General features: G+C 42.7%; 1 long non-coding RNA gene across 1 annotated transcript; it reads left to right on the top strand.

Annotated features, from left to right (window-relative positions):
- Nucleotides 1-34,410: 34,410 nt before the first annotated feature.
- On the top strand, nucleotides 34,411-116,009 carry LOC145353635 (uncharacterized). The gene is made up of 3 exons (XR_013888750.1): nucleotides 34,411-34,483; nucleotides 70,512-70,755; nucleotides 115,663-116,009. It is a non-coding gene; the product is annotated as an uncharacterized LOC145353635 (long non-coding RNA).
- Nucleotides 116,010-142,778: the final 26,769 nt, after the last annotated feature.

Genomic DNA, 142,778 nt, shown 5'->3' with positions numbered 1-142,778 from the left:
ATGGCTGATCTGTCGTGGCTCAGTTCCACATTCCCGCCCTCTCCCCATAACCCTTAATCCCCTTGCTTATCAAAAACCCATCAACCTGCGTCTTAAAAATATTTAGCGAGGCAGCCTCCACCACCTCAACGGGCAGAGAATTCCAGAGATTCACCACCCTTTGAGTGAAGAAGTTCCTCCTCAACTCCATTCTAAACCGCCCACCCTTTATCTTGAGGCTGTGCCCCCTAGTCCTACTGTCCTTTCTGAGCGGGAAGAGTCTCTCCACCTCTATCCTATCCATCCCATTCATCATCTTATACATCTCAATGAGATCTCCCCTCATTCTTCTAAACTCTAACGAGTACAAGCCCAGTTTATTCAGCCTCTCCTCATAGCTCAACCCCCTCAATTCCGGTATCAGCCTAGTAAACCTCCTCTGCACTCCCTCCAAGGCCAAAATATCCTTGCGTAAGTGCGGCGACCAAAACTGCACACAGTACTCCAGCTGCGGCCTCACCAATGCCCTATACAGCCGCAGCAAGACCTACAGATTTCCCTGGTTTTGGGGCAAGCATGGCTGGAAAATCCCAGATGGATTTTTACTACAAACAACGTGGCCATTATTAGGCTTTTAATTCCGGATTTTTTATTGAATTCAAATTTCACTATCTGCCATGGTAAGATTTGAATCCAGGTCCCCAGAGGATGACGCTGGGTCTGTGGATTACTAGTCCAGTAACAATCCCACTACGCCACTGACTCCCTTTAAACTTTCACCCAAAATTCAAATTATCCACATTGTGCTTTGTCGAGTTTTTCAAAGCTCTTCCCAAGAATTGAATCTGGCATTCTCTCTCGAACAACAGACATTTTACACAAACTGTTGCTTCCTCAATGTCTTGGTGAGTTTACTATTGAGTAGTTGAACCATACAGCTTCAATTCAATCTCTGTGCAGTGTTGAATAGACTAATCTCAAGATAGTAGAAGTTCCATAATTGGCTTCTCAGTGTAAATAGCCTGTGGAAGATGAAACTTGTCAAGGCTCCAATGCAATGCTCCTATTTCTCTGTTGCCATAGCCTGCTGACATTCATTGTCAAAGCTCAGATCTGAAGACTCACCACCTAAGAAAAATTACCAGAGGGTACCAAGTACTAATAGAACTAATATTCCACCAACACATCTTTGGAACAGTGCCTAAAATCAATAAGAAGAATTATTGATAGCACTTTGTGCACACTTACATGGGAACACCACCACCTGCAAGTTCCCCTCCAAGTCACTCACCATCCTGACTTGGAAATACATCACCATTCCTTCACAGTCGCTGGGTCAAAATTCTGGAATTCCATCCCTAACAGCATTGTGGGTTAACCTACAGAACACGGACTGCAGTGATTCAAGAAGGAAGCTCACCAGCACCTTCTCAAAGGCAACTAGGGATGGGCAATAAATGCTGGTCAGCCAGCAATGCCCATGTCCCATGAATGAATAAAAGAAACCTAAATTTCAATGGATAGATGTACCATCTGATGTACCAGCAGAAGTCCCAGATCTGTATAGTTTCATAGGCCACTGATGATTGGAGGAGGCGTGCACAGCTATTAAAGTCCTCAGTATCCTCAGCCTAAGATGGTGCTACTGGTGGGATGGGGGTGTTAGGTGGGCAGAGAGGGGGGGTGCGGAGAAGGAGATGGAAATCAAGCAGGTTTCACAATCTTAAATGCTTTCTCGTAACCCTCTGATGGAAAATGCGGCTGACTATAAAGTAAGGATAAGATTGTGCTCAATTATGATACTTCCCTGTTTACAGTCGGACTTGGATATTTGCAGAGACAAGAAAACTCTGCAGACCTTTAGACATGGTGGGTGGGACCTTGCCCCAGAACTCCTGCCTCCATTTTCACTGGTAGGGCACACATGAAGGAAAACTCAAACTTAGTAGGACCATTTGAACTTTGAGCCAAATTCAAACAGCCTCCACTTTTATCTGTACCAAGGGTCATGACCAGTGGTGTGGAGATCAAAAATTTATAGAGGAGACATAAAGACTCATGGTGGTGGATAAGATTTATAAAACTGTCAAGCTGTGAAGTTATTTAGAGTTCTAGACCTTTAAAAATAAAAAAAAGCCTGCCTGTCAATGAAAAGTAAAAAAAAAACAAATTCAAGCAGTAAAGTTATTTAAATCCCTGGCTGTTTACAAATTTTAAAAATAGGTGGCCCCTGTCAGTCAAAAGTTGAAACAAAATCTGTTCTCGCAGGTACAGAGCCCTTTTGTTGACATTACCCATAGGGCTCTCATTATGTCATTATTAATAAATTATCTCAGTAGCGTATGCTTAGTTCACAATTTTATTGACAAGTTAAAGAGGCTCTTAAAGGATAAGCTGCCTTTGATATGTATTTATGAATATAAGTCTGTTTGCTTTTACATACGATTAAGTGTTTGAGAGGATTGAAATGTGTTAATGGGCATTAATGAATGGGAGTTCTTTGTTATTATAGTAAAAGTTGTAATAGATACTTAAGCTTTTATTTTATCTGATTTTTTTTCTCATTGCAACATATTTCCTCAGGACTGCCCATGGTGAATCCTGAGTGAATTGGCATGGAGGATGTAAGGGCAAAGGATGATGGGCAGAGGGAGTGCAGGTTGCCATGAATTGACATTAAGTTGGCATGCGGCCTCTAAAAGGCAACAAAGTGAATGGGGGCATGGGATGCACTGGCCAGAATTATCCAGCCTTTGACGCCCCACTGCAAGCAAGGATGAAGAATTTGGCACTCAGCCAAACCTCTGTTCACTGCAGCAGAACCAGAGAGTCCCGCTGGCATGAGCGGATGGAAAATTTTGACCATTACGGTGTCATGGGATGTGGGTGGTGAGTTTGGGGAGGATAGTGTTGTGGTGTGAGGGTGTGAACCCAACATGCTATGAACCAACAGGGACAAAGTGTTCCTGAACCGAGGAGGCCTTTTCAGAATACAACAACTCCTGTGGCTGCCTCTAAACTCCAACTGGGGATAGCAGACTTGACTCCATCCCACATCCACCCCTACAAAATCCAGATTGCCTCCATTCAGGAGAGTTTCCTCTGAGGTGCCTGTGACAATCCAGGTTTTAATATATCCTGGCCTCAATGTCTACACTCACACACAAAGAATGATCAGCTGGGCAAGGTATGCCAGACTTATTAGTATCATAAAACTGTGCCCTGGTACTGCCTCTGGGAGAAATAAGCATTAGATAAAATTAAAAACAAAACAATAATTTGGATTGAAGTCCAGACTATAACAATCTCTACCCACTATACAAAACTTCTGATGTTGCTGAAAGCTAATTGGAAATAAAGGGGACGATTCTCCCAAAAATATTCCAAGTGCTGAATTCATGGGAAAACTGATGTAAATCATGATTATTTTTTCAGTGGGAGTTTACACTCGAAGCTCCCGTATGCTGTGCAATGCAGAGGTCACAATTGTGAACATCATTAAAAGCTTGGGGGAACAGGGCCTGTTCATGCTGGAGTCAGACAGTTCTGGAACTCTACGCATGCTCAGTGGCCCTGAATTGTCAGCTTGCACTCAGCTGGCCAGCTCGATCGCTGGTCAGCCCGGTACCCCCAGAGTGCTGCCCCTCCATGGCCCAATCGCGGTGCCCACATGCATTCCTGGGCCAGCCCCCAAACCTCCCTCCCATCCAGGAGCACCCAGATCTCCAGCCTCTGCCCCCCTCCCCCCCCCTCCCCCAGCAGTGACAATCCCCCTCGCCAAACATTCCAGCATATCCCACCTCGCCATGTGAGGCAGACCCCCACAGCAGACCTGCCTCTCCCCAGCCCACCCCAATCACTGGCCTCCCTCCAGCCTCGGTCAATCCCAATCCAGAGTGGCAACGGGGCCCCCCTGCCCCCACTGATCGCCTCCTAGGCTCCTCCTCCACCTGGCCCCACCCCCTAGGCCTGGCCCTTGGGATTTGCCCGATGTCTAGTGGGCAGTGCTAAGGTGCCCCCCCCCCCCCGTATGGGCACTTTGCGCCTTGGGCAGTGGCTGGCACTGCTGGGGTGCCCATGCCCAGGGGGCACCATCCCCCTGCCGCCTGACCTCCTGGGCGGTCCGATTGCCTCTCCTTCACTCCAAATGGGGCCATCCTGCTTGTTTTCCAAAAATGGGGAGCTGGTCTGAGCCCTGCCAGAGTGAAATTGTACTGGCGGGGGTGGGAGATGCTAGCGGGCCAGGAGAATTCAGTCCTGGGCCTGATCAACACATTGAAATAAGATTAAAAATGGATGAAACTGACTTACCTGCTGTTCCCGCCGGTTTCCAGCATAGTCCTGACTGTGCTGGATATCCGACGCTGGGAGATGTGTACGCGTCGGGGACACGTGCACAAATCCCGTGAATCAGCCGACGCGGAATTCTCCCAGCCCTCTGTGCTAAAAAATTAGTACGGCGGGATGGAGGAATCGCCCCAGAGAATACAACTGGTTGAGGTCGAAGTTATTCCTCAGGCTGCAAAATGTTCCATAGTAGCTCAAACTCCACACAGGCAATCACCCGAGGCTGGAACTGAACCTGGGTACTTGACGCTGTGAAGCAGCAGTGCTAACCACTGTGCCACCATGCTGCCCCTAAGCAGAGGTTAACTGGCCACTTGCTAACCAGTGGAGTTGAATATTTATTTTTACTAATCTATTTGTTGATGTTTAATAATGTGTGAATCAGGTAGTAATTGCTCATTTTAAATCTCTGCTGCAAGTGAAAAATGGGCTGAAAGTACTTATTGTGCAGTTCCCATTTACGAATCTTTCTTGGACAAGATATGCAAGTGAGCATCGTGGTGGTCGGAACTATTGCTGATGAAGTTTCCATTTCTTAAAATGAAAAATGGAGCAATCTGAAAATGATGAGGCAAAATTGGAAGCGAAGGAGCAGGAACAAACTATTCCTGTAGTAGTATGTTTTTTGCTAATGAGTTCTTTTTTTTATTATTATGGAGTTATTGGTTTCCCCATATTAGTCATAAATGAGCACTTGAGGCACTTTATCATCTGGAGAAGGAACCACTGAGATCTCAGGAGCTCACTTGTGCTATAAAATATGTCAGTGTTACAAGAGGATTCATGGTTATGCTATCAGTATTTTTATTGTCAGACTAGCGTCAGTGCTTACTGCTCTTAGCAGGAGGTTTGAAACAATCCATTTAAATGCATATCATACGGACGTATTATTGGGAACATGTACAATATCCAAGCATCAGCTGATTGTGTCTTAAAACTGTGCTGCCTTGTTGGATGTTTTATAGATTAAGTAGCTTGCTGGCAGTATGAGCTGATTCATTAATATCAAGACTGTAATGAATGACCAAGAATTTCTTGTGCTGTCAATTCTGCAGCTTTGGAGATTGGTAATTAAATTGTCAACACGTCCAATTATGTGAATGGTTACTACTTATCAGTGCTATTTAAGTTATTTAAAGTAATGCTTGATTTCAGAGAAACTAGTTGGTAATTTCAGTAATCAATAACCGACAAGGAAGCTTGTGTGGCAGTGTTGATAAATGCAAAACAGTAGGCATATGGAAATGAGTTACAAGGTTATAATTCAATTCAGGAGGTGTAGGTAACATCATACAGAGATTGAGGTGTAACATTTTCACTCACTCCAAGGGATTTATTACTGTGTGTATTATCTGCTAATAGGGTAAATTTAGTGATCCCGCAATCTCAGCAGGCAGCTTTGCTCAAAGGGAACAGAATATGAGACCTGGCTTGGCCGTATTGTAGCCTTATCTTTGACATGCATGCCCCTTGAGTGAAATTCCTCACTAGCCATACAGGAGCACTGCAGGACTTACCCTATACTTGTATTCACTTTTACTGAGCTGATGATTGCACGGTTGGGAAGTAAAGTGCAGAATCTAGGAGATTGGTGATTAGAGATTTGTTGTTACGTTTCTGGATCTGTAGCATCGGAACACTTTGCAGCAATACTTTACCGGTCATTAAGCCACACATTGCATATATTATAGAAATCTATTTTAATCATCTGACACTGGCTTTTTTTTCAAATTAAGAGACTTATCGATGTTCAAGGTTTTACGTCAATTGGCTGTGCAAAATGCTCACAGCCACTCGGTTAGTCTTATCGAACGAGCCAGGTAATGAACCATATTATGCTGTTACTTCAAAAAAAAATGTACTGCTTCTTTCCTTAGACAATATTACGGGATAAAGTGAATAAAGCGTAACATGATCGATGACAATTAGTAAAAAGACAGGCATTTTCACAACCTCAGGATCTTCAATATTACTTTATTGTCAATGACTTTGGAAGTCTAGTCACCGTTGTACTGTAAGGAATGTTCTGGTCAACTTCCACATAGCATGGTCCCGCAAACAGCGATGTGCTAATGACCAGATAATCTGCTTTTTATTGATGCTAATCGAGGGATAATCTTTAGTCAGGACACCAAAGAGAACTCCCCTGCTGTTTTGTTTTTCAAAATAGTGCCATGAGACTGTTTAGGTCCACTTTAAAAAGTCTGACAACACCAGGTTTAAGTCCAACCGATTTATTTGATATTAAACTCACTAGCTTTCGAGGTTACCCCCTTCGTCAGGTGAATGGTCCACTTTAACATCGCTTCCAAAAGAAGTGCCTCTGAACTTCCTCAGTACTGTGCTGGAGTGTCAGCCTATGCTCAAGCCCCTGGCATGTGACACGAACCTAAAACCTTCTGACACAGAGGTGACAGTGATGACAAGTGAGCTGTGGCTAACACTTGGGCTGACATGGATTACCACAGTGATATTGTAGGAAGTCTCACAACACCAGGTTAAAGTCCAACAGGTTTATTTGGAATCATGAACTTTCAGAGAACTGCTTCTGCATCAGGTAAGTGGAGAGGTAGGTTCACAAACACAGCATATATAGGCAAAGACACAATTGCAAGATAATGAATGTGAGTCTTTACTTGTAATGACTCGCATTCCAATCATTATTTTGCAATTGTATCTTTGCCTATATATGCTGTGTTTGTGAACCTACCTCCACTTACCTGATGCAGGAGCAGTTCTCTGAAAGTTCATGATCCCAAATAAACCTGTTGGACTTTAACCTGGTGTTGTGAGACTTCTGACCGTGCCCCACTAGTTCAACACCGGCATCTCCAACAATGATATAAACTGACTTTTATAATGATTGCAGGTTCATTTATTAGCGTCACAAGTAGGCTTACATTAACACTGCGATGAAGTTACTGTGAAAATCCCCTAGTTGCCACACTCTGGTGGCTGTGCGAGTACACTGAGGGAGAATTTAGCATTGTCAATGCACCTAACCTGCACGTTTTTCAGACTGTGGGAGGAAACCGGAGCACCTGGAAGAAACCCAGGCAGATACAGGAAGAATGTGCAGACTCCACACAGACAGTCAGCCAAGGCTGGGAATCGAGCTGCTGTGAGGCTGCAATGCTAACCACTGTGCCACCATGCCACGCTATCAACAATTATCAGTTCTTCTTAATAAGTCTCTGTTGAGACTTTGGGTAGTGCATAAGCAAATAATTCGTCATTTGAAGCAGTTCTATTCTGCCCCATTGGAGTAACAAGTGACCTCCCTTCTCCAGTATAGCAGCCACTTAAACCCAACTATTAGTGAATTTATTTCTCTTGATATGCCCAATGCAAATAGGTGCTAACCAAAGTATAATGTGAAGGGAAGCCTATTATCAAGTACCGAAGTGACCCAGCAATTTTAAGGTTCTGATGTAACCTTTCATGTCTGGGTGGAATGTTGGCAGGTTTTTGACGCCCTATCCAAGTAGAATCCACAGACACATGCCTTGGTATACCTTCAAGCAATGAATTCTTGTCTAAATGTGCTCAATGGATGTCAGCAAAAATAACCATAAACCTTTCAATTTCACTAAACATCAAAACTCCTCTGAGTAAGTGTTCAATATGCTATAGGCAATAACAGCTGCAAGTGGAAATTTAAACTGGAAGTATAAATGTCATCACACACAGCATTGTCATTGGAGAATGTAGAACACAGATGTAGAGGATAAGTCATGGCCAGAAGCATTATATGATAAATATCTTCACAAGCGAGCTTGACTGGTTATGGCAAACCTCACAGGGAGAGAAATTTGTCACATCATACTTCTGGATATAATATCATATTACACACTCCTTATATGTTCTCAGATAAAATATTTAAAATTATTAAGGGATATTAGTGTGGTGGGGATAGGAACATATTTTCATTACATTAACCAATTATACAAGCTCAGACCATGGAGTGCACAGTCAGATGCAGTGTAAAATTTACACCTTATAGTCATATTCATATTCAGAAGAGAGCAGATCCTTCAGCAGCGCGACGTCCCATCTCAGTCTTCCTGTGATCTCTCAAGTAAGATTGACGATTAATCCTGAATTAGGAGTAGCTTTGTTACTTAGGACAGCGCTCACTAACAACGAGATCCAACTTTCATATCATCCCCCATATCGGACTCCCAAAAGGAAAAAACAGGAAGACTTGGATGCGACTGGTATTAGTCCAAATTGGAGTTCCATTTGAATATATGGGATCAATTCAGACTTATACCAGTCATTTCCAAGTGTTAAAGTTTATTTGTCACAGATAGGCTTACATTCACACTGCAATTAAATTACTATGAAAATCCCCTAGTCACCACATTCCTGTTCAGGTACACTGGGGGAGAATTTAGCACAGCCAATTCACCTAACCTGCACATCTTTGGACTGTGGGAGGAAACCAAAGGACCAGAGAAAACCCACGCAGACACGAGGAGAACGTGCAGACTCTACATAGACTGTGAGCTAAGCTGGGATTTGAACCCGGGTGCCTGCCGCTGTGAGGCAGCAGTGCTAACCACTGTGCCACCGTACTGCCCCACGTTTTACTGGCCTTATGCCTGAAAAGTGAATGTGGCATAATCAGATTTCGAAATCAAAGTGCTGGCATATGACCATCAGTACCTCTGCCTTCAGTGAAACTGCACAGTGCACACTGATATTCCTGACTGAGAGATTGTTTAATCCATTTGTCGATGAGTCATAGCCTCTGCTTTTGGCGTGGCAAATACCTTGGAACAAAGGAGGCTGCAAATTGAGAGGGAGCCATTTGGCATTTCAAGGTCAGTCTATTATTTTGAATGGCATCACTCTCTGTTAACATCCTGTGTGAAAGCTATTCAAACCTCTTTGGGTTAATGGGGTTGAGAGGCCATTTGGTTCCTAACTCAATTTATGTTTCTGTTAGTGAAGGGAGTAAAACAGAAGGACGGAGCAGAGATGTGGGCTTTTTTAAAAAATAATGTGGAAGTCCTTGGCACGCTGGCACAGTGGCACTGTGGTTATGACTGCTGCTTGGGTTCAATTCCGGCCTTGGGTGACTGTCTGTGTGGAATTTGCACTTTCCCCCTGTGTCTGCGTGGGTTTCCTCTGGGTGCTCCGTTTTCCTCCCACAGTCCAAAGATTTGCAGGCTAGGTTGATTGGCCATATTAAATTGCCCTTAGTGTCAGGGGGACTAGCAGAGTAAATGCATAAGGTTATGGGGGTAGGGCCTGGGTGGAATTGTTGTCAGTACACTCTCGATTGGCCAAATGGCCTCAATCTACACTGTAGGGATTCTGTGATTCTATGATTCTTTTCTTAGACTTGATCCTTTCCTAACCTTCACATTGAGGAAACCCTTGATCACATTGTGTGGTACACCCACCCTGTTAAGTGGAGTAGTCACAGTAAGAAATCTCATAACACCAGGTTAAAGTCCGACAGGTTTATTTGTAATAAACGCCACTAGCTTTCGGAACTGGCTGTTCCTTCGTCAGGTGGGAAGGAACAGCCAGTTCCAAAAGCTAGTGGTGTTTGCTATAAATAAACCTGTTGGACCTTAACCTGGTGTTGTGAGACTTCTTACTGTGTTGATCCTAGTCCAACGCCAGCATCTCCACAAGTGGAGTAGACTCAGAAAAGACATAGCAGCTCAACACTAGGCACTCATGGGGCACTGTGGACCATCAGAAGCAGCAGGATTGTATTTCATCATAATCTGTAATCTCATGGCCCACCATGTCCCTCACTCTTACCATCAAACTTGGGACCAATTCTGGTTCAGTGAGGAATGTCAAAATGCTTGTCCGAAACTGCAATTGTCTTGCCATCAGTTCTACTGTCAATCATTGGCACAGTGATGGAAGGAATCAGCAATGGTGCTATCGAGCAGCAACTTACTCACCAATTCGCAGCGAAACCAGCGAATAGAACACGCTATGACCTGAATTGATAACATCCCACATGACAACAAATGTCCTATGTAAAGCCTGTAGATCCTGGATCAGCCTCAATAGCCAGCTTTGGACACTTGAAAGACAATCATTCTCACTAATGAGGGATAGCCACTAAACAATAAAGACTCACCATAACCTGCTCAGTTTTGTTTGCACCAGGCCACTAAGCTTGAGACCTCACTACAGCCTTGGTTTAGACATTGTCAAACAAGCTGAATTCCAGAGATGAGGTGAGAGTGATTGCGCTTGACATCAAGCAGCATTCGGTCACATACAGCATCAAAAACTTCTTGTAAAGTTGAAGCCAACGGGAATCAAAGGAAAGTTCCCCACTGGCTGGAGTCACAAATAGGGCAATAGGAGATGGTTCTGGTTGTTGGACGATAATCATCTCAGCCTGAAAATATTGCCCTACTCTACTGTCCTTGTCCTTGGTCCAACCATCTTCAACTGCTTCATCAATGACAAAGAACAAAGAAAAAAACAGAATAGTACAGCAAATGAACAGGCCCTTGGCCATCCAAGCCTGCGCCAATCACATTGTCCTATCAAGACCAACCACCTCTACTCTTTATTTCCCTGTCTGTTCATGCATCTATCCAGATAAGTCTTAAGTTACCTTCTTGCCGTTGCATGTGGAATATTTAAAGTTAAAGTTTATTTATTAGTCACAAGTAAAGCTTACATTAACTCTGCAGTGGCAGAGCTGTGAAATTCCCCTAGTCGCCACACTCCGGCAGCTGTTTGGGTCAATGTACCTAACCAGCACATTTTTCAAACTGTGGGAGGAAACCAGAGAATGTGCAAACTCCACACAGACAGTGACCCAAGCTGGGAATTGAACCAGGGTCCTTAGCACTGTGAGGCAGCAATGCTAACCACTGTGCCACCGTACTACCCTTGCCTGTGACTGCAATGTTCAGTACCATTCACAATGATTTGGATAATGAAGTAAATACTCGCATGCAGCAAAACCTGACCAACATCCAGGTTTGGGCTGATCAGTGGCAAGTAATATTAATGGCACACAACAATTGCCAGGCAATGACCTTCTCTAAGAAGAAAAAGTTTACCCTTCTGCCCTTGACATTTGATGGTACTATTTCAATAACATCACTATCACCAAATCCCCAGCATTAATGTCTTGGTGACTTATAATTAACCAGGCACTTAAGTGGACATGTCTCAGAAGTCTAGAAGAACAGGTCAGAGGCTACATATTCTGTGCCGAGTGAGCAACCTCCTAACTCCCCTAAGCCTTTCTACTATTTATAAGGAACAAGACAGTGAGGGAATACTTTCCACTTGTCTGGATGAGTGCAGTTCCAACATTCAAGGAACTCAGTACCAGCTAGGACAAAGCAGCCTACTTGATAGGTACCCCATACACATACACACCTTAAACATTCACCACCCCCCCCAACCCACCACCAGCAGCACACTATGGCAGCAGTGTGCACCATCTACAAAATTCACTGAAGCAACCCGTCAAGCCTTCTTTGGCATTACCTCAAACCTGTGACTTTGGAAAGGGATATGGGTGCCCTACCACCTCTCCAAGTTATGCACCATCATGACTTGGAAAAGTATGTCAGCATTGCTTAATTGTTGCCAAGTTAAAATTCTGAAATTCCTAATTAAGAGCACATGGACTGAAATTGTTTAAAAAGCCAGCAGTGTGCTACTTTCTGAAGGACAGTATGGCATGGGCTATAAATGGCCTTACCAGCAATGTCCACATCACATGAATAAATGGAAACTAAAGTCACCTTTCTGCAATAGGGAAAGTGTATAATTCTGTGACTTGAATGTAATCAGTGTTCCGGTCAATTTTTTTCGCATCAGCATTACACACCTCTTATTTTAATGTCTTATGCGCCAGGTGGCTTCAGCTTAAACTATTCCCTTTTCCCTGGGCACTTCTGGCATTTGATGGTTCATCTATAAAAGCAGTGTCACTGAATTGATTTCACAATTCTCCTCAACAATGTAGCGTCAATTCCGTAACATATGTTTGCCAGTGCCTTGATTTATTGATGTCTTCAGCCACGGTAGGTCTATGGGAAAGTCCAGAAAATTCCTTCTCGGTCATTCTCCTCCTCACTTACCTGTACCAAAATTTCTTCCCTTATCTTCAGCAGGCATACGGCAACACGGTGGCACAGTGGTGAGCACTGCCGCCTCAGAGTGCCAGAGACGCCAGGTTCAATTCTGGCTTTGGGTGACTGTGTGGAATTTGTACATTTTCCCCGCGTCTGTGTGTGTTTCCTCCGGGTGCTCCAGTTTCCTCCCACAGTCCAAAGGTGTGTGGGTTAGATTGATAGGCCATGCTAAATTGTCCCTTAGTGTCAGGGGAATTAGGAGGGTAAATATATAGGGTTATGGGGATAGGACCTGGGTGGGATTGCTGTCAGTGCAGACTTGATGGGCCAAATGACCTCCTTCTGCACTACAGATTCTATGATTATACATGGGTGTTGTTGAATCGGCAAGGAACCTCTCAGCTTCATGTGCCTTCATCTATGAGGCTAGGAAGGAAATCCTTCAACAGCTGTGTAGAATTTAACCGATCCTGTTCCTGGCTGGGATTCTCCGATCTTGTTCGCCCCGCAACCTTTGCCAGTGAGAACGGAGAACTTTTGGTGCTCAGCCAAAACTCCAATCACTGAGACGGAGAATTCCAGCCCCTATTTTATCTGAGGCCTATACACTCTCAGTTTCCAGCACAATTCATTGAAGTAAAACTGAGAGTGAAAACTGCAATTATATTGCTTTAATGTTTCCAATCAGTCTGAAGCTAAAAGAAATATCTCTGATGATTATGTTATGTCCAAAAAGCTAACTGGGAGGTAAACAGTTTACTTTTAAAACAAAAGTTTTTTTTGAGTTTATTTCTTAGTGTCACAAGTAGGCTTATATTAACACTGTAATGAAGTTACTGTGAAAATCCTAAATTGCCACATTCCAACATCTGTTTGGGTAGATTGAGGGAAAATTTGTCATGGCCAGCCCATCTTTCAGCCTGTGGGAGGCAATTGGAGCGCCTGAAGGAACTCTATGCAGACACAGGGAGAACATGCAGTCTCCGCACATACAGTAACCCAAGCAAGGAATAAAACATGGGTCCCTGGCTCTGTGAGGCAGTAGTGCTAACCATTGTGCCATCACGCCTTCTACAGACTACATATAAAAATGACCACTGCATTCTTCAAAATGGCTTCCAGAAAATCAGTGACTCCTTTTGCAGCTTCGGAACAGACAGAGACAATGGACTGAATTTACACCAAGTTGTGATGATTCAGAAGCCCATTAAAAATGGTGGCTGTGTCCTGAGTCTGGGGTCCCCGACTCCATTCTGGTTTTCAGAATGTTTTTAAAGGGTGCAGGCTGGTCCCTGTCAAAAAACCCAACCCCACACCCGACGTTCCCAGCCTGGCTGGTCCCTTTGCGAGATCACATTTCCTACTTGTTACATCTCTAGAAATTGCCCTTTCCTGTGTGCAAGTGTTCAGCATGTTTGAAGAGCGGGTGTTTGTTGCTTTTCTCTTTTTGCATGATGCAAAAATAAATACTTATCTTTTCTTTTGATTTAAACTCACATGTCTGTGTCTGATCTTTAATGTCACTACTCCAAAGGGTTAAAAAACACTTTTACCAATATACATTGTGTTGTGATCTGCCAAGAGGTGAGGAAAGGGGGAAAGTTATCCATTACTTCTCCCCGTATATAATACCCTATTCCAGTATTAAAGTTACTCATGCATTATGAATCATTCTGTCACTGCTTTATTAGCTGATATTTGTACTAGAACTCTACTTTCACTGGACTGATATTAAATTTAGCTGGTTCAATTTCTTTGCTTAAGAAACCAAGGAAGGATGTGCAAGTAAAACAGGGCGAAGGCCAGGGAGTGGCACTAGGTAAATTGCCTCTTCAGAGAACTAACCCTGACATAACAGGCTGAATAGCCTCCTTCTGTGCTGCAGCCATTCTGTAATGTTGAAATATTTTGCTTTGTTGCCAATTAGCCTCGTAAAGATGGGAGCAACATTGAACCAATCAAAGTCTAAATTTATAACAAATTGCCTGATGTGTTTCCCTTGCATTGAACAGACTCAACAGAACTGGATGAATTTGTCTTATCCTGTTTTTACTTTTTAACCACATCTCCCAAACCCGTTGAACCACACTTCCTCCCCCTTGCAGAAGATATAGGCCGAAGTGGCTAACAGGGGAATAGAGTGGTAATATTGTAAATTGTATGTGGTTGTATTTTTAAGCCTGACTAGGGCTGGGACTGGGTAGAGGGGTGCTAAAAATAACAGTGCCAAACAAAGCACTGGTTCCCTGACTCCATTCTTCTAATGGGCCATTTTCCCAAAAGTAGGGCTGCCTGCCTACAAGTGGTGGGTAGTCCATTGAAGTAATTAAGGGCCTACTGAGGCCTACCTCGTGTGGTCTTGTGTGTATTGTCAGATCCTACTGGGATTTCCAGTGAACCTTGGGTGACGTGGAGAACAGCCTTTCTGTCAGGTTTTGACATTGAATGGAGGTGATAGGTTGATGCCCTTGAGTGGGATGCCAATTGAATGTGCTCAATCAGCGTGTGGGTGGGAAGGGCAAAGAACCTCCCGGCCCATGGATTCAATTGGGTAGATTTGAGAATACTGTGGGGTTCGCACCCTTCACCCTTGTATTCAATTAAGGTCTCCCAGTTACCAAACTGAGATTCATGGGGTGGGGGAAGGGGCATTAATTCTGCCCCCAGCATGGACCTCTAAACCCCAATTGAAAGTGAGAGCCTGTAGTCCTGAAGCCTGCAGGAAAATCTTGCCCATGATGCTTATACTAGCCTTCTTCAGCTCTTTCTTGCTGGGTGTATGTTTTTTTTTGATAATTTTGTTTCCTTTGAAAGAAAGCATTGCTTGACATTCATTTTTTCAACTTTTTTAACTAATCCTCTGTTTCTGTTCTTCCTTCTCTCTGAATAGTATGCTTTGTCTGTATAGGGCGTACGAAATAATACTTTTCACTGTATGCCAATACTTGTGACAATGATAAATCAAATCAAATCAAGATATATGGTGTGTAGGCAGAATAATGTCTTCTAATATTGTGCTGTCTCGTGTTATAATGCTTTAGCTATCAACCACAAATTGGCTCCCGTTAAGATTTATCTTGGTCAGTAATGTGTCATTTGGTTTCTAAAAGGGCATTTGATTTTATTTAAGTCTGGTGCCAGTGTTCCTATTCCTCAGGTCTTTTTATTGAGCTGGCAGTTACAAGCATCCATGGTCCATGTCTCCTGTCCACACGTAATAGTCTTAGAGAGAGTTTTTAAACTAATTCATGCAATGGAACCACAATGTTGTGGAATGACTAAAATGTCTGCATACAGATCTGTGCTCTGGAGACAGATCCTATTTAAACAAGCAAAATTTCCAGTTTAGGGACACATTCATTGAATTCATTGTTTCAAATTGCTGGAGGTTTGCCAATGTGAATCGCCAAGGATATGGGATAAGCCGTAAAAAATAGTTGTTTCTGCCATTTCCTTTGAATTTCTACTGTGGTGGATGATTAGAAGAACCCTATGGAAATTCTGGTTGGAGGCTGTTTCCATCTGTTCAGATGGATGTTAAAGATCCCACAGCATTTTTGGGGCTACCATTGACCAGAAACTCAACTGGACTGATCACATTAACACAGTGGCTACAAGAGCAGGTCAGATGTTAGGAGTACTGCGGCGAGTAACTTATCCCCTGACTCCCCAAATCCTATCCACCACCTACAAGGTACAAGTCAGGAGTGTGATGGAATACTCCCCATTTGCCTGGATGAGTGCAGTTCCAACAACACTCAAGAAGCTTGACACCATCCAAGACAAAGCAGCCCTCTTTATTGGTGCCACATCTACAAACAATCAATCCCTCCACTACCAATGCTCAGTAGCAGCAGTGTGTACTATCTACATGATGCATTGCAGCAATTCACCAAAGATCCTTAGACAGCACCTTACAAACCCATGATCACTTTCATCTAGAAGGACAAGGGCAGCAGATACATGGGAACACCACCCACCTGCAACTTTCCCTCTAAGCCATTCACCATCCTGACTTGGAAATATATCGCTGTTCCTTTGCAGTTGCTGGGTCAAGATTCTGGAATTCCCTCCCTAGTGGCATTGTGAGTCAACCCACAGCACATGGACTGCAGTGATTCAAGAAGGCAGCTCACCATCTCAGGGACATTTAGGGATGGGCAATAAATGCTGGCCAATCAGTGACGCCCATGTCCCACGAATGAATAAAAAAAATTCCTGGTGTTGTAGCCAAATGTTTTCCCAGAAAGAGGTTTAATGATCATTTATCCTCTGCGTGTGTGATGTATCTGGTGCTGTGTTTCCCTGTGCAAGAGCATGTATGATTCACCTTAATGCATTTTAGTGTAAAAAAAGGGGTCCTATTGAAATGGATATTAACATAAAGAATTCAAATCAAATGTTCATGTAGATGCTAGCTGCTACAGATATCATGCTTGCATAGTCTTTGCACATGAGTGGGCTTCTTCTTGTCCAATTGCTGTAACTTCTCTCACCATTGCTGAGCACAGACTGTGGACATCTGAATGGCAGGAAGTTAGGTGAAGCATAATAGAAGCATTTGCAGATGGCACAAAGCCTTACATGGATGTGACATGAATGTTCCTTTTGTGGTTCCCTGCTTATGCTTATACTATGAGTGTCTGCAGGCTTTTTGATACTGGAGGCCGTTATATCTGAGCCCGCTTCCGATCTCCATGCGTGTGCATACATCAGCAATGAGACTGATTATCATGCTAATGCAGTGGTATTGTTACTGGACCAGCAGTCCAGGGACACAGTGAGAATCTGAGTTTGAACCTCATGATGGTAGACGGTGAAATTTCAACTAAAAAGTCTACTGGAAACCATTGTTGCTTGCTGTAAAGACCCATCCAGATCCATTTAGGGAAGGAAATCTGCCATCCTTACCTGGTCTGGCCTACATATGACTCCAGATCCACAGCAGGTTGACCGTTATAGTGCCCTCAGTTAAAGGGAAAATAAGGGTGGGCAATAAGTGCTGGCCGAGCCAGTGATGCCCACATCCAGTCAAAAGAAAACCTGATAGTTTGGCTGTGGCCAATTAATTCAGTACAGAACAGGGTGAATCTTTGAGGTCTTCATGCCTCATAGAAACTAGATGCAGGAATAGGCCATTCAGCCCTTTTTGCCTGCTCCGCCATTCATTTTGATCATGGCTGATCATCAAATTCAATATCCTGATTCCCCACTTCCACCCTATATCCCTTGATCCCTTTAGCCTCAAGAGCTGTATCTAATTTCTGCTTGAAATCAGACAATGTTTTGGCCTCAGATACATTCTGTGGGAGTGAATTCCACAAATTCATCGCCCTCTGGGTGAAGAAATTTCTTCTCACCTCAGTTCTAAAAGGTTCACCACATAGGGTGGTGCATTTACCCACAAAGAGATGCAACCACTCATCAAGTGATTTAGATGACTTTGACTGAAATGCAGTACTGACAACCTGTACCATTTTGCTGGGAAGTCATAAAGGGTAATTTGATAACCCTTTATCCCATAATTTATGGTAAGTATTGGAAGATCAAATTCTGTTTAGCTCTTGTGATTTAAATGGGATTCTAATTTAAACATTATTAATAAGTACTGAAACAGAAGAAGGACTATTTATCATGTCATTGTAATTAACTACCGTTTAATTAGTTCATGGGAAATGATGCACTGATGCTCACTTGCTTTATTTGGAATCATTAATAGTTTTTGTGTCGTCAGGCTTCCATTTTGAATGAAAAATACCTAAAAGGTAAGTTACATCACAGGTCTCCAGTACACAGTACCTATATGAGTAAAGATTAGATTAAGTTAGATTAGATTAGCCTCACTCATTTATTCATTCATTCATCATTCATTCATTCATTCCTTCTCAGAGGCACAGAAACTTCCATTCTTAAACTGTGGCTGTGAATTATTTTGGTCAATGGTGAAAACTGAGTATTCCTTCAATGTTTTTTCTTAATTGGATGGAAGTTCATCCTCCAACAAACAAATGGTACCACTTTCAGTTTGAGAAGCTTGAAGTGCCACCTGGACTGAGATGGAAATCACTTATCTTGTATCCAGTTGCCTGGCAGTGAGTCCCCAAACCCTATCAGGGACACATCTGTCTGAATTGAAAGTTGAAGATGAAACCATCCAGAGAGGAAAATGGTAGGCTTTTTGGAAAAATACCTCCCATAAATTATTGCTAAGGGATGCTATCTCCGATTCTGTATTGCCAGGAGCACAGCTGAATAACTGGTTAGTTTTATTTGTTTCTGTATTTGAGAACGAATACACATGTTCTGTAAATTTTGGTAATTTTTGTGTATTGCTGCTGCTTAACTGTTGCTTTAATAAACCAGTTCCATAGTTTATAGCCATGGATGCAGTTTATTTTTCTGTCTTCTAATAGACTGGGGGATGAATTTTTAAGTGGCTATAGAGGTGTTCAAGAGTGGAGGAAAACACTGTCAGCCACCTTACCTATGTGATGTGTTCCTACCTCCTCAGAGTTCTGCAGGAACTGTGTTGGTGGTGGATCTGGGTACCTGACTGGTTGTGGTGGATATCGAATTAAGCCCTTTCAGGGCTAATTAAGGGCAGTTTCCCAATATTGTCAGGGTTTTTCAGCCGGAATGCAGATTACCTGTCAAGTCAAGAGGCTGTCTGTGAAACAGGTGGCCTCCCAGCGACAGGCCTGGCAACCAGCAATGCCTCATGAAAATACTTACTGAGCCTGACCCCCACCCTACAGCCGTCTACAATAATGCCCCAGCAGGTCTGGCTACACATTCAGTGGTAAACCTTTCGACTTCAATCGGTTCAAATCCAAGAAGAAAATTACACTGGCATCGCTCGTGGAATTTCAATGTGTGGATTACAATGCCATTTCCACTCTCTTGGAAGAGAATTTCTAAGTCATGCTTGACGCCTTTGCGGAAGCATTCCGAAGATAGTTTCAGTCTCAACGTCAGGAAGACTCCAATCCTTTACTACCCTGCCCCAGGGTGAGATCTGATCTATCCCTCCATCAGACATCAATAGAGAAATCCTCCCAAACCCCTCCCCTCCCTGGGGAGTCACCTCTCATCGACATGGACATGGAGATCTATCATTGTATCTAAACCGTGAGTGTGCCTTCGGATGCCAAAGTCTTCGATGACTGCGACATCCGTGTTGATACTAAGATCCTCATTTACAAGGTTATCATCTGTCCAACTCTTCAAAATGGTTCAGAAACCTGAACTACATACAAACACCACCTCAAGACCCTGGAGAAGTTCCGTCAACGCTGTCTGAGACAAATTCTCCGCATCAATTGTTCCAACATCAGTGCCCTTGGAGGTGCCAAGAGCACCAGTATCGAGGCCATGATCCTCCGAAACCAACTCCACTGAGCTAGCCGTGTGCTTAGGATGCCAGAGACCCGACTGCCAAAGCAAATCATCTTCACATAGTTCAAGCAAAGCACCAGGAGAAGAGGATGATAAAGGAAGTCCACCAAAGACACTCTAAAGACTTACCTCAAGAAATACAACATAGATGTCAATGCCTGGGAGATCCTTGCTGCGAAAAAACCTATCTGGAGGAATCTCCTGACTGAAAAGACAAAATTTCTCAAGAACATCCAATGGCAAGAGGAGGCCTGGAAAAGGAACCTAAGAAAGGAATGCCAGAGATCTTGGCTCCAAGCATCAATTCCACCTCCCCCAGAAACACCTGCCTAGTGTGTGGGCGAAGGTGGAGCTCCAGCATCCGACTCATCACCCAGACAAGGATCCACAGAACCCATGACCAGTGACATGGAATTTGTTAGGTGGACAATCATACTCGTTAGTGAGAGATTGCTGAACAAGAAGGATTCAGAGGGCACCTCCATCATCATCTCCGCTGTCTATGATGGAAGAATCCACCTCTCCCGGTTAGCCAGATGATCCTCCGACGCTGGGCAGTCTCTGATTAGCCCTCCAGTTTCTGGAGCCTGTCTACCATCTTCAATTTGATAGGAATCCCTCCTCCACGATCTTCCCCAGGGTCCTGCAGCCAATATTTGTGGACTCCCGACTCACATTTCATCCCAACAGTGGGGTCAGGGCCTGGGAGTGAAAATTACAGCACCGTACTTGAAACATCCACATTTGACTAAACACACCAATAATGGCTCCTGTTTATATTAATTCCAGGAGTCAGCTGTAAGGGAACTTTATTACACAAAATAAAGTGAAGCAAAACCACAAACCTATGGCGAACACAAACAGGTCCCAAACAGGACAATACAATAATGGACCCACCCAGGGGCTCGCTTTATACAGGGCTTGGTATACCTGGTGAGTTAGTTACCAATCCCCAGACAGCTCGTATTCGACAAGTCCTACAGGGAGCTCAAACAGTGATTCCCCATGCAAGTCCAGAGGGTTATCATGCTGTTCAATCTATGACATAGCTATTTTATGAAGTATTGGACATAGATAGGATTCTTTGAATCATCAGGAGTGGTTGCTTGCTTCTGGGAGTGATTCCTTATTGATTGATGAACACAGGAGGAGTACGAGCAAAACAATGCAAAAAGTAATGCATTGTTTCCAAATTGCTGGGTGCCAAAGAGACTAAGATTGAGGATGGCAGTGATAGATTTGTTGAAGCCTCAAACACTGATCTGGATTTGGAGCCTGCATCAGGTCTTTGTACTCCCCTATATTCGGTTCAAGCAGTCTTGTAACATTTATTGGATCTGTCATGACTGTTCCGTTGAAAGTCTGAGTTACAGAGCCCTGTTCTTATGGGCATAACGTGAAAACCTTTTGCAGAGTTAGCAATTACTGGGGTTGTGATCCAAAGACAGGCACTTGAGATAGCGATCCTGACTGCCCGTCATTGAAAATGGACTTCTGTCGCTCTCATGGTGTTTAAAGCCTTTGACAGGAGTTGATGCAGCTAGTTTCAAAAATGTCCATTTCACACTTCAACATTTCAGCACTTTCAACATTTTCTCACTTTTATTCTGCTGTTGTGAAAAGGATGGTATACAATATTCACAGAAAGCGCTCTTAACTAGGGCGAGATATTTGAAATACTTTGAACATTGATTAATTGGAACTTATGCCTGGATCGCAGCTATTGGGCGGCACGGTGGCACAGTGGTTAGCACTGCTGCCTCACAGCACCAGCAACCGGGGTTCAATTCCAGCCTTAGGTGACTGCCTGTGTGGAGTTTGCACACTCTGCCTGTGTCTGTGTGGGTTGCCTCTGGGTGCTCCAGTTTCCTCCCACCATCCAAAGATGTGCAGGTTAGATGGATTGCCCATGCTCTTTAGTGTCAGAGGGATTAGCAGGGTAAATACGTGGGGTTGCGGAGATAGAGATTGGGTGGGATAGTTGTCAGTACAGGGTCAATGGGCTGAAAGGCCTCCTTCTGCACTGTGGGGATTCAATGATATTAGGTACTTTGCCTCCCTTTCATTGTGAATGGAAACAGCAAAATCATGCACTGACAAGCACACCTATGATATCAGCATGGGCAAACATGTTACTCCTCAGAATCAATTGGTTGAGGACTTGTTTCTGAAGAATTATGGAAGAAGAGCTGGATCATCATATTTTAAAATAGGTCATGATTAAAATGGCCTTGGCGTCTAAACTCAGTTAATTCCTTTTTTTTATTTTTTTGTAATTCTACTAGAATAAGATGCCAGCAGGTGCAGTTACTGATATTTGCTGCAAGCATTCTGGCTCGCTGCAAGATTTTCCTTTCAATGTAATCAAGTATAAAGAAGTGACCTCTGTGAGTTCTTGAGACTGGCTAACATACAAAGTTACATGGTCATGAGGGGGTGTATCATCCAGTCACTGTGATCTCCCAGGGCATGTTTTGAGGGTGAGAGAAAAACTTCCTTAAATTGTGTTTTCCAGGAGATTGCATGGTTGTGTGGGTGGTGGGGGGGGAGGGGGTGTGAATGTCAAGCAGACATTGCAACATACAGAGATGAGGCAAGATGAACCAACTCATTTTACCTGTTCTTCTTTATTTTATGTTCATATGTTTACAAGATTACTAACTCTTTCAATTCCATTCTGCGATTAGATTGAACAGCTAATGATGAATGTGTACAATGGGGCGGCACGTTAGCACAGTGGTTAGCACTGCTGCCTCAAAGCACCAGGGACCCGGGTTCAATTCCCGGCTTGGGTCACAGTAAAATATGTGGGGTTCTCCCCATGTCTGTGTGGGTTTCCTCCAGGTACTCTGGTTTCCTCCTACAGTCTAAAAGATGTGCTCAATTGGCCATGCTAAATTCTCCCTCGGTGTACCTGAACAGGTACTGGAGTGTGGCGACGAGGGGATTTTCGTAATAACTTAAGATAAGTAAGAACTTATCTTAAGTTATTATGAAAATCCCATTGCAGTGTTGATGTAAGCCTACTCGTGACAATAATAAATAAACTTTAAACAATTGACGGCTTTGGGAAGATGGATAGGTATTAGGTGAAAAGTCTGTATAGGAGGTATTGTGAATACCTCCCAGGCATTGAGACTAGCCTAAAGGGCCTCAATGCTCTATTCCAATGCCGTACATTCCTACATTCCCCTCTTTACGAAAGAAAACAATGAATTACAATTATAGGGAAAGAATTCCTGATATATCAATTAAGAAGGGGAAAAGAGTGACCCTGGGGGGGAGAGGGGTAGGTAGTTTGAAGGGGACTCGGGGGATGAAGGGATGTCACTACAAATGAATTACTGAATGAAAGGAGTTGGATGTGAAAGTTGTGGCCTTAATGTAAACCTTCCCTGTTTGTCCAGGAGGCACAGTGGTTAGCACTGCTGCCTCACAGCACCAGGGACCCGGGTTCAATTCTGTCTGTGTGGAGTTTCCCCATGTCTGCCTGGGTTTCCTGCAGGTGCTCCAGTCACCTCCCACACTCTAAAGATTGTGAATTAGGTTGATTGGCCAAACTAAATTGACCCTTATTGTTGGGGAGATTAGCAGGGTAATTATGTGGGGTTACAGGGGTAGGATCTGGGTGGAATTGTTGTCGGTGCAGACTCAAAGGGTTGAATGGCCTCCTTCTACACTGTAGGGATTCTCTTTTATATCCCACCTGGACCTGCTGAATTGTTAACTGATAGCAGGATCTATCGATGAAAACCCGCCTCCGTTGCATAAATGCACATGTCTCACATGCCCATCATTGGCCCTTTATTTTCAATCTTAATTGCATTGGCATCAGCTTTTGGTACACAAGGAGAAGTGGCACCTGCTTCAGTTGTGCCACTGGGACCTGTGCACTTCTTATTGAACTCCGCTCATAGTTTTTGCTTGTGGTGGTTCTGTTTTACTCGTTAGAAGTTAGTTCTGCAGGGTGACGTACTTTATTTATTCTGCTGACAACAGATTTAACACAGATAATTTAGTTCCAATCAAGTGTTTTGTTAAAGTACAAAGCTTTACAATCAACATGTTAAGTCTATCTTGACTCCTGTCCAGTCGTTAAAGTTACAAAAGTTCCTATTACACATCACGTGTATGTCTCTACATTCCTTACTGAAATAGATGAAGGATTGTCTATGTGCCCTTCGCCATGTTCAATGAGATGAAAGTAACAGTTGTTCAGAACTTTCTAATAGCTCTGTCTTCTGATTTTTCACTACCCCTTCTTAAAACCAGTATATGGTCCAATAATGCCATTGCTTCAACAGAAGAAATAGAATTGCTACCAGTTATGTTGCTGAATAAACTCTAAATAGCTGAATTAGCCAAAAATACATGACCATTCTCAAAACTTACTTGTGCTTCAATCCAGCTTATGTTAATATAATTTAATTCAGAACTTAACTTCTGCATATTAGGTTGAACCCTACAATACTGTAGATTTGATACCAGTTTATTGTTCTGGTTTCAAGACTAAAGCTGGAATTTTCCTATCCCACCCACCATGGAATTGGAGGGGGCTGGGGCAGACTATGGAAAGATCCGTTGACCTTTACGGTTTCGGGACAAGCGAGGTCATAAAATTCATTATATTTTCATTTGTGCAGCTATGGTGAAATGCTACAGTTGTGAAAAATGCATCAATTTTTTGACCTTTGATGTATTTCATTTGAATTAAATGGTATGGCAAACAATACTTTACTGCATTCATTTCAAAGGCAAAATAGTTGAATTAGTTTATTTAGGATTATTCAAGAGTCAATTTAGGTTTCAGAATAAATCCAAGAACAGCTTCTTCCCTGCTGCCATCAAACTTTTGAATGGGCCTACCTTATATTGAATTGCTCTTTGTCTACATCCTAGCTTTGACTGTAACACTACATTCTGCACCCTTTCCTTTCCTTCTCCCCTATGTACTTTATGAATGGTATGCTTTGTCTGTACAGCAAGCAAAAAACAATATTTTTCACTGTATCCTAGTGCATGCGATAATAGTAAATCAAATTAAAATCCATATCCAAAGGTAAATCCTAAACCATTGACCCTACAAACTTTCCATGCATTGATACTAGCATTAAATCATCAAGATAGAACATAGAACATTACAGCGCGGAACAGGCCCTTCGGCCCACAATGTTGCGCCGACCTGTCTTATTTTTAAAAAAAGAACATTGACCCACTAATCTAAACCAATCCCTTTTCGTCCATAAACCTATCCACCAATCTCTTAAACGCCCCCAAACTAGGCGCATTTACAACTGCAGCAGGCAGGGCATTCCAGTCCCTCACCACCCTCTGGGTAAAGAACCTGCCCCTGACATCCGTCCTATAACTACCCCCCCTTAATTTAAAGCCATGCCCCCTCGTGCTAGCTTTCTCCATCCGAGGAAACAGGCTATCACCATCCACCCTATCTAAACCTCTAATCATCTTATATGTTTCTATAAGATCCCCTCTTAGCCGCCTTCTTTCCAGTGAAAACAACCCCAAATCCCTCAGTCTCTCCTCATAGGACCTCCCCTGCATACCAGGCAACATCCTGGTAAACCTCCTCTGCACCCTCTCCAAAGCCTCCACATCCTTCCTGTAATGTGGGGACCAGAACTGCACACAGTACTCCAAGTGCGGCCGCACCAGAGTTGTGTACAGTTGCAACATGACGCTGCGACTCCTAAATTCAATCCCCCTACCAATAAACGCCAAGACACCGTACGCCTTCTTAACAACCTTATCTACTTGATTCCCAACTTTCAGGGATCTCTGTACACATACACCTAGATCCCTCTGCTCCTCCACTCTATTCAAAGTCCTCCCGTTAGCCCTATACTCAACACATCTGTTATTCCTACCGAAATGGATTACCTCACACTTCTCCGCATTAAACTCCATCCGCCACCTCGCGGCCCAGCTCTGCAACCTGTCCAAGTCACCCTGCAAACTTCGACACCCTTCCTCACAATCTACCACACCTCCGACTTTGGTGTCATCAGCAAACTTACTAATCCACCCAACTATACCCTCATCCAGATCATTAATAAAGATTACAAACAGCAGTGGCCCCAAAACAGATCCCTGAGGCACACCACTCGTAACCGAACTCCATGATGAATAATTACCATCAACCACCACCCTCTGTCTCCTATCTGCTAACCAATTCCTGATCCAAGTACCTAAATTACCACCAATCCCATACATCTGCATTTTCTGCAGAAGCATACCATGGTGAACCTTATCAAACGCCTTACTAAAATCCATATATACCACGTCTACTGCCTTACCCCTATCCACCTCTTTGGTCACCTTCTCAAAGAACTCAATAAGGTTAGTAAGGCACGACCTTCCCGCTACAAAACCATGCTGACTATCTCTAATCAATTCATTACTCTCCAAATAACTATAAATCCTATCCCTAATAATTCTTTCTAAAACCTTGCCCACTACAGAAGTAAGACTCACTGGTCTATAATTCCCAGGGAAGTCTCTGTTCCCCTTATACAATGGGACAACATTCGCTGTCCTCCAATCTTCCGGTACTATACCAGAGACCAACGACGACCTGAAGATCAGAGCCAGTGGCTCTGCAATCACCTCTCTTGCCTCCCATAGAATCCTAGGGTAAATCCCGTCTGGACCAGGGGACTTATCTATTTTCAACCCTTCTAGAATATCCAACACATCCTCTGTATCAACTGCAATACTTTCTATTTTACACCCCTTCACCCCAGTGACCTCCTCAGCTACATTCATATCGTCCTGCGTGAACACCGAAGAGAAATAATGGTTCAATGCCTCTCCAATCTCTTCCGGTTCCACACACAACTTCCCCCTACTGTCTGTAACTGGCCCTAATCTTGCCCTAACCAACCTTCTGTTCTTGACATACCTATAGAACGCCTTAGGATTCTCCTTAATCCTATCAGCCAAAGTCATCTCATGCCCTCTTCTAGCCCTTCTTAACTCCCTCTTCAACTCCCTCCTAGCCAATCTAAAGCTTTCTACTGCACTACCCGAGCCCTCAAGCCTCATCCGAACATAAGCCTCCTTCTTCTTCCTAACCAACAAATCAACTTTTTTTGTGCACCACGGTTCCCTAGCCCTACCAATTCCTCCTTGCCTGACAGGGACATTCTTATCACAGACCCACAGTAGCTGCTCCTTGAAAAAACTCCACATTTCAGACGTTCCTAGTCCCTGTAATCTCCTAGTCCAACCAATGCTTCCTAATTCTCTCCTAATGGCCTCATAATTACCCTTCCCCCAGCTAAAACTACTGACCCGAGGTTCATGCCTATCCCTTTCCATCACTAAGGTGAACGTAACCGAATTGTGGTCACTATCACCAAAATGCACACCAACTTCCAAGTCTAGCACCTGGTCTGGCTCATTTCCCAGCACCAAGTCCAATATAGCCTCACCTCTAGTTGGCCTATCTACATATTGAGTCAAAAAACCTTCCTGCACACTTTGAACAAAAACTGACCCCTCTAACGAGCTAGAGCTATAGCAATTCCAATCAATGTTAGTAAAGTTAAAGTCCCCCATAACAATTACCCTATTACTTTCACTCCTAACCAGGATCGTCTCTGCAATCCTTTCCTCAACCTCTCTAGAACTTTTTGGAGGTCTATAAAAGACTCCCAACAGGGTGACCTCTCCTCTCCTATTTCTAATTTCTGCCCATACTACCTCAACAGACAAGTCCTCATTAAACTTCCTCTCTGACACTGTGATATAGTCCTTGACCAATAATGCTACTCCACCCCCCCTTCTACCTCCTTCTCTACTCCGACTAAAGCACTTGTACCCCGGCACCTGCAACATCCATTCCTGACCCTGCTCTATCCACGTCTCTGAAATGGCCCCAACATCAAAGTCCCAGGTACTGGTCCACGCTGCAAGTTCATCCACTTTATTGTGAATACTCCTTGCGTTAAAGTATATACATTTCAAACCTCGCTCCGCCCCACCCCCACAATGCCGTGCAATGCCGTCCCCTTCTATGCCCCCCTCACTTTCACCCCCTCTACCCAGGATCCCACCCCCCCTCTGAATCAGTTTAAACCACTCCGCATAGCCTTCACAAATTTACCCCCCAGGATATTTGTTCCCCTCTGGTTCAGATGTATACCATCACTCTTATAGAGATCCCACCTTCCCCAGAATGAGCCCCAATTGCTCAAGTAATTAAACCCCTCCCTCCTGCACCATCCCCTCAGCCACAAGTTCAAACTTCCCCTCTCCCTATTCCTCTCTAAACTATCCCGTGGCACAGGCAAGAGTCCAGAGATAACCACTCTGTGGTTATTTTCAGAATGTTTCATAGAGACCTCATAATCTTACAAATTTAGAGTTTACAAGATTATAATGATTTGGGACTGTCATAAAGTTAATTTGGTGCAGTCTTTCAATGATTGGGTCATATGACATGTAGAAAGTGTAAGGTTACGCTTGCAGACAATGTTAAGTTTTAAAGCTTATTTATTAGTGTCACAAGTAGGCTTACATTAACACTGCAATGAAGTTACTGTGAAAACCCCCTAGTTGCCGCACCCCGGCGCCTGCTCGGATACACTGAGGGAGAATTTAACATGGCCAATGCACCTAGCCAGCCAATATCACCTCCCGCCATGAGAAACACACCACGGGGATGCCAGAAAATCTCCCCAATGTAAAGATTTGGTTAATGGCTTTTCTAAAATATCTGGTAAATGTATAGGATCTGGAAGAAGGGGATCAGCTATAGGCAGCGAGATTTAGTGGCTCACAGTGCAGGAATATGGGTGGGAGCTCGTGCTTGGGTTGAAAAGAGTGAATTCATGAGGCGCTAAGGTCGGAAGATTTGCCTAGCTTAGTCGGAGGGAGAGGTTTCCAGGAAAACTCATACCATGGGAAGCAGTCCTGGAGTTAAAAGTTTCAAGGCTGGGAAAGGACAATATTGGAGTAAACTCTTGGGAATTAAGAATCATTTTAGACTGATCCTGGGAGAATTAAATGTCTATTTAATATAATGAATCCTGATAATGGATTTTTGGGTTTTGTTAAAAGTTCAGTTCTGCAGTTTAATAAGTACAAGTTGTCTACAAAAATAATGTTCCATCAATTGTGCTTTTAGGCTATTTGTTACAGTAAACATCGTAAAACATAAAACCTTGTTGTGTCATCTGTTCAGCTATTAACTGGAAGTTCAAACCTCTTTATAGAAGTTATTGCCTCCACAGGAATCACAACAATAAGTCATATCATCTCTGAGTTTAGCTGCTTCATTTTGCTCCAGTGTATATCTCCAGTAGATTGCAGGAGGTGAACCTTAAAACTATGACCTCTGTGTGGCCAACAAGCATAGTGAATGGATGGTTTTACAAGCTGTTGGCCTTCCAGCCATCTAACCAAAGCTTGATCCCATTGTAGTTAGTGAGACGATGGATGGGAATTTGATAATAGTGGTAGTGAACAAAAGTCATAAAACAATGGAATCCCTTTGGTGCAGAAGGAGGCCATTCAGCCCATTGAGTCTGCACCAACTCTCCAAAAGAGCAGCTTATCCATATGTAGGTTAAATAGATTAGCATGGCTAATCTTTGAACACTAAGAGACAATTTAGTATGCCCAATCTAACAAACCTGCTCATCTTTGGACCGTGAAAGGAAGCTGGTGCACCCAGAGAAAACCCACCCAGACACTGGGAGAATGTGCAAACTCCACACAGACTGTCACCTAAGTCCAGAATAAAACCTGACTCTCTGAAACTGTGAGGCAGCGTGTTAACCACTATACTACAGTGATGCCCATGACTAAAACATCTGAGACATTCTTCAAAATTCACTCTTCATACATGTTATCACAAGGGTTTTTAGAACAATTTAGATTTTCAGGAATCCACTCCCTATATATTAACTTTTATGCTTGTTTTCCCTTCTCCCTTGCTAAAAGGTTGCTTGACTGTGATTACAGTTTATTTTCTAATTTATGTGGGCTGTCATTAGTATAAGTGCATTGGAAAGAAAGTTTGCCCTCTTTTTGCCCTACTTTGATATTCTCATAATACCAGTTTCCATACTGTTGAAATGACTGAACATCTGAAAATTTTGGCTTTGAGCCATTTGATTTAGTTAGAATTTCAATTTCACAGAAATTTCCAAAACACTTACACATCCATATGAATATATTAAGAAACACTCTCATTGTTAAGTACATGGTTTCTTAAAGTTTTCCACATTAGTTAACAAACTTAAAAAGAAAAAGTGTTGCATTAAGCTTCAACCTTGTTTTCAAGTCAGTCAGATAAAACATGTATATTTTTCAAGACTCACTAAAAGTGTTTGTTTGGACACTTTATCAATAGCCAATAAGGTTGTGTGCTATTAAATTGTGGACAAATATACAATGTTAGATACTGAAAGTAATATTCCTAAGTTGATTTGATTTATTATTGTCACATGTATTGGTATATAGTGAAAAGTATTGCTTCTTGCATGCTATGTAGACAAAGCATACCATTCATAGAGTACATCAGGGAGTAGGAAAAGTGAGAGTGCAGAATGTAGTGTTACAGGAATAGCGAGGTGTAGAGAAAGATCAACTTAATATAAGATAGGCCCATTCAAAAGTCTGATGGCAGCAGGGAAGGTACATGACCTCGGACTTTTGTATCTTTTCCCCAATGGAAGATGGATAAGAGTACTCTCATCCACCTTCCATTCCACTGTGGTACAGTGGTTAACACTGTTGCCGCATAGTGATTAACACTGCTGCCTCACAGTGGCAGGGAGTCAGATTCTATTCCGGACTTGGGTGACCGTCTGTGTGGAGTTTGCACATTCTCCCTGTGTCTGTGTGGGTTTCCTCCGGGTGCACCAGTTTCCTTTCACAGTTGGGATGTGTGGGATCCTTGATTATGTTGGCTGCTTTTCCAAGGCAGCAGGAACTGTAGACAGAGTCAATGGATGGAGGCTGGCTTGCATAATGGACTGGGTTACGTTCACAATGCTTTGTAGTTTCTTGCATCCTTGGTTAGAGCAGAAACCATACCAAGCCGTGGTACATCCAGTAAGAATGATTTCTACAGTAAAAATTGTATGTATCACCTGTAAAAGTTGGTGAGAGTTGTAGTGGAATGCTAAATTTCCTTAGATTGCTAAGAAAGTTGGCGGTCTTTCTTAGCTATTAACAATTTATAGTGGGTAACCACAGTTTTGCAGCTGCATTTTATTATCTACTTGTTATAAAATAACTATGAGGCAGAACAACATAAAGTTGAATTAAGCACAAGTTTATTAATGCTGCATGTGAAACAGTTTCAGCATTCTGCATTATATCAAGGATTTTTCTGAAGATATAGATTATGAAAAAAGCACCCATGATGAGATACACTAGAGACAATCATGCAGTTACAATGAAATTCAAATTGAATACTTAAGTTGTAGAAAAGACTACAATTGATTTTATTCATCTATACTATGTCATAGAAAGAATGTGTTTGCTAAAAATAAATTTCTTATTGAAATCAGTACTTTTTGTATGGGAAGAGCTGTGCCCTTTTTTTATCCTTGGAGTGTGTATTCCAGTTAAATAAATCAGCAGCAAGTATTCATGAGTTCAAAATAAAGATGATTATTTAATCATGCTCATTAATCCGAATTAATGCAACATCATACACAGTCCCATACATACGCACACAAGGATTGGATACAGATAAAGATAGTGCATTTATACAGATTCAATTAATTTGGCTTCCAGTTTTTGATTTCCAGTCTCTGATATAGCAAGTCTATCATATCTTAAATTAATTTAAGGATTGAACTTTGAATTAAGGAGCTTTTAAAGCAAAGGGTTCACAAGGTATCTTGCAGTTGAATATCTAGGAATTTTGTTCTTAGATGAAGTTTGAAACAGGAACATGTGCATAATTTTGGCTGCTTGATGATTTGTAGATAGTTTCAGAGTCTGATTCTCAGCCTGGCTGACAACTAATCGTTCTGATGGATTTGCCAGTTTCTGGGGTATTAAGCAAAGTAACTGAAAACAGCTTTGATCACCTGACGACTGTATTGACACTTCTGAGAACCACATCGTCTAGTTTGAAAAGGAGAAGACACCATGATGCAATAGGAAATTGATAGTAGCCATTGAGTTTCGATCTTCACTTTTGTCCAGTGTGAAACATCGAGACAGGTAATGTGGAAACTCGGTGAGTGGAGTTCTTGGTAATGGAGACTAATTGCAGTGGTGGGCAGCTCCATTCGTGCATTTTCCATTGACCAATGGTGGGAACTGATGCTAGATTCTGTTCATGGAACCTCATTAATTGTACACAGGCAAGTTCCCCTCCATGGTGGGCCGATAGGCATTCCATCCACCTGCCATCAGCTGGCATGTTAGGAGGTCCAGGCATCATATTTAAATACCAGCCTGGCACACTCATATCACTCTCTCCAGCCCACCTGTCTTCAAACCATTCAGAATGTCAACCACCCAAAGCGAAAAGGATAGTAGCCTCAAGAAGAAGCTTGGTCGTTGATTCAATCACTCTCTCCCTGAGACCATCACCTACAAGGCACAGATGCCACATCCAGTTTCATCTCTCGCTCACTGGAGCACCGGTTGAAGTATGGACCATTGTTGCTGTGGCTACATGAATCCCGAGCACAGCCCTGTCCGGATAGATACGACTGTGTGGCACCAGGGGTAAGGTGACCCACATATTCCCCAACCCCAGGCACACTATGGATCCAAGACAGTGACACAGCAGAGTCCATGGGTCCAGCAATTTAGTGTTGACTCTGAAGACCACGGTTGAGATAGAGGCAGGAACCGATCTGTCCTGGCAGAGTGGTGAACTGTGCCTCAGAAGCAGGGCAGCACTGTGGCAGTTGCTGCACTCATCTCAAAGTCTCTTCCCAATTGAGGACCGCCTTCTGCATGCCACTCTTTAGCAATCGGGCTTGAGACCAAAATAGATGGGTGGCATGGTAACACAGAGGTTAGCAGCACTGCTGCCTCACAGTGCCAGGGATCTGGGTTCAATTCTGGCCTTGGGTCACTGTCTGTGTGGAGTTTGCACATTCTCCCCATGTCTACGTGGGTTTCCTCCGGGGCTCCAACTTTCTCCCACAGTCCAATGATGTACGGGTTAGATAGATTATCAGACAAATTGGCAGGGTAAATGCATGGGGTTGCGGGGATAGGGCCTGGGTGGGATTGTTGTTGGTGCAGTCTCAATGGGCCGAATGGCCCCATTTTGTACTGTCAAGATTCTATGATACCAATTGGATTTGTTAACCTCCGAAAGTTGGAGCTTTTTTAAGATTATGACTTTATGTAGGTTCTGCCCTCTGAGTTGACAATGGCTGAAATTTCTCTCACTCTAAGCATAACGGGGACTTGCCAGTACCCTTTGGGAAGGTCAGTTTTACTGAGGTTGGCAGAGTGATCCACCTTATCTATACAATCCTCCATGCAAGGGGTTGGATGTTAATTAATTTTGGATCACCGCGTTTCCTTTTGGACAGTAAACGCACAGCCGTTTGATCCATTTAGTTTTGGGTCTAGTATAGTGGAGGGAAGGCTTGATTATATCATTATCTCGCATGCATCCTTTTCTGTCTGACCTGAATCAGCTTGTCGGGCTCATTCGGTAGGGGTTTGCTTTATTTGCTTTATTGATTCCCTGCGCCAGTTGGCCCCCACAGTTACCATTAAATTGCCTTAGCAGGATGGTTATATCCATCTGCTGCTCTGCTGTTAGGGCATTTAGATTTTCCAGAATTTCAAACAGTTCAAGCTGAGATAAAAGCGAAACACTATGTAAGCGAGATGCTGGAATTTGAAACAAAAACAGAAAATGCTAGAAAATCTCAGCAAGTCTGACAGCTTCTGTGTGGGGAGAATAGAGCCAATGTTTCAAGTCGAGGTGACCCTTTGTCAAAGCTGGTCTCCTTCCTCCCTGCCTCATTCACGCTGGCTATCCTATGCCATCTTTACGCTCTGGCAAACATTTACTAGTTGACTGTGCTCTCCCGCTGTGTGATATTTGATTAACGTGGTGGCATTAGCCATGTTTCTTTCTCTGGTCAGCAGTGTGGATCAGATACTTTACTTCACTGATCCACATGGCCACCTGGCGTGACTAAACTAGCGCTGAAAGGATCACTTGGCAGTGGCAGCAGTATGAGGGCCTGTTCTCCTGGCTGGAGCTCAGCCTGCCTGCCTTTTTTATGACTCACTAGGATACTTTGAAATGTTCCTTGGCCACAGCACAGATATTGAGGAGTCGCTCCTGGAACATGAACACGTACAGCAGCGGTGAGGCCATCCCCCTCAGGCTCCAAAAATTGTTTTCATTTAGTAGCTTTAAGGGACCTCGTTCCTCATGTACACAAACTAATCCAAAGGGATTGAACCCTGTGGACTCATTAGGGACGTGACAGATAGTAAGAAACCTGAACCCTTATCCCAGTCATGAATGTATTCTAGGCAATAGGTCTGAATCATAGTTTATAGGGTCTGGTAATGAGCCCTGGTTTTGAGTATAGGCTGCTGACATCAGATGGATTAGTCACTAGCCGTGAACGACCTCCTGAAACACAGGGGACATGAAACTTCTCCCCTAATCTGAATGGACCTTGTTTGGCAGGCTGTATCAGGTAAAGAACTGGGTCAGTCCCTCATCATGGCTGTGTTGTTTCTGGGGAAGGCAGGTCTGTTATATGAGGAGAGTCAGTTAGGATTTTTTTTTAAATTTCCATGGGATGTGGGGAACGCTGACTGGGCCAGCATTTATTGCCCATCCCTGATGGCATTTGAAAGCCAACCACAGTACTGTGGATCTGGGGTCACCTGTAGTTAAGTTCGGCAGATTTCCTTCCCTAAAGGACATTAGTGAGCCAGATGGGGTTTTATGACAATTGACAATGGTTTCATGGTCATTATTTGACTTTTAATTCCAGTTTTTTTTATTGAATTCAAATTTCACCATCTTCCAGGGTGGGATTTGAACCCATGTCTCCAGAGCATTACCCTCGGTGTCTGGGTTACTAGTCCAGCGACAATGCCATTATGCCATTGCCTGCAATGATTATATTAATTGCAGTTCAGAAGAGTGAGAGGGGATCTCATAGAAACTTATAAAGTTTAAATAGGATTAGACAGAGTAGATTCAGAAAGAATGTTCCTGATATTGGGGAAGTCCGGATCTAGGGACCATAGTTTTAGGACTGAGATGAGAAGAAATTTCTTCACCAAGGGAGTGGTGAATCTGCAGAATTCACTACCATAGATAGTAGTTGAGGCCAAAACATTGTGTGATTTCAAGAAGAAAAAAAAATAGATATACCCCATTGGGACTAAAGAGTCCAAGAGATGTGGGGAGAAGATGAGATCAAGATATTGAATTTGATGATCAGCCATGATCAAAGTGAATGGCAGAGCAGGTTTGAAAGGCTAAATGGCCTAGTCCTGCTTCTAGTTTCTATCTTCTATGTTTTTGAGAGAAAAGACAATGAACAAAGAACAAAAAAAATTACAGCAAAGGAACAGGTCCTTCGGCCCTCCAAGCCTGTGCCAATCATGCTGCCCGACTGAACTAAAACCCCCGACTCTTCTAGGGACCATATCCTTCTATTTCCATCCTATTCATGTATTTGTCAAGAAGCCCCTTAAAAGTCACTATTGTATCTGCTTCCACTACCTCCCCCAGCAGCCACCAGGCATCCACCACTCACTGTGTAAAAACTTGCCTTGTACATCTCTTTTAAACCTTGCCCCTCACACCTTAAACCTATGCCCCCTAGTAATTGACCCTTCCACCCTGGGAAAAAGCTTCTGACTATCCACTCTGTCTATGCCTTTCATAATCTTGTAGACTTCTATCAGATTGCCCCCTCAACCTCCATGGCTCCAGTGAGAACAAACCAAGTTTCTCCAGCCTCTCCTCATAGCTAATGCGCTCCATACCAGGACACATCCTGGTAAATCTTTTCTGTATCCTCTCCAAAGTCTCCATACCTTTCTGGTAGTGTGGCGACCAGAATGGAACAGTATATTCCAAGCACGGCCTAATTAAGGTTCTATAAAGCTGCAACATGACTTGCCAATTTTTAAACTCAATGCCCCGGCTGATGAAGGCAAGCCTTCTTGACTACCTTCTCCACCTGCATTGTCACTTTCAGTGACCTGTGTGCCTGTACACCCAGATCCCTCTGCCTATCAATACTCTTTAGGGCTTTGCCATTTACTGTATATTTCCTATCTGTATTAGACTTTCCAAAGTGCATTACCTCACATTTGTCTGGATTAAACTCCATCTGCTATCTCTCCCCGCAAGTCTTCAACCAATCTATATCCTGCTGTATCCTCTGATGTTCCTAATCGCTATCCGCAAATCCGTTAACCTTTGTGTTGTCCGCAATCTTACTAATCAAGCCAGTTACTAATCAAGACCATTTACTTATCAAACACTTGAAAACCACTTACTAATCAAGACCTTGGAGAATCGAGTGATCAGGTTCCTAGTGGCAATGGGCTACTAATAGTTTTTGCATAGAAGCACTACATAGTCTATCAGGATTTACTCAAAGGATTCCCCATGGGTGTTGGTCTGCGAGGGGCAGGTTTAATTGTGGCCTGGAGTTTTCTTGCAGCCTGACAGGTATTTTAGGTTTTGTTACATGTGGCTAAATTGGACTGGGGGTGAGGCCATAAAAGTGCCTGTTTATGAAGGTTAATGTTTTAGGGGAAATTACATTGTAGTAATATCAATGAACTAGTAATCCAAAGGCCCTGGCTAATATTTTGAGGAGCATGAGTTTAAATCTCACTACACCATCTTGTGGAATTTAAATTCAATTATTAAATCTGGAATATAAAGCTAAGGCGGAATTTTCCTGCTGCCACGGGAATGGTAGCCAGTGGAGGTGGGGTGGGGGCGCGTTGCGGACCATGCAAAGGTCCATTGACCTTTGGTGGGATTCTCCGGTCTGGGGACGAGTGTGGCTGGAAAATTCCATCCCTAGATTCAGTAACGATGACCATGAAACTATCATTTTCGCTTGCAAAAATCCATCTATTTCACTAATGTCCTTTAAAGAAAGAAATCTGCCTTCCTTACTTGGCCTGGTCGATGTGTGACTCCAGAGCCGCAGCAATGCGGTCGCCTCTTAAATACCTTCTGAAATGGTTCACCAGCTGTTCAGTTCAGTGCCAGCAATGCCCATATCTCATGAAGGAATAAACATCTCCAGTCATGGGGAATACCATCAGAAATTTAAAAGATTTTGTTATGTTAAGCTGGATATCTGGATACAGATGTAGTTTTAAATGATCTATTTTTGTATCTATGGGTATTTTTTTTTTCCCCATAAAAAATTACAGTGAATAATGGAGGGGCATGTGATGTGTGGTTTCTGTATGATGTGGGAACTGGTGGACCCCAGGGTCCTTCCCAGTGACCATGTCTGTAGTAAGTGCAGGTTGCTGGAGGAGCTCCAGCTCAAGGTGGATGAGCTGGCCTCTGAGCTACAGACACTGAGGCTCATCAGGGGGAGAGAGGGTGCCATTGTCAATGGGGTGCAAGTGACATCCACCCCTGCTAGACTGGCTAAATCTAAGGGTCAGGGACAAAAGGGGGCTGCTGGGAGGAGGAAGGGGGGTGAGGAGCGGAGGCCTCAGCCTCTTAATCTGCATAACAGGTTTGAGGTTCTTGCTTCCAGTCTGGAAGAGGACGAGGCAGGTGAGGTTGGTGAGCAAACTGCACACGGTACAGTGATGCAGCAGGACATAGGCAAAGAGAAGGCGAAAAGGAACGTAGTAGTGATTGGGGATAGTGGGGTGAAGGGTATTGACACTGTCCTTTGTCACAATGACAAAGTGCACAGAAGGGTGTGTTGTCTGCCTGGTGCTCGGGTACAGGATGTCGCAGCTGGGCTGCAGAGGAATCTGGAGTGGGAGGGTGAGAACCCGGTCGTTGTAGTACATGTGGGTGCCGGCGACGTAGGCAAAGTACGGACTGAGGATCTGGGGAGGGAGTATGAAAAGCTGGGAATGGAATTAAAGAGTAGAACCGACAAGGTGGTCGTCTCTGGGCTACTGCCTGAACTGAGTGCAGACGGACGTAGGGTTGACAGGATAAAGGAAGTGAATGGGTGGCTCAGGGATTGGTGTGGGAGGAATGGGTTCGAATTTATGGGGCATTGGCACCAGTATTGGGGTAGGTGGGACTTGTTCGGGCGGGATGGGGTGGGTCTGAACCGTGCTGGGACCAGAGTGTTGGCGAATCGAGTAAAGAGGACTGTAGACAGGGCTTTAAACTAATTAGGGGGGGGGAGGGTGCGAGGGTAGGTGACCTTACGAGGTCTAAAGTTAAGGATAGGGTACAGGTAAGGGAAGAGGCCGAGGATGTCCCAATTGGTGGCGTTACGGCAAATAGGGTCCAGGTGAAGGCTGGGATGAAAGCGCTTTATCTGAATGCACGAAGCATTCGGAATAAAGTGGATGAGCTGGTGGCGCAGATCGACACAAATGGATATGATCTGGTGGCCATTACAGAGACGTGGCTGCAAGGTGACAGGGACTGGGAGATGAATGTACAGGGCTATCAAGTGTTTAGGAAGGATAGGCAGGAGGAAAGAGGGGGTGGCGTAGCTCTGCTGATTAAGGATAGTATCAAGGTGGTAGCAAGGGATGATATCGGAGCCAAAGAGCAGAAAGTGGAATCGTTGTGGGTGGAGATTAGGAACAGCAAAGGGAGGAAGACGCTGGTGGGTGTCGTCTATAGGCCCCCGAATAATGATCTGGAGGTGGGGCGGGCTGTTAACACGCAAATAAGTGCGGCGTGCAGGAATGGGACGGCAGTAGTTATGGGAGATTTCAATCTGCATATTGATTGGTCGACCCATGTTGGACGAGGTGGGCTCGAGGAGGAGTTCTTGGAATGCTGCCGGGATAATTTCCTTGAACAGTGTGTGTTGGAGCCGACGAGGGAGCGAGCTATCTTGGATCTGGTGCTATGTAATGAGGCGGGTAGAATTAGGGACCTTGCGGTGAAGGATCCTCTTGGAGAGAGTGATCATTGCATGGTGGAGTTTCTGTTGCAGATGGAGGAGGAGAAAGTGGGTTCCCGGACACGCGTCCTTTGTTTGAATAGAGGGGAGTATGGTAGGATGAGAGAAGAATTGGCGAATGTGGACTGGGGGAGCGCGTTGGAAGGTAGGTCTGCTGAGGAGCAGTGGAGGATCTTTAAGGAGATCTTTCTTGGTGCTCAGCAGAAATTTATTCCGATGGTCAAAAAGGACAGTAGGAGGAGAGGTAATAAGCCGTGGATAACAAAGGAGGTGAAGGAAAGTGTTAAATTAAAAGCGGAGGAATTTAGAGTAGCTAAGAGCAGTGGGCGAGAAGAGGATTGGGAAAGGTTTAAATGTCAACAAAGATTGACAAAGAAGTTGATAAAGGAGGGTAGGAGAAGCTATGAAGCTGGGCTAGCGCTTAATATAAAAAAGGATAGCAAGAGTTTTTATAAATATATAAAAAGGAAGGGGCTGGCTAGGGTGAACGTTGGTCCTTTAGAGGATGAGAAAGGGGACCTAGTGGTAGGGGATGGGGATATGGCTAAGGTATTGAATAACTTTTTTGTTTCTGTCTTCACGGAGGAGGACGTGAATAATTTGCCGGGTGTTAGCGATGGAAAGGTGGTAGGACTGGAGGGTCTTAATGACATTACTGTTACTAGAGAGGTGGTGCTCGACAGACTGGAGGGGCTGATTGTGGACAAGTCCCCAGGACCGGATGGAATGCATCCGAGGGTTCTGAAAGAAATGGCGGAGGTTATAGTGGATGCCTTGGTGGTTATTTTCCAGACGTCGCTGGATTCCGGGGAAGTGCCGGAAGATTGGAAAACGGCTAATGTTACGCCGTTGTTTAAGAAGGGTGCCAGGCAAAAGGCAGGGAATTATAGGCCGGTTAGTTTAACGTCTGTGGTAGGTAAAATGTTGGAATCCGTCATTAAGGAGGAAATTGCGAGGCATCTTGAAGGGAATTGCTTGATAGGGCAGACGCAACACGGTTTCATTAAAGGGAAGTCGTGTCTGACAAATTTACTGGAGTTCTATGAGGATGTGTCTAGGGCAGTGGATAGAGGAGAGCCGGTGGATGTGGTCTTTCTGGATTTTCAGAAGGCGTTTGACAAGGTACCTCACAAGAGGTTATTGCAGAAGGTCAGGGGACATGGAGTTGGGGGTAGGGTGTTAGCGTGGATAGAGGATTGGTTGTCAAATAGGAGGCAGAGAGTGGGGGTCAATGGGTGCTATTCGGATTGGCGGTTGGTGACTAGTGGGGTGCCCCAGGGGTCGGTGCTGGGGCCTCAGCTATTTACCATTTATATAGATGATCTGGAGGAGGGAACCGAGTGCAGGGTGTCGAAATTTGCTGATGACACCAAGATTGGGGGAAAGGCAAATTGTGCGGAGGGTGTGGAGAGTCTGCAGAAGGATCTAGATAGGCTGGGCGAATGGGCCAGGAAATGGCAAATGGAATTTAATGTTGGCAAGTGTGAGGTGGTCCACTTTGGTAGGAAGAATGGTAGGAAGGACTATTACTTACGTGGCGAAAAACTGCAGCAGGCGACGGTGCAGAGGGACCTCGGGGTCCTTGTGCATGAGTCGCAAAAACCCAGCTTGCAGGTGCAGCAGGTGGTCAGGAAGGCGAATGGGATGCTGGCCTTCATAGCGAGGGGGATTGAATATAAAAGTAGGGAGGTCTTGCTGCAGCTGTATAGGGCATTGGTGAGGCCGCAGCTGGAGTACTGTGTGCAGTTTTGGGCGCCGTACTTACGCAAGGATATTTTGGCCCTGGAGGGAGTGCAAAGGAGGTTTACTAGGCTGATACCGGAGTTGAGGGGATTGAGCTATGAGGAGAGGCTGAATAAACTAGGCTTGTACTCGTTAGAGTTTAGAAGAATGAGGGGAGATCTCATTGAGACGTATAAGATGATGAATGGGATGGATAGGATAGAGGTGGAGAGACTCTTCCCGCTCAAAAAAGACAGTAGGACTAGGGGGCACAGCCTCAAGATAAAGGGGAGGCGGTTTAGAACGGAGTTGAGGAGGAACTTCTTCACTCAAAGGGTGGTGAATCTCTGGAATTCTCTGCCCGTTGAAGTGGTGGAGGCTGCCTCGCTAAATATTTTTAAGAAGCAGGTTGATGGGTTCTTGATAAGAGAGGGGATTAAGGGTTATGGGGAGAGGGCGGGAAAGTGGAACTGAGCCACGACAGATCAGCCATGATCTTATTGAATGGCGGGGCAGGCTCGAAGGGCTAGATGGCCTACTCCTGCTCCTATTTCTTATGTTCTTATGTTCTTATGAAACAAGGTATAGCTTTAAGTCAGTTTATTTTCATGTTTCTGTATAAGAAAGGATTAAAACTTTAATCAGCTTCATTTTAAACAAAGATGCCTGCATGTCTGAGGGTTTTGGTCACTTTAAACTGTGCCAGAATTGTACTTAAAGCGTTAATGGTATGAAAATAGGTTAGAAAGAAATTTTGAGCTCATTTTAAACCAGATCCAGGACAAGCTAGACAGCGCAAGGTAGCAGATTTCTTAAAGGAATAAAATAAAGTCCAGAAACCAGGGAGCTGGGACAAAAATGATATCTCAGGAAAACAGTGAAGTTAAAGAACAAAAAGTCAGACAAGGTCCTGTTGGGAGATGTTAATGTAAATAGCAGCAAAAGAGCTCTGAGTAGAGGAGACAGCTGCAGGAATCAGATTTAAAGTTGGAAGCCACATCTAAGATAAATCATAAGTTTGGTGACATTTTAATACAGCCTGTGAAGCAGTAGTGTTCTGTTAGCATGGCTAGGTACCTGAGGGATTGTGTGGAAGCTTGAATGCATGTGGCAATCCAAGGCAGAGAAATACTGGAAGGGGAGATTGAAATTCTGGAAATGGATCCTTGTTGATCGTATCTAAGAGAAAGCATTGTTTGGGAAAAAATTCTAAGTTGTGCTTTTTTAATCGAGTGAATTTTGGAAATACTTGTGTGAAAGTTAGAGTTCCAGTGAGACCAGTTAGCTACAATGCAACAAGCATCAAAATCAAATCAAATCAATTCTGTACTGCAGGATTCTATGAATACTGACATGAGGCTAATTTGTCAGAATGGTCCTTTTCTGTGCTATATCTGATGTAATATAATACCACTGTTCTCTAGAGCCTTCCTGCTTGGTACTAGCACATCAATTACTTGCTTACTGGCAAATATGGAGGCAGCCACTCGTTTTTGTCTTGCAGCCTCAGCAGTGGCAGTATCTGTAGCTGGCCCTCTGATTGGGCCTTCGGCAGAGAGAGACAGGCTGCTGCTCCTCTGCACAGGCTTGGTATCTGCATTTTTCCCTGACCTTGGTACCCATGGCTTGTCGCTAAGACAGTAAGAAGTCTCGCAACATCAGGTTAAAGTCCAACAGGTTTTCTTGGTAGCAAAAGCCACTAGCTTTCGGAGCACTAGCTGCCCCTTCGTCAGGTGAGTGGGAGATTAAAGGGGAGAGTAAACCTGGTGTTGTGAGACTTCTTACTGTGTTTACCCCAGTCCAACTCCATATCATGATTGCTGTTAAGATCCAGCTCAAATCTAGTTGCTGCCATCTCCCCTGCACTTACTGACATATGTCACCTTGCTTTTAAACTTCTTGTCCTTGTTTTCAGATTGCTCCACAGTCTCATTCTTTCCTATCTCTGTTCTTTCCTTCAAACACCCAGCCCCAGCTGCATGCTTCCGTTCATGTCCAGCCACTCATAAGAACATAAGAACATAAGAAATAGGAGCAGGAGTAGGCCATCTAGCCCTTCGAGCCTGCCCCGCCATTCAATAAGATCATGGCTGATCTGTCGTGTCTCAGTTCCACATTCCCGCCCTCTCCCCATAACCCTTAATCCCCTTGCCTATCAAAAACCTATCAACCTGCGACTTAAAAATATTTAGCAAGGCAGCCTCCACCACTTCAACGGGCAGAGAATTCCAGAGATTCACCACCCTTTGAGTGAAGAAGTTCCTCCTCAACTCCGTTCTAAACCGCCCCCCCTTTATCTTGAGGCTGTGCCCTCTAGTCCTAAAAGCCCTCTAGTCCACTCATCCTTGCTTTTCATTTTTCCACTATTGGGGACTTTACCTTCTGCATGTGCCCTACGCTCTGGAATTCCCTTCATAAAGTTTTCGGTCACATGTACTGACGTTTCTTAATGTGGATCGGTGTCGAATTTTATTTCATAATGGCCCTGTGTAGTGTCTTAAAATGTTTTACAAAAGCACTATGTAATACTAATTGTTGGTTACCAAGATTGTACCAAGAGAACTGCAGGTGAGGGCTTCAAAAGTTTGGCAGTAGATAGAGGATTGGATAAATTATTCCATGTGTTAGAGGTTTGATATATGACACTGAATTTTCAGGTGAGGAAAATAAAGGGATATCATTGATAAAAGAGGCAGTATTATTTTGTTTCCTTTATCACAGATCCAAGTGTCTTGGGTACAGCTGCATTTTGCTTGTGATAAGTTAATTTGCAACCAGTGGATTGGGAGTAAAGACGCTTACTAATCTGCAAAGACAACTCTGAGTTTATACCAGAGCGTAACTGACAACTGCAGAAGCAAATCTGCCAGGACCACCACTTAAAGAATTAACTAAATGTTATTTTAATTATAATCAATCATTTGAGAACTATAACATGTCTTAACCACATCATTCCTCTTTCTCTGATTCTTTTTTTGCAATGGGCTCATAATAAATGCTGAATTACTCTATCGTGGTGATTCAATTCATTCAGGATGGGAGCAGGGTGGCAATCAATCAGTTTATGATGCATAGCTCCCATAAGAATAACTCTACCACTGTTCACTCAGTGATCAGCTAACAGAGACAGAGAAACTGGAACTGGATTCTTCTGTTTCAATTTTTTAAAAATTTGTTCATGGCACGTGAGCGGTTAGCATTGCTGGCTGGGCCAGCATTTATTGCCCATCCTTGAGGACAAAAAAGTTGCTGTGGATCTGGAGTCATATGTAGGCCAGGCCGGTTAAGGGCAGCAGATTTCCTTCCCTGAAGGACATTGGTGAACCACGTTGGTTTTTTACAACAATCGACAATGGTGTCATGGTCATCATTAGACTTTTAATTCCAGATTTTTATTTGGGGGGCACAGGTTTAAGGTGAGAAGGGAGAAATACAAAGGGGTCCAGAGGGGCAATTTTTCACGCAGAGGGTAGTGAGTGTCTAGAGCAGGCTGCCAGAGGCAGTAGTAGAGGCGGGTACAATTTTGTCTTTTAAAAAGTATTTAGACAGCTACATGGTAAGATGGGTATAGAGGAATATGGGTCAAATGCAAGCAACTGGGGCTACCTTAGTAGTAAAAACAGGGTGGCATGGACAAGTTGGGCCAAAGGGCATGTTTCCATGCTGCAAACCTCTATGACTCTAATTCAAATTTCATCATCTGCCATAGTGGGATTTGAACCCATGGCCCCAGTGCATTACCTTGGGTCTCTGCAAAACTAGTCCAACAACAATACCAATATATCACCATCTCCCCTTAAATTAAAGAATAGTAAATCTAGGTAACGGGAACACTCAGCAGCCTAGGGACTACATTCTTAGATGTTGACACAGAGAACATTGGACCAGATTCTGTGGCCTCCCAGTCACATGCTTCCTGCCGGCGGGAGATGGCGTGATGTTTGCCAGCAGTGGGATTCTCTGGTCCCGCCGCTGTCAATAGGAATTCCATTGATGTCACCCCACGCCTGTGGGAAACCCATGGGCGGGTTGTGTTGCTGCAGGGACCAGGGAATTTCTCTGGCGTGGATGGCCATTGTTTTTGGGGTTTTTTTTTCCAGTATTGTGCAATGGAAACCAATTATCTGTTATGCTTAGAAACTTCTTAACATTTTCCTTCTGTCTACCCGGACATATTCACTTGTTGCCTCTTACAGTTGTTGTTGAGCTTTTTATCTTCCCCCATTATTGCTCTTCGTGACACATTTAATTCTAGTTTCCATTATTACCCTTCCTCAAATTCTGCAATTAGCTATTCAATGAGCATGCCATTAGTTAACACAGATAAAGAAATATATTAATTATCAAATTCAGCTTATCTTTGGTTTAAAAGTCAACTTTTTCAATAATTTCAAATCTGCTACAACTGAATTAAACCTTCTTATTTTAGATTTATTTTAGAGTAATAAGAGATGTATTCCAAAAAAATTAACAACCTTTCGAATGCTTCATCTTTTAGTTCTTGACATTCTCCAGTACCTGCTGAGATTTAGCAATTTGAATACAACCTCATCTCATAGTTTGATTTGTATTCTGTCCAAATTCTATACTTTCAAATTTACATTAACTGGTCCAAATTTAATTAGTTGGAAGTTCTAAAATACTTGCTATATCTTTTCTCTGCAGTAAACTGACGTAGTTTCTCTTTTAAAGTCTTGGCTGTGTTTGTTTAGCTTTTCCAAAAGCAACCAGTTTGCAACCACTTGAGTTAATTAAACATTTGTTCCTGTCATACGGAACCCTCAGCTGCTGAAGCGACTTTGATTCCATTTTTAGTTACCGGTGATGTGGGTGTTGCTGAAATGAAACACACTAGGATTTTATTAAAGTAATACAGTGTATCAAATTTCAAGGGAGTTTCTATTCCATTGCCTCCTGCAGCTCCTTTACTAGTCTTAATAATTACAGTTCTTTTATTTAGGTTTAAACACCAGGATTATGCATGCTTCATATGTTAATGAGATAGAACTATTAATTCAGGTCACTGATCCAAAATTGTGCCAGACTTTCAATTTTCCTGGATGTTGGATTACTTGCCAGTGGAAACAACCTTTGTTTCCGGGGAGAATAAAACTGATGTCACAAGTAGGCTTACCTTAACACTGCAATGAAGTTACAGTGAAGCTCCCCTAGTCGCCACACTCCGGAACCTGTTCAGGTACACTGAGGGAGAATTTAACATGGCCAGTGCACCTAACCAGCGCATCTTTCGGACTGTGGGAGGAGACCGGAGCACCCGGAGGCAATCCACGCAGGCACAGAGGGGTTATCTGCAGACTCCACACAGAGAGTCACCCAAGCTGGGAATTGAACCTGGGTCCCTGGCACTGTGAGGCAGCCACTGCACCACCGTGCCGCCAACAATTAAAGACTTGAACATTCTATCGTCCAATACCACTTGCTATATGTTACTTTGCAGATGTTTGTTTTCTGCCCAGTGCTATCTGCATCTCCTGATTTTTGTTTTCCCCTGACAGAGTTTTTATTTTCCAGACAGGCACTGCTTTGGCTGAACATTTCCTTTCAGTTGTAATCCTTTGTCACAATTGTCCCTTGCTCATTGACAGCCCACTCTATACTTCATGTTGAAATTCTTTCTCTTGTCTCTGACTAACAGAATGGAAAGGATGTTAATCTTGCTTTTATCGATTGTTCGTGAAGTCAAGAGGCTTTTGGCAGATGATTCTGGTGGCATCGAGCTGTGTGAGAAAATGGCTGGCCCTCTGTCTCCTCAAGATGTTTACAATCAACTTTACTACTACTTCTTCATCTTAAATATAATGTCAGCGGAAAGATTTATTCTACTCTTGAAATTGAATCAGCAGTCTGAGAAATGACTTGTTGGTGATATGACTGTCTGCATCATTGAAAGAGTTTTAACTGTCACAAGATGGTCTCTGTAGTAACATCCCTTTTGCTGAACTCAAAGACGCTGATTATAAATCCAGACCGGTGAGAGGAGAAGTGAGTGCGAAGTTCACTCACTGCTGTAGAATTCAGGCCTGGGCTGTACCTACTGACCCTCAGTTAACATGCTGCTGGTTCCCTTCCTGCCCAGAACAGGTGGGAAGTTAGCCTGGAAATCGCATTGGCAGCTGGAAATTTGAAAGGCCCGAGACCCAGGGTAAGGCTCGGGTGGAACCTGTGGTAGCGTAGGCCTGAACTTCCAGCAGGGGCTTAAAGAATCAAACTTATTCCTCTCAAGCCCACAAAATAAGTGCAAAACTTACCTGTTTGTCTTCCTTCAACTGCTCGGTGGGCTTTATGTCTCCCTTCAGCCTAGTTGTTGGGAATCTTCCAGCAGCTGGTCAAAACTGTGGTCAGGCCCCAATACTTTACTCTGCATGTAGGGTGGCATGGTAGCACAGTAGTTAGCACTGCTGCCTCACAGCACCAGGGACTTGGGTTCAATTCCTCGCTTGGTCACCGACTGTGCGGAATCTGCATGTTCTCCCCGTATCTGCATGGGTTTCCTCTGGTTTCCTCCCACAGTCCGAAAGACATGCTGGTTAGGTACATTGGCTGTACTAAATTCTCCCTCAATGTACCCAGACAGGCGCCAGAGTGTGGCGACTAGGAGACTTTCACAGTAACTTCATTGCAGTGTTAATGTAAGCCTACTTGTGACACTAATAATTAATAAATGTGTAAAGAAGTTTCCACGGCTTTCAGCTTCAAGTTGTTCAGCAGACCTAATTGCAGAAGACACAGAAATTGTGAATACACAAGTGGATACCTACCAGCTACAGCAAGCTTTGTTTAATTTAGCACATGGCTAAAATATCATGTGTACATCTTCTCTGAAACTGACACAGTTATGCAATTGGTGAAAATATATCACATTACTTTGGACAAATCAAAATGCAAAATAGTGCATCTGCTACAAGATTAAAACACTGAGGGGAGAAGATAGCTGCAGAGTCTCAAAACTGTAAACTTCAGGTAAATCCTCTAATGTCACTTTTTAGTCCAACACACATGTTTCATCAACCAACTTGTAAATTCAGTTGAGACATGTAAGCACTTTTTATATACAAGATGGTAAACAGAGTTGGGAGGGAGACTTCAGTAACTTTCTGAACAAAACAATCGAGCAGGTTTGTGTCGGCAACTCCATCATGGTAGTCGACATGGGAAGATGGAATGGGAAGAATTGACAGGAAGGTACGACCAGAAATCATGACCGCAGCATGTACTTACAATCCGTAAACAGAGAGCGCTATCATGTAAACAGTTGAGGCAGTCTGAAACCTGCCTATGGTTGGCAAAAAAAAGATACTTTATCATGGGAAAAAAAATCTGAATTTCTATAGAGCCTTTCATGGGCTCAGGACATCCCAATGCACTTTGCAGCCAATGTTGATGTGTAGTTGTTTGTAAATTGGTTTACAAGACAGATAATGTGTGCGAGCTCTCACAAACACCAATGTGAAAATGACCAGATAATCCTTTTTGTGAATGGTGATGATTGAGGAATAACTATTGGCCAATGCAGTGGGAAATAATTTTGCTGCTGTTCTTCAGAATCAAGATGTGGAGATGCCGGCGTTGGACTGGGGTAAACACAGTAAGAAGTCTCACAACACCAGGTTAAAGTCCAACCAGTTTTTTGATAGTAAACTCACAAGTTTTTGGAAACAGTGTTCCTTCGTCAGGTGTGTGGAAGAACCACACACCTGACGAAGGAACACCATTTCCAAAAGCTGGTGGGATTACTATCAAATAAACTGGTTGGACATTGACCTGGTGTTGTGAGACTTCTTACTGTCTTCAGAATCAAGCCATGAATTATTTTTACCCACCTGAGAGTTTCGGCCTATACTCTCTGGAATTTAGAAGAATGAGGGGAGATCAAATTGAGGTTATATAAGATGATAAAAGAACCTTAGAACCATAGAAGGTATGGATAAAGTAGACCTGGTGGGGATGCTTCCTCTTGTGGGGCATTCTAGGATGAGAGGTCTTCAGGTAAGGAGTAGCAAATTTAAAACAGAATTGAGGAGAAACTGCTTCTCCCAAAGGGTTGTGAATCTGTGGAATTCGCTACCCCAAAGTACAGTGGATGCTGGGACAGTGAATACATTTAAGGAGGATTAGGTTTTTAATTGAGAATGGGTTGAAGGGTTATGGGGAGAAGGCAGGAAAATAGGGATGAGGAGCCTATCAGCCATGATTGAATGGTGGAGCAGACTCGAATGGGCCAAATGGCCTAATTCTGCTCCTATATTCTATGAACCTGTGAGACAGCAGAAGCCTTGGTTGAAAACCACATCTGAAAGTGTCGTCCTGTGACAGTACAGCACTCCTTCAGTACTGCCAACCAAGGCACAAATGGTACGCTAGGATTTTACCTGGGGAATCTTCTCGATTCCCAGTCTCCATTGTGTCTTCGCCATTTGCCATTCATTTTAGGATCTTAACGAAGAATTGACAAAACTCTCCAAAGTGAGTTTGACAAATGGGCAACCATTTGAATTCAAGTAATCAACTTTTGGTTGGAAGTTTAAGTGCTTAAATGCTCAGCCTCTGGGTCATCCATTATCTAAATCATTTAGGAGGTGAGATTTGGCAGTTTTGTCCCTGTGCTCTTGGCTATACGTCATCTAGCTTGAGCAAACCACTTCAAGTGAAGGAAAACAGCTGACAGGCAAATCTTGTGACAACTGCATTCCCACTGAATTAATGACCTAGAAATCGAACAATATCCTTCCATTTAATCATACACCATGACAAAACTTCCACCAACTGCTGTTACTTTACAGATGAGACATAACCTTCAATAACAAAAGCTATAGAATTGATTATCCCCCCACCCATGTTTGATGTATTGCAATAATATTACTGCTGGTCTTAATCAATGTTCTTGAAGAACAGTTTTCTGGGAAATAATCACATATATTCGTATTCCATTGGAATACACCTTAAAAAGTGCTTTGGGGTAATATTTGGTTTGAGAAGATACCATCAAATATTTAAAAGTGAAATCAAATTTTAAGAGGGACGCTCTGATTTGTTGAGTATTGGAACTCTTTAGATGGCTGTGTGTTAGTAAATTCCATTACTTACTTCCCTGAGGACAGCACGGTGGTTAGCACTGCCGCCTCACAGCGCCAGGGTTTGATTTCGGGCTTGGGACACTGTCTGTGTGGAGCTTGCACATTGTCCCCGTGTCTGCATGGGTTTCCTCCCACAGTCTGAAAGACATGCTTGGTTTGTTGCACTGACCTGAACAGGCACGGTGCGTGGCGACCAAGGGAATTTCAGAGTCAGTTCATTGCCATATTAATCTTAGCCTTATTTGTGACTAATAAATAAACGTGAACTTTAAGAACTCCACAATTATCAAATTAGCTTCCCGTCAGACAGCATTGCAAATAATTTAACAAAGCTTAGCAAGTTGAAATGGTACACTTTTACATGGATGTAATTTCATGACATGAGCCAATTAGAGGAATAAACTGGCAGTCGAGCATTATAGGCCCGGAGTAATGCTGATCAAGCAGTTTGCTACCACCTGAGTCACGAAACTATTTATACCTCAACCAACAATGCTAAACTAAATAAATTTTATCTGGTTGTTATTTGTGGGACCCTGCTCTGTGCAGATTGGCTATCACATTTTCTTACATTGCTACAGTGACTACATTTGCTTTCAGTTGCTTTGCGATAGCAGAAGATTGTTGAAAGTTCTACACAAATGCAAGTCTTACTTTCTTTTTAAACAACACAATCACGTTCCAGACTCCAGGTTACTCCTTAAAAAAAGAACACCGGAGCCTCAGCAAGTGGAGGCTGGAGTTCTGGGGCTTTTTCAATCCGAGTTAGGAACCTGGTGCCCGATCATTTCCAGGTTCCAGACTGGCATCATATCTGTGTCACTCGCAGGACATTACTATAATAATTCCGCGAAGGCCACTCTTCCATCACCAAAAACCCTTCAATAATAATACAGGGAAGTCATGCACGTCAATACTCAGGGACCTATACGATACGGGTCCGGGTTGAAGCAATGAATTTTAAACTCCCCCTCTCCTTCAGGTGCTCAGGGCAGCATGGTGATACAGTGGTTAGTATTGCCACCTCACAATGCCAGGGACCTGGGTTTAATTGCCAGCTAGGGTGACTGTCTGTATGGAGTTTGCACATTCTCCCCATGTCTGCATGGGTTTCCTCCGGGTGCTCCGGTTTCCTCCCACAGTCCAAAGATGTGCAAGTTAGGTGGATTGGCCATGCTAAATTCTCCCTCAGTGTACCCGAACACGCGCCGGAGTGTGGCGACTCGGGGATTTTCACAGTAACTTCATTGCCGTGTTAATGTAAACCTACTTGTGACACTAATAAGTACTCACTTCTCATTGGGTGAGCCAACACCCACTCAATAAGGGGGTTTGTACCCCATGGGGAAAGCTATTGATGAACCCCCATGCCCTTCATGGCTATCGTAACAGCTAACTTCAAATGCAAGTCACCTACTTGGGCTGGAGGTGACTTGTTGCCCAATTAATGGTACCGAGCGCTGCCAAGAGGCAGAAACTAACTTCAGAGTACAACCCTCAAGGATGGATAGCAGCCACGACTGTGCCGGCTACCATCTAGTAAATGAATGGAGGTGGGAGATCCAAGGACCATCAGCCTTACGGCACAGAAAAAGGGCCAAGTAGCTAACAGAAGTATACAGCGCCCGTCCTGAAACAGTTATCCTTTCTGACAAAGATGTTTCTTCAAAATAAACATTATTTAATGGCGCCCTGCATTGCACCCGAACATGTACCAGGGATTTTCACAGTAACTTCATTGCAGTGTTAATGGAAGCCTATTTGTAACACGAATAAATAAACTTTAAACTAAAGCTCTTTGGCTGTACCAATCTGTGATTTCAGAAGTGTTTTCTCGCCCATTCCCTGCCTGTTAATCTCCTCAAGGAGTTAGTAGGCAGGAAGTGAGTGGGCTCCTGGCTCCCCAACCCCACAGCTACCCAATCCCAACATCATCTTAAAAATAGCAGCGTGCCCTGGAGTCGCTGGGAGTTTGTTGCCATCCAGGAGCACATTTTTCAAAGCATATCCTCACCAATCTCACCCCCACGGATGATCGAACATCGTGACCCTGACTATTGTGGTGACGTCCAACTGAGAAGCTCCACCCAATGAAACTGAGTGAGCCTCCACTGTTCCCCAACACCCTTCACCATCAACCCTCGCTACCACCCCTCCAAAACCCTCCCATCACCCCCATCACCACATTACCCCCATCACCCTTCACCCCCATCACACCACCCATTGCACCACTCATCATCTCCACCCACCATCCCCCCTTCATCTCCACTCAGCAACCCCATCCACCCCTCACCATCACCCGCCCTGCATCCCCCGGTCACACCCCTAGCCCCCAACCCACCACCACTGCTGCAGTGAATGGGAGACTAAAGCACCATCTTCTGAATATTGAGTTGATATCAAGTGTCGACGAGTTGGGTAATTGATGACTCCATCTCCCCAACCAGTGGATGCAGTTTGTCTCCCTGCTGATCAAGTTAATGATCTCTTTGCATAAAAGAAAGAGTCTTCATTAGGGAAATAATCTAGAGTAAAAGCAGTGAAAGAAATGCATTGCCTCTTGCCACTTAGTCTGGCAGGGTAGAAGATAGATGACACGGGATATCAGTATTTAGAGCAGGTTTAGTATGCAGCTTTACAGTTATAAATTTTCAAGAAAACCTTGGGGAACAGCTATGTTATGTTAGGAATAAAAGCACCAATTCAGCTCAAGGTGCGCGATGGGCTGAGGTGATTGGCTAGGTGGGTTGCATTAATTGGGCCCATGTTATTTTGGCTCCTGCCACTGCCTTGAAAGTTACAGGAGAGAGGACAAAGGATTATTAACATGTTGTTTGTCCACTTGCCACTCATTGGGCTTTTGAGCTGGTGGCTGCTGTTATCTGAAAAATTGGGCAATACATGAATGTGCGTGGAGATCAGAGTTCTGGGGGAGTTTTATTTTATATTCGCTTATGAGATGCTGGTGTCACTGGCTAGGCCAGCATTTATTGCCCATCTCTGAGAGCATTTAAGAGTCAACCACATTGCTGTGGATCTGGCGTCACATATAGGCCAGACTAAGATGGCAGATTTCCTTCCCTAAAGGACATTAGTGAACCAGATGGGATTTATGACAATAATCCTGAAGCTGTTTGAAGACTGCAATTGTACCAAACCATCCTCCACAGTAACCGGCACTGCACGGGGAGCAACTGGAAAAATTCAACTGGAGATCAGTTGGCACCAGATTTGTCAGCTGACCTTTGCTGTGGTCAGTTGTGATTTACTGGAAATAGTAAACCGCACTGGCAACTGAGAACTGGCTGCAAGCACCGTTCCCTATTCTTATGTGTCAATTATCAGATTGGACACAGTTTGTATCCCTGTACCCATGTCTTTGTTAATGAATGATGCCAGGTATAGTTTAGTTGAATTAGTTACGGGCAGGGGAGGCTTGAATTTTCTCCCCAAGCAAGGACTCCTGTTCCTCCTCGCCTGCAAATGGAAGTTAAAAAATTTCCCTGTTTTGGGTCTCTTCAGCTGCCCAGCAGGTCCTGACTCTTTTCAGCTGGCTGGGAAAGCCACTCCTCCAATGCCTCTCCTTGGTTAAATTTACTGTTGGAGTTCAATGTCGTTGGACCTGATTTGTGTATTTAAAGAAGAGCCCCACAACATAGGTTGGGTGATCTAGTTCTCTGTCCAGGAGTCTGTGAATCCAATAACATGGAGGTTAACTCTATTGGGATATCAATTTAGAAGCCTAGGTTAATGACCTGTGCATGTGAGTTCAAACCCCACCACAGCAGCTGGTGGGTTAAAACTCAACTGAGCTAACAAATTGTTTCTCGGCCTTCTGGCTGAGATGAAGCCTGAGGTGGGGTGCAATACCTTATCTAGCCAGCTTGGATCTTGTCTGCCTCTTTTGTGGGGACCAATAATTTGGATTTTGAATTTGTTTTTGAAGCAAGCAAGGAATAGATTTGGATTTTCCCGGTCCACTCTGAGTGTTGGCTTTGTGACTTCAAGGCTGGAGTAAAAAATGTTTTAAAAAGTCTGAATAAAGAAAATTGTGGTTAGAAGGATCCAATTGATTCAATGACATATAAGGAGCCTAGGTAGCTATAAAAGCCAACAGGCTAAACTGCCAGTTGGGTTGAATTAAATCATCCTAAAGTGCTTGTGACATTCTGTAAATATCTTTAAATTTATAATCTGGGGTAAATAGGGGTGATTACTTGAAATTTTTTTGTAATTCTGGGAATGTAACCATTGCTAAAGGCCAGTATTTATTGCCGACATTAATTGTCCTTGAAAAGGTGATGGTTGAATCAGCGTGGTCTATCTGGGATTTCTTCACCCACAATACTACCTGTAGCCACTTGATAAAAATAAGTGACTTGTTACGCTAGTCAGAGAAAAGTTGAGAGTTAACTATGGCCCTGGGCTGACCTATCGGCCAGATAAGATCAGTACAGCAGAATTCCTCCCCTCAAGAGCATTGTTGAACCAAATAGTTTTGTTAACACTCTGGGCACATTGTGAACATTATTAATGGGACCAACATTCTATCCAGATTTTATTAATTAGTTGAACAGAAATTCTCCCTGCTGCTACTTTGGGATTTGAATTAATCTCTTTAGAGCATTGGACTCTGGATTACAATCTCAGTACCATTACCATTATGCGACCATGCTCACTAAGGGTGTCAGTTAGAGAATACTGGCTTTTTAATGTTTGGTGTAATGTTTTGAGGAAATGGGCTAAACAACTTAGAAAAATTAAACCCCAGCTGAGATGTTAAATAGGGAGCATTTCCTCAATATTTTGCAGAACAGCAGTGGACTCACTCTATTTAATAGATTCCAACTGTTAGCCCTCATAGTGAGTGATTATTGCAAAAATAAAATAGTTAACAATTGTAACCTTATTCTGCTGGAGTGACTGACGATCCTTGTTCTCCAAGCATCTAGAAGAGAAATCATTCTATATTGCACTTGCTGCTGTAGCACAATGTGCAGGCGTATGGGAAAAGGCAGGCAAATTGCACTTAAGTCATAATGCATGTTTTGGAGAGCCGGTGGAGACACAATGGGCCAACTGGCCTTCTTCTGCGTCATAACAATTCTATGATTTTTTTTGCAACTACAGTATAATATTTTATTAATGCAATAAAGCTCAAAATTAATTCCAGGCTGACATAAGCTGGCTGCATATTAATAAACAAAATAAAAGAAATACTTACTAAGTTGGTTGCATGCTTCAACAAGTAAAAATTTATTAATGGGATCATTTTGTCCAACAAGGAAGAAACAGTGAAGTGTGCACCCTGCATCTGCTTTCTTATAAACATCTTAAGAAGAGCCTGTCTTTGCAGTGTTCCATCTTCACATGTCATAGACAGAATGCCCTTAACCGGTCTGTTCTGAATGGAAAGAAATGTGTATTTTCTTACGCATGGAATGTGTACTCCAATTAAATAATTCAGCAGCAAGCTTGCATGATTTTAAAACAAGGAAGGTTACTTATTTTGACACACTTACCCTTAATTAACGCAAGGTCACACATTTTGTCTCATGCTAGTCCTGTTGAGTTTCTGATCAATGGTAACCTCCAGTATGTTGATACTGGAGGATTCAGCAATGGTAATGCCATTGGATGTCAAGTGACGATGGTTAAATCCTCCCTTCTTGAGATGCTCATTGCCTAGCAGATGTGTCGCACAAATGTTACTTGCCACTTCTCAACCCAAACTTATATATTGTCCGGATCTTCTTGCATTTGGACACAGACTGCTTCAGTACCTGAGGAGTCATGAACGGTGCTGATCATTGTGCAATTGTCAGCAAACACCCCCACTTATGATGGATGGAAGGTCATTGATGAAGCAGCTGAAAATGGCTGGACCTAAGACACTATAACAAAGAGCCGTACAGCACAGTGTTATGAAGTTGCACATATAAGGTTAAAAATGTGGTGTTTGGCAAATATAAATATTGAAAATAAATACTGAAACCAAAAGAAGAGATCATATTGCATTGTCTCTTTAAAGAGCATGTGTTTTTGTGCTTGGATTTTTAAATTGAAGAAAGCAGGCTGCAGAAGCCAATTTGCAACATTGTGTCAAAATCTATCAGCTCTTTGACCCGTCAAGTTTGCGCTAACACATGCCACCTTCCACAACTAAAGATCTTTTGCTTCTACACAGTCCATGTCTTTCTAATCGCTGCCTATTCATCTATCTATCAGATGCCTCTTAAACGTTGCTGTTGTATCTGCTTCTACCACAACTCTGAGGAACCCCAGCAGTTATGTCCCAAAGCTATACTGATTGACCTCCAACAACCATAACCATCTTCCTCTGTGCTCAGTACGACTCCAACCAGCGGAAAGCTTTCTCCTGATTCCCGTTGACTCCAGATTTGCTAACAGATGCTGGAGACATATGTGGCCATATGTTTTCTGCATATGTTCCACTGGCATTATTGAATTATAGGACCTCCTGGTTTAGGGAGTTGGATGACCTCCATAGCTTGCTAGCATTCATAAAATACACACTGATAGAAAGAGGGTATATTTGGTGACTGAAAAAAATCAAATGCATGACCAATAATTGTTAATTGATTGCAGTGGCTGATATTTTCAAGCTGTTTCATTCCTTTTCCCCTGATGTACTTGCCAATTGCAAGTCAATTTCTACGGCTCAGAATCAGTAAACCAATGATCTCTGAGCTGGCAGGGAGTTAATGACTAGATTACTGCAATAATATTTGCATACCTCTTACAAGAAAAATGGGAGTGAAGAAATTACTGCATAAAATCACACGGATAATAATGCCTTTCACCACAATATAGTGTTCAATACAGCTGCATGAGATAACAGCCAAAAAACAAGGGTGGCACAGTTGGTTAGCATTGCTGCCTCAGTTCAACTCCAGACTCAGGTCACTGTCTGTGTTGAGTTTTCACATTCTTCCCATGTCTGAGAGGGTTTCCTCCGGGTGCTCCAGTTTCCTCCAGCAGCCCAGAGATAACAAAGAACAAAGAACAACACAGCACGGGAAACAGGACCTTCGGCCCAACAAGCCCGCGCCGCCATTTTAACATTGTGAGTTCCCTCTTCCACCCATCACTCTTGTCTACGCTTATGGCGCTCCACATTGGAAGCCAGATTGAGGGGAGAATAATTTAGGGACAATTTGTTACACCAATCAGCCTAAGAGCACATCTTTGGGGCGTGGGAGGAAACCGGAGCACCCGGAGAAAACCCACGCAAGCATGGGGAGAATGCACAAACTCCCACAGATACTGGCCCGAATCCATGTATCTGCACAGCAAACAGTGATAGTCACTGAGCTGTCGTGTTGCCCATCAGCTGGTCCAGTTTAAGCGTACACTAAGCATGAAGATGTGTGAGCGAGGTGCATTGGCCTTGCTAAATTGCCCCATAGTGTAAGGGGAATGGCAGCGTAAATGTGTGAGGTCAATGGAATAGGGTCAGAGTGGTTTTGTGGTCAATGCAGACTCGATGGGCAGAATGGCCTCCTTCTGCACTGCAGGGGTTCTATGATTCTATGAAACGGTGCCTGTAATTCTGGGACTATAACCAACTCTGCGCAGTGGGAAGATGGTTTGGAGGCGGGGAGGGGCAGGGGACCTTAAGAGTGCACCATCTGCTGTGGGATGTGCACCGGGGATCATCTTACTGGCTTGTCAGGCCTGTCAATCAGTGTGGCGAGCGTCAAGATCATGAGAATTGGAAAAACCAGATTCGCGCCCAGCCCTAGATTGCCGGGGGTGGGGGGAGGGCATAAGGCTGATTTCAATATTTAAATCCAAATTTTAAAAATTAGTCAGTCGCTTCTTGGCCTTGCCAATTAAGGTCTCGCTGGCGAGGAGCACTTACGGTCCCCATCAATGAGGCTGTGATGCAGTTGCCTCACCAATGGGGCCAGAGGCCACCATCTGAAGTCGTTGGGAGCGGGGGTTGGGTGGGGGGGGGGGTGGCAGTGCTGGGGGTGGGGCCATAATGGGGCAGGGTCTAAGGGAAAGTGGTGTGGTCATGATGAGTTGGGGCCTAAAGGGGTGGGGTGGGTCCATGATGCAGGTAGGACTTACAAGGAGGCAGGAAGTCATTCACTCTGCAAGCAGGGATCAACCGGGGATTTGGGGGGGTGGTGGGGCGATTGGCTGAGGATGGAGGGGGTGGGGGGAAATGATCAGCTGGGGTTGGGGGGTTTGTGAGGGCAATTGACTGGGGCAGGTATCGGGGCAGTGATTGGCTGGAGTAGGGTTAATCAGTGTGATATCTAGGGGAGTGGAGGGGGGGCAATCAGCTGGGGAGGCCAACAATTAGGGGCAGAATCGAAGGGGCAATTTCTGAGGTGGGGGGACAGGCAGAACTCTCTGTGCTCTGTTGCATAAAACAGAAAATTCTGCGCGTGCGTTATTGTACCCTCTAGTGTGAACAGCTGACTTTCTGGTGAGAATAGACTCTGTCTTCTCCCTCTACTGGTCTGAATCATACTTTGTCTCTTTTTTTGCACTAAGTGCCATAAGATCGTGTCTAAAAGCTTGCTGGAAAAAAAATGGGGGCGATTCTCTCCTGTTTTTACACTTTTCAGCACTTCAAATTTTTTTGCTTAGATCGCCCCCACCATATCTACTTCACAGGCAGAACTTCCCCATCCCATATCTGCCATGGGAATCATAGCGGGCAGGGGTGGACCTTGCAAAAGTCTGTTGACTTCGGGGGGGGGGGCAGTGGGGTGGTGGTGGGATTTCCAGCCTTGGGGTAAGTGCGGCTGGAAAACCCTGCCCCACAGTATTGACATTAGTGAAATGTATTGTAGATAGGGTGAAAACGATTAAATCCCCTGGATGAATGAACTATATTATTGTGTGAATACTACTACACACACTATTTAGACAAAGGAGAAAAACTGTGAAGTTCTTGAAGTATTTTTGAGGGAGTTGGTGAGTATTGGGTGAGTTTTGAATGGCAGGAAATTCAGTTCTTTGTTCTAGAGAATGACACAACAATAATTTGCTGCATTAAATGGTTTTACTAATAAAGAAAAGAACAGAATCAAGAATCATATTGACTCAGTGCAAACCGGGCATGTGAATGGCAGAAATCTACCCTTCCACTTCAAGAGGCTCCAATGAGCTTTCTACCTTTGGTAATTGTCCTACATTGAAGGGACGGGGGGAATTCTATGCCATATTCCACCTGCACAACTCATTGCTGCCGGTGCTAGGGATAGCCTTGTATTCAGCATGCCACCCAGCGCTGCTGTTTTTGAAGGGCCTCCCCTCCACATCTGTGCCTCCACGTCTGTTCTTATTTCCAGGGTGTGCAGGCAAGAAGGTGGGGGATTCGGCCATTTATTCCTCATTCAGTGCCCAATCTGACACTGAAATCATCCATTCGATTGATGAACAAAAAAACCAAGAAAATTACAATACGGGAACAGGCCCTTCAGCCCTCCAAGCCTGCACCAACCATGCAGCCTGATTGAACTAAACCCCCTCATTCTTCTCTGGACCATATCTCTCTATTCCCATCCTATTCCTGTATTATCAAGTTGCCCCTTAAAAGTCACTATCGTATCCGCTTCCACTACCTCCCCCAGCAGCGAGTTCCAGGCACCCATCACCCTCTGTGTAAAAAAATTTGCTTTGTACATCTCCTTTAAACCTTGTCCCTCACACCTTAAACCTATGCCTCCTAGTAATTGACTCTACCACCCTGGGAAGAAGCTTCTGACTATCCAGTCTGTCCATGCTCCTCATAATTTTCTAGACTTCTATCAGGTCATCCCTCCTTCTCACTCCTTCAGCTGTTTCTTTCCCAAACATTAAGTGTCATTGTTTAAGGACGTCCTCAGTTGGTTGCCCTGTTCGGTCGGGTCCCAGATGCCATGTTTCCCTCACTGTTCCAACATCAGTTCAGCAACTTTGTGTAAAAACAATATCTGAGCAGAAATGTGTGATAGGAAACCTAGCGAGCAGCAGATACCATTAGATGCCTTGCAACAGCCAAATAAGGCCCACTCAACCAAGTATACTGGGCGGAGAAAACTGATTGGAAAGAATCTTTGTAGATTTAACACATGACCATTCCACTCACCACTTGCTGGTTCCAGGAACAGAAACAATAATTGGCCAATGTGTTAAAATATATTAAACTAATTAAGTATTTCATGTTTCATTGTAATTAAAACAGTTCTATTATTTCTTTCCCTCCCTAACCAAAAGAAAATTAGCCAGAGATTTGTTTTCATGAGAATCATTTTCTTTTTAAGCTAATGGTGTATTTCATTCTTACATGCACGCCTGTTAATTACCTGAAATGCATTATGTATCGGCCATCAAGAAAGCACTAACATCCAGGTTGCTTTGTGTAGGGTAATGTCCATTTAACAGTGCCCTGTTTTACTACAGGCAGTAATTCCCGGCCTCACATATTTTCAGCTTTAATAGATTGGTGCATATTTGTGATAAACACAGTTCAAGTCAATTGACTTGTCATTTGAATGATACGTGCTGATGCTTTGCATGTGTGATGGGTACTATTAGTAAAGCCTTGTTGTTGGAAAAACATATTTCTGCAAAACGTATAACCCTTCTATGAAGGGTGATTTTGTTCTGAAATTTGGTCCGAATGCCCTTTTAGAATAGTCACCACAGTGGCAGCTCAGCCAAACGAGCAAAGGTCAAATGGTTTCTCTCAGTTTCTGGAAGGTAAGTTGTCATAATTTCAACTAATTGGATGAATAAACTTACTGCTGGCTGCAAATTAACATGTGGAAGTTCGGAAAACAATCTTTTCTAATTGTACTTATAAATATGTACTGCTTATTCATATATTCACTGGTGAATGGTGGTGAACACAGGATAACAATGTACATTGATGGATTGAATGGTAGCATGGGTTTGTAACATTGGGGGCAGGAGTCCATTATCCACAATTTGTAGTTAGTGGTGGCCTGTTGGTATTATTGCTAGACTATTAATCCAGAAACTCAGCTAATGTTCTGGCAGACCTAGGTTCAAATCCTGCCACGGCAGATGGTGGAATTTAAATTCAATAAAAATTATTTTGGGCAGGATTTTCCAGTCACGCTTGTCCCAAGGCAAAAATTTTGACCTTGGAATTAAGAATCTACTGATGACCATGAAACGATTGTTGGAAAAACCCATCTGGTTCATTAATGAACTAACTAACTTAGGGAAACAGATTTGACATCCTTACTTGGTCTGGCCGACATGTGATTCCAGAGCCACAACAGTATGGTTGACTCTCAGCTGCCCTCTGAAATGGCCCACCAAGCCACTCAGATGTATAGAACCATAGAGGTTTACAGCATGGAAACAGGCCCTTCAGCCCAACTTATCCATGCCGCACTTTATTTTGAACCCTGAAGCTAGTCCCAATTGTCTGCATTTGGCCCAAATCCCTCTATACCTATTTTACCCATGTAACTGCTTCTTAAAAGACAAGATTATACCTGCCTCTACTACTACCTCTAGCAGCTTATTCCAGACACTCACCTCCCTCTGTGTGAAAAAATTGCCCTCTGGACACTTTTGTATCTCTCCAGTCTCACCTTAAACCTATGTCTTCTAGTTTTAGACTCCCCTACCTTTGAGAAAAGATATTGACTATCTACTGATCTACGCCCTTCATTATTTTATAGCCCTCTATAAGATCACCCCTCAGCCTTCTACGCTCCAGAGAGCTTCAACAAGACATCCCAACTCCTGTATTCAATGTTCTGAATGTATCAATCACTCAAGAAGGCAGCTCATCACTACCTTCTTAAGGGCAATTAGAGGTGGGCAACAAATTCTGGCCAGCCAGCAGCATCCATGTCCCATGAATGAATAAAGAAAAAAATGTTAAAAATTTTGATGAAAAGGTTTTTTAGTGTTTCAAGCACCTACTCATCTGGTCGTATGAACAGGTTGTGTTTCATGGCTGAGAAGGTCCTGCATGAAATATACTTGAGCAGTTTTAGTATAGATCCAGTTTTTGTGAATGGACAACACTAAGCACGCACAATTTGGGACTTAAATTACCTTCTTTGTAGAAAAGGCTGAAAGTTTGCATGGCAAAGGAAATGAAACTATTACACTGGCACAGCAGATGATTCACTACTGAAGTCGCGATACAGGTATGCTGTTGTCAGAATGCATTGGGAGCTTTATACGTCCAACACAAACTCCAGTTGAAATGTGGCTCTTGATGCTAACAGTATGCAGAAAATGAACTGTGTAGCATTTTGTACAATTTATATTACCTATTCTCAAATACACCCACCAGCACCTCCACTCCCACCATCCCCCACCACCCAGACAAAAAGTGCATGTATTTTGCCACTCTTCAGGGTTGGGGGGGATTACTCACCCACTTCCCCAATACACAGAGACAGTGGCAAGTTTCAGGTTAGTTTAGATCGATTTTGTTCTATCTGATTTCATCTGTCTACGCCTTCACTGGACTCACACTCATTTTCAAATTATATTTAAACCCAAGTGCGCACTTCTATTTATATAAGAGCAGAATACTGCGGGTGCTGGAATCTGAAGCAAAAACAGAAAATGCTGGAAAACTCAGCAGGTCTGACAGCATTTGTGGAGAAAGAATGGAGTTTTACTGGCCCTGCAGAGCTCTGATGAAGGATCATCCAGAGTCGAAATATTGGATCTGTTTTCTTTCCACAGATGCTACCAGACCTGCTAAGGTTTTTCAACATTTTTTTGTTTTTGTGTGCAATTCTATTTCTTTTCAATCAATACTATTAACATTTGATTTCAAAATCTTTTCCAAAATATCCTTCAAAATTTCTAAATCTTTAACTGGCCCAGATTTTACAGTTAGCTACGCAGCATGGGTGCTTGCCATGGCCATGGGATTAAGGGTTATGGGGAGAGGGCGGGAATGTGGAACTGAGACACGACAGATCAGCCATGATCTTATTGAATGGCGGGGCAGGCTCAAGGGGCTAGATGGCCTACTCCTGCTCCTATTTCTTATGTTCTTATGACCTCAGAGAAAGCTTGTCATGTAACAACATAAAAGCTAAGAGCTGGAGTAGGTAGTTCAGCTCATTAAACCTGCTCCCACCATTCAATGGTACCATGGCTGATCTCACCTCGGCCTCATTTCCACCTTCCTGCCTGCTCTCCATTACCCTTCACCCCACTGCTAATTAACAACTTATCCATCTCCTCCTTAAATTTGTTTGGGGTTCCAGCATCCACTGCCCTCTGGGGTAAAAAAATTCCGCGGATTCACCATTCTTTGAGTGAAATAATTCGTCCTCATTTCTGTTTTAGATCTGCCATCCTTTAGCCTAAAACTATGGCCTCTCATTCTAGAATGAACAACAAGGGGGAATATCCACTCTCCGTTTAGTCTGCCAATCTTTTACCATCTTATATACCTCAATAAATCTCCTTTCATTCTTTTCAATTCCAACAAGTGTAGACTTAAAGTCTTCTCTCATCATAAGACAAATCCTTCATCCTTGGAATCAGTCTACTCAATCTTCACTGAACTACCTCCAACACATTCACGTGCTTCCTCAAGTAAGGGGGCCAAGATTGTGCATAGTACTCCAGATGCAGTCTCACCAATGTCCTATGTAGCTGCAACAACACTTCCCTACTTCTATACTTTATTCCATTAGCAATGATTGCCGAAAATCTATTTGGCTTCCTTATGGCATGCTGAACATACACACTAACTTTCTGCGATTCATGAACTAGAACACCCAGATCCCTCTGCACCAAAGCATTTTGAAATTTGGTTAATAAGTTACCTGTAATTCTTCTGAACAAACTGGATAACCTCACAGTTATCCATGTTAAATTCCATCTGCCAAATTTTAGAACACTCACCTAACCTATCCATATCCAATTGTAAATTTCTTATTTCTTCATTGCAACTTGCTCTCTCACTTATTTTAGTGTAATCTGAAAAGGCAGATATTGTTCATTCTATCCCTGCATACAAGACATTAATATAGATTGTAAATAGGTGGGGCCCTGTTGTATGCCACTAGTTATAGTTTACCAACCAGAAGAAAGATATACAGATTAGATGGAGTGGCCATCTAACTTGTCCCTTAGTGTTCCTTAGTGTCCCAAGATGTGTAGGTTAGGAAGATTAATGGGAATAGCAGGGTAAATACATGAGGCTACGGAGATAGAGCATGGGTGGGTTGCTTTGTTGGACAGTCAGTGCAGACTTGATGGGCTGATTGGACTCCTGCACTGTAGGGATGCTATGAATCAGAAAAAGACCCATTTATCTCTACTCTCTGCCTTCCTTGTCCAGTTAATCCTTTATCCGAGGTAATATATTACTTCAGATTCTGTGGGATCTTACCTACTGTTACCTTATCAAATGCCTTCTGAAGGTCCTTGACAAAAGATGCAGTGGCATGGTTTTTCTCTTTGCCTGACTACAGTTTAAATTTGGCACCAAATCAAGGGGATAGCTTGGAATGCAAGTGGAGTGGTGTCAGCAAACAATCACATTGAAGTATTCACACAGACAGCAAACCAGGAAGTTAAAACCACTGAATCTCTTCACCTTTGATTTTTCAGATAGTGTAAAAAAAGACTCACTGATTAGATTAAAATAGAATCTTAGAGGAAGATAAGCAAATTGTTAAGTAAGGAAAAGAAATCATGCTTTGAAAAGTATGTGCAATGTAGTATCATGGTGGGGAAATGTTACTTTCCACAGATATAAAATGAGTTTATTTTCAGGACCAGTGAGTGTAGCAATTAGTGAAGCAGTTGAGGCTACCTCATTGAATGTTTTTAAGGCAAGATTAGATACATTTTTGAACAGTAAAGGAATTAAGGTTTATGGTGAGCAGGTGGGTAAGTGGAGCTGAGTCCACAAAAAGATTAGTCATGATCTTATTGAATGGTGGAGCAAGTTTGAGGGGCCAGGAAGCCTAATCCTGCTCCTATTTCTTATGTTCTTGATGTAGTTAATTAGCTTCAAGGATGGGCAAAAGTGCTGGCCCAGGCCAGCAGCGCCCACAAATAAAAAAAACTCAATGTAATTAACATACGACTAAATTACTTTGTACCAAAAGCAGGAAAGTAGCAATGAAGTGAGTACACCATTTAAAATCCAGCACCTTTAACAAGGTCTGACATTTTCAAGATTTTTTACAGCGAGACCATCAGCATCGTAGACAGTTTATTAAGATATGATTACAATGGGCATTGCAGGAAGCCATGCAACATCTCTTGGAGGAGCATAAACTCGCTGACAGCAGCTTCTGGTTTTCTGCATCATTCTCTGATGTGCAAACCCCCTGAAGTTGCTGTCTGTTTTAGTGGTTTAACCATTATTAACACAGCAAGACCCAGAACATGGTTGCACAAAACCTCTGCCCTCATCCGAGGCTGAGATTTTCCTGGTGCCGCCACAATGAATGGTGTTTTGGCTGAGCGCCAATTTTTGCTGGCAGCAGGGTGCGGACAAGATCAGTGAATCCCAATTAAGATGTCTGTTTGTAGATCTTGCTGTGTAAAGTGCCAGTTTTATTTGTCTGCTCAGCATAATCATAGAACTCAAAATAATTTTATTTTGTTTAGTAACTTCGTAAATGTAAATTTATGAGCTCTGATGAAGGGCTATCCAGATTTGAAATACTGGACCCATTCTCTTGCCACCGATGCTGTCAGGCCTGCTGAAATTTTCCAGGAATTTCCTGCTTTTGGTACAAAGTAATTTAGTCGTATGTTAATTACATTGAGCTTTTTTTATTTGTGGGTGTTGCTGGCCTGGGCCAGCACTTTTGCCCATCCTTGAAGCTAATTAACTACATCAAGAACATAAGAAATAGGAGCAGGAATAGGCTTCCTGGCCCCTCAAACTTGCTCCGCCATTCAATAAGATCATGACTAATCTTTTTGTGGACTCAGCTCCACTTACCCACCCGCTCACCATAAACCTTAATTCCTTTACTGTTCAAAAATTTATCTAATCTTGCCTTAAAAACATTCAATGAGGTAGCCTCAACTGCTTCACTGGGCAGGGAATTCCAGATTCACAACCCTCTGTGTAAAGAATTTCCTCCTCAACTCAGTCCTAAATCTGCTCCCCCTTATTTTGAGGCAATGCCCCCTAGTTTAAGTATCACCCAGCAAAATAGACAAATGCAGTTAATTGGAGCTATTTAGAAATGATTAAAATCACTCAGAACAAAATGTTGTAAGTATTTGTGCAGCTTGAGGTTTTGGGTAGTAAGTGGATTTCTTTATTCGGATTATTTGATATCTGCACATGAGTATGCGTGATCCTCCAAATCCATTGGCAAGAAATGTGATCCAACAACAGCATCCTCTCCCAAGGCAACATGCCCAGCGTCGAGGTGCTAATCACTTAAAACCAGCGCTGTTGGACAGGACATGTTGTTCATGTGACTGACACCAGACTCCTGAATCAACGTCCATACTTGAAACACAATCATGGCAGGAGATTCCTAGGAGGGGAACAGAAACACCTTATGGATGTCCTCAAAACATCCTTGAGGAAGTGAAACATTCCTGCTGATTCACGTGCCTGCCTGGCTTGAGGCCGGCCAAAATGGAGACGGCTCATTCGGGAATGCACTGAGCCTATCGAAGGCCTACCAAGGTGCCAAAGAGAGCGCACAAACTCATCTACCCAAACCCTGAAGCATCATCTGCCCCATAAGTGGCAGAATCTGCAGCTCATACATTAGACTACCATCTCAGGACCTATCGAACCAGAGTGGAAGCTAGCCATCCTTGATTGCAATGGACTGTCAGTGCCAGCTAGCCTGGTAGTAGGTGCAAGACCCATTCCTTCACAGTATTTTGCTTTTATCTTAATTGTATATGTTGGACTAAAGCAAAAAGGAGGAGCCAGGCAGGTTACAGATGAGGCAAAACACTGCAGATGCTGGAAATCTGAAGTAAAGATCTGAAATATTAAGTTGTTTCTTTATCCACAGATGCTACCAGCTTTGCTGAGTGTTCCCAGCATTGTTTTTCTTTATTACTGAAATGCATAAGTACTTCTATTAATTACATCCGACAATTAATCCACATTTGTCACAAGATAAGCAGTTTATATTCTACAGTTTATTATTCAAAAAATGTTAATTAGAGGTGGCATGTTAAATGAATAATAATAACCAATCAGTGTGGTTCAATTTGAATAAGAGTGCACTTTATAAAGCTATTTCTATTGTACAGTGACAATTTAATAAGAACAGTGGGATTTTAACTCCGTCTGATTTGCCATGACCTGGTCCGATTAAAGGAAAGGGATGCTAATAGCTTCCATATTGTAAAGAATTAAATCAGGCACGCTAAATCTAAACAGTATGGATATTTGCTTTATAAGGACAGAGACAGCATGTCATCACAGATCTGTGCATGTTAGATTAATCCAATTGATAATCGTATTTGCAATTCGGAAATCAAAGAAATACCATCACTAATACATCATACAAATCACAACTGACACTGCACTGGGCCTAATGGAACGAGAATTCGTCCTCCATCAGTTCCTGATCTCAGCCGATTTTGAGTGGGCAATATTAAAGGTGCTTCTGGAGAAGGCAGTCAACTATAAAGGGAAGGTTGGTACACATCATTGTTAGCAGTTCCAACTGATCAGCTCGTGAATTGCATTGACTGTTACCTACTCCCTTCATCAATGAATAGCACAGGGAGTTCAATGGCCAAAGGAGTGGAAACAAATCATTTGCAAAATGCTTGGAAAATAACCCAAGAGTGTTGGATGGGAATTAAGTATTATTTATACGCAACATGAACAACATTTGCACAGAAATTATATGATGTCTATGCATGTTGGAGATATTACACAAATGGGTAACACTTCATCCACTCTGACATGTTATACTGACAAATAAAAAAAAACTTTTGAAAAAAGTTTATTTATTAGTCACAAGTAAGGCTTACATTAACACTGCAATGAAGTTACTGTGAAATACCTACTTCTATTGGACCTCTGCATGCAGTTCCGGTCACCACACTACTTGAAGGACATGGGTGCTTTGGACAGTGCGCAAAGAAGGTTTGTTAGGATATTGCCGGGTCTGCAGGGTTTTAGATATGAGGAGAGGTTGGATAAATTCAGATTGTTTTCACCGGAAAGATGGAGGCTGAGGGACGACCTGAAGAAGTCTACAGAATTGTGAGAGGCATAGATAGGGTGGATAGTCAGAGGCTTTTTCCCAGGGTGAAAGGGTCGACTACAAGAGGGCACAGGTTTAAGGTGAGAGGTGGTAAGTTTATGGGAGATATGTGGGGAAAATTTTTCACACACAGGATGGTGGGTGCTTGGAATGCACTGCCAGTGGAGATGGGGGAAGAAGACACGTTAGCAATATTCAAGATACATCTTAATAGATACATGAACGGGAGACAAACAGAGGAATAGAAAGCATAAGAACATAAGAACATAAGAAATAGGAGCAGGAGTAGGCCATCTAGCCCTTCGAGCCTGCCCCGCCATTCAATAAGATCATGGCTGATCTGTCGTGGTTCAGTTCCACTTTCCCGCCCTCTCCCCATAACCCTTAATCCCTTCTCTTATCAAAAACCCATCAACCCGCTTCTTAAAAATATTTAGCGAGGCAGCCTCCACCACTTCAACGGGCAGAGAATTCCAGAGATTCACCACCCTTTGAGTGAAGAAGTTCCTCCTCAACTCCGTTCTAAACCGCCTCCCCTTTATCTTGAGGCTGTGCCCCCTAGTCCTACTGTCTTTTTTGAGCGGGAAGAGTCTCTCCACCTCTATCCTATCCATCCCATTCATCATCTTATACGTCTCAATGAGATCTCCCCTCATTCTTCTAAACTCTAACGAGTACAAGCCTAGTTTATTCAGCCTCTCCTCATAGCTCAATCCCCTCAACTCCGGTATCAGCCTAGTAAACCTCCTCTGCACTCCCTCCAGGGCCAAAATATCCTTGCGCAGGTGCGGCGCCCAAAACTGCACACAGTACTCCAGCTGCGGCCTCACCAATGCCCTATACAGCTGCAGCAAGACCTCCCTACTTTTATATTCAATCCCCCTCGCTATGAACGCCAGCATCCCATTCTCCTTCCTGACCACCCGCTGCACCTGCAAGCTGGGTTTTTGCGATTCATGCACAAGGACCCCGAGGTCCCTCTGCACCGTCGCCTGCTGCAGTTTTTCGCCACGTAAGTAATAGTCCTTCCTACCATTCTTCCTACCATACATCAGCGCAGGCTTGGTGAGCTGAGGGTCCTGTTGCCTGCACTTTGTTATGTTGTTATTTATGACATCCATTTGTTTGCAATTTTGTTCTAAGAATGTCTTACAAGTGTATCAAATGTTGCACAATAATCCCACAAATGATATTTTTGATGAAAACCAGAAGTGAACCTGTTTAGAAGTTGGAAAATAACTCATTGTCATGACTACCTATTTGATTTGATTTGATTTAGTATTGTCATGTGTATTAGCATGTGACAAAAATATTGTTTCTTGCACACTATACAGACAAAACATACCTTTCATAGAGAAGGAAACTAGAGGGTGCAGAATGTCGTGTTATAGTCATAGCTAGGGTGTAGAAAAAGATCAACTTAATGCAAGGTAAGTCCATTCAAAAGTCTGACAGGAGCAGGGAAGAAGCTGTTCTTGAGTCAATTGGCACGTGACCTCAGACTTTTGTATCTTTTCCCTGAAGTAAATTTGAGCCAAAGCAAAACAATTGAATAACTGGGATAAGCCAGTGAAGGTTTCATTGTTGCTTTATCCAAACAACCAATACTACCAAAGAGATCAATATAGAAGTACAATAGTTGTATGTTCAAACAGTACAAGGCAGGATGAACAAGGATTCAGGAAAGAGATTTCAATGGAGCTGAGATCAGGAATTTGGGGTAACATTATCCCGAGCTCCACTAGTGTGTTCAATGTCGGGCATGGTGGGAGAATACATCGAGAGGCCAGAAATCGGTTTTACAGCAACGTGAATTTACAGCGAGATCTTCTACTGATGCCCATGGTGGGTCAGAAGCTGGTATGAACACCATTTGTATCCTGTTAATGGGATACAAATGTAGCCCCAACCTCCCCACATCAGATTCTCCATGATGTTGGCATGAAGTATGTTTAGAACAACAAGACATACAGGTGGCAGCGTTTATCTGAACAACGCCTGGGGCTGCCTCCAGAGTTCAGGATGGAGGCCACCCACAACACTGGACCCTGGAACACCTCAGCAGTGGGTCAGGAGAAGCATCTATAGGTGGACTTTCCAGATCAGCGGAGGCAATGGCCCGGTGGTATTATCGCTAGACTATTAATCCAGAAATTCAGCTAATGCTCTGGGGTTCTGGGTTCGTATCCCACCACAGCAGATGGTGAAATTTGAATTCAATTAAAAAAATCTGGAATTAAGAATCTACTGATGACTATGAAACGATTGTCAGAAAAACTGATCTGACTCACTAATGTCCTTTAGGGAAGGAAATCGGCTGTTCTTACCTGGTCTGGCCTACATGTGACTCCAGCACCACAGCAATGTGGTTGACTCGCAACTGCCCTCTGAAATGGCCTAGCAAGACGCTGAGTTCAAGAGCAACTAGGGATGGACAATAAATGCTGGCCAACCAGTGACATCCATGTCCCACGAATGAATTAAAAAGAATGTCCAAGTGGTGTACCCAAGAGGGCCCAGTCTCAGAATATTTCAAGAGATTTATCTCAGGAGATCCAAGTTCTGGTCTTACAGATCTATCTTCCTTTTCAGGAGGTCTATGTTCTGCCTTCAATGACGGGTCAATGGACGCCTTTCCAATATGGCACCCAGAAATGGTGTTGGACCACGCGACATCCAGGACTGCGCCACCACTGAGTATGGCCAAAACACCCAGAGACATAATTAATGAGATTGAAGTTGGGAGATTTGGTGTGTCTTTCCACTCTGTGTTCCTGCACCCGCCACAGCCCTTAGTCTTGAAAAATTCCACCGTTGGATTAAAAAAAAATTAAAGGTTGCCATATAAATATACTTACAATGAATGAAAATGATATGTAAAGCTAGATTTGTGTCATCAATGAGGTATTAGACAACCATGATAATTTCTTTGCATAATTTATATTAACATTGTACAAATGACTTTGTGTAATTTTGCTTTTTATTTTACTTAGCTGCACATTCATCTTCACAGAAAATATGCACTATTTTTGATGTCAGTATTAAAGTGTAGTCTCTTTCGTGTTTCAATCTTCTGGTTACCACTAGCTCTACAGAATCCGCCAAGTGGTCAGGAGGTAGACTGACTGTCAATGATAAATCATTACTGTTCAGTGAGAGAATGCCGTGACCCGTGGTTTGTAAATGTATTGAGCTGTCTAGATTATTCTTTTTATTTTTCCCCAGCTGTATTTTTATCTGATTCAAACAGAAACATGAGAAAAATATATCATTAAATTCAGTGACCTTGAAATTCAGACATAAGACATGAATATATGAATGCTCAGCGCATGCGCCTGAAGTTTCTTTCTCCGATATATACGGATTAGTGTTACCACCAAAATTACATGGAACCAATTTCCAAATAAGTATTTTAAGTATTTATGTATTATTACCATAAGCAGCATATTTTTGAGACTAATGTTTTGAAGATGATTTTGAAAATGTTGATATGCCATCATTAATATCCATCTATGATATGCAGAACTAAGTCAGAATTTAATATTAAATGAATTCATTAAAAATATTGGGCATGCTTAGCCAAGGAAGACATATTTTAATAGCCCATCTTTAAATCACAGGGCCCAGTTGTTTCAATCAAGGAAATAGTAACAAAGCCCAGTTACCAATTTACTTTAGACCAATGCTTCTTGGACGTAATGCTATGATCTGTATTATAAGTTACATGAGTAGGTAGTAGCGACTTAACTGCTGCCTGGACAGAAGACTGGAAGTTAGTATCCTTCTCCTATTTTGCAATGGATCTAAAATGTTAGCAATTATTATATATGGCAAGGACTAAGATCTTGGAATTTGCTATAGAGATAGATAGGGTCTTGATTTTTTTATTCATTCATTCCTGGGACATGGGCATCGCTGGCTGGCCTGCATTTATTGTCCATATTTTGTTGCCCTTGGAAGATCAGTTGAGAGTCAACCATATTTTTGTGGACCTGGAATCACATGTGGGCCAGACCAAGTAAGGTCAGCAGATTTCCATCCTTAAAGGACATTGGTGAAGCTGATGGGTTTTTCCTGACATTTGACAATGGTTTCATGGTCATTAGTAGATTCTTAGTTCCATTTATTTTCTTATTGAATTCAAATTCCACCATCTGCCTTGGCAGAATTCATAGAACATAGAACAGTACAGCACAGTACAGGCCCTTTGGCCCTCAATGTTGTGCCGATCTATGTCCAAATCCAAGATCAAGCTACCCCACTGCCTATAATTCTGGTTTGCTCCATGCCCTATCCAGTAACCACTTGTAAGTGTCCAGTAAGTGTCCAACTCCACTATCACAGCAGACAGTCCATTCCACACTCCAACCACTTTCTGAGTGAAGAATCTACCTCAGGCATCCCTCCTATATCTCCCACCATGAACCTTATAATTATGTCCCCTAGTAACAGCAACATCCATCTGAGGAAATAGTCTCTGCACGTCCACTCTATCTATCCTTCTCATCATCTTATAAACCTCTATTAAGTCACCTCTCATCCTCCTCCGCTCTAAAGAGAAAAGCTCCAGCTCCCTCAACCTTTCCTCATAAGACCTACCCTCCAAACCAGGCAGCATCCTGGTAAATCTCTTCTGCATTCTCTCTAATGCTTCCACATCCTTCTTATAGTGAGGTGACCAGAACTGAACACAATATTCCAAATGTGGTCTCACCAATGTCCGGTGTAGTTGCAGGATAACCCTACGGCTCTTAAACTCAAACCTCCTATTAATAAACGCTAACACACTATAAGTCTTCTTCACAGCTCTATCCACTTGAGTGGCAGCCTTCAAAGATCTGTGGATATGAACCCCAAGATCTCTATGTTCCTTCACATTCCTCAGAACCCTGCAATTCACATTCAAGTTTGTCCTACCAAAATGAATCACCTCGCACTTATCAGGGTTAAACTCCATCTGCCACTTTTCGGCTCAGCTCTGCATCCTATCAATGTCTCTATGCAGCCTGCAAGACTCCTCCACCTCATCCACTACTCCACCAACCTTGGTGTCATCAGCAAATTTACTAACCCACCCTTCAGCCCCCTCTTCCAAGTCATTGATAAAAATCACAAATAGCAGAGGACCCAGCACTGACTCCTGTGGTACACCGCTGATAACCGGCCTCCAGTCTGAAAATGTCCCTTCCACCCCCCTCTGTCTTCAATGAGACAGCCAGTTACTTATCCAATTGGCCAAATTTCCTTCGATCCCACACCTCTTTATCTTCTTCATGAGCCAAACCCAGATTCGAACCCAGGTCCCTGGAGCATCAGCTGAGTTTGTGGATTAAGAATCTAGCGATAATACCACTAGGCCATTGCCTAGTGATCATAGGTAAGGGGATCAAAGGTTGCAGGAAAAAGGCAAGAGAATGTGATTGAGAAAGATATCAGCCATGATTGAATAGTGGAGCAGACTCAATGGGCCCAATGACCAAATTCTGTTCCTATGTCTCATGGTCTTATGTTTTTCCAATGTGAGAGCATGTACTGATGACATTAATTGGAGTAAATTTCCTTGGATTTCTCCACATAAGGCTTTGCAATATACAGCAATTTCTTTCATGTACGTTTAGTTTCATATTTTTATAGTGGGTGAAGGCAACTCAAAACTTGATAGGCAACTGTCTCCTGAGCTGTTCCTACCATCATTATCGACCATTATTCACTGCTACCGGATGTTTCTTCACCTACACACCCAATGACCTCACTACAACCTATGAAGAGTGCTGATATCTGAACTTGACAGTTACTCCCCTACAGATTTACAAAGTCTTAATACTCTTCCTCACGTTTTAGGAAATTTTATGGCCTTGCTTGTCCCAAAACCATAAAATCCCACCTAAGGCCTGCAGAGCTTTCCATCGCCCACCCCTCTTCTGCTCTGATTCCCATGGCGGGCAGGGCAGTAACATTCCAGCCTATGTCTTGTTCAGTCATGCAATATGGGAAAGTTAGCGAGTAGCTGCTTAAAAGGAAAGTGTGGGATATGGGATACGTGTGTTGAAAGTTGCAGAAGCAAGAGGGAATGAGGGTGGAGAGGCGATAAATGAAAAGGTAAATTTGTAATATGATGTGAAGAACTAGTGATAGGAGGAGAAGGTGGTTTTACACACAGGGAGGAGATGAGGGAGGGGAGAGGGCATTTCTGAGTGGTGGGAGAAGAAGTGCCATGTGGTAGTGTAGATTGAATTGGAGAGGTCAAGTGCGCAGCTCATCTTTGCTATTCTTACGTCATTGAAACCAGGTCCTGAGGGCAATGCTGATGGTATTTCTATCCAGGCCTGCTTAGTAATGGCTTTGGAGATGCTTCAGGTGAAGGAAAGCTTCCTCTTTTGCTTGACTTTGCGCACTAACATATCTGGGGAGTTATTTCAAAAAGCATGGGGGCAGATTTTCTACTCGCAGAATCCCTACAGTGCAAAAGGAGGCCATTCAGACCATCAAGACCACACCAACAACAAACCCACCCAGGCCCTTTCCCTGTAACCCCATGTTTCTACCTTACTAATCACGCTGACACTAAGGAGAAATTTAGCATGGCCAATCAACCTAACATCATCTTTGGACTGTGGGAGGAAACCAGAGTACCCGTCACACAGACCCGGTGAGAATGTGCAAACTCCATACAGACAGTCACCCAAGGCCAGAATTGAGTCTGGATCCCTGTAGCTGTGAGGCAGCAGTGCTAACCACTGTGCCACGGCATCGCAGCCAGGATATCCCTTTTAGTGTTGCTCTATGAAAAATCCAAGCAGAGAATTACAAAGTTGCTTTAAGAGCAACACCTTCACTTTATATAGGACCGGGAGCGGATAGCCCATCCATCTGATGAAAATGAGGCCCGTCAGTCAAAATTATGCTAGTTTCATGCCTGTCACCTATTGGGGGCTGGGTTAAAACCTCATTTCTGACAGTGATACTTATGAGAAGAAATTCTCATTTCCATTGCAATGGATTTACTGGACAGAATCCTCCAAACTATTTCGACAAAAAGTATCTTTGGCCGCAACTAGCATCTTAATGACACAAATATGTCCATTAAGGAATTGGTGTAATGCGGGAACTAAAAATAGCTCTTAGGATATCGGTTTGTTAATAAGCTTAGTCTCATTGTGTCATTTCGAAGTTGAAAAATAACATGCTGCATGCGGTCTACGGAGATATTCAGAGTACACAGCTTCTGTTTGAAAGCCAGATCCTGAGATGCGTAGAAAAATACCTCTAGAAATGATTTAATCCAAAGTTGCATGGGTTGGTAGTGTATTGTTAATCTGGCGTCATTTTCACAATGACAAGACATGGTTAATGCTTGTTCCAGCAACATTTTAGCTTTACATTCCTATGTTTAAAAATATTTAATATTCAGAAATGTACTCACAATCTTGTATCAAGGGTGTCAAGGAAGAAATTTAGACTACGGGCTGAATTCTCTGACCTTGCCCACAGCTGGGGTTATCCAGTCCCTCTGCAGCAAGCAGATATTTGGCTGAGCGTCAGATTTTCCATTCTGGCCAGTAACGGAAGTGGGGTGTGAACGACCACAGAATTATATATATATAGAAAAAGTAAGGTCTGAGATACCTGAAGTTATAATCCAATGGAAAATATAAAATATCTGACAACTTTGCAAAAACCATGCAATAAAAGTAAAGTGTAGTCTGTTAACAAAAGCTTTTCTGTTAGTGAATGCTTGTGCTGGCCTTGTCCACCATCACTTTCTTGGTCCTTGGAGGTCAGTGCTATAGGTTGAGAGTCGGTAGATTTGAAACTGAGATGAGGAGGAACTACCTCTGGCAGAGGGTGGTGAATTTGTAGAATTCGCTGTCCCATAATGTGGTAGAGTCCAAATTAAATGGTTTCAAGAAGGAGATAGATATATTTCTGATTTAAAACAGCTTATAAAGGGATATGGGGAACAGGTAGGGAGGCAAATTTGAGACCAGGGAGAGATCAGTCATGAATGGCTGAATTTGCCTACTTCTGCTCCTAATTCCTATGTTCCTATGACACACTCCTTCCTGAACCTATGTATTATGACCAGTCCAATGTGATATTATGATGGAACAGGCAGATATGAAATGGGTTTATTTAATAAATCCATCTTTATTTATTTATTGGAAGCCTTCCTCTGCATGACAGCAGACCTCTGGCACTTTTGAAGTTAGAAACCATAGAATTCCTACAGTGCAGGAGGAGGCCATTTGGCCCATCAAGTCTGCAGTGACAACAATCCCACCCCAGACCCTACTCCCACAAACCCACACATTTACCCCATTAATCCCTCTAACCAACACATCCCAGGACACTGTTGGCAATTTAGCATAGCCAATCATCCTAACCCGCACATCTTTGGAATGTGGGAGGAAATTGGAGCACCCGGAGGAAACCCATGCAGACATAGGGAGAATGTGTAAACTCCACATAGACAGTCACCCAAGCTGGAATCGAACGCAGGTCCCTGAGCTGTGAGGCAGCAGTGCTAACCACTGTGCCACCGTGCCACCCTGCAGTTCTCGATATATTTCTCCTCATTTCTTGGAGGTGACTTTATCTGCTGAGTCAATGTCTTAGCAGAGTCAAGACATACATTCCACTGTGACTGGTTATGAAACTTTAACCTACCCTCTTCCATGTGTTAATCTTATTTCACTTCATAAGATCAAAGCAAAAATATTCCCTTTGAGAAACCCATGTTCAGGATGCAAAGCAGTAAATTGAACAGAGCTGTATAAAAGTGACAGCAGAAGTCCTGATTCCCTCAGTCTTAAGTAGTAAAAATGAATGTAACTCTCTGTCCCCGGGACAATCTTTCTCCCCACAGTGATGAGATACCGTACTGACACAAACAACAACTGGAACACCAAGGTGGTACAGATCAGGCAACCAAATACCAGTCTACAAATTGACCTTTTCAACATGTTCTGTCTCAGGAATATCTTGAAATAATTCTCCCCACCACTGAAAATGATGTGTGGTGATGATAATTTGGGGAAATTTGGGGTTATAAGTGGAGAGGAATGGGCTGGAGGGATGTAGGGTATATAGCTGAAAATGCCAAGCTTGCAGAAGTGGATATTTTAAATATTGGAAACTCTTTATGTGTCCTAGCATGCTTCTCAAACAGGCCGAAAGAAGTCCTTGACAAAATCCAGCAGCTATCGATCTCTCCACAAGAGCCAGATAAATAGGGCTGTGAATAATAAGACAAGAGGGAAGTCTTTAATTGGATCTAGCAAGTTATCGCTCTCCCACTAGGGCTAGTCTAAAAAGAATACAAACAAGATAAGGCGAGATTTAAAGCAGAACAAGAAGTTTCACATGAAGGCGGAGGAGGAATAGATTTCTGATGTTAACATGCCTCCCAGTGGAACCCGGTAATTTTGTCTGTCGTATTAATCGCAGCAACCTGTTGGTACTAGCCACTGTTGAATGTAAGAATTGTGTTCTGCTAGTGAATCAGCTTGTTAACTCTAATTGCCATGCAGTCTGTTAAATCTATTAAATATTCCTGTCATATACTGGGCCCGATTTTACCACGGTGTTGCGCCTGTTTTTGGGCACAATAACTTGGTAAAGTTGGACATGAGGTGAGTAATGCGATCCATGCCCGCTTCCACGTCGGTTCTCCCTTTACCAAGGCCCGAAAACGGCCACGATCAGGACCGTAACCAAAATGGGCGCAACGGCCATTTAAAGGTATTTGCATGCATTTAAATTGGCTTAATGGGCTGTACACCCAACCTTACCAACACTTCCCCCTTTACCACCACGTTCACCCATCCAGAATCAGCATGAAACAAAGATGCTCTACAAAAGTCCAATTCGGGCACTCCAGTTAGTGAGCGTCTGATGACTTTCTGCTTGAGATCAGTTGGGGGGGAGGGGGAGGGGGGGGGTGGTGTGGTTGGGTCTGTTGCCACTCTGCCTGTGATCAGTGGAGAGGAAAGGGGTTCCTCTGCCACCCTGCTTGAGATTAGTGGTGGGGCGTGGAGGGGGGTGGTGGTCTGCTGCCACTTGTGTGAAATTGGTGGAAGGAAGGGGGGTGGACCTGCGATCGGTCTGGGTGGTGCGGGGACTGGGGGGATAAGGGGCCATGATGTGGAGATGCCGGCGTTGGACTGGGGTAAACACACTAAGAAGTCTGACAACACCAGTTTTAAGTCCAACCGATTTATTTGATAGTAAACTCACAAGCTTTCAAGGTTAACCTCTTCGTCAGGTGAACCTCGAAAGCTTATGAGTTTACTATCAAATAAATCGATGGGACTTAAACCTGGTGTTGTCAGACTTCTTACCGGGGATAAGGGGGTCAGTAATGTTGTAAGGTGGGGCAATGTCTGTGATAGCCAGGGAGAGGCATTATCCAGCCTGGAAGGGATGTGGCAGGGAGCAGCATTCTATCTTTTCTTTCTGCACATGCGCAGTTGGAGGTGCCGATCGGAGCTGCAGGGTTTTGGGCAGGTTAAGCCCCACCCACAGGCTTCTGCAGAGCGATTTGGAGTCGCTGATATGTTTTCAGGCACAGTGCGTATGCAGGCGCCTGAGAACAGATCTAAAACGCTCCCAGTTTCAAGTCCGCCCAGCACTTAGAATCAAAATGGTAAAATAGGGCCAACTATGTTGGTTTAGTTACCTTTGAAGTCTTGGACAGGGGCCCTCTTGATCCAATCTAAAGAGTTTTATTGGAGGAATTAGAACATAAGAACATAAGAAATAGGAGCAGGAGTAGGCCAACTAGCCCTTCGAGCCTGCCCCGCCATTCAATAAGATCATGGCTGATCTGTTGTAGCTCAGTTCCACATTCCCGCCCTCTCCCCATAACCCTTAATCCCCTCTCTTATCAAAAACCCATCAACCTGCGTCTTAAAAATATTTAGCGAGGTAGCCTCCACCACTTCAACGGGCAGAGAATTCCAGAGATTCACCACCCTTTGAGTGAAGAAGTTCCTCCTGAACTCTGTTCTAAACCGCCCCCCCTTTATCTTGAGGCTGTGCCCCCTAGTCCTACTATCCTTTCTGAGCGGGAAGAGTCTCTCCACCTCTATCCTATCCATCCCATTCATCATCTTATACGTCTCAATAAGATCTCCCCTCATTCTTCTAAACTCTAACGAGTACAAGCCTAGTTTATTCAGCCTCTCCTCAGAGGTCAACCCCCTCAACTCTGGCATCAGCCTAGTAAACCTCCTCTGCACTCCCTCCAAGGCCAAAATATCCTTGCGTAAGTACGGCGCCCAAAACTGCACGCAGTACTCCAGCTGCGGCCTCACCAATGCCCTATACAGCCGCAGCAAGACCTCCCTACTTTTATGTTCAATCCCCCTCGCTATGAAGGCCACCATCCCATTCGCCTTCCTGACCACCTGCTGCACCTGCAAGCTGGGTTTTTGCGACTCATGCACAAGGACCCCGAGGTCCCTCTGCACCGTCGCCTGCTGCAGTTTTTCTCCACGTAAGTAATAATCCTTCCTACCATTATTCCTACCAAAGTGGACCACCTCGCACTTACCAACATTAAATTCCATTTGCCATTTCCTGGCCCATTCGCCCAGCCTATCTAGATCCTTCTGTAGACTCTCCCCACCCTCCGCACACATTGCTTTGCTGTGGAGGATTTGAGTTGGAGGTTTTTAAGAAATAATCCTTCCATTTAACACCCTAAGTCCCAAAATGCACAGCAACTCAGGTTAATCCAGGCCAGTATGGCATGTTAAAAGTTGTAGAAGATGAGAGGGCTCATCTGATGAAGGAGCAGTGCTCTGAAAGCTCGTGATTCTAAATAAACCTATTGGATTTTAACCTGGTGTTGTGAGACCTCTTAAGATGAAAGAAAGCTTGACATGGAGATTAGCAAGCATGAGAGCCAAACTGCTCCTATCAGACATTTTGTTCCCAAGCATCTATGCTGGCATGGTACATGCACTTGGCAATGACCGTGTGCAGGAGACATTTGGATTCACAGACTCCCAATCCAGTGCGAAATGAACTATCCATTCCAGCTTCAGTCAGCATGTACCACAGTATAATGTTTCTGCCACTTCCCAGGCTATCCTGGGATCATCTGCGATATCAGTCAATTTGCTGCCCACATACATATATCAAAGATGTCATTGATGCACAGCCTGGTCAAAACCTTCAACCCCTTTTCCACTAAATAACAATTGCAACATGGCAGCCTTCTTATCTCACTGCATTTCCCAAATTAAAGAGCATGCGGCCATCAAACAATTGTGCATTAGTGTATCATGCACGTAGATTGTTTGACATCAGTGTTTTATTTGTCAAATCCTTTGACAATGTGAAAGTGCCAAAGGTGCCAATTGTAATTTGTAACTCGATTGGGTGTTTTGCTGAAGTATTGGCGGGTATGACCATGAAAGAGCTGTGAGTTTGCGTGTGAGCTTAGCAAATGCTGACCTGTGTCCAGCAGCACATCCCAAGTGCCTTCCAGTGGTATCGAGTAACAACCATGACGCATATGATTCAACTTAAACAATTGCAATGCTTTATTTTATTAAAGTTCAACTTAATCACTAAACATCCCAATTATACCAACCAAACACTTTCCTATAATGTCTGGTATTACCCATCTGTTCTCAGGTTGATCAAGCTTGCTGGCGGGGTGTTTGCTCACGAAATTCAACATTGGGTCTGATTCTGGGGTTTTGGTCCCAGGTTGTCCTGCTTCGCCTGGTCTTCAGTCTTCCTTTTATCCTTTCTATTCCATGACAACAGCCACTGGAATTTGGCTTATCAGTGGTATCGTACAATTGATTTAACTCAACTTCACAATGGACTCCACCTCATGGTGAAGACATCTCCGGCTCCAAATGTGATCAGTTCTGTTGTGAAATTGTTAAAGTACAATAGAACTATGAATCCCTCCAGTGCAGAAAGAGAGCATTCAGCCCATCGAGTCTGCATGACTCTCCGAAAAGGCATCCCACCTAGGTCCTCAACTCTTCCCTCTCCCTGTAACCCCACACATTTACCATGGCTAACACACACATCTTTTGGAAACTAAGGGGCAATTTAGCATGACTAATCCATCCAACCCTGGAGCATGGGAAGAAACTGGAGCACCCAGAAGAAGAATGCGTAGACATAGGGAGAATGTGTAAATTCAACATAGACAGTCACCCTTGACCAGAATTGGGTCCCTGGCGCTTAGAGGCAGCAGTGCTAACGCCTGTACCACTGTGTTGCACAATATCACAGCAAATGTCACAACTCACAGTTAAACAGTGTCCAATAAGCTTTTTATCATTCAGGAATGTAATCAGCAGTCCCTGCTCATGTCCATTTCTCTGCAGTTGCTGTCTTCTGACATATCCTTTTCAGATTAACCCTTTACTGGGTATCACAGTCCACCCTGTTATAATTCAGGTCAGAAACTCGAAAGTAATTCTTAAAGCCCAATAACTTTTACCAATTACAAACAAAGAAAAATGATGCTATTGTATAAACATTAACAAATATACAAAATGTTCCAATCAAACAAACTTTCCTATGCAAAATGCCTGCCACAAGTTTAGCACAGAAAATGCAAATGCTCATGTGATGCTGGAAGTTAGTCCTTTGGTTAGAGAATTGAAACTGACATCTCAGCCTTGTAATTTCCAGCAGCCTTCTTGATGCACACATAGATAATCTTGAAGTCAGAACAACTTCCCAAAACACCAGTGTGAGAAAGAGAGGTTCTGGATACTAACTAGCAACCCACCAGCAGCATAATTTTCAGGCCAGGAAGCCTTATTTCCAGTTAGCCAGCAGGATTTCCAATACCAGGAATAAAGAGAGAAACACTGTTTTCAGTCTGATGTATACCCTCTTCTAAACTAAAACTGCTGCCAGCAGCTAAATTGAAAGTGAAACCTTGAATTCACTAGGAAGAAGAAAAGAAAACTGTCCAATACACATGACCTGCCAACCTGTCTTCCCCCTAACAATGCAGGGTCATAAAAATTCCTAGCAAGTACCTAAGGCCCAGAGTTAATATAAACAAAATCTCATTTAAGCCATTGAAGCAGCAATAAAAGGACTTTTGGCAGCCAGCCAATGTAAAACCAAAGCTGTTATAGCTGCAGAGAACATGATTTAAAAAAAAAATTTCTTAAACAAACACTAATGTCAGACCCCTTTCATCCTTGCTGCTAAGTCAAGTAAGATCACAAACATTAGATACATTGATTCATTGTGTAACTTTCATTCTAATTTCTACTTAAGCTTGATGTGTAGCACAATTACAACCTACACTTGATGTGAGAAATCGCTGATACAAAAAACAAGCTTCTCGATATACAGACAACAATCACAAGCTAACACCATTGCCTGAATACCTAGCACAATGCATACATGATCAAAGTCCGAGGAAGACTCATTACTTCTTTTGCTGACCACTACCATGTATATTCTGGCAGGAGGTGGATCCCTATTACATTTTCTTTGATTGAGACTTCAGGCTGATACATCTTTACTCTGTTGTATTAATGCACGCAATCTAAAGTAATCTAACTTCAGGGTTGGCAAAGGAGGTAGGTATTGAATATTTAAGAAGTTGACAGACATGCTTTGCTCCGTCATGTGCAACTGACGTAGGTGGATGGCATTGTTCAACATCATACCATCCCACAATCCATTCATGCATATTGATTCTGGGTATGAATTTGGGTTTGTTAGTTCATAGGGTCTGGTTATTACTGGCAACAACTGGCAGATATGACAAGGGCATTTAAGGGGTTTTTAGATTAGCACATGAGTATGCAAGAATAGAGGGATATGGACCAAGGGCAGGCAAAAGGGATGAGTTCAATTTGGTGACATGTTTGGCACAACATCAAGACAATCTGTTCCTGTGCTGTACTGTTCTAGGTTCTATGTTCTGATCCATTATCATCAATCCGTTTATGACAAATGCACTTTTTGGGGCATTTCGAGACTCTCAAGGAGAGAGTGTCTGTTTCTTGAATTTCCAACTTCTCCTTTGCAAGAGAATAGAACCAAATATGGGCATTTTCCAGCTCACAGTTAGTTATGTGAATTCCTGTAATATTCCCACCATTCCACCTTACCCAGCATGGGGCTGTCCATCAGTACCATAATGAGTGCCCATTTCTGAAGGTTACTTTCGCCATCTGGAGGATAGGATGTACCTTGTCTGCACTTTCCTTTGTTACCTAGCCCTGAGCTACATACCCAATCAACCAGTTATTCACCGGAATTCTACCATCCTGCCTGCCATGGAATCGACGAGTGGATAGTGGAAATGTCCATTGACGTCGGGCTGGATTTTCAGGTCTTGGGTCAAGCGAGGCTGCAAAATCCCGCCCATTATGTTTATTGGGACAGACCATGCATGGTTATTAGTGATTTTCATCCCCTGTCCTCTTTTGGTGCCTTTTTCGATTGCAGGACCAAGATAATGGCCTCAACTAAAGCTGTCCACCAGTTGCCACATATTAAACAATTAATGTTCGGATTTGTCGCATTATTAATTCCTCCTTGGACCATGGCTAGATTCTCTGACCACTTCTGAGTTTTCTCAGTCATGTTTTTAATTCCCTTTGTATTTACTTGTATCCTATAATTGCTTATTGAACTGTTTACTTATTTCGATGCCCTGGTGTATGATTTTCTTTAATTGGTGGCTAAACTGAAATATCCATGCAATGCTGCCTGATCGACCAAGTTAAGCAATCCAAGACCCCTACCTGCTAAGCTCATTCAGACTCCTAGCACTGACCATTTTCTACACCTTTTAGCCACACCATCCCTGTCATGAGATCTCCTATGCCAATGCTTTAACAGCTGCCTGACATGATTCTGAATAACTACTTTAGATGGGGTATGATCACAATGAGAAGACCACATAGGATACAGGTCAAACAGCACCTTTCTGAGTTTTACGTAACATTCATAATGCATATTGTATATGGTAGTCCTGCTATCAGCCCTAAGTTATTGGTGACATTTCAGGGCATTTACAATTCTCACGGTCCTTTAGATTCTGCTGTAGTTTTCCAGTAGGGCACTTGGACACTTTACTGACGCTTCTGGATCCACCACATTCCCTAGGTCTTAGTTTCATATCGACAAAAGCCCTAGCCGTCTAGGCCTGTTTGCGCCCCTTCACAGATGACAGCAGCATAGGGTGGTACAGTGGCTAGCACAGCTCCAGGGACCTGGGTTCAATTCCCAACTTGGATAACCATCTGAGTGGAGTTTGCACATTCTCCTCGTGTCTGTGTAGGTTTCCTCTGGGTGCTCCGGTTTCCTCCCACTGTCCAAAGATGTGCGGGTTAGGTGCATTGGCCATGCCAAATTGCTCCTTAGTGTCACAGGATGCATAAATTAGAGGGATTAGTGAGGTAAATATGTGGGGTTACAGGGATAGAGCTTAGGTGGGGTTGTTGCCGGTGCAGACTCAATGAGCTGAATGGCCTCCTTCTGCACTGAAGGGTTTCTATAATTCCATGACCTTATTCTGTTCTGTCCATGTTCCTAATATCTGGTCACAATGTGAAGAAAATATATGAATAAATAGGTAGAATTCATATATAGTTAGGATATTCTACTTCATAATTGAAAAAGTGGACAGATGTTCAAGTATGGCCATTTTTATCCCAAAGCCTTAAAGTATATAGGTTGGTTTGGTTTCAACAGATGTTAAACAGACCTCAGGGCCTGTTCATGCCCCTTCACAGACAACAGTGGCATAGGGTGGAAAAGTGGTTAGCACAGCTCCAGGGACCTGGATCAACATCAGGGCCTTTCAAACGCCAAGTCACTTTCAAAGGAACTTTAAAAGATTTTATGATGGTATTGTCTGTACTTATTTATTCAGCAATCTTTCTTCAGTCTTACCTCAATGAAATAGGAAAACAGATTTTAAAGAACCTGTTCTATTAAAAGTTTAAAATCACTTCTGAAGAAATTGAAACAATTGAAGGTAAACAGGAAAGATATTAAAGGCATATTTTATAGCGTTATGACCATGTACTGGCTCACAATGTGAATAATAAAACCATTCTAACAATTAAATAATAGAGAATAATAAGGACACATCTAAAGGTAAGAGTTAACCAAAGAGGTAACGCCCGTTGCTGCTAAAGAATGATTTAAGTCATTGGGGCAATATGATGACACGGTGATTAGCATTGCTGTTTACAGAACCAAGGACCCAAGGTTCGATTCCTGGCTTGGGCCATTGTCTGTGTGGAGTTTGCAAAGTCCCTGTGTGGGTTTCCTTTAGGTGTTCCAGTTTCCTCCCGCAGTCCAATGATGCGTGGGTGAGGTGGATTGGCCATGCTAAATTGCTCCTCAGGGTAAATGAATGGGGATAGGGCCTGGTTGGGATTGCAGACTCAATGGGCCAAATGGCCTCCTTCTGTACTGTAGGGTTCTATGATTCTAAGGGCTGCACTTTTCTGCACAGTGTGATTCCATTATTCTATGATAATCTGGTTTAGAGAAGAATAGTTGTTTCAGTTTCCTTTCAGAACACCAGGGACATTGTAACAGATTATTAGGAGAGCTCCTTCAATGTTTCTCCAATTGTCGAGGAGTTGGATATCGTAAGGCAGACAGCTTTTCTGTCTAGCTGCCACAACAACGGATTCACTCAGGATTCAGGCAAAGCATTACTTTGAATATTGATGAGTCTTCTTAAATTGCTGTTAGCTGTGACATTGCATTTTTAAAGTTTTATTCAATTCTGCATTAGAACTAAGACTATGGGTGGAATTTTCTTGTCTCACCCACCACAGGAATTGTAGTGGGCGGGACGTGGACCTCACAAAGATCCATTGACTTCAGGCGGGATTTTCTGGTTTTGGGGCGACTGCAGCCAGAAAATCCTACTTTTTTTTATCTTTTATAGTCAATGGCAATGTACTTATCCACTTTAAAGTGTATTGCGTGTTAAGTAGTTCTATGATAAACTTGTAAGTAAGTTGGAAAAGTATAAAGTCTTTTGCAGTTTCTTGTATTTTCTAAAAGTGGGAAGATACAATTTTTGAAGAGACTTCCCCGGACCCTTGCAACATCCAGGTAGTTACAACTTGGCCAATGAATTATTTAACAGGCTTTCTGGGAAAAGGTAGCAACTCTTCACAGTCACTTTCCTTGGGGAAGATGTGATTCACTTTTTCAGACTCAAAATAAGTGTCTGTGTGACGTTGTCTTGAACTCAGGTGAGAGTGATTGTAGAGAGTGTTCCCAATCAAAATAGTCTATATTTGGGGCTAGAGTTATAATCCACTTCACAGTTCATTTGGTTAGCTCTGGTGATCCAGCTTGTCCAGCATAAGCGTTCGAATATCACAAGCCACTTCATGGCATTGCTGCCTTACAATTGGCCATCTGGGGCAAATCAAGATGATATCAAAAGAGAAAATGCTGGAAAATCTCAGCAGGTCTGGCAGCATCTGTAAGGAGAGAAAGGAGCTGATGTTTCAAGTCCAGACGACTCTTTGTCAAAGTTACCAGACCCTGCTGAAATTTTCCAGCATATTCTCTTTTGGTTTCAATTCTAGCATCTGCAGTAATTTGCTTTTATTCAGGGTAGTGTCAATTCTTCTCCATCAAAAATCCTCAAAGTCCTCCTCATTTGAGGGATCACCAAATACCTCCTTGTTATTTCAAGTCTGCAATGGCTTTCCATTCCTCCTCTGATATTCCAACAGGCTCCTGATCACCTCATCACCTTCATTTTCTTCCCTTTTCATTTTTACCCATTTGCACTCCCACTCCCGATTCCCTGAAACAGCTGAAATATCCAACTTTCCTCATGTGGTATTCTTCACAGAAACCTGTCTGTTTTCCTTGTGCTCCCTTGTATTATTTTAACTGATTGATGCGATACCTCCTGCGTTTAATGGGATCTTGTATACCAATGGGCTAGCTTTGTCCACAAGGGCACATGCAAACTCTCTGTTTGTTGCATTCTTCTACCTATCATGTCTGAGCTGACCATTAAACATCTACCTATTCTAACCCCATTTTCCAGCGCATGGCCAATAGCCTTGTATGCTATGGTGTTCCAAATGCTTCTTAAATATTATGAGTATTCCTGCTTCTTTCAGCAGTGAGTTCCCAATTCGCTCTGAATGAAAACATTTTCCTTCAAATTCCCTCTAAATCTCCTGCCCCCTGGGAGAAACGTTTCTCCCAACTTACCCCATCTATGTCTTTCATAATTTTGTGCACCCGGATCATGTCCTCCCTGTCAGCCTTCTCTGCTCTAAAGAAAACAACCCCAGCATATCCAGCCTCTCTTCATAGCTGGAACACTCAGCACATTCTCCCTGTGACCACATGGATTTCCTCTGGATGGTCCTATTCCTGCCCACAGCACAGAGATGTGCAGGTTAGGTATATTAGCCATGCCGAATTGTCCCTTATCATCCCTAAATGTATAGGTTAGGGGAATTAGCAGGGTAAATATGTGGGGTTACGGGGATAGGGCCTGGGGAAGATGCTCTGTCAGAGAGTAGGTACAGACTGGAAGGGCCAAATGGCCTCCTTCTGCACTAGAGAGATGCTATGATTCTAGGTATAGCCTTTCAAAAACTTGAAATAATTCATGCCTCCTTACCTGTAAGTGGCAGTGTTCCTTTAAATTTGACTGCTGCCCTTTAAGACTGCTGACATGAGCAATTCCTTGCACTCTCTCTCTCTCTCCACCACCAAACTCGATCTATGCCAGGAGTTAGAATAAATAATTCATCAGGATTACTGCTGGAAAATCCCAACAGTTCAGTTGAGAGTGAAATCAGCAAGCATTATCTTCTTAGCGCAACTGTCTCAATCACCTTAGCAGTGCACCTGGAAAATACTGCCTTAGATGTTTACTTTTTGATCACTTCAAATAACTTCTTCAGTTATTTTCCCCTGCCTTTTTTATCCAGCTCCAACCTTTTGACATTTTATTCTTTCAATTTTATGTTCTTATCTGGTTTCTTATTCATCTTATTCATTCATGGGTATTGCTGGCTGGCCAGTATTTATTGCCCATTCCTAGGGCAGTTGAGAGTCAGCCACATTGCTGTGGCTCTGGAGTACATATAGACCAGACCGGCTAACAATGGCAGATTTCCTTCCCTAAAGGACATTAGTTAATCAGATGAGCTTTTCCAACAATTGACAATGATCTCATGGTCAGTAGTGGTTTCTTAATTCCAGATTTCTTTTTATATTGAATTCAAATTCCACCACCTGCCATGGTGGGATTCAAACCTGGACCCCAAAACATTAGCTGAGTTTCTGGATTAATAGTCTAGCAATAATACCACTAGGCCTCCTCTGGAGTCCTTCTACTAAACTAATCCTAAAATCAAACTAATTAACAGTTGTCCATCATGATCCTCTTGAATCACAGAATAATATGGCACCAAGGAGGACCATTCCTTTAAAAAAACAATCCAATTAGCTCCACTGTCCCAGCCATAATATTTTGGGTGAGATTCTCTGGCTTCCCTGTGACTTTCACACCGTTTCTTGGCAGTAAGAGGCGGCATGCCATTGGCTGCCAGTGGGATCTTCTAATCCTGGCACTGTCAGTGGCATTTCCCACTGATTCCACCCACACCACTGGGAAACCTGCAGTGGGAATGGGCTGTCAGAGGGACCAGAAAATCCTGCCAATGTCAAGAGCTGGAAGATTTTGCCCCATATGAACTAAAAGTTACAGTAGACCATTTGACCCATTCGTCATTCAATAAGATCTTGACTCATCTGATTTTGGACTTAACCTCATTTTCCTGCCTTTTGCCGCCCATAACATTTGCCTCCCTTCTTGTTAAAAAATCTGTCTAACTCAACCTTGAATATATTCAATGTCCCAGCTACCACTGCTTTCTGTGGAAGAGAATTCCAAAGACTAATGAATTCTGAGGGAAGAAATTCCTCATCTTTGTTTTGAATGAGAGAACCCTTATTTTTGAACTGTGCTCCCCCAATTCTAGATTCTCCATGACGGAAACCTTCCTCTCAGCGTCTGCCCAGTCAAGACCCCGGAGAATATTGTCTAATAAGATCACCTCTAATTCTTCCACGCTTCAGTAAATATAGGCCTAACCTGCTTAACCTTCCCCCATAATATTGCATGGCTTCATTGATTTCATCTTCAGGTATTTATCTGATTCCTTTTTGTAGGCAACTCCAGAAACTGTATCCACCACCTTATCAGGCAGCGCATTCCAAATCCAATGATTTATTGAGTAAAATTAAAAGCTTTTTTTCATGTATTTTGCCAATCATCTCAACCCTGCTGCCTCTGGCCCTTCAGCCAATGGAAACAATTTCTTGTTCTTGTTCTGACAAAGGGTCATCCTGACTCAAAACGTTGGCTCTATTTCCTCTCCACAGATGCTGTCAGACCTGCTGAGGTATTCCAGCATTTTCAGTTTCAGATTCCAGAATCCGCAGTATTTTGCTTTCAGGAAGCAATCTCTTTATTTGCTCTATCTAAATTCTTCATAATATAAAAACATCTCTAATCTCCCCTTAGCCTTCTCAGCTGTAAGCAAACAATCTCAGCTTTTCCTGTCTCTAACCACATAATTGTAATTCCTCATCCCAGGATCAAATCGAATGAATCGTACGGTGGCACAGTGGTTAGCACTGCTGCCTCACAGCACCAGGGACCCGGGTTTGATTCCCACTTGGGTTGCTGTCTGTGTGGAGTCTGCATGTTCTCCCCGTGTCTGTGTGGGTTTCCTCCGGGTGCTCCAGTTTCCTCCCACACATGTTGGTTACGTGCATTGGCCATGCTAAATTCTCCCTCAGTGTATCCAAACAGGTGCTGGAGTGTGGCCACTAGGGGATTTTCACAGCTACTTCACTGCAGTTTAATGTAAGCCTACTTGTGACTTGTGAAATGTAAGCCTATTTGTGAAAATACAAAGCACATCATGTCCTGTGCCCTAAATTGGACACAGTACCACAGCTAGGACCAAACTAGTTTTTGACAAAGAATAGGTTTTGCATAACTTTGTGGCTTTTGTACTCAATGCTGTTATTTATGAAAACCAAGACCCCATCAGCATTCTTAACTGCTTTGTTAAACCTATCTTCCATGTTCAACAATTTGTGCGCAAGCAATCCCAAGATTCTCTTTTCCTGCTCCCCCTTTAAAATTGTGTCAGTTAGCCTGGAGAGCTTCTGCTAAAAAAAACTCAATTTGACTGAAAATGATTTGTTATGAGGGAACAGATGGAATATAGACAACATTAACAAACAGGCCTGTGAAACCCAATTGTGCATGAAATATGAATGGACATTCCGATCAGTGAAACTGAAAGAAGGGAAGGGGAGAAATTTACGTCAGGCCATAAGACCGGGAGTTTGGAGTTACATAACAGGGAGGCAACAAAACCAAGGGAAAATGGGAGTATGGGGAATTGAAGACATGGGGCATGAAGGAGAGAATCAATGGCGTGGAGAGGATGTAAAATGAGAATAATCATCTGTCAATATCCCTGTCCTTTATTTTTCCATGTTAGTTAAATGCCTCCTGCTCTTGGGTCACCAGGGATAGATAGAACAGTGGGATAGTGTTCCAAAGAACCCGCTTTTGAACGCAAGGATATAACTAAGAAGAATTAAAAGGAAAAATGGTGTCCAATCATTGACTTGAATAGATAAGCAATTGTTTGGGCTGTAACAAGTATTGAACACATGGGCATTATTGACAGGACACAAAAATAAATCAATTTTATTGGTAAAACAGGAGCTTGCATAGAATTTAAAATTGGGTGTTTTTTAACCATTTCCTAAAACAATGTAAGAAATGCCCCGTTGTTTTCTGTTAACTTCATGCATGTTACGGACAGGTGCCTTTTAAATACAGCTGCCGCAATGCTAATTTGACTCTTTCGGTTTGCTTCTGAGTAAACAAAATGAGGATAATGCGAGGTAACACATTGAGCTGCTTTAGCGAAATGGTCATGATCTCTCCTTCAATGCTGCAAACCAGAACGGAGTAAGTATTGTAATAAAGGTACGTGGAAAATGACAGGTCACAGAGTTGTTCTGTTGAGAAGCTGATTGCTGTTAAATTGACTTATTTTCCTTTGTTGGTGAGGATGACAGTGATATGCATCTTCTTATGTATTTTGCATCAGGATCTGATTCAGCTTTCTCCTTTCTGTCCACTCATGCATGTAACCGAGATTTGACTGATGCTGGTACTTGGCTGTTCAATGCGGCTCTGAATGTTAATGTCAGATTGATTTTATACTAACATAGATTTGAACAACAAAAAAAAACTGAATAGGTTGAGTATGTAATAAATTTCAATGAAGTCATAGCTTAGCTTCACATTGAGGTGCAGGATTTTGATATATTTTGCAGAGGTCTTATTTTAAACATGCTTTGATCCTTTCGTATTTTGTGATTACATTTTCCTAATGGAGGTACAGTGGCACTTTGGCAGTACAGCTACAACACTGGCATTCACACAACAAAGAGGAGAATTGCCTCTGCACACCCTGTCCACCAAGAAGCAGGACAAATACATTCCCACCAATTACCACCCCATCAGCCGGCTCTCAATCATCAGCAAACTGATGGAAGGGGCATTGACAGCACTATCAAGCAACACTCACTTCGCCAATAACCAACTGACTGATGCTCAGTGTGGCCCCCACCACAGGATCACTCTGCTGCAGACCTCATTACTGCCCTGGTCGAAACATAGATAAAAGAGCTCATCTCCAGAGGACAGGCGAGGATGTGTGCTCCGGATATCACAGCACCATTTGGCCAAGTGTGGCATCAAACAACCCTAGTAAATCTGATGTCAGTGGGAATTGGAGGAAATCTTTCCATTGGCTGGGAAACCGAACATCTCAGTCCTGAACACCGCTGCAGGAGTTCCTCAGGGTAGTGTGTAGGCCCAACCATCTTCAGCTGCTTTATCAATGGCCTTCCCTCCATATGTCAGAAGGGCAGGTATGTGCTAATGATTGGACAATATTTAGTTCCATTCACGGGGAGACGATGGTATTATCGCTAGACTGTTAACCCAGAAACTAAGCTGATGTTCTGGGGACCCGGGTTTAAATTCCGCCATGGCAGATGGTGAAAACTGAAATCAATGAAAAATATCTGGAATTCAGAATCTACTGATGACCACAAAACCATTATCAATTGTCTGAAAAACCAATCTGGTTCACTAATGCCCTTTAGAAAAGGAGATCTGCCATCCTTAACTGATCTGGCCTACATGTGACTCCAGAGCCACAGCAATGTGGTTGATTCTCAACTGTCATTGGCACCTATGGATGGGCAATAAATGCTGGCTGGCCAGTGACACTCATGTCCTATGAATGAATAAAAAAGAACTCTCCAGAAACTGAACAATCCCATTCCCACATGTGTTTCATTATATAGTTGGTGTCTATTTGGGAGTTACAGAGATTTTCTATTCTCCCAAAGTATGCTGCTTGAATCTGTGGTTTTTCAAAACCATTACTCTTTTTTCCGCACATTTGGAGTTCTATGTGAGCTTGGAGCTGCTCCTCCTAGATCTTTCCTGCTTCTCTGTCATGTGGTCGTACATCATTATCACATCAGCATCATGTATGCTTCTGATGTTAATTCTTTATGCTATATCTAACCCCCACCCCCCCGCCTCATGTTTTTATCCGTACCTCCCATGTCTCCCAAAATCTTAGACTTGGGTTAGTCTCTGAGGTGCCTTGAACAATCTCCCTGATCTCATTCTGATTTTCTTTGGAGGTTGAAAATATTCTGTCCTCTCCTTTCCTCTTTTGGGTAATTGTACAGCTTGTAGTAAGTCTTTCTCTTCCTCGCCAGGATCTGAGTAGTAAGCCCAAGTGTCTCTTGGCTTTCTCTCCAAGGAAATAAAAGTGCAGTGGTTTCTCCTGGTTTGTCTCTATCCTACACAATCTAGGTTGCAAAGGGTTTTCGGTGGTTGTACCTTCTGTTGATCTTGGACCCATACTCTCTCTCTGGGCTTCAGCATTAGTAACAGACATGCGCTATGCCTACACAGATAGTAACACACTGGTAAGGTCATGGACTAGTAATGCAGAGTCCCAGGATAATGCATTAGGGTCATGGGTTCAAACTGCACCATGACAGAGAGTGGAGTTTAAATTCAATTAATAAAATCTGAAAGTTAAAACTCATAATGGCCAACATGAAACTACTGTTGTAAAAACCCATCTGGGTCACTAATGTCCTTTAGGGAAGAAAATCTGCCATCCTTACCTGGCCTGGCCTGGCCTACATGTGACTCCAGACCCACAGCAATGTGTTGACTTTTAAATGCCCGAGCTTTTAAGGATGGGCAACAAATGCTGGCCTTGTGATGCCCAAATCCCATGAATTTTTTTAAATAGACCAGATCACAGACTAGACGTTCTGTGACAAATGACTCTCTTCCTGACTCCCAAACCCCTTCCATAATCTCCAAGCCACAACTCAGGAGCTGAATGGAGTATTTTTCATTTGCTTGTATGAGTGAGGGTCCAGCCACACACACGAAGCTTGCAATGCAATCTGCTTAATGGACACCCCATGCACAACCTTAAACACTCACTCATTGCACATACTGTGACTATGGCTGGAATTTTACTGCCTCGCCTGCCCCGAATTCATAGAATGGAATTCTCTGTTGGCCTCGGACAGGATTTTACGTGCGTCGCCTGAGCAAGGTGTAAAATCTCAGCCTTTGTGTTTACCACATGCAAGATGCACTGCAGCAAGTCACCAAGAATTCTTCAACAGCACCTCTCAAAGCTGTAATCTCCAATATCTAGAAAGACAAAGGAAGCAGTTGCATGGGAATGCCACCACCTCCAAGTCACACACTTCCTTGACTCAGAAAGATATCAACATTTCTTCACTGCTGCTGGATCAAAATCGTGACACCCTCTCCTTAACAATAGAAATACCTTTACCATAAGGATGGCAGAAGTTCAAGAAGGTGGTTCGCCACCATCTTCTCAAGGGCAATTAGAAATGGGTTATAAATACCCGATTTGCCAGCAACGCCTATATCTCATGAATGAATAAAAAATAATAATTTATATTTTCTGAGCTGCAGTGTTACAATTTCAAGTGACACTGAAAATCTAAGAACACAGAGATACATCTCTGATGTATGTGCTGCAGAGCAGGATGGTCCTAGGTTTTAATCCCATGTCTGTGTTCTATTTGCCGACCTGAGTTTAAATTTTATTTATTATTGTCACAAGTAGGCTTACATTAACACTGCGATGAAGTCACTGTGAAAATTCCCTTGTCGCGACATTCTGGCACCTGCTCGGGCACTCTGAGGGAGAATTTAGCATAGCCAGATCCCCAAACCAGCACGTCTTTTGGACAATGGGAGAAAACTGGAGCACCCGGAGGAAACCCACGCAGATACAAGGGGAACGTGCAAACTCCACACAGACAGTGACCCAAGCCAGGAATTGAACCCGGGCCCCTGGCGCTGTGAGGCAGCAGTGCTAACCGTTGTGTCAGTGTGCCGCCCTTGCTGTCATCCCAAATCTGGATGACAGCAGGGATATTCTAGTTGACACACAATCTCTGGGGTAGGAAGAGGAAAAGCCATTGGAGGCTCATACTCCTGATTGCTATCCAATGTTGCCTGCTGGAAATCAAAGTGCAATTGTCAGGTTGGATCAGTCTCTGATCGGAAAGGATGCTTCTTCACATTTAAATACTGTTCAAACTCCATAGTCATGTCTTACTGTGTCACAGTGGATGGTTTGGACATGTTGTTTGGGGCAAAAGCTTGCTCCTGCAACACACAGTATGGTATGATCCAGTGAGAAAATGCCAGTAATGCTGAGAATTGCCATGCTAGTCATGAGCTCCATTAAGACTTCAACTTTCATGCAAAGACACTGGAATAGCTCATTGCACTATTACATGATTTTTTTTGGCTTTGCGTAGTTTATCTTTGATGCTCATTTGCATTGGAGTGAGGCAATACAAAATGGCATCAATGGCACATTGACAATGCAAGTCCATTTTGCCAGCGTATTTCCCCAAATCACCTATCTTTTGCCTGTTGATAATGTATTCTCGTAACTATTTGTGTTCAAGCTCAGGAGAGCTTCTTTGTAGAGCAATAGAATTGCTGATGAGGAAATTAAGTTGTACTTGCACATCCTGCCACTTATAAGTTGTTTAACTCTCCTTTTCCTTGTCTCTATCATTCGGATATGGGTTAGAAATCATAGAATCCCTACGGTGCAGAGGGAGGCCATTTGGGTCATTGAGTCTGCACTGACAACAATCCTACCTAAGCCCTATCCCCGTAACCCAATATATTTACCCCGCTAATCCCTCCAACCTACGCATCCTGGGACACTCAGGGGCAACTTAACATGGCTAATATATCTAACCCGCACATCTTTGGACTGTGGGAGGAAACCAGAGAACCCGGAGGAAGCCCACACAGACATGGGGAGAATGTGCAAACTCCACACGGACAGTCACCCAAGCTGGGAATCGAACATAGGTCCCTGAACTGTGAGGAAGAAGTGCGAACCACTGTGCTATCGTGCCACCCCAGTGTGTGAGTACTAAAGATTTTTGTTTCTTGACTATTTGGCCATTTATATTTTGTGTGAGTTCATCCATTCATTGCTGCCAAGTCATACCCATTATCTATCCATCCATCGTAGGTTTCTAAAGAATTGTGCTCCAGAACATTAATGTGAAGAACATTTCCTCAGGGTAGGAGAGGAATGTGGAGTAGGAGGGGAAGGATTCAGTTGTCCTGGTCCACATGGGTACCAATGATATAGGTAGGACTCAGAGTTTCTGCAAAGTGAGTATGAACAACTGGGAGCTAAGTTAAAAGATAGGATTACAAAGGTGAGAGGGGAGAGATACAAAAGGATCCAGAGGAGCATTTTTTCACACAGAGTGTGGTGGGTGTCTGGAACAAGCTGCCAGAGGTGGTAGTAGAGGTGGTACAATTTTGTCTTTTAGAAAGCATTTAAACAGCTAAAAGAGTAAGATGAGTATAGGATATGGCCAAAGATGCACAATGGGATTAGCTAAGGAATTAAAAAAGGGGCATCATGGACAAGTTGGGCCAAAGGGCTTTTTCCATGCTGTAAGTCTCTGTGACTCTCTATGACACTGTCTTTGTCAATCTAATAAAAACTTTACTCAGAAAGTCTAAGGGAAACCTAAGTAAACACAAATGCATTAGCTCAGCTTAGAACAAACACCCCAAGCATTCATCCTGTTTGCCCAGCTACCAATTTGTAAAAATTCTTAGACAAATTTGCAGATAAAGCAGGAAATATAAAATACTCCTTACAAAAAACATGATAACATGGTGGCACTGCTGCCTCACAGCGCCAGGGACTTGGTTCAGTTCCTGGCTTAGGTCACTCTCTGTGTGGAGTTTGCACGTTCCTCTCGTGTCTACATGGGTTTCCTCCCACAGTCCAATGATATGCAAGTTAGATGGATTGGCCGTGCTAAATTGCCCCTTAATGTCAGGAGAACTAGCAAGGGTAAATGCATGGGGTTATAAGGATGGGCCTGGGTGGGATTGTAGTTGGTGCAGACTCAATGGGCCGAATGGCCTCCTTTGGTACTGTAGGATTCTATGATTCTACATATTATCATCACAATAATATAATTAAGGCTGTGGAGAGAATCTTGGAGGGAAGGGTTCACACATGAGGGGAGATTAGTAAAATTAAAGACAAAGGTCAGGGCAGTGATGCAGGGTAGCAATTTGAGAAGTGATAACAGAGTGTCACAGGAAGGCACAGAGCATGCACCATGTAAGAGTAAACTAGCAAATAAGGTCAGAAAAGGGAAAAATGGTTAAAAATCAGAATTGAAAGCTTTTTTTATGTGTTTGCTCATAGCATTCATAACAAAATGAATGAATTGATGTGACAAATAGAATTAGATGAGAATGGTATGATAGCCATTGCAGAGAGATGGTTATACAGTGACCAGGGCTGGGACTTGAATATTCAAGAGCATTTGACATTTCCGAAGGAAAGGAAAAAAGGCATAGGAGGTGGAAAGCTTTTGTAAGAAAGGGTGAGAGTTCAGTGGGAAATGATCTTGGCTCAGAGAATCAAAATATAACAGTAGTTTGGGTGGACATAAGAAATAGCAAAGGAAGGAAGTTATTGGTAGGAGTAATTTATACGTCCCTGAACTATAGCTATACTGTAGGACAGAATATTAATTGGGGAATAATGGGGGCTTGTAAGAAAGGTACTGTAGTAATTGTGGGTGATTTTAATCTTCTTATAAATTGGATGAATCAAATTGGCAAAGGTAGTCTGTTGGATGTGTTAATTGAGTGTATCTGAGACAATTTCTTATAACATTATGTTCTGGAACCAAGTAGGGAGTAAGCTTGGAAATGTTTAATGAGACAGGATAAATTATTGACCTCATAATAAAAGATTCCCAAGGGAAATGTGAGCATAATATGATAGAACTTCACATTAAATTTGCTGGTGAGAAATGTGAGTGTAAAACTAGTGTCTTAAACTTAAATAAAGGCAATTACAAGAGTATGACAACAGAGTTGGCTAATGTAGACTAGATTACATGGTAAGACAGTGAAAAGCAGTGGTAATATTTAGAGAGATATTACATAACTCCATGGATAACTAAGGAAGTAAAAGATGGTGTCAAATTGAAAAGAAAAGACATACAATACTGCAAAGGTAAATGGTAGGTAATTGTACAAACCACCAAAGAATGACAAATAAAATATCAAGAGGGAGAAATTAGAGTTTGAGAGAAAACTAGCAAGAAACATAAAAACAGAAAATAAAAACTTCTACAAGCAAGTAAAAAAGGAAAAGAGTAGCATAAGATCTCACAGAGGATGAGATTGGTGAATTAACAATGCAAAAGAAGGGAATGGTAGAGATTTTGAGCTAGTATTTTAAATGAGTCTTCATTGCAGGAGTGTGGTGGTAATTAGGGAATCCTGTGTAAGTCTGGGTGCAGTTAGTACTATATATGGTTACCAGGAGTTGGAAGTGGATTTAAACCTTCCAACCTGTAAGATAGTTGGAACCATCTGATGTGCAAATTAAATTGGAGTATCAGATGGTTCCCAGTGCAGGCCAATTGCCTAACAGAGGTTTGACTTCCCGGGTAATTGTTACGTAATCCTTTTGTGGAAGCTTGGGTGGGGCAGTGCATCCTTGGGATACCTCCTGGAGATCAGAAATCTTGGGCCATGGGAGCATGGAGGAACTTCCTTCACTATCCCAAATAGTCTCTTCCTCCAAGAATAGTACCCGTTGAAATACTAAAAGACCTCAGTGACTTATATTCCAGCCAACAAATACAACATGGTCACAGATTATGCTGACAGTGAAAATAAAGCCTTTAATTGAAATGAAGGCTTACAGTGTGTTTAATATTGTATCACTGGGATTGCTCACATAATCACCACTAAGATTTGGATTTTCCATGGACTGGCTGCAAAAATTACTTATGCAAATGAGTTAGATAGAATAATAGTAAAATGAGATTTTAAGTCTGAAGGATGTTCTGCATTTACACTGTTCCACAAATTCTGTTTGTTTTCCATGTTGGAGGTGACAGAATATAAATGGGTCTATTGTAATATGTACACATAGAACAATTTCTACTGAGCTATGCTGTTCAAGGAGACTTTGACACCTCCATTACCAGCATGACGACTGGTAATTTAGGGCACTGTTTATATTTACTTTTTTTCTTGTTAGTGTATTCAAGCTTTAAATAATTTTAACTTTAAATTGAAAGAAGAAACAACCCTAGCCATGTTATTGTAAAGATTATTTATGAAGCAATTTAGATTATTTAATAACTTTTTAATATACAGTTAAATCTTATGTACAGCGTTCTGTGTCCTTTTCTCACACTGTTCCGTTTCATCATTATGGACAAGTCAGTCTATTTCTGGATCATTACTTTGTAAGTTTGCCCATTTCTTTATTATGCTGAATGCAGGATTCAAATCGAAAATCAGACTAAGCTGATTATTGAAAATTATAAAAGACAAATGAAGGAGTTTTTGCATGTGCAGTGGCTAAAAATCCTATGTAAGGATTTATTGATGCAATTTTCAAGTCATTATACGCTGCTATAACTTGGTGCATTAAAACAAAGGGCCGAATTACCTCAAGAAACAAGAATGAAACTCTCTTAAGATACAGATTTGAGTCATTCTGTTTGTTAAAATGGAAGAAGTGTCGTAATATCCTGTAACTGGTTCCTTTTTTTTACAGAAATATGGATTTTAATAAATCAGTTCTCATTTTGCAAATGTTTATGTCTGGGTATGTTGTGTGGAAAACTCACTGAACGCAAAATTAAACTCTGGCCACTCCAGATATTTGATGTTCTTGCATTCCTGAAGGCTGAGACCAGGAAATTTCAGTCTGAATCACAGTAGGAATGAAGGAATTATGTATGGCTATGGGCTGGGCTGGGACACAATCCTGCCTGGTTTCATCTTTTTTGGTACAGCCATTCTCTGCCATAAAAACAGGCAGTTTTTCTATTTCCTTCTATATCCCCAGCCTTTTCCGCTCCTGGGATCAAAAGACATTAAGATATAGAAGCAGAATTAGGCCATTCAGCCCATTGAGTCTGCTCCAACATTCAATCAAGGCTGATACGTTTCTCAACCACATTCTCCCCCTTTTCCCTGTAACCTTTGATTCCCTTACCAATCAAGAACCTATCTATCTCTGTCTTAAATACACTCAATGACCTGGCCTACACAGCTTTCTGTGCAATGAATTCCACAGATTCACCACCCTCTGGCTGAAGAAATTCCTCCTCATATCGGTTCTAAAGGGTCTTCACTTTACTCTGAGGCTGTGCGCTCGGATTCTAGTCTCTCCTACTAATGGAAGCATCTTCTCCATGTCCAGTCTATCCAGGTCTTTCAGTATTCTGTAAGTTGCAATGAGACTTCCCCCCCCACTCACCCCCATCCTTCTAAACGCCATTGAGTACAGACCCAGAGTCCTCAAATGCTCCTCATACATCAAGCCTTTCGTTCCCAGGATCATTCTCATGAACCTCCTCTGAACGCACGCCATTGTCAGCACATCCTTACTTAGATATGGGGCCCAGAATTACTCACAATATTCAAATGGTGGGATGATTGTGGTGATATCACTGGACCAGTAGTCCAGAGGCCCAGGTTAATTCCATCGGATACATGCAATCCAATTCCATCATGGCCCCTGGTGGCATTTAAAATTGGAATTGAAAGCTGGTGTCAATAAAAGTGACCACAAAACTATCATTGATTGTTGTAAAACACATCTGCTTCATTCATGCCATTTAGGCAAGGACATCTCCCAACCTCACCAAGTCTGGTCTATGTGTGACTCCCCCCCACCCCACAGTGATGTGGTTGATTCTTAACTGATCCTTTGAAATGGCCCAGCAAAGTCACTCAGTTCAAGAAGAATTAGAATGGGCAACAAAAGCTGGCCTTGCCAGTGTGCCCACATCCCATCAGAAGAATTTAGAAAAGAATATTATGAGGATATGTTTGGGGAGTTACCAGGGGTAACTCTGGGAATTTCACCTTTCTCTCCCTCAGAAGTTGGTGTGAATCACTTTGAGGCATTTTGAAAGGCCCCCAAACCTTACTATAGATGATCAATGATCTTATCTAGTTGCAGGATGGTTCCTTTAGATCAGCAGTTATTTTCTTTACCTTTACTGAGTTAGAGGGGATATCAAGCAGAATAGATATGGTCTACTACGCTAGACAAAACTAACTTGGAGTGGATACCATTAATGTACCCTTGCAGGTGCCCATTTTAAAACACTTGCTGAAAAAAACCGGCTCCATTACTCCAATTTTTTACACTAATTCAACACTTAGAATTTCTTTGGAATAATCGCTCTCCCCATAATGTCGTGTCAGTTTGTATGCACCCTATGGGTGATCGTGACTGCTGCCTCATGGCGCCAGGGGCCCAGTTTCAATACTGGTCTCAGGTGGCTGTGTGAAGTTTTCACGTTTTCTCCCTGTCCATGCAGATTTCCTCCACGTGCTCCAGTTTCCTCCCACACTCCAAAGATGTGCAGGTTAGGTGGATTGGCTGTGCTAAATTGCCCCTTAGTGTCCCAAGGTTAGGGTAAGTGTGGGTACAGGGACAGGCCAGTGAGTGGGTCTGGGTAAGATGCTCTGTCTGAGAGCCAGTGCAGGCTCGATGGGCCAAATGACCTCCGTCTGCACTGTAAGGATTCTATGATTGTATGAAACAAAGCAGAAAGCACAAATTTCAGGTTTACAGCATCATGCAATATTGTTAATTTGACAGGAAAATATCAGTTTTGTTATTTATAGCACTGCAAAGGATGATACTGATTGCAGCAGCTATCTCATTAACAATTCTGTACAATGCACCATACCTACTGACGATAAATTCAAATATGGGGGAAAATTCAATATATGCAAGCCAGGTTGCAAGAAAACATCGTCGCTTTCATTTTATAGTCACGGCACTCCAAAGGCTCAACAATTACCCTTGTTTCCTTTTCTTCTCCATGAGTTGAATTTGTAAATCCCAGAGTAATTTATTGAAATAAAAGGGAATGATCTGAAGTTTATTAGAAGAATTTTGGAGGGCAGTGTACGAGTGGGAGAAGCAGGATGTTGGAGGTGAAGCTCTGTCTGTCACTTGCCTGTTGCTCCTTTTGACTGTCGGGCAGCTATGTTGTTGAATGGCTTCAAAGAAAACAGATGCCCTGTTACTAGGCTGTCACGATGTTTTGCTTGTTGTATTTAAAACTTATCATTCCACTCAAATAGCCAGAAATAGTTGCAGAGTGGTTTCAAGATGATTTGTTAAAGACTGTAGCTATACAACTCTGACTTAAGTCATCCAGGCCATTTGGAGTACAGAACTCAGGAATATACAAGCAGTTATGACTTCAAATTTTATTACAAGTAATTAACATCTACCAATCGAGGCATAGGAGTTAACTCCATCCGCTCACCGCTATTGATTAAGGTTACATCATGCATACATAAGGGTATAGTATCCAATTATAACTTCTGCATGTTATATCATCAAGCAAGGATGGCTTTATCTCTGACCAATTGTGTATCAACCTCCCTTTCCAGTGTTCCTTGTTCCAAAGAGCTGCAATTGCACATCTTTCAATTGAATGGCCCTTGACTCTTATCTGGGTCTGCTTTAATCAAGACCTGTGGTTTGCACATAGCTTTCCCGTTGTGATTGAGATTCAACTTGTAGCTTATTTGATTTTAAACTTCTGTGATTATTAATCCTTTCATGCCCAAAGGTCAAACTGAAAGCCCTGGAAGACCAGCTTTGAAAAAAACAGAACTGCCAGGCTGATAGTTCTGATTTTTTTTTCTGCAGCTATGTCTCTGGCTGCTCAGGTGAACATACTCCATTCACAGTATCATGCCCCCTTAAGCCCCACCGCCTCCAACCCCCAGCACTTTGCACAATTATTATCCCTTTCTCCCAGGACCTGCACAAAATTGGATGCAACCGAACTAGCGTCCTATGCAACTTCAACATAACCTCCTTGCTCTTGTACCCTCAGCCGAGATTAAGAAAGCCTAGGATACAGTATGCTTTAGCAGGAGTAAGCATTATTTCTCAAACAAGAATGGATATACTGGCACTGTAACTGTATAGCTATTGATTTACACTTTGGAAGTTCATTTAGCCATCACTCCCATCAGAGATAAGTGAATTGTACGAAGAACAAAATAGCCCCAGCATTGTATAGAAAGACTGTTGCATCACACTGCAGGTGTACTTCTTTTTATTTATTATTGTCACAAGTAAGGCTTACATTAACACTGCAATGAAGTTACTGTGGAAATCCCCGAGTTGCCACACTCCGACACCTCTTCAGGTACACTGAGGGAGAATTTAGCATGGCCAGTGCACCAAACCAGCACATCTTTCGGACTGTGGGAGGAAAGCCACACAGACACAGAGAGAACGTGCAGGCTCCACACAGACAGTGACCCAAGGAATTGAACCAGGGTCCCTGGCACTATGAGGCAACAGTGCTAACCCACTGTGCCACCGTGGCACACTATGGGGGTGAGATCATTCTTGGACAGTGAAACAAGATTAGCCACAGTGAACTTTGGTCTTTAGAACCCACTCGATTTTCTTTTCCAGCCATACAATGGGGAAATGGTTGATATCCTATCAACCTTCCTGTTATGATTGGATGACTTTATTTGAAATCTTATATTCAAGTGGTCAGAAGGTCTAGCAGCCTTTGTATTATAAAACTTTTTCACTGAAATGTACACTCTGAATTGAGATGTATCTGTGCAAAGGAAGCATGAGTGCTTGTTACATACAATTTGGGGTGTTGTGAGAAATAAACTTTTTTTTATATTTACACTTACCAGAAAGCCCATTTTATGTCTGTTCTTATCATTCAAAGGGTCAAAGCATGTGTTTCCTAAACCATATGGGGCGGCACAGTGGTTAGCACTGCTGCTTCACAGCCCCAAGGACCTGGGTTCAATTCCCAGCTTGGGTCACTGTCTTGTGTGGAATTTGCATGATCCTCTTATGTCTGCATGGGTTTCCTCTGGGTGTTCTGGTTTTCTCCCACAGTCTGAAAGATGTGTTGGTTAGGTGCACTGACCATGCTAAATTTTCCCTCAGTGTACCTGAACAGGCGCCAGAGTGTGGCGACTCAGGGGTTTTCACACTAACTTAATTGCAGTGCTAATGTAAACCTACTTCTGACTAATAAATTAACTTTAACATATCTTATTGTAGTCAGTTAAGAGATAGGGAAAAAGGAGAAACTACCCTACACCCCTCTGGCCTGTAGGTGATAAGCGATTGAAGTACTTCTGAAGCATAATGCTGTAATGTAAGAAAAACTAACAGCCAAATTGCATACAACAAACTCCCAGAAAGAGCAATGTGATAATGGCTACATCACCTATTTCAGTACTTGAAGGATTCAATCATTATGGTGATGAAGGTGTTATTTGGGGTGTAGCTTTTTGGCTCCTTAATTTCAATATTTATGACCCTATTTTTGTTTTAAAAATGGGCAGAATGAGGTACAGTTTTCCTGAGTATATTTTAAACTCTCTTTCTAACATGTATGTGAAATAGAGAATGACTGTCTTTTCAAAGTATTTACCTAGGGATTATCACTCTTTAACATTGCTGTGATCACATTGCCAGATGTTAACCTTTTGTTACAAACATTAACACACCTGAACCATATGTTCAGCCTGCTGCTTGAAGTTCATTTTTGCATCTGGCACTGACAAGTGTTTTCTTTGTAAAACATAGAGAACAGAAAAAAAAAATTGGCCCCACAAATTCAGCAATCTCTGTTATTAAAAAAAATCCACCAGACACACATGGGAGTGATCACAGGGTTATAATCTCATCTCAGAGTTCAACTGACATTTATGTCCCATTCAACCTTTTCTTTTGAGTTTTGTGACGTCATCTGAAACCGTTGATAAGATTATTGGTTCATAAGCACTCTCAGGAATCTGTCACACTATATTTTTTGTATGATTATAACTATATAAAAATGTGATTGGGTCTAGTGGCTATGTGACTAGGAAAGACCTCCAATTGCCCTTTTTGGGCTCCTCTGTTCAAAGAATGAGCATGGTTCACTTTATGTGCTGCACGGTGGCACAGTGGTTGGCACTGCTGCCTCACAGCGCCAGGGGCCCAGGTTCGATTCCAGCCTCGAGTGACCGTGTGGAGTTTGAACATTCTCCCCATGTCTGTGTGGGTTTCCTCCAGGGGCTGTGGTTTCTTCTCACAGTCCACAGATGTGCAGGTTAGGTGAATTGGCTTTAGTAAATTGTCCCTTAGTGGGGTAAATGTGTGGGGTTAGGTGGAGGGTGAACCTGGGTATGGTGCTTTGTCAAAGGGTCAGTATGGACTGTCTGAGAAAAATGGCCTCCTTCTGCACTGTAGGGATTCAATGTTATCTCAAGATTCTAGGTGCACTAAATATAGCCTTTTTAAATTTACATTTCCCAATATTCATGACTGCACATGGCTGATTAAAAAATATCCATTGAACATATTCAAGGCAGAATGCCTCCTTGCACCTAAAGTCCAAATGTTAACTCCATCCTCACTCCTCTTGTCCAGTCTCTTCCCACCTATCTTCATGATTCCTTTGGTGTCCTACATTACATCAACAATTTCCAGTGTTCTGGTCCTAACCTCCTCCTCTTCACTATAGACGCCCAATCGCTCTGCACCTTAATCCCCCACCAGGACAGTCTCACTTCTTCCTCTCTCACCTTCACATGGTTTATCTCTGACACTTCCTTCCCTTCCTTGACCTCTCAGTCTCCATTTCTGTGTGGAGATAGAACAACAGACTGACCACCGATATTCATTACAAACCCACGACTTCTACAGCTACCTCAATTATAGCTCCTCACACCTTACTCTCTGGGAGGAATCCATCCCAATCTCTCAGTTTCTCCAGATGGGATTTTCCAGCCTCGCTCACCCTGAAACTGGAAAATCCCGCCTGAGATCAACGAACCTTTCCATGGTCCACCCCTTGCCTGATTCCCGTGGTGGGCGGAATGGAAAAATTCTGGCCTTTGTTGCTGCCGCTTCCATTCCAATGATGCTAACTTTGGAAACAGTGCTTGTGATATGTCTGCCTTTTTCCTCAGTCCAGGTTACCCTCTCCACCTCACTATAGTTGATAGGGCACTCAACCGTGTCCAACCCATCTCCTGCACTCCCTCCCCTCCCTTCCAACACCATTACAGAGACCCTCTTGTCCTTACTTTTCGCTCCACCACTTAAAGGATCATCATCTGCCATTCCTGCCAACAGCATGACGCCACCACCAAACACATCGACCCTCAACCTCCTGCCAGCATTCCCCTGGCATCACTCTCTTGGCGACACTCTGGTTCACTCCTCCGACACTCCGAAACCTTCTTCCCCTTCCCACTGCACCTTCCAATGCAATCACAGAAGGTGTAACAACTGTCCCTTTACCTCATCCATCCACACCGCCCAAAGGCGCAAACATTCCTTTCAGAGTTAAGCATCACTTCACTTGCATCTTTTTCAGCTTGGTGTATATTGTATTTGTTACTCCCCATGTGGTCTCCTCCACATTGAGGAGGCTGAGTGCAGGCTAGTTGATCATTTTAGGAATACCTTTGTTCTGCCCGTGAGCATGACCCCAATCTTCTTGTCACTTGCCATTTCAACTCAGCATCTTGCTCTCTCATGCCCACATGTCCATCCTTGGCCACTGATGCCCAATGCAAAATGGAAACAATGCTTCATCTTCTGATTAAGCACATTACATCCTTCTAAACACAACATAGAGTTCAACAACTTTAGACTATGAATGTAACTCTACATCTTAACCCCTTTTTGTTTTTTGGTTGTCTTATCTAGCCGTAACACAACCCCACCCTTTGTCCTCAAGGCCACCAACCCTCATTGTTCCATTTTGCTCCCACTACACATTATTGTTTGTTGTCCTTTATCCTGTCTTTTGCCACTATTAGCACTTTTCAGTCTTTAATGCTTCTATTAACCGCCCCGACTGTGTGTCCTTGGCACACTTTTGTCAATCTCTCCTTTGCTCCAACCAATTCCTGTCCTTCTGTTCTGCCCCATCCACATCTCCAACTATAAAATTCATTTTCTACCCCTCTTCAGTTCTGTAAAAGAGTTAATGGGCTTCCTCCCCCTCCCCTTTTTCTCTCCTGCTCCCCCCATTTCCCACCCCCCTCTCCGTCCCTCTCCCCCTTCTCTCTCTCTCTCTTCCCACTCTCTCCCTCCCTTTCCCTCTCTCCACAGAATGCTGCCAGGCCTGCTGAGTTTATCCAGCATTTTCTGTTTTAGTCCAAATGGTATATGGGTTAGGAACCCTTCGCAAGAAAAAAAATCCCTTGAGGGGGACATGATTAATTGCAACTACATGCAGGAGTGTGCTTTACCTCACCGTGAGCACAACAGCATTATTCATAGTTTATGTTGTTCCATCTGCTTGGTGCCAGACTGCATGAACGTTTGAAGGTTGCAACAAATAATTAACCTAGAATCTACAGACACAAGCAAACCATCCTGAAAAAACTGGGCTCCTCCCACCCCCCTTCAAAAAATATTTGGATAAGCACTTTGTAATTACCTCATCGAGGGCCATGAAGTGGGCCTCTTGGAGTATAAGCTCCCTGATTGAGGTGATGATTGCCTGCCCCCTGGAGAGGGTGTCTGATGGAACCATTAACACCTTCCATGCCCACTAGGCACTGCAGGGACAGGGGTGCATTATTGATCCCTATAACCACATTTTGTTTTGATGTTTTAAGTTTCCTTTCCATTTTGCTCTTTGATGTGGGTGGCTCCCTTCCTTTTGGGATCTGCCCCTTTAAATTTGTCCCTTCATTAATTTGATTTAGTTTATGTGGTTGGCCATAAAGATTGGCAATGATTGCCTTTATATATATGTATATATATATGTATATATATATATATATATATATATATATATAGAGGAGTATCAGGTCTACTGCCACTCCGGATTCTGCCTTTGTACCTCAGGAGTGGAGACAAATTTGTAAATAAAGTGAATCTTGTGAAGGGACACCAGTCTCTGAGGAGTTATTTCACACTTGAAGTATCATAACATTCAATGATTATGGGACAAGTGCGTGGAAATGGGATTAGCTCGATGTTAGTGGTAGTTATTGTCAGTGCAGATGCAATGGGCCGAAGGGCCTTTTCTGCATTTTGTATGTCTCTATGACTATCTAACTCTGTCATTCCTTCATCTGTGTGTTAAATTGGCTTCCTTTTAAATGCATATACAGTTTTCACTTCAGCTACTGCTTGTGTGAGTGAGTCCACACCCTATTACAGGCTGCATCACATATGGCTCAATCGGTAACTTTCTTGCCTCTACACTAGAACATTTGGATTCAAATCCCAGTTCTGGCCTTGAAGGCAAAAATCAAGTGCGACGCTTCAATGTGACGCTGAGCTGTTGGAGAAGCTGCTCTTAGGATGAGGTGATAAACCAAGATTCCTTCTGTGGGTGTAAAATATCACATTGAAGAAGTGCAGTGGAGTTAATCCCAGTGTCTTGTCAATATTTATCCCTCATTCAACCTCACAGAATCAGATTACCCAGTTTCTATCAAATTGCTGTTTGTGTGAGTTTTGAGAATGCAACTTGGCTGCAATGTTTCCGACATCATAACAGTACTTCAAAAGTACTTCATTGGCCAGAAAGACATCCAATGATTGTGAAAGGTGCTATATAAATGCTTAACTACCTTCTTTTTTTGTGATAGCTTGTATGCTGTGTATGATTCAAATACTCGTATTTCAAGTGGGCGGCACGATGGCACAGTGGCGAGCATTGCTGCCTCATAGCTTCAGGGACTTGCGTTCAATTCCTGGCTTGGGTCACTGTCTGTGCGGAGTTTACACATTCTCCCTGTGTCTGTGTGGGTTTCTTCCAGCTGCTCCGGTTTCCTCCCACAGTCTGAAAGGCGTGCTGGTTAGGTCCATTGACGCAAACAGGCGTCAGAATGCGACGACTGGGGAAATTTCACATTAACTTCATTGCAGGGTTAATGTAAGCCTTACTTGTGATTAATAAATTAACTTTAATTTTAGTATAGTCAGAATCATGGAATCCCTGCAGTGCAGAAGTAGGCCATTTGGACCATCTTACACAAGCCCTATCCCCATAACCCCACATATTTACCTGCTAATCCCCCTAGTCTACACATTTTGGGGACACTAAGGACAATTTAGCAGGGCCAATCCACCTAATCTGCACATCTTTCGACAATGTGAGGAAACCGGAACACCCGGAGGAAACCCACGCCACGCAGTCATGGGAAGAGTGCGCAAATTCCATCCAAGACCAGAATTGAACTTGGATCCCTGGTGTTGTGAGGCAGCAGTGCTAACCACTGTGCCACTGTGCTGCCTTCCTATAATATTAAAGTGTTATTATTATTTTCTTTAATTATATGAAATTAAGTTTCACCATGAAAATTTGTAATTCACAAAGCAAAACATTAGATTGTGAACAAGTTATTTGCTTTTACAAACCACACAGGACCATATGCATTCTCATTATTAGGTTTGGGCTGTAAACATTAGTTGGCCCAGTAAAGCTCAGATAAGTTTGTTAACTCCTTCTTGCATGTGAGAGGTAATGGAACCACATTAATGGAGTGATTGTATTGATTTATCTACTTACAGACCCAGCATATTCATTGTATCACTACGTTCCTGTCTTCTAAAGCCATTCCCAAGGTGGCAATGGTGATTTGTGTGTTGAGCAGTGTTATTTTAACTATCATTTGTCCAGCGTGTGATGGTAGAAGATTAATTTGGGTGCTGCAAAGGATAATAACCTGTCTGGTGAAGTGAGACAGCACAGGCATTTATTTCCTGACTACATTACACTCCCTTAACATTTGAGAGCAACAAGTCCATTTCGACAAAAATGACGTGATTGGAAATAAAGAACTGGAATCTGACAGGAAAAGCGCACCAGCAGCCAAAAGCTGCCACTACCAATCTAGTCTACAATGTTCTGAGAGTATGTTTACATATCTCAAATGCAGCTTCAGGTATAACAGGCTAGAATCTGCTGTAGTTCGGCATCTAATGGCATCTGCCATTAATTAGACTTAACTCTCCATCCTTACTGTGGACGGCACAGTGACACAGTGCCTCACAGCACCAGGGGCCTGAGTTCGATTCCCGACTTGACTCACCAAGGGTTTAAGTTTTATTTATTAGTCACAAGTCGCCTTACATTAACACTGCAATGAAGTGACTGTGAAAATTCCCAGCTGATTTGATTTGATTTATTATTATTGTCACGTGTATTAGCGTACAGTAAAAAGTATTGTTTCTTGTGCACTGTACATACAAAGCATACCATTCATAGAGAAGGAAATGAGAAAGTGCAGAATGTAGTGTTACAGTCTTAGCCAGGGTGTAAGATAGATGAACTTAATGCAAGAAAGGTCCATTTAAAAGTCTGACAGCAGCAGGGAAGAAGCTGTTCTTGAGCCGTTTGTTATGTGATCTCACACTTTTGTACCTTTTTCCCGACGGAAGAAGGTGGAAGAGAGAATGACTTCTGACAACGCTTGGGGTCCTTAATTATGCTGGCTGCTTTGCCAAGGCAGCGGAAAGTGTGGACAGAATCAGTGGATGGGAGGCTGATTTGTTGCCACACTCCAGCATCTGTTTGGGTGCACTGAGGGAGAATTTAGCATGGCCAATCTACCTAACCATAACATTTTTTGGATTGTGGGAGGAAATTGGAGTACCTGGAGGAAACCCATGCAGAAATGAGGAAAAGGTGCAAACCCCACACAGACAGGGAGCCAAGCTGGGAATTGAACCTGGGTCCTTGACATTGTAAGGTAGCAGTGTACCACTGTGCCACTCTGCCGCTATCTGTGCGGAGTCTGCATGTTCTACTTGTGTCTCTGTGGGTTTCCTCCGGGTGCTCCGGTTTCCTCCCAAAGTCTGAAAGATGCACTGGTTGCGTGGATTGGCCTTGCTAAATTCTCCCTCAGTGTACCTGATCAGGTGCCGGGGTGTGGCGATGAGGGAATTTTCACAGTAACTTAATTGCAGTGTTAATGTAAGCCTACATGTGAAACAAATAAATACATTCAGCTGAAAATACTTTCGGAATGCAAGCTAATAACGACCCACGAGCAAACCTGGCACCGGGTACCAAAATGAACAGCAACCAACCCTGGACAACACATCAAGTCGGGAATCCTGGACCAACCAGGTTTAAGGATTGGAAAAGAAACACATGATGGACTGAAAAGGAGGGTGCATTAAAGGAAGGAATTCAATGTCAAATCAAGAGAAAAGAAATAGAAGGGGAAGGAAGATTAACAGGGAGGGAAAAGAAACATATGGAAAGTAATATTTTTTAAATTTTCACATTTTTAAAATTTCTCCACAAAATTCAATCCTGAAGGAATGAGACTCCACACTTGGAATATTTAATTTTAAAGTTTATTTATTAGTGTCAAAAGTAAGCTTACATTAATATTGCAATGAAGTCATTGTGAAAGTCCTGTAGTTGGCACAAACCAGCACCTGTTTGGCTACACTGAGGGAGAAATTAACACAGCCAGTGCACCTAATCAGCATGTCTTTCGGGCTGTGGGAAGAAACTGGAGCATAGCAAAGGAAACCCACGCAAATGCAGGGAGAATGTGCAGACTCCACACAAACAGTGACCCAAGCCAAGAATCGAACCCGGGTCCCTGGTGCTGTGAGGCAGCAGTGCTAACCATTGTGCCACTGTACAACAAAGGTGGATCAGCAGTGACTAACACTTGGCATGCCATTAATTGTTAAGAATTGCTCGTAATGACAAGACCTGATTGTCAATGGAGGATTTAGTGGGCAATTGATGGGAAAAATCTAGCAAATTCCTTTAAAACAGGAGATAGAGGGCAAAATAGCATTTCCATGAAACTTATAGTGGAGTTCATAAGTTCATAAGATATAGGAGCAGAATTAGGCCAATCGGCCCATCAAGTCCGCTCTGCCATTCGATCATGGCTGATATGCTTCTCATCCCAATTTTCTTGCCTTCTCCCCATCAGAGTGATGCAATTGAGAGTAATATTTGGATATTCATATTCAATCACATGTCTGAACTTGCCGCACTATTTACCCATAAATATCAGTGAGCGACATTAGCCTTGCTGTTAATTTGGCTGCACGTTCTTGTGCATATTTGCACAAGCTTACTAATATAAGTGAATTACTCTTTGATGTTGTGGTTTCAGTGGTTTTAGATATTATCCAAATCAAAAATGCTGTATGCAACTTGTGTTATTTGTAGCATATTGCTCTCGCTGCTAATTCAATGATAATTAGTCTGCGAAAACATATCGTCAATAATGTTATTTTGCACAATTTGATTTTTCCTCAGTGCTTCAGTGAAATCATGTTGGTATAAAAGACCAGCATTCATCTCATAATTAAGCATGCAGTAGGATTTTGGGATGTGACTCACTGTAGCTACATATCCTGATATAACATTTTTTTAAACATAACTGCCTTGAAAGAAGGTGCTAAAATGTACAAAATAACTTATGAGAAAGGGTTGAGGAGAAAAAAGCATGAGGGATATTTAGAAAGCTGTCGGGAAGTGAGATGGAAGTTTTAGGTTAATAGAGGGAAGCGTTCCAGTGGATGAAATTATTTATTTCTTGTTCTTGATTTTTGTCAAGCCATGGTGGGAGAGTCTAGGACCAGAGGGCTTAATCTCAGAGTATGGGGTACCCATTTAAGATAGATGAGGAAGAATCTCCTCTCAGAGGGTAGTGGATCAGTGGAATTCTTTACTGCAGAGGGCTGTAGAGGCTGGATCATTAAGCACGTTCAAAGCTGAGATAGACAGACTTTTAATTAGTAAGGGAATCAAAGGAGAAGGTGGAAAAGTTGAAGATTGTCACATCAGATCAGTCATTATCTTGTTGAATAGTGGAGCAGACTCTTCTGCTCTGCACTTATCATTAGTGAACATCACCTGCAGCATCTCACCAAGACTCCTTTGACCGTACTTTTCAAACTCACAGCCTCTCCACCTAGAAGAACAAGAACAAGAACATGGAGACATCAATACCTGCAAGTTTCACACCAACCTAACCTGGGACTATTTCATAGAGTCATAGAATCCCAACAGTGCAGAAAGAGGCTATCCTGCCCATCGTGTCTGCATTGAACCTCCGAAAGAGCATCCCATCCACCCCTCCACCCAATCTACCTAACCCGCAAATCTTTGGATTGCAGGAGGAAACCGGAGCACCTGGAGGAAACCCACACAGACATGGGGACAAATGTGCAAACTTCACACAGACAGTCAACCAAAGATAGGGTCCCCAGTGCTGACCACTGTGCCATCACACTACCCTGCAGTGATGAAATAGAACCATAGAATCCCTGCAGTGCAGAAAGAAGCCATTTGGCCCATCATGTCCACTCTGATCCCACCCAGACCCTCCCCTCCACCCTATCCCTGTAACCCTGCACATTTTACAATGGCTAATCCAACTAACTTACACATCTTCGGACACCAGGGGATAATTTAGCATAGCCAATCCAGCTAACCAACACATCTTTGGATTGTGGGAGGAAACTAGAGCACCCTGAGGAAACCCAAGCAGACACAAGGCAAACGTGCAAACTCCACACAGACAGTCACCCAGGACTGGAATTGAACCCGGTTCTCTGGTACTGTGAGGCAGCAGTGCTAACCAGTGTGCAACTATGCCATCTCTGCTTCTTCACTACCACCAGGTCAAAATCCTGGATTCCTTCCCTCATAGCACTCTGACTGTACCTACACCATTTGGACTCAGCGGTTCAAGAAGGTAACTTAAGGACAATTAGGGAAGGTAAAAAATGATGACCTTAACAGGGACACCTGATCCTATGAAAGAATAAAAAAGAAAAGTCATACTGGGTTGTAGACTCTATGGGCTGGACAGGATATTTGATGCAGCCCTCATGCACCTGTTTTATACTCTAAGAGGCAACTGCTGCCCCTTGTGGCAGGACAGCCTCCCAGTTCTACTTTTTCCTCTTCATGTGCCAAAATTAAAATTGGAGGTTATCCACCTAATCACCAACTCTGAACATGTCTAATGGAATTAATGAATTAATCTCTAAGGCAACCTCTCCTGTGTAATTCAAGAAAACACAATAGCAAGCATATTCCTATGATCATAGTGCCTGTTAATTATTACTATTAATGGCTCTCTGAAATCAATCCTACTGTCAACCATGGCCCAGGAGAACCTGCCTGGCATTTTAAAATCACTTTGGATGGGGTCCTATTAACATCGGAAGACCCTGATTTGCATATATTCATGAGGGTCCTTTCTGCTTCCTAGTGGCACTGTAGACGCTTAAAAAAGAACACATGGTTACTATGGCAGCAGGGAGGAATTGAGTTGGGAATGGGGCAGTAAGTCTCCCTCACAACAATTTTAATTGCATACTCATCCCATTCCTGCCTGAGAAGGTTACAATTTCCCCCATAACTCTCCAAGCTAGGATGAAGGCTAAAGGGAAAAGTCTGTAATAAAAAAGATCAAGGCAACACCTCAATTTTTTTTTCCAAATTCTGAATCAACAAACACATCACAAGGCAAGGAAGGAATTTTAAGCTATGATGTACTGGCATAGATTAAAGCTGAAGCAATTTTGAAGTGGTAGTTGCAATTGTTTGTTTCAAGTTTGGATTTAATCTTCTTGATTTTTGCTGTCTTTTCAGATTGCCTGCATGAGATAAACATGAAGAAAAGAGCTTCCCAAAGGAAGCATGCAAGGACAACATTTGGGGGGAGAAAAAATCAGGCGGGATTTTACAGCCTCGCTCATCCCGAAACAGTAAAATCCTGCCCGAGATCAATGGACCTTTCCATGGTCCACCTCTTGCCTTCGATTCCTGTGGCGGGCGGGACAGCAAAACTCCTGCCATGGTATCACATTTTTCTGGACAACACTTAATGGCCTAAATTCTATTCCAGGATTTGAGAATATAAAGATTAATCCTTCTGGATCTCCTCTATTTTGGCTTCACAGAAGAACTATGAAGTCCAGCCCCCAAATTGTCCTGTTTCTTTAACTGCTCTTGGTATAGATGAACTGTAAATTCAAAAACAGCAGAAGGTTTCTTATATAAAGGCAAAATGCTATGGATAATGAAGGGTCCTCCTGACTCGAAACATTGGCTCAGATACCGTCAGACCTGCTGAGATTTTCCAGCGTCTTCTGCTTTTGTTTGGCAAGGTTTCTTTGGTCTGGATGACTCATCCTGAATCAATCATGGGTCAGGATGGAGAAAAAGAACAAAACAACCTACCTCCAGAAATCCCAACTACCCTTTGATCCCACCTGCAAGAAAGGAACGCCCAGAGGCTTCTTTAGTAGAACATAATAACTTTATTTATAAGGTTACACCCTGAGCTGCACGCTAGCAGCTAGTCCGTTGTACATTCTACAGCTAAAGAAACTCTCCTTTCCCATCCCCGGAGAGATTCACTGCTCTAGGTCTTGATCAGTTGTACACACCATGTAACTCTTACTTGGTAAGGTTGTTCTCCAAGGGAAACTCACCACACTGCCCATGGCCATCTGGTTTCAGGGGTATTGGGAACAAACAGTGGTATCATGTTGTTCAGGGAACTGCTGCATTTGAATGGCCAGGTGGAAACAGAGTGGACAGTCAACAACGTTTTACCCAAGCCTCATTCAACGGGTTTCATCTGGTCTACACCTACAGGAGATGCTGGCCAAACTCTTATTTCCCAAGAAAGATATGGCAATCTTGGGATGTGTTAAAGAGGAGTGAGGCCTGTTTGTCCCCCTTCCTATCAATTAACGTCTGGGCAAAACATTCTGGACGCAAAAGCTACATTATAAGCATGATAACGGAAGATTTATTTAATATATCCGGCGTTAGATAAGAGTTTCCCAAAGTAAGCATGAATGATAATGCTTGATGTGTAAAACATAATCTTGTTAGTGACTGTTTGCAGCAGTCAGAACTACTCTTGACTTAGAATCAAAAATGTGAATGTAAGTCCCTTTCCAGGATTTAAAAACATAATGTTTAATTCTTCCAGATTTCCTTCACTTAGACGTCATAGAGGAGCGACATATGATGGTCCAGAGAGGATGTGGAGCCGGATTTTCTGACCTCACCTGGAGCTGGGATTCTCCAGTCCCACTGCAGTGAATGGAGATTTGACTGAGTGCCAAATTCTCCATTCTCGCTGACAGAGGGGCATGAATGGCCGGACAATTCCGGCTAAGATCTCCATAATGCAGAAAGTACTACTGTTGAGACGAATGAATGCTGATATTCTCCTACTGTTCTTTTCATACAGGAAATATTGTTTTTAATTAGGTTAATACGGTGGTAAACTGAAATAGCCAACAGTATATTTTCAATTGAGTATACGTAAAGCTAAAAATCTAGTGGCCGTTTTTTTGGATGCTAAAGGGCACTTAAACTTCCATTTGGGAGGGCAGGAATGCATGAGTGAGAAGCCCACTGCCTGACACTGGTGTTGTCAAAATAAAAGGTGCCAATGCCAGCATTCAGCCTCCTGCATGTGCTGTTAAGTGATTTGACATCTTTCTTGACATCTTAATAAAGTTGATTTGCTCTGAGGCAGCCAACTTGCCAATCTTTCTCATCTTTCCTGTTCCGTTTCATTATGAAGGGGAGGGTGATCTCTCAGAGATCAAGCACTCAACCTCTCAAAGACCAGTACCTCCCTTTCATAATCTATTAATAAGTATGTGAGAAATATTACAATCTGCCGGCAGCCATTTTTAGTGGTTAAATCAAAATAACTACCTGAAACTCTTTCTTTAAAAATAAACAAGTAACACTTTATTTTATCTAACAGTGAACAGGTTAACCAAACTATTAACAAACCAAACAAAATACTAGTCCAATGGAAAGCTGTTTGGATAATAACAATTCCCACTAATTAATGAAAAGAAAATAGAATTTTTAGTCACACTCAAAGGTTTGTCACCTTCCTGAATATTCTTTCTTCTTTGCTGATTTCTCCTGTGTTCCATTGATCTGTTCTTCAGAGATCAAATAAGATGAGGCTTTCTCTTAAGACATAAAATGTGGCTGTTACACTGACTGAGAGCAGTCTTTGTGTGTCTCTAGCTGTGAGCTGTGGCAGGCTGCTGGCAGAAGCAGTGGCTGTCTTTACTAGCAGTTTTCTGGAGCTGGGAACGGTTTTATATTCCTATGTCATAGCAAAATTCACACAATCTGATTGGTTTACAGGTTATCAAAATGCCAAATGCAAATTTGATAGGCTGCTACAATTCAAATGCCTTTTTAACTTAAAATTCAAACACCTTCTGATTCAAATGCTTAAAGCCTGTTACCAAATCAACCCTGTTGTTTTTGCCTTATACATTCTTTCAATCTATACTGGATGCTTTCAGTCTATATTGGATGCACCTGCAGCTCCTCAGCACAAAAGAAAAATGAAACCACTTTTTAGACAGACAATTTTACAACTCTTAGTATTTATACAATTTTTAAGCAGTTTTATAGACACTAACTTCACAATACTTTTAGTGTTGGCATGTGCGCTGCTATTGTCCGCCTGATCATGTTTGTGTCAGTAATTGTGCGTAACAATCATTGTGATGTTACATTTTTCCTGTATTTATGGTGCAGCTACCAATGTCAGATTGATCCTGGAATCATGCTAGGCCCCACTTCTGGATTTTCTGCTACTTCATCCTTTGTGCTCAGTGCTCACTAAAATTGCAATGTAAATGCTCCCTTAGTTGGACCAAATGTCAGAAAACACAAAACCTAACTTGCATTTGAATTGAGGGTTACACTTGTGTTTAAAAAAAACACTAAAACCTAAAAATTATTGTGCACATTGTTATCAGGTAAGGCCAGTAACAAACCATTTTCTATATCTGCTGTTTTAAGAGCGGTGTGAACTCACTTTAAAGGGTTAATATCTCTGTTACCATAGAAGATAGGAGGGAAAAAATTCAACTTAACCAAGAAAAATGAGATGTTGTAGGTCAGTACATCAGGGCGAATCTGCCCACCACAGGGTGTGTAGCGGGTGGAGGAGTGGACCATGGAAAGATCCATTGACCCCAGGTGGGATTTTCCAGATTTTGGGGCGAGCACAGCTGGAAAATCCCGCCCTATGTGTATTTAAACTATAAGTGCAGATTTGATTAGTTTAGCTTTGTGTATTTGTTTATCGTGGATAGTTGAGAGCCTATGCTAACTACTTTTCACAGTTATTATCTGGCTTTTAGATTTTGCATGTTTGGAGAATTAGTATTGATTGAGGGTCATTAAACTAACACAGACTGAGTAAATATTTGTCATGATCGCTGGAAATAATGACTTTAAAGAGATATTATGTAGTAATAAAATGTTGACGTAGACACTTTTCAGATATTAGTTAGTCTGATTTACAGTCCCCTGTGCAGTTGCTATTGAATACAAATGCCAACGTAGCTATTTGATAACATTAGTTGCAACAGGGTTGTTAAAATGGAGATATAATTGAAAATTTAATGTCAACATCAATTCAGTGGGTATGAGAGTATGATCACCTTTTTAAGTAAAGAAAATAAATAATTTGCATTTATATAACGCCTTTCACAACATCAGGACAACTCCTTTTTTAAATTGCTCACTGTTTTAGCGTAGGAAGCATACCAGCTGCCTTATCCACAACCGACTCCCACAGGCAACAATTAAATAAATAAACAGATGATCTGTCTAAGTTCTGTTGGTTGAGAGATAAATGTTGAGCAGGAAATTGGGAGAATTCCACTACTCTTCTTCAAATCCGTGACCTGGGATCGTTCACCTTCATTTTAAGAAGGCGTAGATTTGGAGATTTGAAGATTGCATGGTCCTCCTCACGTGGATTCAGCTCAAACGTGTTTCTGCCCATGTGAATAAACTCTAGTAAATGTTTTGTTAAACACCTCTTTGAGAAGATGGCACCTTGAATAATGTAGCACTCTCAAAACTGCCCCAAAGTGTCAGGGTAGGTTTTTGATAAAGTCTCTCAAGCAATATTTAAACCCAACAACCTCCTGACTCGGGATAAGAAAGATTGCCACATAAAAATGTCTTATTAGTTAGCACTATTCACCGATTAAACAAAAGTTTAACTTTTGTTTGTGTAACTTTTCTTGCTCTTTTTCAGCAAATTTCAAGTCCCTACTCTCTGTACTTACAGTACAGAAAGAGGCCATTCGGCCCATCGAGTCTGCACCAACCACAATCCCACCCAGGCCCTCCCCCCATACCCTCCTCACTAATCCCTCTAACCTACGCATCTCAGGACACTAAGGGGCAATTTTTTAGCATAGCCAATCAACTTAACCCACACATCTTTGGCCTGTGGGAGGAAACCGGAGCACCCGGAGGAAACCCACGCAGACAGAGGAGAACGTGCAAACTCCACACAGACAGTGACCCAAGGCTGGAATTGAACCCAGGTCCCTGGCGCTGTGAAGCAGCAGTGCTAACCACTGTTCTACCGTGCCACCCCTATATGCATCGTATGCACATTTCTTACCATTTTTGTTATTTATTTATTTCTCTGCCCAGAACTTCCAATCTCCAGATGGTTGAACCCCAGAGGTACCGTTCAAGAAGACCGCTTGGAAATTCCCACGTACTGACTATGCGGGAATTACTCAGGAAGTTTAGATTTGTGTTAGGCAATTCCCCTGATTATGGAGCCATCTAAAAATCTTGAGTTGAAGTTTAGATGGTTCCAATCCATTTACCACAGCAGTCGCTCTGAAAACGTTAGAAGGATTGAAAGCAGTTCTAACTCCTGGGTAACAATACTATTGATCCCCCTGACTCTTGAGTGGATCATCCATCCCACCCCCAACTACCCGCAACAACCTGGCTACCTCCTCTGACCCAACTACCCATCTCAACTACCCCAACGCTACAGCTATCAACCACATCCATCGTTAACCCTAGACCTTCCACTGGACCATCCACCCTCAACCCATCTCCAACCCCGACAATTCCTTCAACAACCTGGCTACCTCCTCTGACCCAACTACCCATCTCAACTACCCCAACTCTACAGCTACCCAACACATCCATCGTTGACCCCCAACCTTCTACTGGACCATCCTCAACCTATCTCCAACCCCGACAATTCTCTCAACAACCTGACTACCTCCTCTGACCTGGCTCCCCCCTCCCCACCGTCCCCCCGCCCCCTCAACTACTCCAACCCCGCAGGTACCCCACCCAACCACCCCTGGCCCCCTGGCAACCACACGACCACCTCCTGACCCACACTCTCGCCCCCAACTGCATCCTCAATCTCCCAACTACCTGCTGAGGAGGTCTGGTTTGGAAGTTGGATTAAGAGATGTAGAGCTCTGGTGCATGCTAAGTAAACAGGAACACAGTGACATTCCGATTGTGATTGTCATTCCTCGGATGATTCAGCCCAACACCTATTTCTCGCTTACTATTTTAAATGCCTAAAATAATTGGCCAAAGAAAATGAGGAATGTTTTTCACTGATAAGACAATGCTAAGGTTTGTCTAAGATAAGACAGTGGTTTAATTAGACTCCAAGGGAAGTTTCAAAGAATCAGTGGACATATGCTTAAAGTTGATGAACGCGCAGAGTTACAGAGTAAGAGCTGTGATGCAGAACACAGTTCAACAGTTCTTTCAAAGAGGCAGCACATGCCTGATAGAATGAATGGCCTCTTTCTATGCAGTATGGGTGGTACGTTGGCACAGTGGTTAGCACTGCTGCCTCACAGCACTAATGACCCGGGTTTGATTCCTGGCTTGGGGCACTGTCTGTGTGGAGTCTGTATATTCTCCCCGTGTCGACGTGGGTTTTCTCTGGGTGCTCCGGTTTCCTCCCACACTCAGGAAGGCGTGTTGGTTAGGTGCTTTAGCCGCGCTCAAATTCTCCATCAACATATCGTAACAGGTGCTGGAGTGTGGCGACTAGGGGATTTTCACTGTAATGCCATTGCAGTATCAATGTAAGCCTGCTTGTGACATTAATAAAAAAAAGTAACATTCTGCAGAGGAAGTATTTTCTCTGCAGTTCTCAGGATGCCTGTGATACAGAGAGGAAGGTTCTACTGGTGCTGTAATCCAAATGCAATTCAACCCCTGCACCACCCTCTTCCCACCTTGATTCTCCTCTCTGCACTGCCTTGGCTGTGCCGAAACCTCAGGCAATAAAGACCAAAATATTCCTCTGTGATGTTCAATCACTAGAAATACAAACTTGTATGCCCTAAGCCAAAAATTGCATCGCCCCGTCCATGATCAGGTCAGGCAGTTTTAAATCTATTAGCTTAGGCTGTTACGTAATCAGATCTTTGATAATGGATTTCTGAATTTTCCCCATTACTGACATGAGGCTTACAGGCAACTTATCCAACCTCCTGGTGTGGATATTCAAACAATACCCTCAGTGGGATTTTGCTACTTCTAATGGATTTAATTTTTTAGGGGTTTGTCATGGTATCAGTCACCAACTCCTTTTCTGATGAAAAAAACACTGTGTTGGTGTGCCATTCAGCATTTTGAGCCTGTTATGTTCTCTCGTATCCTAGTTTCTTCCTCACTAATTATTTTTGGAACCATTCTTTCCTGGTTCCTAATATCTAGTGAGCCTTCTAACCTACCCCAAAACTTTGAAAATTTATGCACGAGTTTCTATCAATTAGATTCTCTCTTTAACTGCCTTATTTAAAGATAGATAATGCATCCATCTCAAAGAGTTTTTTTCTTGCTCGCCTGGATGAATCTTTTCTAAGAATTAATAAATAATTCCTTAAAAGTCTGCCCTAGATTACCAGTTCATTTTAACCAGCTCTGTCTTCATACTCTTATAATTAGTTTTATTATGGCTTAAAACATTAGTCTTAGACCCACACTTCTCATCTTCAAACCATATGTGAGATTCTATCATGTTATGATCACTGTCACCTAGAGGCTCCTTTACTATGAGTTTATTGATTAATCCAGTCTCATTACACATTACCAGATCAAATTCTTGTGCCAGAATTAACAAACTTGATGACCAATTTAAAATGTTAATTGCTAATTAGCACTATTGGGCAACACAGTTCAAAATACAGCTTGATATGCAACGCTAAACACATGCCTGCAGAATGGATATCATTGCCAGGATGCCAAGTATAAACAATGCAACCTTGAATCACTTGTTGATGGAAGCATTCCAGACTACTGCTCTCCCAAGACACTCAAAAACCCCAAAAAAAGGTCTGAAAACATTCCAAACTTTGATAAAAAGTTGTTTTTCAAAAGAAAAATGGACAATGGAAGTTTGGCTTTATCTCTGCTGAAGTATTCTTTAAATTAGTGACTATTAGTTTGGATACTTTAGTCAATCATCTTGACAGACTTAGTTTGAGTCCTGGCCTAGTCCAGAATTCCTTATATTTCTTCAAAATCTGAAGCACTTGTACTTAATTGTCAGTACAAATAACTTTAATCAGTATCTGTTTATCCAGTCTACTGACTTGTGGTAGATTAGAGAATTGCATGTAACTTAAATGTCATTGGCATGCAATGATAAAGTTTACTTCCCATCTGTAATCTATGTATAAACTGTAATCTATAATTAATTTTAATAACTAGTAGAATTAAATAAGTATGTATTGTTAGGGACCAGATCAGAAACTCCAAGGTATATTAAGAAGTTAGACAAGACGCCAAATACTTTTGACATTTGTGTAAGGATAAAATGTTTCATTTGAGGTGTGATTCTATTGACACACTGGGAAGTTTTTTTTTTAATTAAAGCAAGCTTTATTTAACAATACAGTTTAACTGTAACAAAAATAATTAGCATAACTTTTGTCATTTGAAATATTTAAACATGACAAGATATAATTCTGAACTGCTAGCTTATCTCTATTAGTTCCAATTTAAGCAATATTCCTCATAGCCATAAACTCTTCAAAATCAGTTTGCAAACAACAGGCTTATGTGCTGCTGTGTGGGCTGCTAGTCCTCAAGCCTCCAGAACACCTCTGGACAGAGATACCTATTTCCAAACTGCAAGCCCCAAACTGCAGTCTTTAGAAAGAAAGAGAAAAGAGTGCTTGCTCCTTGCAGACCCAAACAGAAAACTGCTTGCTTTTTCTCTGTAAGCTTAGCTCCGTCCATTCACATAATTTTCTCTTGTCAATTAACCTTATAAACACTAGTCTGAAACCCCAGGGGAAAAAACAAAAATAAACAAAACTGCATTAGCACAGATTAAAACAAAGACCCCAATATCTAGGATCATTATGCTTCAGCATTCTCAGCATCTGAACTGCCTGGAGCAGACAGATCGGCACCATAAACCAGAGTTGAATTTTAAACATACCTTTCACCAGAAACATGACACAAATACATTTCTTAAAGGCACAAAATCATCATAATGTGAGTTGAAGACTCATCAATCTCCTCACAGGTCTATGTATACAATAACAATGTTACGAAAGTCTAAGTTATGATTCAAAGAGCTGATTTTGGGAAACCTGAAAATAGTTCATTCTGTTATAATATTCCTCGATATATATGTTCTTTCCTTAGATATTTTTGCTGGAAGAGAAGCTTTTGGGGGGAAGGACTTCTCATTTCAGGACCCAGGACTGTTGGGTCACACAGTGGATAGCACTGCTGCCTCACAGTGCCAGAGACCCGGGTTTGATTCCAACCTTGGGTCACTGACTATGCGGAGTTTGCATGTTCTCCCTTTGTCTGCATAAGTTTCATCAGGATGCTCCAGTTTGCTCCCACATTCCAAAGATGTGCAGATTAGGTGGATTGGCCATGGTAAATCTGTGGGGTTACAGGGATGGGGCAGGGAAAAGAGCCTCAGTAAGAAATTCTGTCAGAAGGATGGTGCAGACTCAATGAGCCAAATGATCTCCTTCCGCACTGTAGGGATTCTATGAGTCTATAGCTGACTGAGCAGACTAGTTACTTTAATGATCAGAAATTTATTCAGTGGAGATTCGAGGGAATAAGTTTACCTTGCTGCAGGGTAAAGACAGTGAAACCAAGAACACTCTCTGGTCGATGCTAGAACATACTGTTCCAAGAAATTGTCCTGAATATCCTCCATGAACTCATTTATATGGTAACCCTTGGCAATCTGTAGGTTAACATCACCCAGAATTATCATTGTACCCTTCTTTCATGCCCCATTTCTTTCTCCCAGTGTGCTCTGTCTAACAGTCTAACTACTGTTAAGGGGTCTATGCATTACCCTTGCAAATGAACCCCCAGCTTTTTTATTTCTTATCTCTACCCAACTAATTCTACGTCTTGCCCTTTTGAGCGAAGGTCATTTCTCACAACAATACTAATGGTGTCTTTAATTAACAAAGATACAACATCACGTTTTCCTAGGTTCCTGCCTTTTGAAAATGTGAAATATCTTTCAAAATTCAGGTCCCAACCTTGGTCACTTTGCAATCATGTTTCTGTGATGACTATCAGAACATACACATTTATTTCCACCTCTTCTCATAATTCATTTATTCTGTTATGAATGCTGCACACATTCATACACACAGCCTTTACCTCTGACATTTTAGCACATTTGCAATCTTTAGCCTGGTCTGCTGGTGTAATCTTAAATCTACAAGCTCTGTCCCTTCCTGCCTTAATCTGATTATCATATTCCAAAACGCTACCCTGCATATTAGCTTGTTTCCCTTTAATTTATCGCATCTGCTCTCACATGATCCCTTCTCCCCACTATTTAGTTTAAAGTCTTCTCCATCACCCTAATTATTTGATTCACTGGAACATTTTTCCGGTTCAAGTGATATCAGGTCATCATTTGGCCAACAATGGCACCAAGGAGCAGAAGTAACGCTGAAGTCAATGAGGTTCAAGGGGAGAATCTCCTACTGGTTGGAGTCACATCCAGCAGAAAGGTAAATGGTTGTGATTGTTAGAGGTCAAACATCTCAGTTCCAGGACATCACTGCACAGGTTCCTCTGAGGAGGAACCATCTTCAGCTGCTTCATCAATGACCTTCTCTCCATCATATGTTCAGAAGTGGGGGTGTTTGTTGATGGTTGCACAGTGTTTAGTACCATTCGCAGCTCCTCAGTTACTGAAGCTGTCCATATCCACAAATCTTGATGGGTTAATGAGTGACAAGCAATTCATGCCATAGAAGTGCCAGACAATGACCATCTTTAACAAGAGAGGATCTAACAATCCTTCCTTGACATTCAATGACATTAACATTGCAGAATCCGCCAATTGACCAGAAACTTAACATTATTAGCCCTATAAATGTTGTGACTAAAAAACAAGTCAAAAACTAGGAATTCTGTGGCATGTAACACACAGCCTGACTCCCAGAGCCTGTCCATGATCTGCAAAGCAAAAGTCAGGAGTACGATTCGCTTGCCTGGAACAGTACAGTTCCAACATCCCTCAAGATGCTTTACACCATCCAAAACAAAGCAGCCCACTTGATTGGCACTCCATCCCCTTAAAGCTGGAGTACTGTGTGCAGTTTTGGGCGCCGCACCTGCGCAAAAATATTTTGGCCTTGGAGGGAGTGCAGAGGAGGTTTACTAGGCTGATACCGGAGTTGAGGGGGTTGAGTTATGAGGAGAGGCTGAATAAACTAGGCTTGTACTCGTTAGAGTTTAGAAGAATGAGGGGAGATCTCATTGAGACATATAAGATGATGAATGGGATGGATAGGATAGAGGTGGAGAGACTCTTCCCGCTCAAAAAAGACAGTAGGACTAGGGGGCACAGCCTCAAGATAAAAGGGGGGGCGGTTTAGAACGGAGTTGAGGAGGAACTTCTTCACTCAAAGGGTGGTGAATCTCTGGAATTCTCTGCCCGTTGAAGTGGTGGAGGCTGCCTCGCTAAATATTTTTAAGACACGGGTTGATGGGTTTTTGATAAGAGAGGGGATTAAGGGTTATGGTGAGAGGGCGGGAAAGTGGAACTGAGCAGCGACAGATCAGCCATGATCTTATTGAATGGCGGGGCAGGCTCAAAGGGCTGGATGGCCTACTCCTGCTCCTATTTCTTATGTTCTTATGTAAATATTCATTCCCTCCACAATCGACTCATAGCTGCAGCAATGTGCGCTATTTGCAAGAAGAATTGTAGAAATTCTCCAACAGTCTGACTAAGCACCTCTCAAATCTGTGACCTCTATCACCTAGAAAGGCAAAGGCAGGAGTTGCATGGAAACATTACTACCTGCAAATTCCCCTGCAGACAGCATACTCTCCCAATGGGAGAAAGCAGGATTTATGGGGAGAAAGCAGGATCAGGCTATTGAGTTGGACGATCATTCCACGATTATGACGAATGTTGGAGCAGGCTTGAAGAGCCAAATGGGGTGGCACAAGTGGTTAGCCCTGCTGTCTCACAACGCCAGGGACCTGGGTTCGATTCCTGGCTTGGGTCACTGTGTGGACTTTGCACCTTCTCCCTGTGTCTGCATGGATTTCTGCCAGGTGCGCTGACTTCCTCCCACAGTCCAAAGATGTGTGGGTTAAGTGGATTGGCCATGCTAAATTACCCCTTAGTGTCAGGGGAATTTGCTAGGGTAAGTGAATAGGTTATGGCGATATAGGACCTGGGTAGGATTGTGTTTGTGCAGACTCCGTGGGCCAAATGTTCTCCTGCACTATAGGAGTCAATAATTCTATGATTCCTGCTCCTACCTTCTATGTTTCTATAGTCGTCCTTCTTCACTGCCTCTGGGTAAAAATCCTGGAACTCCCTCCCCATCAACACCAGTTTGCTTTACTTTACTAAGTCACACAAACATCCTAAAGCATGCATTATTTTGCAACACACATCATTGACTAACGTTTGTAGTTTGTGCTTCAGGGAGGAACATGTTGATAAATGTTTTGGGTTCAAAAACTAGTTAATTGCTTTTGTTTACAGAATATTCACCTTGAAGATAGCTTGGGGTTTCATGGGCCAAGTAAATCACTAAATGCTCACTAAATAGAATGGCCAAGATATTTCACAGTCCCTCCCGCTTGATGCAAAAGTAAACGGCAATTTAAACAGGCAGCCACACTTGCCAGTTGGGTGGGGGGTGGTGCGGGGGGAGGGACATCGGTTGGAGATACGCCACGGTGGGGCTGTAAAATCCTGGCCAATGTCTGCATCACTGTGACTTGTACCAGAGGCAGCTTGACCTAATCTCACAAGTGCCGTAGTCCTTATTTCTTTTGCAAAGAACTGTGGCCTAACCAGTGTTTTGTTACGATTTAACATAGCTTCCTTGCCTTGTACTATCTTCATCTATTAGTAAAGTCAAGAATTTCATGTTTTGATCATATTCTCAACCTGTACTGCAATTTTCAAAGATTTTTGTGTGCACACCTCTATATATTGTCTCTCTCTCTGCTCCTGCACCTACTTAAGAATAATAGCATTTAGTTTATATTGACTTTCCTCGTTCTTCCTACCAAAGCATATTCATTTCACACTTCTCTGCATTAAAGCCTTGTGGTCTGCCCATTTCACCAGTCTGTCTACATTCTCCTGCAGTCTTGTTATTGTCCTCCACATTCTTCACTGCATTTCTCAGTTTCAGGTCCTCTGTGAACTTTGGAATTAGGCCCTGTGCATCCACTTTTAGATCATTAATATGTATCAACAGGAGCAATGAACAAAACACTGACCCCTGGGGGAATTCCATCCAATGTTCCTTCTACTTTTCCTTTGTCGTGTGCAGCCTGCTTGTTGCACTGTGCAGCCATTTATGATTGCTACCCAGCCTTGCATGCACATATCTTAAAGGGACAGCTGCACACAGCATATTTGTCCCCTTTGTAGCACATTTCTGACCACTGTGCAACCAGGCACCCACATAGCAGAGAAGGAGCAATACTTCCCAGCGTGAGGGGAAAAGAAATCTCCGTACTGTTCTTTCTATCCCTTGGCCAAATTTTTATGCATAGTGCCGCTCCTCCTTTAATCTCACGGGCTTTAATTTTGCTAACAACTGTACTACGTGATAATTTGTCAATGTCTTTTGAAAGTCCATATGCGCAACCTCAACTGCACCAACCTCAATGACCCTTTCCATTACTATATTAAATAACTCAATCAAGATAGTCCAACATGATTTGCCTTTAACAAATCCATTCTGACGTTCATTTATAAGTCCCAAGTGCTTCACAAAAGCATTGTCAAATCGAATTTGACACCAATCCACATTAAGGAGATATTGGGGCTAGATGACCAAAATATTGGTCAAAGAGAGAGATTTCAGGAGGTGTGTTAAAGGGGAGAGTCAGGTATGTTTCTAAGTGTCAATTAATTTTGTCCTCAGTCCTGTCTCAAGCTTTTCCCACTGCTGACATTAAGGTAATTATTCCCCAATAAGTGTTTATCCAGCTTTCATAGATATCTTGCAAATTGAGAGTTGAATCTTTTTAGTGCACAGGGAAGGCAAAGGTTGCTTGGTGCTCGATCCAAATATTAAATGAACAGTTGCAAATAATGTGGAGCTCTGCACAGACACACAGCTTACAGTGTTATCCAAGTCAGACCAGTTATGCAGTGAAGCTGTAGCTATAAGGATTGCTCGAGCATTACTATTATCATTTATAGTATCATTTCACCCAAACACCTACTTGCAACTCGGTGATTCCTCAACCAACTTTATACATTCGATGTTACACGCAAGCTTAGAAACATGACAAGATCAAGATCATGCAAAAAATTATTGGCAGGGTCATTCCATTTGAGGATACTTTACTGCCCAAATAATTTGGAATATTTGAAAGCATTTACTAATATAAATTTACAGTTTATGATAAGTGAATTCATCTAATAGAATAAACAATTACTTTTGAAAAACCAAACAATTTAATAACCAGAAATGTGATATTTAAAGATTGTTGGCAACTTGTTTTAGAATCCCTACAGTGCAGAAGAATGCCATTCAGCCCATCGAGCCTGCACCCACCCAGGCCCTCAGGTGACATCTCATTTTGCTCATATTGTTAACTTGGATGCATTCAATTCCGAAATTATATACATTTTAGGGTCCGCATTAATTTTCACTTAAGGAAAACAGATTTGGTGCCAAGTAAGTGAGTTGTCTGCGAGTGAAAGGAATTGGCAGGTTATATGAAATATTACTATATTTAGAGTCATAGAATCCTACAGTGCGGAAGGAGGCCATTTGGCCCATCGAGTCTGCACCTAGGCCCGATCCCCATAACCCCATGCATTAAACCTTGCTAATCCCCCGACATTAACTTAACATGGCAAATCCACCTAATGTGTCAGAAGAAACTGGAGCACCTGCAGGAAACCTGATGACTCACCTGATGAAGGAGCAGCACTTTGAAAGCTCATGATTGCAAACAAATCTGTTGGATTTTAACTTGGTGTTGTAAGGTTTCTTTCTGTGCCCACCCCAGTCCAATATGAGCATTTCCACATCTTTGGAGTGTGGGAGGAAACCAGAGCACCCAGAATAAACCCACGCAGACACGGGAAAAACATGCAAACTCGACACAGTGATCCGAGGCCGGAATCGAACCAGGTTCCCTGGCGCTGTGAAGCAGCAATGCTAACCACTGTGCCGCCATGTCACCCCTTGTTTCCCAAATCTCTCTGAGGAGTTGGTAGCCTTTTGAGAAACCATGGCTGGGATTCTCCAACTGCGCTCACAGCTGGGATTCTCCAGTCCCACTGCTGTGAACAGAGATTTGGCTGAGCTCCACATTCTCTGTTTGCGCTGGCAGTGCAGCAGGATGCGCAAGACTGGAGAATTCCGGCCCACAATTTAGTACGTTGGTGAAAGAACTAATTGATAGAAAAATATACAGCTCCAAAAGTCTAGGTTAATTTATCAAAACAATGTTTCTTTCTTAAATTAAGGAGGTTTTGAAGGACTTGTACAAGCAATGCATTGTGAGCAAAATAAGGGTCAGAGCCTCATAATATGTGCCTGCAAAGCAAGGTTGGAACTGCGACATGTAAATAAATTACTGCAGCTGGAAGAAGAATGGTCCTACATTATCACCTGATGAGCAAGGACAACACATTCCACCAAGTCTTCAGATGCTGGTTAGTATTTATTTAACACTGCACATTAAATAATGTCACTCCACGTCGAAAAACATCAATTACTTGTAATTAAATGACAATAACATAATAATGTAGAGTCTAGACTCATATTTACAACATGACATTCAAGTCACTGACACAAATTTGGAGGGTGAATAGAGGATAACTGACTTTAGGCGTTCTGGATCATTGATTGTATTTAATGAAAATATAATTCCCAGAGATTACAAACTTTGTCAGGATGCATTTGGCGATAGGACACAATGATCAGTATGTCGGTCTAGCAATTGTTGCCACCAGACATTATAACAACAACAAGAAAAAGTTGCATTTATATGGTGCCTTTAGACAGGTAAACCATTCCATGGTGTTTCACAGAAGTATCATCGTACAAATTGGGGTATCCATCCACATTAAGGAGACATTAGAGTAGATAGTCAAAAGATTGACCAAAGAGAGAGGTCTTAACAGGTGTTCTAGGGGAGGAAAGTGAACAATAGAGGCAGATATGTTGATGGGAAGGAATTCCCTAGCACAGGGCATAGCCACAAACAGTTATGCAATCAAAATTGGTGACATGCCACAGGCTAGAATTGGAGGAATGCAGATCTCTTGAAGGGTTATAGGGTTGTTACAAGTTACAGAGATAGAGAGGGGTGAGGTTATAGGGAGATTTTAAAAAAAGACAAGAATTTTAAAATCAAGTTACTGTTCAACCTGGAGCCAACATAGATCAATGAGAAACACAGTTAATGTTTAGAGTCCATATCACACTTCTACAGCAAAATCTGTGGCTGGAATTTTCCAACTTTTTCCTACCCCGCTGCAGTGAACAGAGGTTTGGTTAGTCACCAAATTTTCCATCTTCACTGCATTGGGAGCATGGCATGGACAGGCACTGAGATCGCACCCTTAGTTTCTGTGTTTCTCTCTCTACAGACACTGTCAGACCTGCTGACTTATTCTAGCATTTTCTCTTTCCATTTCAGATTTCCAGCATCATTTTCTTCTATTCCTGATCAGCAAAGGCAGGTATGAAGGGTGAATGGACTATTGACACAGGAAGCAGTGTCCAGGATAAGTTTAAGTTCATGGAGGATAGAACTGGGTCACTAAAACAGTGCACTGGACTAGTCGAGTCTCTTAATGCCCAAGACATGGGTGAGAATGTCAGCAGCAAATGAGCTGAGGTTAAGCAATGCCATCAAAGTGGACGTAGGCAGTCTTAGTGATGGCACACGAAGTGTTTGAAAAGGCAATACTGGTCAAGTATCACACAGATGTTAAAAACTGTCTCATCTTGGTACCAGGGAAAGGAACGGAATCAGTGACTATGGAAAGTGCTGGGGACTGAAGACAAGGCTGTTGCTGTCTCCCTATTAGTAAAGGATAAATGATGGTGGTAAGCATTTTAAACCAGTAAAATGGGGAACAAAAGCGTGACAAGGATAGATTAGAGAAAAGCTGAGTCTGAGGTGCTCAGAATAGCAACTTGGTTGAAACATAGAAGATCCTGTGGGCTCTCGATGGGGCAGATGTGAAGAATCTAGAACTAGGGGGTCACAGTTTAAAAATAAAGGGTCACCCATTTGTGACAGAGTTGAGGAGAATTTCTTTCTCGCAGAGGGTCATGAGTCTTTGGAACTCTCTTCCTCAAAAGGTGGTGGGAGGAGAGCCTAATTTTATGTTTTATTTTCAGATGTATTTCTGATTCAGAAGAATGTTAAATTGTGCGTGATGATGATAGACACATGTCTCAACATCAATGTGCATTCAGGTAATATTATAGTCGGTGTGCGCACTGATAACTAATCAGCCACTCAAGGCATTAAAAAGGATAACTGACTCATATTTTGCATTTCCTGTTTAATTTCTCAGGGAGTGCAACAAGGGCAGGAGGCATCCTGTTTTTGGCTTTTCTCATCCAAAGGCTGGATAAAAGGAAGACGAAGCATTGACTGTTGGAGTTGTTAGGAGTTCAGGTGAAAGCTTTCTGTATTGCTGAGATTTCAGACCAGTTTATTAGCTTTGTTCTGAGGAACCTTTTGTTTTGTCAAGTCTTTTGGAGCATTTCTGCTCATCGCAGCTCTCAGTGTACGGGGCAGGGCCATCTGTGTTTCGGCAGATGGGGATTGTTATGAGGATGGTGCCTCAGAAGGTGAAATAGAATACGTCAATGAAAAACACCATCAGTAAAGGTCTGTGCAAGCTTTTCGTGCGGAGGGACGGAAGCTGCCAGCCTCTTCAGCCAAGCAGGGGTAGGTGGAAGAAGCCAAAAAATGAATGAGGACCCTCAAAACTGGAGACAATGGCAGCAAGAGGATCAAGGAAGAGAAGGGAGTTAGCGACTGTGAACATTTGCTGGTGACATAAGTCAACAAGAAAACAAAAAGGGAATTCAGAAGAAAGGTCTTTATCCTGGAAGGGTAGTGGGTTTTAATTCAGGCGGACAGCATAGTCGGTGCAGGTTTGTTCCTGTGCTGTAATTTTCTTTGTGTTTTACCCTGAAGTTGATGATAACATGGAGCTCAGTAGCACACAGTGGGATGTTGGCACAGTGATTAGCACTGCTGCCTCACGATGCCAGGAACCAGGTTTGATTCCTGGCTTGGGTCACTGTCTGTGCTGAGTCTGCACATTCTCCATGTGTTTCCTCCAGGTGCTTGGGGTTCCTCCCACAGTCCGAAAGACATGCTGGTTAGGTGCATTGACCACGCTAAATTTCCCTCAGTGTACCCGAACAGATACCAGAGTGCGGTGACTCAGGGATTTTAACAGTAACTTCATTGCAGTGTTAATGTAAGCCTACTTGTGACACTAAAAATAAACTTTAAACTTAAACACAGAGCGTGGTTGAACAAATAATATAGATGCATTTAAGAAAAGGCATAAATGCCTTCTCCTTTTGAGGGAGAAGTGAGTAGGTGGTTAGGCTGATTGAGTTACATGAGAATGGATGGAATGAAGCTTAAGTGGAGTATAAATGCTGACATGGACTGGTTTCCAAATAGCTTGTTTTTTGGCGTGTATTCTTTGTAATTCTATACAATTCCCAATATTTATTTGGAGGAAATGTCTATGCATCCCGAATGTAGCCTGGCGAGTCAAGAGACATGGTGGAGTCAGATGGAGTTCGTGTACGTGTGGGATCTGGTGTTGTTATTTTATATAATTATGCTGAGGGGCAGCTATGCAGATGAGAAATAGAAAGGAGCTGAGTGTAGAAATCCTTGAGGGGCCACCAGAGGTAGTGGTGCAGGAAGAGAAATCATTTCAGGTTCTCTGGTGATGACTAGATGGATAAGAATGGAAGCTGGGAGGATGGTGTCATCTAGCTGGACAATAGAAGAGAAACATTAGGAGAGTATGATGCAGCCAACAATGTCACAGGTTGGAGATAGATCAAAAAGGACAAGGAGGGGTGGTTCATAATCACTTCCGATATGATTTGTGGCCTTGGTAAACACTATTTTACCAGCATGGCATAGGCAGAAACATGACTGGAAGAATTCAAAATATGACCTTCTGGGAAAGGTGGATTTTGGAGGCAACATTCAGTAACTTCGGAGAAGAAAGGGAGTTTGCTGTTGGAACAAAAGCTTGCAAAAAAAGACCAAAGGCTAGATTTCTGAAGAGATGACAGACTTAAGGAGGGTAGAATTTGTACCAAAGGAGAGAGAACCAATTGTAATATCAGTTAACATGACGACCAAAAAGGTGGTTAGATGGTCAACAGTTGAGGGAACAGAATTTGAACCCTCATGAACAAGATAAGTCTGGAGAGAGCATGAGGAGAGATAGCAGAACAACCAGAGAAAGATGTGAGTTTGGGGCAAGGTTCTCTCATTCCTACTAAAATGGCCTACATCTGTTCCTATGTTCCTCTGTTTGTTTTCCTAAGTAGGGTCATGAGGGATGTTATAACCCCCACAAGGTCCATTGGCAATCACTGATTGATCTCCCTGTAGGGCTCAATGAGTGAGCTACCCAGCTGGAAATCATTACCTGAACCTTTTACAAGTAGGCTGGGCCTACTGAACTTTAGTCCCAGGTAGGGACTAGTGTGTGTACACCACTGTAGTTGTTTTACTTTGCATTCTGTAAATAAATATGTTCCAAGGGGGAAGAGAGATGTGAATGGGGATTGAAACAACAAAGTGATTAGAAATGCCCTTAGCTATGATTGGCATAATGGCAGTTAGGAGACAATGTGAGATGGAAAGGTCAGGGGCGTGGCTCTGAATAGGTGAGGTTATATGGAGATAGAGGTAAAGGAAACTGAGGATAGCAGTAAATTCAGAGGAGAGAGAGCATTATGAGTTGAGATTGAAATTGAAATTGAAATTACTGAGGATGGGACATTACTCAGTGCAGAGGCTGACAGAGGAAAGCAGTGACAATGGGGTAAATGTTCCAGTCCTGATCCCTGTGGATTTGTCAATGGAGGTATGGAAAATTTAATGGACCATTTAAAGGTCCATTGAACATGGGTGGAAATTTCTGATCTTGGGGAGACGAAGGGGTGATGCAAAAATGCCACCGATATCTCAGTAAGAAAATTGACCTGATGCTTGTGTGACAGGTGGCAAATGAGGATTTTAAATGGGTTGTAAAGTCAAGTTTTAAGTTTATTTATTAGTGTCATGAGTAGGCTTACATTAATACTGCGATGAAATTAATGTGAAAAATCTCTAGTCACCATACTCCAGCGTCTGTTCGGGTACACGGAGGGAGAATTTAGCATGACCAATGAATCTAATCATCACGTCTTTCAGACTGTGGGAGGAAATCGGAGCACCCGGAGGAAACACATGCAGACGTGGGAAGAATGTGGAGATTTCGCACAGACAGTGACCCAAACTGGGAATCGAACCTGGATCCCTGGTGCTGTGAGGCAGCAGTGCTAACTGTTGTGTCAAAGAGTCGTTAATGCATAGAAAGAAGCCAATTGACTATTGAGTTCATACTATTTCTTTGTAGTACAATCCATTCAATCCTAAATCATGCCTCTGTCTAATCCCGTAACCTGCAAGTTTATTTCCCTCAAGTACCCATGAGAAGCAGAGAAACAAGTTAGAATAAAAGTAGAGGGTATGGAAATTGGTAACCAATTTGATTTGTTAACCATAAGTGAGTTTAATTTCCACTCTGCACTAAATTTGAGTATTTGCATTGGTTCAATACTATTTTATTGCAGCTGTTAACCCATTTATTTTGAACAAGTTAATGACTGCCTATTAAATGTTAAAAATAGTGCAGAAATTCAACCTATAAATGTCATGCATCAACTATTGCATTATATACCACTGCCAATCAATTGAAAAATTTGGATCCTAAGAGATCTTTTTGCAAATTTCCTATAAAGCCACCACAAGTAAAAGCATTGTAAGCCCTAAAGCAATTGGGGGAAACTGAACATTGTCTTTTCCAACACTTTCAAAGCTTCAATTTGGTGTTCTGCAAGTAATATATATTCCGAATCCCAAGTTTAACAAGTCAGTGGATGTCTAGTGAGTGCTGATGCACATATGTGAATAAATCAGGAAAAAAGGATGATGAGGCATATCTAAATCTGCAGTTACATGGCAACGACTGGCCTGAGACTGGCATTATCCAGCTGCAATGCGTAGTTACCGGGTCCTTGTTATACAGTAAACTGATCTCAATCTGACTGAGCACTGCGGTTTAATGGTAACAGTTCTGTTCCCCTGGCAGCTAATTATTTATTTTAAGAGACGGCGTCAGAAGGAACCACTTCTGCCAATATTGTAAAGGCTTCCTGCAGAGTTTTAAAGGTCCTTGGTGACCGATAAATGAACTTTTTTTTTACTGGACTGGAGTTACACTGGAGCATCTGCAAGATCAAATCAGTGTGTTATGGCTTCCTGGGGGTATCACACTGCTTCAATGCCTGTCACTCTCTCAGAAAGCCTCGTTAATAAGCTGCAGTTTAACCTATCAGTGATACCTCTGTTCTTTTGCTTGGGCTTTCGTGGCAGGCAGCTACAGTTTAAATCCAAGTGATTGAGATAAGTAATAGGCAGTTTGATTTCCATCTGCACCTGGCATGCAATGTCTCAATTGTTGAAATGATCTCACTGACAGAGGGACGATCTTAGACATGTCACCTTTTTCAAGCCGCCTCTGGGTGGAGCTTGAGACAGCAATTGATAAGATAGCAGAAGGTTTATAATCACGGCCCTGAAAACAGCCCAAGTGGAAATTATACTTTTGCATTCAGATAGAAATCGCCCGAAGATTGAGGGGAAAAAAAAGACAGCAATGAAGTTGCTCTGAAGAAGAGTCATGCAGACTTGAAACGTTAACTCTGTTTTCCCTCTCCACAGATGCTGTTGGACATGCTGAGTTTTTCTACCATTTGCTGGTTTTAGTTCAAATTTCGAGTCTCTGCAGTGTTGTGCTTTTATTTTAAAGAGGCTTTCCTTCTGTGCAAGCTCGGGAAATCTGCGCCTGCCCACCGACAGAAAGCCCAGATCATAATTCAATATTTCAGTTTGCACGTTATAACATTATAGAAAATTTCTATAAGGATATGCGACAAAAGATTTGGGGCAGCACGTGGTTAGCGCTGCTGCCCCGCGGCATCAAGGACCTGTGTTCAATTCCCAGCTTGGGATTCCCACTGTCTGTGTGGAGTTTGCACACTCTCCTTGTGTCTGCGTGCTTTCCTCCCACAGTCCAAAGATGTGCACATTAGGGGGATCGGCCATGCTAAAGTGTCCCTTAGTGTCCCAAGATGAGTAGGTTAGGTGGATTTGCAGGGTTAATACATGAGGATATGGGAATAGAGCCTATATGGGTTGCTTTGTCGGAGTGTCAGTGTAGACACAATGGGCTGAATGGCCTCCTTCTGCACTGTTGGGATTCTATGATTCCATGCTTACAATTCCAAATACACTGCAATCTGTAAAATTCATCTTTATAAATCAGCAATCAATTATAAAAGAAATACAAAACATCCTTAACGAAAATCTCATTTCAATTAGAACTGTTTTAAAGGATTAGTAACGAATCAAAAGACTTGATGAGTATACGACCTGCCTAGTAAAGCCGGTTTAGTCTGAATTATTTTAAAATCTAACTCTGTGAGAATCTGTTTTACACTCAGGAACCTTAATTCTCCAATTTTATTTGAATGTCAGACAGGATATTTTATAATGTTTGCTCCAAGCACCCATACTCAAAAGCATATTTGTTACTCTGATGCTATGTGACAAATCAAGGATCTGACCCCAGGTTTGCAGAGTATTGGATTAGTGGCACTTTCGTCCAACTTATTAACCTATCCATCCCAACCTATCTGCGCTTGCAACTATCTGCACCATCATACTCCACAAATATTCCTGAAAATGATTCAAAATGCACTGAATATTTCAACAATCTCCAGGATTGATCTTCTGACAGGCGCTAACCCAGCCAAAACAAACACAGATAGTGCTGTTGATGAAGCATCTTTTGAGTTGCAGGACTTATTTCAGGCTATGTTAAGGTCGGCAAGGTTGCAAAATGTGCTCATTTCCATCCATATCACAATAGCGGAGTGCCAGGTCTCCACTATTACGATATGGATGGAGGTTAGCGTTTGAAATGGTTGTGATTGAACATCCCCACTTTTACAATGAAGGGCAAAAGTGCATTTTTTGCCAGCACATCATCATTCTCTCTCGCCGTAGTTCATGCCTGTATAACATAGACACAGTTATATTTGGAATGAGTATCAAGCAAGGTAATAGAGGAACAAACCTTTCAATTATTCAATATGTAATTAGGAGCCAGGAGAACGAGGAAGTAAGTTCAGTATGCTGAATAGCTTTTTTCTCCTGACTTCTCTTATTTTGGGTCAGAATTATGCTGTGTTTCCTTGAAGACTGTCTATAGTTTTTATAAGACAGCCATATCATATTTCTGAGCATCAACAATTGTTTACGATTAATAGCCTGAAGATAGTAATGGGCAAAAGGCATCAAATCCCCTGAATTCCTTAATCCTGACCATTCTTCGCTCCAAGATCTAAATATATGTAAGAACAACGTAACAAGACTAAAACCATCTCGCTGCAATGACCATTTAGGAATTCAAATATTCTGCTGCATCTTTCAAGTTAGCATCACCTGCGAGGAGCGTTTGTGGACTGTGGGTCTGTAGTCGATGGAGTTTAGGAGGATGAGGGGAGATCTCATTGAAAGTTACAGAATACTGAAAGGCCTGGATCAGAGTGGACATGAGGAAGATGTTTCCATTTGTAGATGAGTCTAGGATCCGAGAGCTCAGCCTCAGAGTAAAGAGAAGACCCTTTAGAAGCAAAACGAGGAGGGATTTCTTTAGCCAGAGGGTGGTGAATGTATGGAATTCATTGCCACAGAAGAGTGTGGAGACCAGGTCATTGAGTATGTTTAAGACAGAGATAGATCGGTTCTTATTGGTAAGGGGATCATAGGTTATGGGGGGAACTGAGTTGAGAAACTTATCAGCCATGACTGAATGGCAGAGTAGACTTGATAGGCCAAATGTTCTAATTCTGCTCCTATATCTTATGGTTTATTATTATTTTGAGAAGGCATAGTTATCAGAGAGCAACTAAAAAGTAGAGTCTTATCTGAAGCAAATATCCAACTCATTCGTTCCTCTTTGCAGTGTACCTGTTAAATATTTGCAACTACAAATCTTCTATGAAAATCTTTGTTATATACTGACACGCTCTTAGAAACTCATTCTTGGTTCAGTGAAGATTTATGGTTCTTTGCCTCTTCAAAAAGCAACTCAGTTCATTTCATCTGAATCAAGTCTTGCCGCAATAGGCAAGAAATTACTCCAGGGATATTAGTCATACAGACGCAAAAGGTTAACTCTGTTTCATTCCCCACAGATGCTGCCAGATCCGCTGAATTTATCTCACATTTTCTGTTTTTATTCCAGGGAGTTTAATATTTAATACACTCCTTTGGCATTCTTCTGGTCATTACTTTAACTGAGACATTCACCGGATTTCTACAGCCCCATCTGCCACTGAAACAGAGCGGGCGAAGGGCGGACAAGCTCAGGCGGGATTTTCTGGTCTCGCTCAGGCAAGGCCAGAAAATCCTGCCCATTGACTAGCCAGAACTGCAAACAGGTGCATCAGACCTTCTATAAAGTTACAAAATGCTTGAAAGACTCGCAGCAGATCAGGCAGCCTGTGTAGAAATCTCTCCACGTATCCTGCCACAACTGCTGAGCATTGCTAGTATTTTCAGGGCAGGGGGTTCATTGGCCCCATTCTGATGGGAATCCTGACATCCCGCTGAATCAGGGCTGAAACGGGGTTCCCAATGTGCGTAAACCCTGCTGCCATTCACGCAACCAGCCTCAATCAGTTTCCCACCCAGGCTAGGTGGGAACTCTTTGATTATTCAAGTAGCTCATTTTAATGCAATAAGTTCGTGGCGCAGTGGTTAGCACTGCTTCCTCACAGTTCTAGGGACCTGGATTCAATTCCAGACTTGGGTCGCTCTCTGCGTGGAGTCTCCCAGGATTTCCTCCAGGTGCTCCGGCTTCCTCCCACAGTCCAAAGATATGCAGATAAGATAGATTGGCCATGCTAGATTGCCCCTTGGTGTTCAAAGATGTGTAGGTTTAATGGATTAACCATGATAAATATGCAGGGTTATGAGGGTAGGGTGTGGTCATGGGTCGGTTCAGACTTGATGGGCTGAGTGACCTCCATCTGATTCTATAGCTCACAACTCACAGCTGCAAGGCAACTTCAAAAGCAGCTAAGTGATTTCAGTTCCTTTTTTGCGTGAACATTTCAATTAGGAAGAATGAGGAGATACATGAGATGCATTCAATCGTGCAGAGAAAGATCAATAAACAAAGCTGACTGCATGCTGTCTGAAAATTATTAAGCTGTCAATCAGAGGGAGTCAAAAGGACTGAACTAAAATTGAAAGGAAACAAACATTGGGTGACATGGTGCCGCAGCGGTTCGTACTGCTGCTTCACAGTGCCAGGGTCCCTGGTTCAATTCTAGCCTCAGGTCACTGTTTGTGTGGAGTTTGCACATCCTTCCCATGTCTGCATGAGTTTCCTCCCACAGTCCAAAGATACGTGGGTTAAGTTCATTAGCCTTGATAAATTGACCCTAGCGTCAGGGGGATTTGAAGGGCAAACGTGTGGGACCAGGACCAGGGATAGGCCAAATGGCATCCTTCTGGACTGTAGAGATACTAAGGAAATGATTTTCAAAGTGCTTGAAGGGCTTTCAGAGGCTTTGAGCCTCCTATGAAAACTCAGACACCTGAACTGAATGCTGTGTTAAAAGAATGGGGCTGTGTTAGCAGTTGTGAATCCAACCCCACACCTCCCCACCCCCCAAACCAGTGAAAGTGACTTTCTCCTGATGGTTAGAGTACTTGATTTTGACCAGTGAGGTGTCCAAAATCACCAGGCCAGGATAAATGTTAAGGTTTCCTAGGGCTAGAAATGGCAGTCTAGCCACAAGACCCCTTGCCCCCAATCTGAGCACACCCAACCTCTAGGAACATTGGGGGACCCACTCCCTACAGCCTGGCAGTGCAAATGGCACATGGACACTGTATATATCTCCTTGACACCTGTCAGAGTCCAACGTGCCAGGCCAGGGTGTCAGCGCCAAAGTGTCAGCTCCAGGGTGCCAGGGAGCAGTGCACCATTGGCACTGCTGAGGTGGGTGGCCTGAGGGGCTGGCCTGAGTGGGGGATGGATGAGGAATGCCTGGAGGGAGCCATCTGAGAGGGGATGGGGCAAGGGAGGAGCTTGAGGTGGAGTGTTTGAGGAGGAGGAGGAGGAGGAGGAGACCGAGGGGGGAATTGGGGGGCACCTGATGCCTTGAGCCATCCTTATGCGTCTTGGGAAGAATGACCTGTTATTTTAGTGGTGGATGTCCTTCTTTACTGAGAGGTTAGTGGTGCTCCCCTCATCAGCCAACGATTGCCATTTCTGTGTTGTGGGGCGGGAGGGGGTGGGGTGGGAGCGGAGGGGGACTCTCCCTGAACACAGAAAATGCCCTTTTTAAAGGATGCCCCAGTTTCAATGAAGGTGGGCATGCCTGTGTGCCTCCCATTATTGAAAATTTTTACGTACTATAGGTGGGTGAATCCCACCTGGGAGGCATTGCCAGCGCCAATGGGGAAACAATCCATTTTTTCCATTGGCGTGGGGACTTAGAGCTAATTCTCGGCCTCTATCTTTACTATAAATGTCCCAGGATCTAGAGTATTCTGCTTTTGCATTTAACCTTCTTCCTTCAACATTATCTGCATAACTTGTAATCTAAAAATCCTTTCAAACAGATATTTGATCTGCCTGTGCCTTCATATAATTTTTAGAATGGAACTTGTTTCTCAAAATACATTTTCTCAGGGCCTTGTATATATCGGACAATAAAGCCTGCAAGTCAAGGTTCATTGTGTATTTTTCAAATAAGCAGAACACTTCCAGCTAATCTTCAACTGCAAGCACTCCAGCATTTTACAGTAACCTCACTCAAGGAGAACTTCATAAAGAACATTAACCGGAATATTGTTACACAGAATCATGCACACAGATTTCAGGTCATTTTCTCGTTTCTGTTGAAAGTGTCTATAGCTGGAAAAAAATCTTACACTTTTACAGTGACCTTCACATCTGCAAAACATCCCAGTGCGTTTGAGAGCTAATAAAGTACTTTTGAAGTGTGTTCAATGTTGTGGCATTGGAAACACATCGGCTAATTAAGCACAGTAAAATTCCACCATCAACTGTATGATAATGATCAAATAGGGTGGAACTTTCCCCCCAAAAATTCTCAAAGGACGACCTTACCAAAAGAATTCTAAGTACAAAACGAACGAGAAAATAGGAGAATCAAACTATCTTTTGGGTGAGATAAAGATCAAATCTTACCTGACGATGTCAAAAAAGTGAGGTTAAACTTGTTTCGGGCCAGCAGGGGGAGGGGCGGGGCCTAGCTCACTGGAAAGCCGGTAGCTAGCAGCAAAGCGCACCACAATGCATGTGCAGATCTCTGTTCTGTGAACACAGATTTCTGAGAGTGACAGACTCGCCCAGCCGGCCTTTGTGGCTGATTTCCCCCCTCTGCTGCCGTGCTGCCATGAAACTGATCCCCGCACCGGCAAGCCCATCACGACAGGTTTCTGTTGATGGGGATCATACGTGATGCTCACCAGTGGGAACCTCCAGCGGCGAGATCGGAAAGACAATTGGGCTTGGGTAACGGCATCCCTGGCTCGCTAAATAGGTGTTAATGAGGCTATAAATATTTAAATCCATCTTGCACCCTTCCCTGGTCGAGGCTGATCACTTCATTAAAAATGGCCTGGGAAGATTGTGAGCAGCTGGTCACAATTCGGATTTTGGATGGGATTTTACAGCCTCGCTCATCCCAAAACCGTAAAATCCCACCCTACGTCAATGGACCTTCCCGTTGTCTGCCCCTCGCCTGCTCTGATTCCTGTGGTGGGCATAAAGGTAAAATTCCAGCCGTTTTGTCTCTCGCTGAATTTTCCTGCCTGCTCCGCTATTCAACCAGTGTAGCAGGGTGGGTAAATCTTGACCATAATCTTTTTAGTAACATTGGTTACATGATAACTATGGGGCACAATACCACTACATTCCTGCTGATCTTCAAAATAGTGCTGTGTGATTGCTTTATGTTCAATGGAAGGGCAAACATGTACTTATCTTACAGTTTTATCCAAAAGATAACATCTCAGACAGTACAGCATTCCTTCAGTACTGCACTGGATTGTCAGCGAGTCTTTGGGATGAACACAAGTCAACCTATTTATGATTAGTTGATTCTTTACAATGATGGAGACCTAAATCCTGTTTCTTAAACCTTGACCAGAACTCATGCAAGCTCTTAACATTCATTCAATTACTGAACAAGAAAACAGCAGGGTTTATTTTACGTGTTTAGTCTACCAATGCATATTCCACTGGGGTTATGTCAGTTTTAAAGAGGTGTATAATTAAAATTTAGATTCCATTTAATTTGGTTGCATGCACCCAATTACTCAGTTCCAAATTGACTCTCTTAAATGCTT

Source organism: Carcharhinus amblyrhynchos, chromosome 16, assembly GCF_965287045.1.
Source record: "Carcharhinus amblyrhynchos chromosome 16, sCarAmb.v2.hapA, whole genome shotgun sequence".
Classification (NCBI taxonomy): Eukaryota; Metazoa; Chordata; class Chondrichthyes; order Carcharhiniformes; family Carcharhinidae; genus Carcharhinus; species Carcharhinus amblyrhynchos.
Note: the sequence above shows the minus strand (reverse complement) of the source record. Positions and strands in the feature narration are given on the sequence as shown.